The 107,655-nt window shown below is 50.4% G+C and overlaps 2 protein-coding genes across 4 annotated transcripts; one reads left to right on the top strand and one right to left on the bottom strand.

Moving 5' to 3' along the window:
* Positions 1 to 19,579: 19,579 nt before the first annotated feature.
* On the bottom strand, positions 19,580 to 41,202 carry CCDC102A (coiled-coil domain containing 102A). Of its 2 annotated transcripts, none has more exons than XM_027516461.1 (9): positions 41,099 to 41,202; positions 32,784 to 33,545; positions 29,862 to 30,085; positions 28,084 to 28,192; positions 25,954 to 26,070; positions 25,441 to 25,650; positions 23,661 to 23,831; positions 22,604 to 22,707; positions 19,580 to 20,209 (listed from the first exon to the last, which is right to left on the bottom strand). In XM_027516461.1, the coding sequence occupies exons 2-9, from the start codon at positions 33,384 to 33,386 to the stop codon at positions 20,080 to 20,082; spliced, it is 1,668 nt and encodes a 555-aa protein (XP_027372262.1). In that variant the 5' UTR covers positions 33,387 to 33,545; positions 41,099 to 41,202; the 3' UTR covers positions 19,580 to 20,079. The 2 variants fall into 2 exon arrangements, with proteins under 2 accessions (XP_027372262.1, XP_027372263.1); XM_027516462.1 differs by lacking the exon at positions 41,099 to 41,202 and adding an exon at positions 37,903 to 38,053.
* A 6,054-nt stretch (positions 41,203 to 47,256) lies between these two features.
* Positions 47,257 to 73,362, top strand: ADGRG5 (adhesion G protein-coupled receptor G5). 2 transcript variants are annotated; one of them, XM_027516460.1, is made up of 12 exons: positions 47,261 to 47,429; positions 61,402 to 61,503; positions 61,733 to 61,811; positions 62,452 to 62,608; positions 63,386 to 63,502; positions 64,164 to 64,280; positions 66,059 to 66,211; positions 66,936 to 67,057; positions 67,334 to 67,602; positions 68,699 to 68,816; positions 71,650 to 71,927; positions 72,297 to 73,362. In XM_027516460.1, exons 2-12 carry the CDS (start codon positions 61,440 to 61,442, stop codon positions 72,392 to 72,394), a joined length of 1,572 nt encoding a protein of 523 aa, XP_027372261.1. In that variant the 5' UTR covers positions 47,261 to 47,429; positions 61,402 to 61,439; the 3' UTR covers positions 72,395 to 73,362. The 2 variants fall into 2 exon arrangements, with proteins under 2 accessions (XP_027372259.1, XP_027372261.1); XM_027516458.1 differs by having other exon boundaries at positions 47,257 to 47,429; positions 66,936 to 67,602.
* The last annotated feature ends 34,293 nt before the right edge of the window (positions 73,363 to 107,655 follow it).

Raw genomic sequence — 107,655 nt, 5'->3', positions numbered from 1 at the left:
AAATCTGAACTCCACATCAGCTCCCAGTCCCCAAATCTCTACCACCCTCTCTCCATTTCTATAGGAATCATACACACATTCCTTGCTCCCCTATCCCCTAGAGAACTCCTTGGGCCTTTCTAAGTCTAGCTTCCCGGAGGACCCCCCACCCCCAGGGACCCCCTATCGCCCCTCTCCAGCACCCCCCACCGCACCCACACAATCGAGTAGCTGCATGAGCGCCTCTCACCCAGATTGTCAGCTCCCCTAGCAGGCGAGCCTCTCCTTCCTCCCCAGCCTCCTCACCACCCTCACATCACCCAGTACTCCCATCCTGCATCTCCCTGAGACTTTTCTAAATCCCATGGCCCACCATCACCCGCCCCCCGCAGCACTCACCTCACAGCTCGTCAGTCTTATCACTGCCCTGTTGGAATCACAAACCGCAGGCCCGCATAAGCTGTGCCAGGCAAGCATGCGTAGGTCGCCTAGGGCCTCCCCAGGGGTGGGACTCTGTCACCCCTCTGGTTTTCTGGTCTGCACCCTTTAACACCAGTGGTTTGCAGAGTGAAGGGTCAGCATCCGTATCACTTTGAAACTTGTTAGAAAAGCAAATTCCCTACCCCAGCCCAGACCTGTGAAATCAGGATCTCTAGGCTTAGTGCCCAGAAATCTGCGTTTTAACAAGCCCCTAGGTGACTCTGATGCGCATTAAACACTGCTTTACACCAAGTACACTAAACAAAACAAGAGGCCACACCTGAACAGCTGAAACCCTTAAACATGTAAATGCTTCCCAGTCTAACCTTTGACCAGGTTTTCTCTGAGCGGAGAGCCCAAGGCACCGAGGGTCCAAGAACCACAGCACTCACTCAGGGATCGCATGCCTCTGCCTTCTAATCACTGGGCCTCAGTCTAAATCTGGCGCACAGGACTTCTTAGGGGGCTGCTTCCCTTCCCCTGAATACTTCCTAGGGTGGTCACTCTCATGCCAGTGGCCACCAAGGGAGCCTCAAGGGCTCCTAGCAGCCTCCACCCTGGTCCTGAGCTAACCAGTCCCTCGATGCCAGGGGAAGGAGGGGACCACGCTCATCTTGTCCTTGCCAGCTAAGCTGGCCTGGGTCTCGACCTCCTGACCTCCCTATGAATCTTTCAAACTTGACCCTACCTGCTTTGCTTCAAACCACAGCTCGTAAAGCTTCCAGCACTTGATTCATCACAGCAAACTCTTTTTACCACCAGTAACCTTTGGAGGGGTCTTCCCTGGTGGCTCAGTGGTTAAGAACCTGGCAATGCAAGAGATGTGGGTTCAACCCCTGGGTTGGGAAGATCCCCTGGAGAAGGAAATGGCAACCCACTCCAGTATTCTTGCCTGGGAAATCCCATGCATAGAGGAGACTGGAGGAGTCCATGGGGTCACAAGAGTCAAACACAGCTGAGTGATTAAACGATAAAAAACCTTTGGAGGAGTTTTGGCCAACAATAACCACCAAGAGAGTTTTCATAATAAAAAAGCATCTTTTCTAGAGTAGGGCTTCTCAAACTTCTTCCTTCTCTCATTCTCTTAATTTTTCCCCAGTGCACTCTCTGTCTGCAGTACTGTCACCTAATTTTTTTAAATTAAACTTTTTTATTTTGAGATATGTGAAGATTCACATGCAGTTATAAGTTATGGAGAGAATTCATGTGCCTTTACCTAGCTTCATGATATCTTGCAAAACTGAGAACAGTATCACAACTAGCATGTTCAAGGCACAGAACGTTTCCATCACACAAGATCCTCCCTGCTGGGCTTTTATAGCCAAACCCACTTCCCTTCCCACCTTACCCCCTCTAACCCTGGCAACCACTAATCTGTTCTCTATTTCTGTACTTTCGTCCTTTCCAGAATGTCGTAAAATCAGAATTGTAAGTATGTAATCTTTGGGGACTGGCTTTTTTTTTTTTTTTTTTTAAACTCAGTGTAATTCTTTGGGGAACCATCCAAGCTGTTTCCTGTATTAATATTTGTCTTTTTCATTGCCAAATAATATTCCATGGCATGGATGTGTTGCAGTTCGTTTGTTTGCACACCCATTGAAGGATGTCTGGTCCAGTTTTTGCCTGTGATGAATAAAGCTGCTATCATCATTCATGTATAGGTTTTTGTGTGAATATAAATCTTTACTGCTCTGGGACGAATGCCTAGGAGCGCAACTTCTGGGTCTTATGGCAATTGTATGTTTAGTTTAAATTGCTGCACTGCTTTCCGTAGCGGCTGTACCATTTTGCATCCCCACTGGCAATGTATAATTTGGTGACCTCATCTCTTCACATCCTTGCCACCATTTGTTATCGCTCTTTTTCAAGTCATTCTGATAAGTGTATAGGGATATCTCGTTGTGGTTTTACTTTGCATTTCTCTACTGACTAATGTTGAAAATATGTTCGTGTGCTTATCTGCCATCTGTGTATCTTCTTCAGTGAAATCTTCATGTCTTTCGCCCATGTTCTAATTTGAAAATTTGCTTTTTTAATGTTGAGTTCTGAGAGTTCTTTATATATTCTAGATACTAGTCCTTGTCCACATATTTGTAAATACGTGGTCTACAAGTATTTTCTCCCAGTCTGTAGCTTGTCTTTTCATCCACTTAAAACGGTCTTTCACAAAGTAAAATTTAATTTCAGTGATGTCCAAATTATCAGTTTTTCCTTGTATAAATTGTGCTTTCAGTGCCAAGTCTAAGAACTGTTCGCTTAGCCCTTGATCATAAAGACTTTTTCCTGTGTTTTACTCTAAAAGTTAGATCATTTTATGTTTTACCTTTAAGTCTGTGATCCACTTTGAGTTAAATTTTGTAGAACATATGAGTCTTGGGTTGATATGGTGTTTCCCCACCCCCTTTGACCCATGGATGTCCAGTTGTTGCAGTACCATTTGTTGAAAAGTCTCCTTCTCTTTATGCCATTGAATTCTTTTTACAACTTGATAAAAAATCAGTTGGATCCATTGTGAGTTCTCTGTTCTGTTCTGTTGATTTATGTGTCTGTTTCTTGGCTAATAGCACAAAGGCTTGATTACTGAAGCTACGCAATAAGTCTTGAGAATCAGGTAAACTGAGTCCTCTCACTTTATTCTTTTTGAAAACTGTTTTAGCTATTTTATCTCCTTTGCCTTTACATATTTTAGAATAATCTTATCTATGAAAGTGAAAGCGTTAGTTGCTCAATCATGTCTGACTCTTTGTGACCCCATGGACTGTGTAGCCCCGTAGGCTTCTCTGTTCATGGGATTTCCCAGGCAAGAATATTGGAGTGGGTAGTTATTCCCTTCTCCAGGGAATCTTCCTGACCCAGAGATTGAACCTGGCTCTCCTGCATTGGCAGGTAGATTCTTTACTATCTGAGCCACCAGGGAAGCTCGATCTTGTCTATAGCTACAGAAAATCTTGCTAGGACTCTGATAGAAATTACCTTCAAATTTGATCAGTTTGGGGAGAACAGACATTTTTACGATGTTGAGTCTTCCAATCCATATTTAAAATGTAGAGTGTGGGGTTTCCTTGGTGGTTCAGTGGATAGGAGTCTGCCTCCCAGTGCAGGAGACACAGCTTAGATCCCTGGTTGGGGAAGATCCCACATGCCACACGGAGCAACCAAGCCCTCGTGCCACAACTATTGAGCCTGTGCCCTAGAGCCCATGCTCTGCAACAAGAGAAGCCACCGCAGTAAAAAGCCCACGCACGGCAACTAGATGGTAGGCCTGCTTGCCACAAGGAGAGAAAAGCCCGTGCAGCAAAGAAGACCCAGCACAGCCCAAAATAAATAAGTAATACAATTATTTTAAAAATGTACAGTGTGGCAAGGGTTTATGTAGGTACACCTATCAGTACAACCCTGATAATGAACATCCTCATCCTTCCATAGTTTCCTCCTTCCCTCTCGTGTCTCCTTTACCCCTCCCCCACCCTCATCAGTCCATGGACGATCATTGCTTTGATTTCTTTTACTATATATTAGTTTGCATTTTTTACTAATTGTACAGATAAATACATACAGTGAAATACAACAACAATTAAAACAAAGAAATATTCTATATGCAACAACATGGATGAATTGCAAAATAATTACTCTGAGTGAAAATAAATGAAACCAGAATTAGGGAGTACATATTATGTGATTTCATACACATACACTCCCCCCACAATATAACATATTTTATACATACATATACACTATATCTTAAAGCATGGAACTATTTCATTCATGTGCTACCGAAAATCAAGTATGCATAAAACACTACTCTGAAAAGTCTTCCTAAGAGCCAGTTTCTACATTTGAACTCAGAGGTTGCCCACAGTATGTTTTCATTTAACTCCCGGGTATAACTGGGGATAGGGGAAGTTAGGGCTTTCCTGGTAGCTCAGCTGGCAAAGAATTCACCTGCAATGCAGGAGACCCCGGTTCAATTCCTGGGTCGGGACGCTCCTCTGGAGAAGGGGTAGGCTACCTACTCTAGTATTCTTGGGCCTCCTTCGTGGCTCAGATGGGAAAGAATCCACTTGCAATTCGGGAGACCTGGGCTTAATCCCTGGGTTGGGAAGATCCCCTGGAGGAGGGCGTGGCAACCAACTCCAGTATTCTTGCCTGGGGAATCCCATGGACACAGGAGCCTGGTGGGCTACAGTCCATGGGGTCGCAAAGAGTCAGATACAACTGAGCAACTAAGAACAGCACAGCACAGGGGAGGTTAAGGTGCTGTGGATTACCAGGAAAACCTTCAGTGGAGACTGGAGATGTCTGTCTGTGAGGCCACTGGCAAATTATCTCCCTTCCCAGAACCTCAGCACCCTCATTTTATTTATTTATTTGGCTGCGCCAGGTCTTAGTTGCAGCATGTGGGATCTAGTTCCCCTACCGGGGATTGAACCTGCATTGGGAGCACAGAGTCTTAGCCATTGGACCACCAGAGAAATCCCACCACTCTCCTTTTAAAATCACGGGTGGGACAAGGAATGCCCCCCAATTTACAGGTGAATGGCCCCTCCATCTTCCAGCACCAGCTAGAGGAGGTTAAATGAGGATGGTGCCAGGTGGGTTTGGCTCTCCAGCTCATGGCCGGGGTTCCCAGCCCCAGTTTTAATCCAGCATTGATGCTGGGCCTAAGAGGCCCAAGATGGGGTTGGGGGAGTCTCCTGGGCTCCAGCTGTATTTGCTTTATCAAGTCCTTGAGGCTCAAGCCTGCTGAGCAGTGGCGCCACTCAGCCCCACTGGGCAGGCCGATTTTATTTTCTCACATTTTCTTTCTATAGCCAACACACTTTGTAGGTGGGTAGACTGGCTTTGCTTCTCACTTGAGCACACTCCAGGCTTTCAGTTGCTCTGGGCACAGGCTCATGACTGATTTGTCTAGGGGGAGGGATGTGATCCCAAACAGTGGCAATGGAGTGTGATGGAGTAAAAGCTGGGCATTCTCTGGGCAGCAAATGGTTAAGTCCAAGAGCTGTGATAGCAACACCTGTGTGCCCAGGGTCCAAGCACAGGCACCAGCATTCCTGTTGCCTTCTTTAACACACCCCACCCCCACGCCCCTGCCCCAGCTCCCTCCCAGACGTCTCAGCTGGGAGGGAATGAGGGAATGATGAAGACCGGGCAGCCAGTACCTCCAGTAAGGATGTGGTGTCTGGGCAAACTGAGACCGTGAATAAGGGACAAGGAGTCGGCTGTGCGAATTCAGCTTTGTTCCTCCACTTCCCTCTGGCCCATCCGAGAGGCTGTCCTCCTGAAGACAGGAGGGCTCCAGGCAGACAAGGGCAGTGTCTTAAGCACGTAGGCTCCAGAACCAAACCACCTGGTTCAAGCCCTGGTTTCACCAACTGGGCAACTTACCTAGCCTCTCTGTGCCTCTGTTTTATCATCTGTAAAGTGGGGACAATGAGCTATGAGGAAATATATTCGGAGTTCCTGGAAGAGGACCCTGCCTGTGGGGTGTACCCCAAACAGGCTGGTTAGTAATCCACATCATTTCTTTCTTTCTTTTTGCCTGTTTCCTAAATTTTCTACAGGGGTAGAAATTTTTTCCTAAATTTTCTATAGGGCCCAAATTTTTGGCCACAGGAAAGCCCTATTTTGAGCCATAGACTGAATTTTGCATTTCCCTGAATCTCCCAACATTTGAAGAGAAGAGGGTTATTTGAAGCCCCAAGAGGTTGATCCAAAGCCATGTGACCCCACATTGGACACACACAGGGGTGGGGATGAGGGCCAGGCACGCAGGCCACTCACTGAATCAAGAGTGAAGCAGGAGGAGCAGGTGAGGCTCAGAAACAGAGACAGTGCATGGAGAGGGCCCGTCTTCCTCTGCCCCAGGGGGCCACTGCAGCCAGCACAGAGCAGCCAGGGAGAGCTGGCCAGGTGGGCCAGGGGCGGGGGCCCGCTTTCCCAGGAAAGAGGACAGCAAGGGCACGGCCTGGCACCCTCAGGCTGCCTCTGGACAACCACACAGGAGATGAAGTTAGATCCCCGGGTTGGGAAGATCCCCTGGAGCAGGAAATGGAAACCCATTCCAGTATTCTTGCCTGGAGAACCCCATGGACAGAGGAGCCTGGTGGGCTACAGTCCATGGACCTGCAAAAGAGTCGGATATGACTGAGTGACTAAACACACACCAGGTATATATTGCCTCCTGGGTGCAGCCCAGACTTCAGGACCTCACCCAAGCATGCCGCTGGGAGCCAGTACTTGAAAATCCTCACTCAGGACAGAGACTGGGAAGCATGGGAGCTCCTAGCTGTGCTGCAAGACCCTTCATGATTTGGAGCCTCAATTTCCTCCCCCGGAAATGGGAATAATGAGAGCTAGATAAAACCACATCAGTGGAAACATCTTCCTCGGTGCTTGGTGTACAGAGTAGAGGAGGCCCACACGCTCCTGTTTCTGAATCAGTAATAATATACTCAGGCCTGAGATTTACTCCCAGGAAACTCAGAGCTGTTCTCTGGTGTTGACTCTTCTGGTCCCTCGCCCACACCCCTTGTTTGTATATCACTTGAGAGTTTTTGAAGATTTTCACCTAAAGTGCTTTCACCCTGCTAGAACAGTATTTCCCAAACCCCAGCCACTCCAGCCACTTTGTGATTTTTCCCAGATTCAAGTGTCTCCTGTGCTATTATTTGCTCAATGCCTTTCTTTCAATCACCTCACAATTTTCTCTTTGCTTCAAGAGCAAACTACATAAAGGAAATACCTGGAAAATAAAATAAATGCATTCAATGTGTGCTAGCTAACCTCACCTGCCTGGAAAGCTTGCTCCAAGGCTTTTGTTAAAGGAGTTTAGCAAGTGTTAGAGAAGTGCTAACCCACGCTACCACCTGTCTGAGACCTCTTTCTTGAAACTGGCAGAGGATAAAAAAAAAAAAAAAAAAAAACGAACTGAGACTCGCTTCTGTGTAGCATGACCCCAGGGTGGTTAGGGGTGTTTTGTGGGGTGTCACTGCCATCATTCTACTTGTCGTGGTGGGGTGAGTCCACACCGGGAGCTTGTTGAACCTCACTGCAACAATCCTGAGTAGATATCGCAGTCCTCATTTCACAGGTAGAAAAACTGAGACCCAAATGAATTTGTCTAAGATGACATGGCCATGGCAGGACTTGAACGAGAGACCGTGTAGTCTCTGTGTCTTGGGGCCTTGACATAACCTAGAAGGATGGGGATCCTTGTCCATGCTGGTTTCCCGGGGAACCTCTAGCAAAATCTTCACTCCTCCCACACCCCCAGTTCTGCTCCTGGGAAAAGGGCAGGTTTGACAGAGCCAAAGGCAGAGCCAGAGGAGAAGGAATCCGGAGCTGGGAGGAGGCCCCAGAACCTCAGGCAACCTCACAGCAATCATCAGATTGGTGAGTTCTTTTCAGATGTTGTTGGTGAGTGGCTGGCATCTGTAAGAGTCCCGGGCCCCTCCACTGGCCGGAACACTGAGGTCTGGGCCAGTTTGCCACTCAAGACAAGGCCCTGAACGGTCTCCCTGAATGGTCTCCCTCCCCCCGCTGGTCAGTGACACAAACCAGCCTTCCCAGGAACCTTCACATCAAAGGGGACAAGCCAGGAGGGGTGGAGAGGAAGGAGATGGGGCCCCCCTGCTCCCTCTGCTTCCTCCCAAGGAGACTGGGCCAGGGGCCATTTCCGATGGATGTGGAGAGCCGCTTTTAGGAAGATGACATTCCAGCCCCACCTCCCAATGCGAGCCCCTCTCCAAGACAGCTCTCTCTCTGGGCTGCCTTCCTGAGCACACATGTCATATGCTACTATCAGGACTGACATGCTATACCCTGGACAGGCATGCCAGCCAGCAGTAAAAGGAGGCTGCAGGCTCAGCCCAGCTTCCCCTCCCTCACTGATTCATTCAACAAACATCTGAGCACTTAACTCTGTGCCAGGCGCTGGGCAATGGGGACACCGTGGTCAACAAGAACAGCCTGCCTCTGAGGAGTTCATAGTCTAGGAAAAGTGACAGGGGCTGGGACACTCCCAACGCAGGGGGCCTGAGTTCAATCCCTGCTTGGAGAACTAGAGCTGCACTCTGCAACTAAGAGTTATGTGCTGCAACTAAAGAATCCCGCATGTCACAACCGAGACCAGGTGCAACCAAATGAATTGATTTTCTTTTTTTTAAGTGGTAGGCATTGATCTAAGAATTCCATAGTTGCAGGTACAAGATATGAGGAGAGAGTGGGAGAGAAAGGGACTATAGGGTGCTGGAAAACCTATGGTGAGCTCCTGACCTGCCTGGGGAGGCTTTTAACAGATGAAGTGATTCTTAAGGTGAAAGTAAAAGGGTGAGTTCTCTAGGTGGAGAGGGATGGCAGAGTGTTCTGAGCTGGGGGAATGGCATGTGCAAAGACCCTGTGGCAGAAGACAGCCTGCCTGTCTAGGTGCGTGGGAGGATGCCTGGGTGGCTGGAACGCCCAGGGAGATGGGGACACATGCTGCTCAGTGAGGCTGGCTGTGTGCAGAGTCTTGACGGCCAGTTCAAGGGTTTGGTCTCCATTTTAAGAGTAGCAGGGAAAGACTTCCCTGATGGTCCAGTGGTTAAGACTCTGCCTTTCAATGCCAGGGATGTGGGTTCGATCCCTGGTGGGAGAACTAAGATCCCACACGCTATAGGATGCGGTCAAAAATTAATTAAAAAAAAAGAACAACCGTTATTAAGAGTCAAAAGAAAACAAGTGTCGGCAAGGATGTGAAGAAAAAAAACAAACCCTTGTACATCATTGGCAGGAGTGTAAGATGATATAGTTACTATGGAAAATGGGGCTTCCCAGGTGGTGCTAGTGGTAAAGAATCTGCCTTCAATGCAGGAGACCTGGGTTTGATCCCTGGGTTAGGAAGATCCCCTGGAGAAGGGCATGGTAACCCTCTCCGGTACTCTTGCCTGGAAAATTCCATGGACAGAGGAGCCTGGTAGGCTGCAGTCCATGGAGTCAAAAAGAATTAGACATGACTGAAGCAACTTAGTACACACACATCTGGAAAACAGTATTGAGGTTCCTCAAAAATAACAGTAACGAGGAGATAGTCAAAAGTTTTAAACAGAGAACAGGATAGGATCCAATTTTCATTTTGGAAAAGTCCTGATTGCCCTATAGAGAAGCCATGGGGGCGAGTCAAAGGAATTGTGGGGAGCAGGACAGAAAGTGAAGACAAGTTGTACAGGAGAAAGGTGGTCTAGCTTGGGTAATAAGAGAGGTGGTGGCAAGACATCCTCAGAAAGTCTGGGATAACCTGATTCCTTGGTGATTGGCCGCCAGGAGAATCAGGGATAGAAAAGGAAAACAACAGCACTACCGTTGTGGGTTTGATTCTTCTACACAAACAGAGAGGAAACCAAGACTGCAGTGTATTTTGCTCTTGTTGTTCAGTCGCTCAGTCGTGTCCGACTCTTTTCAACCCCAAGGACTGCAGCACGTCAGGCTTTCCTGTCCTTCGTCATCTCCTGGAGTTTGCTCAGATTCATGCCGACTGAGTCCGTGATGCTACCTAACCAGCTCAACCTCTGTCGTCCTCTTCTCCTCCTGCCCTCAATCTTTCCCAGCATCAGGGTCTTCAAATCTGATTTTTCACTTACTCCCTCTTCTTTAGCAAGCGTCACCTTGCTGACTGTCTAGCATGCCCCTGGAGAAAAGGACTATCATTTACTTCCCCAGCCCCTGACCGTCCAGCTGTTTAGTTGTCTCTATTTTTGCTTTTGTAAACAATGCCACAATGAGTGCTCTGTGGCTAAATATTTGTACCCATGCTTCTCTATATTACACATACTTACAGCCTTCCTTAAGTGAGGTTTCTAAAAAATGACCTGTCTTTGTTTTAGTAGCATTTGGCCAGCATTTGCTCTGTGGGGATTTCTACACTTTGACCATCTGAGGATGCACATTGCTGGAGGAAACCTCACCAACGCCTAGAAGGTCAAAGCAGTTGTACCTTTAATATCCGCTGCCTGGGGAAAAAAGAAGACCATATTGAGTGAAGGCTATTATGAATTCCACAGATCGTTGAAATGAATTTGTGTCTCATCTGTCCTGTGGCCTCTGTGCTTCCACTTAAAAGTGGTTCCAGTCTGGCGGGGGTGGCGGGGCGGAACATAAGGATTTGAGGAAGACTTTGCTTTCTGCCAAGACCCTTCCCAAGAGTCCTCTCCCAAAGAGATGGCTGGAGAAGTCATTCCCTACTCAGAACCCCTGCAGTGAGGCGATGGGAGCCACTGAGCTGGAGGATCTAGGGAAAGTGGGGAGGGGAAGATGTGGGGGTGCTGGGGATGGCTAGAGGCAGGGGCTCTAGGGTCCCTGAGGACCCACCCTCTGGCTATTTCCTGAAGCAGATCTGAGCCTTGACAGCAACACTGGCTACATAACTTTGGGGCCTGGTGTAAAATGAAAATGTGAGACTCCTTGCAAAATTATGAGTAATTTTAAGACATTAAACTAAGCATGGGGTCCTTCAAAGTGTGGAGACTTTGTGTGACTGCACTGGCCACATGCCCAGGAATCTGACCCTATGTGGCCAGCCTCTCTTTTCCAGAAGAGGTGCCAGGGGAATGGAGCAGCAGAGAAGAAGGAGGGAGGCCGTCTTGTGGGCAGGGCAGTTAAGAAAGGGCCAGGGGCCAGCCCAGCCCAGCCCAGCCCAGCCTTGGCTTGTGGCTGCTGCAGCCGGGGATCCCTTGGGACCTCATTGGGGTTGCCTGTCAGGCTGAGGGAATGGATGGATGGGGTCCAGAGAGAAGCAGACGCGGCCAGAGGCCTGGTAGAGAGGCATGCACAGAACACCTCTTCAGCCTCAAGCCTTGCAGCAGAGCAGGGAGGCTGATTCAAAGCCATCCCAGGGGGAGGAGGAAGGAGGTGGGCAAGGTCACCCTCAGGGATGAAGGGCATGGATTTGAGGGCCAGGAGAAGGATGCTGAGATTAACAATAGGGACTGCCCTGGTGGTCTAGCAGCTAAGACTCTGTGCTCCCAATGCAGGGGTCCCAGGTTTGATCCCTGGTCAGGGAACTAGATCCCACATGCTGCAACTAAAGACTCTGTGTGCAGCAACCAAGACCTGGCATAATAAAAATAATTAAAAAAAATTTTTTTAAAGAGAGAGATATTAACAACAATGTGAGCACCAGCAGCCCTTCCTCAGTGTCCCTACCTCAAACCAGGTGCCAGCAACACCTGTACTGGACAGATGAGGAAACAGAGGCCCAGAGATATTAAGCAGCAGAAGTGAGAGGTTCCAACTTCCACTCACCTGCTCTTGCTTGTCCTGCAAGGGACAGATGGGGGAACAGAGGCCTGGAATGGTGGGGAACTGGCCACCCACTAAAGGTCCCAACTCCCAGAGCAAGGCTTCCCCTCACAGCCATTGCCCATGCCCTTGGGGTCCTCACCTCCGGTTCCACCTCCCTCCCCTTAGCCTGTCTACTGGGCCTGGGGACCTGGGCAGGTGTGTGTGTGTGTGTGTGTGTTTGTTTCTGTGTCCCAGACATGCAGGAGCTTCCTCTCCCCCCTACCCCTGCCACAGATCCAGAACTAAGGCCAGCTCCATGGCCACGTCGCCTCTCCCGGTTGACCTCCAGGTGTGTGTCCCTGGTACCTTGGTTACTGTTTCTGAATCAGCCATGTGGTGGCCCTTCCACTGTATCCGGGTTTGATCGTCCATAAAAAAATTAATGGTCCCTGCAAATAAAGAAGCACAACAACAGAGGAAGGCTTTTTAGACAATCAATTAAAAGCCTAAGAGAGGGATTATCTCATTGAAATATCAATTTTTAATAGCACTGCATCTCTGAGTTTCCTCTAAAAAAACTTTGCACAGCTCATTTGCCAGCCCTGGTTTATAACTTCATCTCTTTGCTGCTTTTGACCGACCTGAACCTCTGGGACTGGCCTTGGGGAGCCCAGAGCAGGGGCCTGGGAGGGAGCATGGATGGTCATTCATTCATTTGTTCACCCATTCACTCATTCATTCACCAAAGGCTCAGCGAGCTCCTGCTCTGCAGCAGGCATAGGTGCTTGGCAGAGCGGGGGGACCAAAGTGACTCATAAGAACCTGATCCTAGCCCTTAGGGAACTCACAGGCTAGCAAGTCAGCACCAGCCAGGTGAGTACATCAGTAATTACAGAAGGAGAAGCCATCTGGAAAAATCAATGTCATGGGACTGAGAAGGAGGTTAATGGGCACAGGAGAGGGACTCTCTGTGTAGCTAGTGAAGCCAGGAGAGTATGTGAAGGCGGAAGGAAGAGCACGCCTGGAGGCCCCGGGGCAGGCACGAACTTGGGGTTTTGGAGGAGTAGAAAGGAAGTTGGTGTGGGCTAGAATAGCGAGTGAGGGGGAGAGGGTCGTAGAGGAAGCTGGGCAGACAGATACCATCCTGACTTGCAGAGGCCCTGGAAGCCAGGGAAGGGGCCTGAGCTATATTTAAAGTGCACCAGGAGCCGCTGGCACAGTGGTAAGTGGCATCCTTGCTAGGCAGCAGTGGCCTGGATTCAGGAAGCCACCAGGGGTCTCAACCTCGGTTTTCCTCACCTGTAAGGTGGGATGATACCGGTGGTCCCCTCACTGGGCTGTCAGGAGCATTGAAAGAGGTAGTAGAGGCAGAATGCTTGGTGTGGCTTTTTTCTAACCCTTCCCCTTAGCTTGATAGCTCCCTCAGTTTACCCCTTGGGGATTGGGCGATCAGATTAATTTTATCTGATAAGGGACTCCCACCAGACAAATTCCCAAGGAATTTTGTTACACTCCTAACTCCAGCTTATCAACCCAGGGAGTGGGTTGGTGGGGAGTGGGTGGTGGTCCAAGAGCAGACAAAGGTGCTTTGCTCTCTCAGTGCTACTGCTCAAAACCCATTCCATCCTGGAATTAAGATACCTTGGGCAACTGGGCAACTGGGTGGGTGACCAGGTGGAGGTTTCTGAGATGCGATGGACAGCAGAGACAACCGAGTGTGGCTGGGTGGGGTGGTGCAGAAAGGCAGGGATGGGTCTCGGACAGAGACTCCCACCCCAGTATGCACAAGTGCACTCACTCTTCCTGCCCGGACAACTGGTCTCCCACACAGATACGGTGGTGGGAGTCCTTGGACAAAGGTGGACAAACAGCAATACCGCTGGATCCCAAAGCCCATGCCGGGGCTTGACAAGTGTCCTTTCTAACTCCTACAGCACCCCATATGACATACGTGGCAACTGAGGCTCAGGTAGGTGGTGCTTAGTTAGTGGTATAGGTGAATCCACATCTCATTGACTGCTTTCTTTTTTTAAAAAATTATTTTATTTGTTCATTTTTGGCTGTGCTGGGTCTTCATTGCTGGGTGGCCTCTTCTGTATTTGCTGGGAGAAGGGGCTACTCTTGATTGTGCTGCTCGGGCTTCTCACTGTGGCGGCTTCTCTTGTTGTGAACACAGGCTCTAGATGTGAGGGCTCAGTAGTTGCAATGCACGGGCTTAGTTGCCCCACACGTGGGATCTTCCCAGACCAGGGACTGAACCCGTGTCTTCTACATTAGCAGATGGATTCTTTACCACTGAGCCACCCAGGAAGCCCCTTGACTGCTTTCTTATTATAACGGAGGTTAATGTGTGAAAGTCACTCAGTCTTTGCAACCCTGTGGACTGTATAGCCCTTGGAATTCTCCAGGCCAGCATACTGGAGAGGGTAGCCTTTCCCTTCTCCAGGGGATCTTCCCAACTCAGGGATCGAACCTAGGTCTCCAACATTGCAGGCGGATTCTTTACCAGCTGAGCCACCAGGGAAGGATTATGACCCTATCACAATAACCTGGAGATTCCAAGGACACAGTTGCTGGGTGCCCTTGCATACACCACTTGGCTCTCTGGACCTCAGTTTAATTCATCTGTGTAAAGAGGTCCCCAAATCTGACTGGCCTAAGTTAGAGCATCAAGTTATCAAGTCAGGTGCTGGAGGAGAAAGTCTTGAGTGATCGAAAAGGAAGAGGGCTTGGCGACAGTGGTCACACCATTATTATCTTACACTCCCCCGCTGCCCTCTGCCCCCGAACATGCACAGAGCCTCTGCTTTGAACTGGGCCCAGATCTGGGCTGAGGGCTGTTAGCCGAGAGTACCTGGTCTTTGGAGCTGTCTGGATTCGAATCCTGGCTCTGTGATTTACTGGCTGGTTCCTTCCCTCTCTGGGCCTCGGTTTCCTCATCTTGCCATTGTCCACTTCTGGAGGTGATGCTTGTGCTTTGAATGATACTCACACTCCTTTCCTGGGGAAGGCGGGTGGGAGAAGGAGATTTCCACAGGCGGGGCCCCGGCCTTCAGAGCTTGAGGTCCTCGTGCGAGCAGACCGCTGCAGTCACTGAGGAGCTGTCAACCTGTCTGACCGCGCCATCGGCACTCCGGCCGTGGGGCAGATATGGAGAGGACGCTGTGGAAGCCAGTGGGGGCAGAAAAGAGGGGCCTGTCAGGACTTTATCCTGGAGCAACAGGGCCGTGAGACCAAGGCCGCTGGGGAATGTACTTAAGGGCATGTCTGAACCTCCCCCACCCACGGGTCAGGATGTAGAACAAGACTTTATCTGTCCAGCAGTGGCGAGCCATGGCTAGTTCTTTTTTTAAAAAAATAATTTTATTTATTTATTTTTGGCTGCGCTGGGTCTTCATTGCTGCTCTGGCCTTTCTCTAGTTGTGGACTTAGAAGTCGTGGCTCCTGGGCTCTAGAGCACAGGCTCAGCAGTTGTAGAGCAGGGGCTTAGTTGCTCCGTGGCGTGTGGGATCTTCCCAGGTCAGGGATTGAACCTCTGTCTCCTCCATTGGCAGCAAATTCCCTCCCACTCATTGAACCCCATGGCTAGTTCGTGAGTTGGGGCGGTGGGCCCAGGATGTGCCTCTCTGACGTGGGGGGAGCCTGGGAAATGAGAAAGGCTGAGAAAGGCTTCACATTTACACCTCTCCTGGCCCCCTCCCAGAGCAGGAGAGGGGAGTCTGAGCACCATGGAGACCACTCCTGTGCAGCTGGGTCTGTAGGGCTGGTGGGGAGCTGGGAGGCTTTCCAGGGAGCCCTTGATCCATTGGGAGGCACCCGCCTGGGGCCTGGGAGGCAGCTGGCTGCTTGCAACCCTACAATTAGTAGACAGAGGAGTTGAGTGGTGGTGGGGGAGGTGGGGAGCGGGCTGAGAGCTGCAGCTGGTTCCTGGGCGCTGTCTCTGTCTCCGTCTCAGCACCCACTGTCCCAGAGGGGTGTCCAGGATGGCTGGTGGGCCCCCACGCCAACCGGGAGCTAGGGTCTCGGGAGGGGATGGAGAGCATAAGGAGAGCCAGAAAAATAACACCAACAGTGAAGCCATCTTCTGTTGGGAGAATCCAGCTGCTACTGTCTGCCTTTCACAGATAAGGAAACGAAAGCCCAGAGAGGGGCAGGAGCTGGCCAGAAGACACACAGCCAAACAGAAAGCAGCGGGATCCGGAACTCAAGCTTGCCTGGAGGACTGGGAGGTGGGGACTCACTCCTGGGCATAAATCTCAAGGCAGGGACCCCTAGAGGCTGCCTGGTTGGGGCAACACAAACTTGATTGGAAATCAAGGGGAGGACAGATGCCAGGGCCCCCAGCCTCACGCTGCAGGGGGAGGAGGGGCCGGGCAGGGCAGTGTCTGGCCCGTCAGGTTCTGCAGCTTGTCCGGGCACTCCAGGTCTGTGAGAAGAGGCCCTGGCACTGCTGCCCCTGGGTTGCTGCAGCTTTCAGTGACTGGGAGACTTCTCAGCTGACCAGTAGAAAGTCTTCTAAGACCAGTCCTGCGAGTATTGCAATGAAGCTGGAGTCGGAGTGGGGGGTGGGGGTGGGGGGAGCGGTGGTGGTGGTGGTTCTGGCTTCAACCTCTACCATCTCATTCATCCAGCCATCAATCCTTCCTTCTTTCCCTCTTTTAAAGATGCTCACTAGGCCCAAGGCACTGTGCTGACTGCCGGAAGGTTTCTCTGCCCTCCAGGAGCATCTGTTGGGGCGGAAGAAGCAAATACACAGCCCAAATGAACCAAGTAGACTGAGCTTTGAGAGGCTGGTGGGACTTTGAAGGGGAAGGGGCAAATCTGAATGGCAGGAAGGGGGTTCAACATTGCTGGAGCTGCAGGGTCTGTGGAGTGGGGTGGGGCTGCAGAGAGCAGGGGCTGTACCACGTGGGGCCTGGCCTTGGAGGGGTTGGGGAAGGTCATCATCAGGAGTGTGGGCTCTAGCTTCAGACTACCTGACCTGGAATGCCAGGGTCACCACTAAGTAGCTGTGTGGCTTTGGGATAGTTCCTCTTTTGTATGTGTGTGTGGTCTGAGAGCATGCTTTGTATGATCTGTTCCTTACCTGGTTCCTTTTTTTAAATAATTTCTAAAATTTTTTATTTTTTGGCTGTGCTGGGTCTTCATTGCTGCATGAGATTTTCTCTGGTTGCAGCGAACAAGGGCTGCTCTTTGTTGCTGCACAGGCTTCTCATTGCTGGGGCTTCTCTTGATGCAGAGCACGGGCTCCAGGGCACATGAGCTTCAGTAGTTGTGACATGTGGACGCAGCAGTTGCAGTTCCTGGGCTCTACAGTATGGGCTCAATGGTTGTGGTACATGGGTTTAGTTGCTCCGTGGCATGTGGAATCCTCCCAGACCAGGGATCGAACTCATGTCTACCGCATTGGCAGGTGGATGCTTTACCACTGAGCCACTAGGGGAGCCCCCTGGCTTTGGGACAGTGACTTGCTCCCTCTGAGTCCCTGCATCCTTGGTGTAAAGTGAGATGACGCTGGGATGCCCTGCCTCACAGGGTCGTGAATCACACGGTGTGGCTCAATACACGTTAACTGCCCTTGGCACTCCTGCGCATGGTGACAAGGAGCCTGCAGGAGTTCTGAGAGGGAGAGTGACATGTGAACTTGGCCTGGCTGTGCCTCACAGTCTTCAGCCACCACCCCAACTCGGTCACTCACTTTCCTCACTTGTTCAAAGAAAGAAGGGACGAGGCCAGGGGCAGGACACGTGCCTGCTTCTGGGGACCAGGTGGTGACAGAGGCGAGGAGGGTGCAGGGGAGGCTGCAGGGAGTGGTGGGAACTGTGGTTCGTGGGTGCCTGTGTGCCCCTCCAGGGAGCACCTACCTCTCACCTCCACCGCTGCGGCCACGCAGGAGTGTGAGCCCAGTGTGGTCTGACCTGCTGAGGTCTCAAGAGGGGGAAATCCACATTTTTTATGAGGAAACTTCCCATTATTAACATCAGCAATGCATTAAATATTGTTTTTCAAGCACGATGTGAGCCAAGTTGATGCTTCTGTTTGGTAGATGTTGCTGCCATGACCCCCAGAATGCAAGGGCTCTGAGCAAGCCCTTGCTCAGAGGCAGCACAAGTTCCAGGGCCAGAGAACCTTCCAGCCCTGTGTCTGTGGCTGCGCTTCCCTCCCAAGACTTCCCGGCTCCATTGTACATGGGAGGTGGGAGGCCAGACCCTCTCTTTTCTGAGGTTCTCAGGAGTGGCCCCGCCTGCAGACAGGGGCTGTAATGGGGCCCCTGCTCCACGCTATCTCTCCAGAGGTGCCAGGGAGTCTGGGGGAGCCCGTGGGGCTGGACGGTCTGCTCTGTGTCTGGGAATGGCAGGTCCGCCTGGCTGCCTGGGGGGACAGCTCTCAGGGCTGCTGTCTGTGAGTGCCTGGCTCCTGGCTCCCGGGGGTCAAAGGGCAGCGCTTTCAGCCTTTTCTGGGGCCCACTTCCTGTTTGGGAGAGAAAACAGCAAGACCCCCCCGCAGGAAATGTTCCTCTTCCCCCAGAGCCTTTTCTCTTTTCTGCTGGTTCTGGCTTGTGGGGAAAGGCCCATGTGGGGTTTCTCCCACTCCTCTCTCTCCCCCTTGGAGCCCAGGAGGGGACCTGGGGCATGACAGCAAACCCACCTTGCCAGCATGGTCAGTTCAGTTTTGGCAACAGGGGACCTATTTATTATCCCCTGCGGGGCTCCTGGGCCTGCTTGGCGCCTCCTATCAGCCCCCAGGGCCTGTGGCAGCTGTGGGTCCTAGCACCATAGCCCCAAGGGTCCTCTAGACTGGGCCACAAGAGAGAAGTCCTTAACTGCAGCTGCCCACCCCAAGGCAGGGAGCCCCCCAACCTTGATCAATTGAATTTAACTTCTCTTGGGAGTTGGTGATGGACAGGGAGGCCTGGCGTGCTGCGATTCATGGGGTCACAAAGAGTCGGACACAACTGAGTGACTGAACTGAACTGAACTGAACTGGGTGCCAGGCCCTTGCTCTGAGCCCAGCCTCTCCGTGCTCACCTCTGAACACAGGGAACTCGCCTTGGCCTGTGGGCTAGGACAGTTCTGAGAGTGCCTGCTCCTGCAGAAAGCAGGCCCTGGTGCTAAGAGTTCATGTCAAACTCTCATCAAGGGCAGGTGACTCAAAACGCCCCCTCAACTTGCGAAGATTCAATAACGTATGCTACCATGCTTTGAATAACCTTTCCTACCAGATTCAATATACACTGGCTGGTTATAGAAGGTGTAGGAATTAAGAATCAAAAGATAAAATCTATAATGTCACTACCTAGAGCAGGGCTAGGAGAATGACGAAAGGATTACAGGTGTGTTCATACCCAGCTCTGGGTAAATGCCCACCAGTCAGTTGCCTGAATGTCATCCCTTACGGCTGAACCCAGCTGGCAAATCCCTCCTCTCCAGAGCATACCTTCAAGTATTTTGATTATAATTCACCTTTACGGAGCTCCAGGTGAACTCATCTAATTCTCCTGATGACTCTATGAGACAGTTTACAGATGGAGAAACTGAGGCTCAGAGAGGACAAGTAACTTCCCCAAGGTTGCACAACCAGTAAGGGCCAGAGCAGATACCTGAATTCATCTGGAGTCAGAACTGAAGTCTCCTGCAGATTAAACATGCACCATCCCTTCTCGTTCCCCTCACAGGAGCTGGATTCCAGACCATTCATCAGTTCCACTGTTCATTCATTCATTCTTTCTCACATTCATTCATTAAGTCACTCAAGTGACTGCATATCAATATTCCCGAGCTCAGGTTTGGTGCCGGGGCAGGCTGATCCTGTCTGTCCCCCACATGCGTGCCTGCATCTGCCACACACTCAGGACTCCACCTGAGAACATGAACTCCATTTATTACAAAAGACTGGGTTATCACATTGTACTATGAACAGTCACAGCCCCTGCCAGACCTCCAAGGTCCAGAGAGGCAGCCTGGATGGAGGCCCCTAACAGCTCTCCTTTGACACCCCCTCCCCCAGCAAGAAAGTCCTGGGTGGGTGGGGGCACCTGACTGGGCCTTGGAGTGGTCCTGTGTCTATAAAACCAAATAAGTCCAAAGACCCCAGGCATATATACTAATATATATATGACATATATATATATATATATATAAAATATATATATATAAAACGTAGGCCACGGCTTCCCTTCCATGGAGTGTCAGTAAGGCAGGACCATCAATGCCCACCGTGGGAGAGAAGGAAGTTGTCTGTGGCAGGGACTGGGGTCTGCTCCCAGAGTCAGCACGGACAGCTGCATCAGTTCGAGTGGCGGGGCAGCCTGGGCACCCAGGGTTGGGGGGTGGCGCCCAGTCCTGCCTAGCCCTGGCAGGTCTAAGCCACCTGGATCTGCAGGTCCTCGTCCTCGTCCAGGTCGCTGGCTCCGTCCCCTGCCTCCTCGGCACCAAAGCGAGCACTGCGGATCTTCCCAAAGAGGGGGGCATTCTGCTGCTGTCGGCGGAGCCTGTGGGGGGGGTGACAGGCGGGTCAGAGACGAGCCTGATCCACTGGTGCTGACAGCAGCTAAGCCTCCCCTAGCGCTTCCTGCTGCCAGGCACCAGACTGGGCCTTCCACAAACATTACCTCGTCTCACTTCATCCTTCCAGAAGCCCCCGAAGTGAGGGAGGTGCTCCTGTCACTCCCATTTTACAGACAGGGAAACTGAGGCACTAAGTCCCACAGACGACAGCGAGCAGGGGCTGGGCTCTGAACTGGATGGCTGGCTCTGGAGTAGGGTGGGGTGGGGGGCACGGCTTGAAGAGGTGAGGCAGCCGGCTCAAGGTAACGGGGCTGGGATTTAAACCCAAGCCAGGCTCCAAAGCCCACAGGAAGAGAGTCCAGGGGTGGGGGTTCTGAGTCCCCTACATCCCTAATGTCAGTGAGAAAGCCCTCCATCCTTGTTCTTCCCCACATTAAAATTCCTAAAGCCAAAATTTACGAGGCAGACTTCTCTAAGAAGAGCCAGTGGAGGAAATGCCCATCCCCCCTCCTCCCTGGCTCCCCGCGCCCACCCCCAGCGGAGTAGCCGCCTGGCTGCATCTTACTGGAAGGCATGAATTATTAACACGGCGGGGAGGGGCGCGGGCAGGGGCCTCCATTACTGCCTGGTGATTTAGTGAGCTGTCCCCGGAACATTAAAGCACAAAAAGTTGGGGAATAAGATGAGGCAGCGGTCCTGGGCAGCCCCGCCCTCCTCATGGAAGCACTTGAGAGCCTGGGCAGAGCCAGCCTGCCTGCCCATTTCGGGAGTTTATGGCTCCCAAAGAATGTGGCCAAAACTGCGGGAAGGCCCTGAGGCTAGGCGGGTATGAGGGGTATGTGCTTGTGAGGGGTATGTGCTGGAGTGGCGGGGCGGAGGGAGGCGGGGAGGGGTGTGGAGTGGGCAGAGCTGGCCAGACACTGAGCTTGACTTGCACTCATGACTGGGCTCCTGCACGACACTTCATAGGCAACATCCCAAGCGTCTGGGGAAACTGAGCCTTGGCTCCCCAGGTCACACAGCTATCAGGTCTGGCTCCACAGCCTGTGCTCTTAGCCACAGACACTCAGCACATATCTAACAGTACATGTTCTGCAAATAAGGGCTCAGGTGGCAGACGGCCAGGGAAGCAATCTGACCTGACCACCCACCACCTGTGTGGTAGTGAAAGGCCTTAACCCTCTTGTGCCTTAGTTTCCTTGTTTGCCGGCCCCCTGGGGGGAGAAAAAAATTTTCCTTCCTGTCTCTCCTAGGAGCGTGGTTCTTAAAGCACAATGTTGTTGATCAATCGCTAAGTCGTTTCCGACTCTTTGCGACCCCATGGGCTGCAGCACGCCAGTTTTCCTTGTCCTTCACTCTCTCCTGGAGTTTGCTCAAACTCATGTCCATTGAGTTGGTGATGCTATCCAACCATGGCACAATATCTGACCCTGATACTAAAGCTCCGCTACTATTTAGCATTTATCATGGGCCTGGTCCTTTTATAAGCACAAATCAGCTTATTTAATTCCCACAATCAAGAAGTAATAAAAACTGTTATCAATCTCATTTTACAGATGAGGAAACTCTGGGAAAAAAAAAAAAAAAGAGGTTAAGTAAGTGGCCCAAAATAACACAGCTACTTAGTGCAGAGCCAGAGTTCCCACCACCCAGGCAGTCTTGGCAGCAGAGACTGGGTGCTGTCGATTCCATGAAATAAGAGGATGGAAGTAAGGGCCTGGCCTGGCACAGGAAATCAGTCTCAGGTGGAAGCTTGTGAAATGGGGTGGGGCCTGGACTAGATGTTCTCTGACATACCCCAGCTCTAAGGGGAGTCTGGGGGAGAGAGCCACTCTTGGGGTGTTGGGATGGGGTGGGAGGCAGAGCATGCTGGGTGGGCCCCCAGACCTCCTGGTCCTCCCTCACTGAGGCAGATGGGTCCTGTCTGCAGCTGAGGGGTCCGGGCTGCCATCAGGGCTGGGATCCCACAGACCCCAGCTGGTCCAGAGTCACCCCAGCCTGAGGACCTTGTAGGCTGCTTGTCCTTCTCATCAGAGACTGCCCAGATCCACCCGCCCTCCCTGCTGCCCGCGTTGGGCCTGACTTCTTTGGCTGCTCCCTCTATATCCGCTGACTGCAGGACACAACTCCCAGGCTCCCAGCTGGTCTTACTTCCTGCACTCCCTTCCCTGGTTTCCGAGCCCTGGCCCTTCCTGCTTGGAGGGGACAGGATTCTGGCCCCAGGACGTCCAGATCTCTTCCTTCCCTGTCTTCCCCTCTAGGCCCATTCGGCTGGAGCCCTGACCCCGACCCTGGGCCTCCCTGGGCTGGAAGCGCCCTTGCCTGTTTGTGCACCCCGGCCGGGAGTCCTCACCCCTGGGGCGGCACGCTGGGCCCACCTGGACTGCACGTGTTCCAGCTGCACTTGCAGGTTCTCGCTCTGCTCCGTCTGCTCGTCCAGCGACCGCTGCAGCTTCCGCGCCTGGTTATGGGCCTCGTCCAACTGTGGGGGTGAACGGAGCCAAGAGCATAGGAGTTACCTTGGGTTGGGCCAACCTGCCCTGCCGTCTGCTGAGGACCAGCCACTCCTGCCGTTCCTCTGTGAGGACGATCCTCCTGGAGAGCAATCCCTGTCTCTCCTTTGAGGCCTAGACTGAGGCCCAGCTCCTCCAGTAGAACATCCCTTTTTTGCCTCTTCTTGCCTGTTGCCTCTCCCTTCCAAATCCACCCACACTCCAATGCCCCAAGCTACTGATCCATCCATCAACTCACCTACCCATATATTCCCATGAATCTGTTCACCTGACCATTCATCCATGGAAATATCCATCTGCCTATGGAGACACCCACCGACCCACTCACCAGCCATTGATCTATTCAGCCACCCATTCATACAACTTTTGTGTCCTTCCACTCTTCCAAACCCGTCTTCCCATCTACCCATCCTTCTGCCTTCTTTCCTTCGGTCCATTCACTCTTCCACCCACTGAAAGTCAGCTGTCTGTCCATCTTTCCACTATCCACTCAGTCATCCATCTTTCCACATATCCATTCATCCACCCATCTATCTACCTACCCCTTCATCCATTCATCCAACCACCCATCAGACATCTGTTGTTACGTCTCATCCATCTCTCCTCTCTCCCAACCATCTGTCCATTTATCCCCTCATCCATCTGTTCATCCATCCATGGTGTTATCCTGTCCCTTTAACCAACTCCACATCCACCCACTCATTCATTCATTAATCTACTCAACCACTCATCTACGTTATCTGTCCATTTCTCTTCCCATCTTCCTACCCACACACCACCTGTCACCCACCCTCTCTCTCCTGAGTGCCTCCCGAGAGTCAGGCTTGTACCAGGCACGGGGGACCCAGCACGGAGCGACACAGGAGGGCCCTGCAGCTCCACCCCCACCGACCCCAGCTGAGGTCTGCAGGCTGGTGCTCACCTCGTCCTCAGCCTGGGCCAGCTCCTTCTTGAGCTCTTCCACTCGCAGCCGCAGCTTCTTCACCTCAGCCTCGTGCTGCTCCACCCGCCGGTTGGCATGGGCCAGCTCCGCCACCTTCTCCTGGAACTGCTTCTTCAGCTTGCCGTGCACGTGCTTCAGGTCGGCCAGCTCCTGCAGGAGAGCGGAGACGGAGGAGGGCTCATGCCGGGAAGTCCACGAGGTCAGGTGGTTCTGGAGGTACTGGGGTCCCTTCTCCCTGGAACCTCTCTGAAATGCCAACACTAGAGTCGGGTGAGGAGCTGGAGGCTAGAGGTGCCATCTAGTGAGGTGAGAAAGCCTGGGGGTGATGAGGTGAGAGGTGGGTGGAATTGCTGGCTCCATTCTGGACGTGGAACTCTGGGGTGCCTGCTGGAGATGACATGAGGTATGCAGTAGGCTACTTGAGCTGAGTCTCGTTTTCTGGGGAGGGATAAAGTCAGGACTCTTTGATGTATCAAAATGGCATTAAAGCTCTGGGTCAGCTGAAGAGTGCATTTTGGAAGCAAAGAGATCTGATGCCAGAGTGGCTGGGAAGAAGATGAGCAGCCAGGAGAGGAGCTGTCCACACCTGAGCTCTGGGAGCTCTCTGAGCCCTCAGTCTTCACATTTGTGAAATGGCCTCTTGAATCCATTCTTTGTTCCATGTCCACCAACCTCAGCCTGGTCCTGGCCTCCATCATCTCCCGCTGCCCCCAGGAATGGCCCAGACTCCCCATCCACTTGCCTTCTCATCCGTCTTCCACCCCGCAGCCAGTGAGCGCTCAGAGCCACAACCTGCTCGCACCTACCTCTCACTTTTCAAAGGTGACTCAGGCCTCCTGCCTCACCTACCACATCCCTCTTGCCTGCTCCCCTCCAGCCACAGCAGCCTCCCTTGTTCCTCCAAAGCTCCAGGTCCCTGTCACCATGGGACATTCATTCACATCATTTTCCAAATTTCCTCCTGGAGTCAGTCCACTGCCAGTCAACATCTACTCTCCCTGGAGACCTGGGCTTAAACGTCACTGCCTCAGAAAAGCCTCCCAGGACCTGGGCCTCAGCCAGGTCCCCAGGCATCCCCTCTTTTCTCTCCCTGCCATGGCCACGGAGCTGTGTGACCAGCATAGGTGTGTGATGGAGGGAGCAACGTCTATATCTCCCTCAGCTATCAGCTCCAAGAGGGGAGGCCACGTCCCTCCTGTCTGTTCACGGCTGTGTCCCCACCACCTAGAACAAGGCCTACACACAGCTGGAGCTCAATAAACATTTGTTGGACCGATAAAAGGGCTGTTGAAAGGATTAAGTGATGTTGTTGTGTTTAGTTGCTCAGTTGTCTCTGACTCTTTGTGATCCCATGGACTGTACCCTGCCAGGCTCCTCTGTCCATGGGATTTCCCAGGCAAGAATACTGGAGTGGGTTGCCATTTCCTTCTCCAGGGGATCTTCCTGACCCAAGGATCAAACCTGCATCTCCTGCTTGGCAGGTGGATTCTTTACCACTACGTCGCCAAGTAGTCTCCATAGCACGGGCAAAAAGCACCAGCAGGGAGCCTGGCCCACAGTGGTGCCCCACAAACCCAGCTATGATAGTGGTATCACTGAGCCGGGCCCACAGCGGGTGCCCAGGAGGAGCCGCTGCCAGGCAATCACCTCCTCCGTCTGTAGTCGTTACTTCAAGGGTCCCTGGCCCCCTGCAGTCTGGAGGTGGACGCCCAGGAGGTGGTCCGCCCCGGCCCTGGCTGCGGCCCCCTCACTACGCCACCTTGTTCTTCTCAAAGAGCGCAGCCTGGCTTGCCCGCAGGTCGCAGTCCAGAGCACTGGCCGTCTGCCGCCGACGCCGGGCCAGCGCCTCCTCCAGGTCCCCGACTTGAGCCCGCAGCTTCTTGTTCTCCCGCTCAAGGCCCAGTTTCTCCGTCTCCAGCCGCTCCCGGCGACCCCACTCGGCAGCGTTCTCCGCCTGCAGCCGCTCCATCTGAAACAGGGCAGGACCGCGGGAGGGGTCCACAGGGAGGGGCACAGCAGGCCTGAGCGGGAGGTTCCCCCTCCCCACCTCCTCCGGCAGTTGTTTTGGCTCCAGGAAGCAAGTCCAGCTGCAGCAGCTATAATTAACCCGGGCTTATTTCACGGCGCACGGGGTGTGAGCAAGAGAGGCCCACCCCTTGCAGACTGGAGCACCCAGGGCTGTGGCTGGTTCCTGTCCTCCTGTGAGTGAATGACTGATGGAGGCAGGGCCCCCCAGGCGCCCCCAGACCCAGGGCCCTGCCGGTGGTCTCACCTCGCCCCTCAGCTCCGCCATCTTCCTGTCCATGCTGGAACGCGCACCCAGCTCATCCTCCAGGTCTTCGGACATGCGGCCCAGCTCGTCCTGGTGGGCCTCCTTCAGTATGCTGAGCTGTGTGATACAGCACAGGCTGGTTAGGCGAGGACCACTGGCTCCAGGGAGGGGTGGGCGCTGGTGCCGGAGGGCTCAGCAAGGAGCCTCATGTGGTGCCCAAATGGGCCACGGGGTATCCAGAACAGACCCTGAATCTGAACGCATCTGCCTCCTCCGACATCTCTCACCTTCTCCCTGATTATCATCCAGCCTCCCAGTGTCCATTCTTGGGTGCCCCCTCCTGCCCCCTGACCTTCTCTTATAAACCCATTTTTCGCAACAGTAGCCTTTTTTTCTTAATCTTTAAAAAAAGATAAACCCAGGGGAATTCCCTGGTGGTGCAGTGGTTAGGACTCTGAGCTTCCACTTCAGGGGGCACAGGTTCCATCCCTGGTTGGGGAACTAAGATCCTATAAGTAAGCCACTCTGTGCGGCCAAAAAATAAACTGATTAATTAAAAAAAGATACAGCCAATCATATCCCCAACCCCGGGTTCCCTAAGAACCAACCTGTCCCTATGGTCCCACAAAGCCATCTCCCATCACCCGCATCGCCCACTCTCCTCCCCAGAGCTCCCTGAGCCTCCTCTCTAGTCCTCAAATGCACAAGTTCCTGTCCATTGCAGGCTTCACACTTGCGGTTCCCTCTGCTCGCTGCCCTCTTTCAGAGGTATCTTGAAGGGCTGACTTTTCTCACTCTCAGGTCTTGGCCTAAATGCCCTCTCCTCAGGGAGGCCTCTCCTGTCCTCCCTGCCCAGAAGGGGTGCTTCTCCATCCCCCTACCTCCCCAAGAACGTGAGCACAGGAGACACATGTCTGTCTGTCCGCCTTCGTATCTGTGTATGGCCTGGGCACCCTCAGTGAACACTGGCTGAACACACCCAGGGGATCTGCCTGTGGGTGTGGGGCTGGTCACATCAGAATTGCCTGGGGTGATCTAAAATAGTACAGAGTCCCTGTTGTAGAGCAGGGAAAATTGTCAGAGGAATGCTCTTTGCAATGGCATGAATGAACCTTAAATATGCAATGTTAATGGGAAGAAAAACCCAGATACTAATGAGAATCTTTATAGTTAAGTATCTGTAAAACTGCACAGTTGGATCCCACATTTCTTCAAATGATTACACAATTTGAAAAGATTAAAAAAACAGATTCCTGGACCTAAGCCCCAAAGATGCTGACTCAGGAGAGTGAGGGCAGGGTCTGGGAAGCTTTATTTTAGGAGATTCCTTAAAGAGATTCTACTTAAAGACCAATCTTCCAGGGCAGTTTCAGGCTCTGGGGTCTGTGAGCCACCCACCTTTTGGAAAAGCAGGGTGGCTGCGCCCTCTGGTGGCCATCAGGGTGAGCACAGGGAAGCAGTAAGGGAAGCCCAGCCTGACCCCAGCATGCAGGAGTTCCCAAACTGCAGGGCTGGAATTTCCTCTCTGCCAGCTAGAGTCTCAGTTTCCTCATCTGTAAGATGGGGACACCAAGTGTGTTTCCTTGACTGCTGTGAGGCTCTAGCAAGATCTCATACCATGTGCCCAGTGAACATCCAGACTCCTCTTTGTCTTGGTTTACAAGGCCAGTGGGATCCCCTTACAATCTCATCTCTCACTGACTACCCTCCAGCCACACTGGCCTCTATTTCTTGAACACACTAGGCTTGTCTGGCCTCAGGACTTTTGCATTTCCTGTGCCCTCTGCCAGGAACTGTGCCCCCTGCCTCTTCTCAACAGTGGCTTCTTCTAATCACTTTAGGTCTTGCCTTGTGTAACCTTCTTAGAGACCTTTCTATGACTCACCACCTCATCTCTCTAATTGTGTTTTGAATTTCACAGTTTCTGAATTTATCTACCTGGTTACTGTTGGCCTTCTCCCCACAACCCCTCCTCCACCTCCTGCCCCAGTCCACAGATCACCACATGGCATAGGGCTGGGGCTTGACAGTGAATGACTGAATTCCCCTCTTTCTCCCCTTCCCACTGCTGAAATTCAATGACACAGTACTGCTTCCTCCAGGAAGCCCACCCTGGTCTCTGACACTCACTTGCTTGAGCATCTCCTGCTTGGTCTTGCTCAGTTCCTCGTACTTGATCTTCCACTGGCTGAGCTCTCCCTCCAGCTTCTCGATGTTCCTGCTCAGTGCCATTTTATCCCTGGGGAGGGGAGACGTGGGGGTGAGCCCACTGGGGCCCTCTGCTGAGTCCTCCTGCATAGTCCTCCAGTCCCTTCCAAGTCTAAGACCAAGGTGTCGTGAGAGGTAATCTGTTCTATGCCGCTTCCCTGGCTTCTGGTGGTTTGCTGCGTGCTCCAGGCCTTAGCACCCCACTCTGTGGCAGGCAACCTGGGTGTGCGATCTCCTCGAGCTCCACCCTCCACACAACTGTGGGAGTCCAGCCCCTGCTGTGGGGAGTGACTGGTTCTCCAGGGCACCAGGCCCTGGGCTCATCCATCAAATAATACCTCCATTGCCCTCTATCTGTTTTATGCTGACTTGGTGTGAACACACAGCTCTGCAGTCAGAAAAGCTGGAAAACACTTTCCAGTGACTCTCTGAAGGAGGAGTCCCTTCTTGTCACCATCACTGGGTGGGAGTCCCATAAACCGCTCTCATGCCCCTCACCCTTCACTCTGCCCTGAATGTGCAGGAGGCGCCGTGGGTATTTGGCCCTATGTAGTGTTTCATGACCAACCCCCACACCACGCTGGCCTCCCATTCTGAGTTTAGTATCACTTTACATTTCAGTTAGTACAACAGGTTGATTTTTGTTCACTGGGCTTAAACAGAAATGCAGCATCTCAGTTCTGGAGGCTTCAAGTCCAAGACCAAGGTGTTGGTTCCACGCGAGGGTGGTGAGAGGACATCTGTCCTATACCTCTTCCCTGGCTTCTGGTGGCAATAGCTGGTGCTCCTTGGCTTGCAGGAGCATGGCCATGATCTCTGCTTCTACCTTCACAGGGGCACTGTGTTGATTTTTAAAAGATTTCTGTGTGTAGTTATCTTATACCATCTTTGTGTTTAATTTCTGGATGGAAAAGGGGGTGTTACTAAATATTCAACATAATCAGGCAAAAATGACCAATCACGGTCACTGGTGACCTCCAAGTCCTAAATCCACTGGTCAGTGCTCAGTCCTCTTCCGACTTTACCAGCTGACTGCTCCCTCATCCATGAAACGGTTCCTCCTGCTTCCTCTTCCCCCTCACTGGCTCCCTCCTCCTGTATCCTTTGCTGCCTCCTTCTTCCTCTGATTCTATAGCTGGTCGGCTCCAGGGCCCCATCCTTTGACCTCTGGCCTATCCACTCTCACCCGAGCTCATGGTTTTCAGCATCATCTATTCGCTGATGACTCCTGAATTTCTACCTCCAGCCCAGACCTGTCTCATGAACTCTATAGACTCATTCACATCCCCAAATGCCTTTCTGCTGAATCAAGCTCAAAATGTCCAAAACCAAATTCCCAGCCTCCACCCCTCAGTCCCCTTACCCCTCCTTCCCTGCTTTGATTTTCACCCACGGCACTCTCCCTGCACGATGGCAGGGATTGCTGGTCTCATGGATAACTGTATCCCCACCGAGCACAGTGCCTGACCCAGATCCTTGACACATATTAGTTGAATTAACTTTAAAAAGCCCTCATATTGGGTCCTTGGGTACCGTACCACTGTTTTCAAGTCCCAAGAATCGATGGGACTCAAAGGGGAAGTCCCATTCCCTTTCATTGAGTCTCACCTCTGTGACATGGATTTTCATTCTGTGATTCCGAGGAGGCCCTGGTACAGCCTGGCCCGCCCCCTAGCCCCTGCCTGCCTCCTGGGACTCACTCTCGTTCCTTGAGCAGCACCTTCTGGGACTCATCCAGCCGTAGCCGCAGGGCGGTCAGCTTGGAGGCATCCTCCTCGACGGTGGTGTCCTCCCAGGGCAGGCGGCCGCGCTCCTGGCGGCCCGAGCTGCCCCGTGGGGCCCCGGCCCCCGCGCTGCGCACCTCCCAGCAGCCCTCTGGCTCCTCTGGTCTGTTCTTCAGCAGGCTCTCCATCAGCTCGAGCTCCTATGGGGACCCAGGCAGAGGCTGGACTAATGATCGCTGAGTCCTCACCCTCTTGGCCTTCATCATGGCCTCTCCCAGGTCCAGGGCCTGGCATTAGCTTGGTGGGTAATCGTGGGCAAGTCACACAGTCCTCTGGACCCCCGTTTCCTCTTCTGCTGCCTGTCTCTCCACCCCTGGAGAGGGAGGGCCACACCCTCCCCCTTCGCTACTTAGAAATGCACAGAGTCAGCCACTCAGATTCCCTGAATCCTGGAAGATTCCCCAGAAGAGGTGGTAAGTTCTCTGCTGCTGGAAGTATGCAAATATTTGGTGGGACACTGATGAATGCAGAAGCAGGGATTCCTACAAGGAATAAGGACGAGATTCCCTCAAAAGGGATTCCTGCTCAAAGATCCCACTTTTCAGTGGGATCACCTGAAACATAAGTGACATGGTAAAAGATGCATGGACTTCCTTGGTGGCTCAGTGGTAAAGAATTTGCCTGCCAGTGCAGGAGACTCAGGTTCAATCCCTGGATTGGGAAGATCCCCTGGAAAAGGCAATGGCAACCCACTCCAGTATTTTTGCCTAGGAAATCCCACGGACAAGGAGCCTGGCGGGCTACAGTTCATGGGGTCACAAAAGAGTCAGACACCACTGAACGACTAAACCACAATAATAAAAGATGCACAGGAAGGCGGCCTCTGAGAGCAGAACCAGCTCCCAGACAGAAAGCAGTAAGGGTTGATTAACACAACCCTGAGCCCTCTTCCTCCCTGTCAGGCTCCTCTTCCCCTCTGCCCTTGTCTGCCCCCTGGCCTGCCTCTGACCACAGATCCAAGACGCCCATGGCCTCTGTCCCAGCCTGGCTTCTCCCACAGTCATTCCAGATGAGTTTGGGCTGGTCCCTTCCTCGACTGACCTTCAGTTTCCCTATCAAGACTAGGACAATGGGCCTGAGGAGTGAAATTCTACTCCTCTTTTATCTCAGACTGTCTGGGTGGGGGCCTCTGAGGCCATCTGGTCCAAAGCTCCAATTCCCAACTGAGGAACCAGGGAGGGAAGAAGGGAATTGCTGGAGGGTCACAGAGCACAGACATGGCTGGGCTGGAAAACAAACTCAGGCTGCATCCTCCGAGCTCTTGACGTGGTACCTGCTACCTCCTGGGGTGACTCATAACCGAACACAGAGAGGACAGGAACAGTGTCCGAGGCTGGCTGATATACAGAGGCTCATTCTCTGCCCCAAAGAAGAGCAAGGAATGTCACCTGCACCAGTCAGGCCCCGGCGAAGGGGGCTGCAGCCACCAGGAGGCAGCAGTGCCCACTCTAGCCCACAGGCCGGAGAGGAGAGAGGGCAGCTAAGAATCTTAGGAGCTGGCCTGACTGGCGATGGAGCTGGGAGCAACCTGAGCCTGGACTCTGTCCCTAGACAGCCTTCAGGTGAGTCTTGCTTGTTCAGAGGAGGCTGCCCTCCGTACATATCATTATGTTCCAGATGGCCTAATTATTATCACCATGGGCTGAGAAGTTCATCTGGGGTCAACTCCCAGCGACTCCAGTCACCAGCTGGTAATTAACCTCTCAGCACCTCAGTGTTTTCATTTGTAAAGCCAGTATTTCCTGGGTTGCCCTGAGAATTAACTAGATAGTGTGTATGCAGAGCCTAGCATTTTGTAAGGGTGCCCATGGAAAGACGGAGGCTTTTCCCAGATTTACCAAGCACTCTCAGCCTCTCGCTATTTGCACAGAATTTCCATCACCTGTAATGCATTCCTGCACTTTTCACCATCAATTCCTCCTGCTGCTGCTACTGCTGCTAAGTCGCTTCAGTTGTGTCCGACTCTGTGCCACCCCAGAGACGGCAGCCCACCAGGTTCCCCTGTCCCTGGGATTCTCCAGGCAAGAACACTGGAGTGGGTTGCCATTTCCTTCTCCAATGCATGAAAATGGAAAGTGAAAGTGAAGTCGCTCAGTCGTGTCCGACTCTTTGCGACCCCATAGACTGCAGCCTACCAGGCTCCTCCATCCATGGGATTTTCCAGGCAAGAGTACTGGAGTGGGGTGCCATCGCCTTCTCCTCAATTCCTCCTATCTCAGCTTAAATGGGACCGCTTCTAGAAAAGCTTCGGTGAAGCTCCCTCCTCAGAGCCTGGCTCAGGTACCTCCTTCTGTGCTCACATTGTCCTGACACTCCCTACCCTCAATCCCTCAGCTTTGATAAGACACCTGTTAAAATGTTTACTCCTTTCTCTAAATTGAATAAATGAAGGGATTCAGCTCTGCGACTAATGGATGTCTTTGAGGTAAGTTCTTACAACTTGCTCCTGCTCAGAGAGGATGATTTGTTGGTTTTGTTGATTACTGAGGGTTGGACACGACTGAGCGACTTCACTTTCCCTTTTCACTTTCATGCATTGGAGAAGGAAATGGCAACCCACTCCAGTGTTCTTGCCTGGAGAATCCCAGGGCCGGGGAGCCTGGTGGGCTGCCGTCTCTGGGGTCGCACAGAGTCGGACACGACTGAAGTGACTTAGCAGCAGCAGCAGGTATGGGAGCGGCGGGACCACCATAATCAGGTGTGATACCTACCCAAGTGCCAGGCCCTTTCCCTTTCTGAGCCCTACAGCCACCGCTCCCGCCCGGGTCAATCAGCCCCTCCCACTTCCGGACCCCAGCGCGAAGGCTCCGCCCAGAAGCCCCGCCCCTCGCCGCGCACCTGGCTGCCCTGCGGTCTCTCGCATCCGGATCCCACGTCGCGCACCGGCACCGGCTCCTGTTCCCTTTCCGGCTCCGTCTCGGGCCCATCGGGCGTCCTGTCCACGCCTCCCCGGGCGCCCCGCAGCCGCGCCAGCTCGCGGCCCCGCGCCTCGCTCTCGCCCTGCGCTTCTTGGCGCTCGCGCCGAGCCCCCGCCAGCTCCTTGGTGAGCGCGTCGAGGCGCTGGCGCAGCTGACGCACCTCCTCGCGTGCGCGGTTGCGCTCGGCGCGCACCTTGCTCCACTTCTCGCGCCAATTGGCGGTGCAGTCCGACCACCAGCGCATGGTCTTCTCCATCTGCGCCGCCCGCGCGCGCGCCTCCTCCAGCTCCCGCAGCCGCAGCTCCTCGCGGCTCTCCCAGTCCCCGTCGGCCAGCAGTGCGGGCGTGGGCGGCAGCGGCAGCGCGGGTGGCGGCCCTGGCGAGGGCGTGCCGCTGGGAGGCGTGGGCGGAAGCGAGTCGGCCGGCCCCATGCGCTCGGGCGACGGGCTGCCCAGGATGGTCAGGAGGCTGCCCTTGGACAGCTGCGGGGACTCGGCCAGCCGTGGGCTCGGCCCGTGGCTCATGGCGTGGCCGTGGGGGCGGGCAGGCTCGTGGGTGTTGGGCTGGAAGTCCCGAACTCAGAGGCAGCGCGGGGGACGCGTAGCAGATGCGAAACCACTGTGCATGATGGCCACTGCTACTGGCTGCTCTCCGGGCTATGGGGAGGGGTCGCTCCCTCCGACCTGTGGGAGAACACAACCATTATTTGGAGGTGGCCACCAACCGCCCATATCCTTAAGCTCAGCCATGGGAAGCGAAGGAACAGCACGACCGGTAGAAGGAACAGCATGGGCAAAGGTGGAAGGAGTGCAACTGGTCGCCTCCAGGAGCCCCAGTGAGGCTGGAATGGTGAGCCAGGGCCTGCAGCCGCTTCCTCACGGGCCTCCAGATAACCCCCTTGAGTCGCTTCACCCTGGAGCAGCCACGGATGATCTGAAACCTTGATCTGCTGTCCCTGACCTTCAGGTCCCATCTCACACATTGAATGGCTTATACTGCTCTCCACCCGGAATGCTATGTGCTTCCATGCTGGCCCTGCTGCCAGGAGTCCCTCCCAGCCTCTTCCTGCGCTGGGCTGACTCTTCTCATCCTTAAAACTTACCTGAAATAGCATCTTCTCCAAGAGGTTTCCAGGACCCCTTCAGGCCAGGTGGTCAGCCCCTGCCCAGGTCTCCACCAGCCAGCCTCGCTGTACTATTTTTCTTTTTTTTTTTTTTTTACCGCCACCACTGCTGCCCTGGGCATGATCCACTGAGGCGGGAGGGAGGGGGGCGGGGGCCTGCCTTAGCCCTGGGTCCTACCCCCTGTACTATTTTTCTGTGTCCCTGTGAGCACCCCATCTTCACCCCAGGCTATGAGTTTGCTGAGGGCAGGGGATGGCTGGCTGTTGGTCTTTGTCCCAGCACATGATGACAATAATAATGACATTTATGGAGGGCCAACTACAGGCCATGCCTATGTAAGCTATCCTCTCAACAGACTCAAGGGCAACTATAGACATTTACTGAAGAGGAAAGGGAGACTCAGCAAAAGTAAGCCCTGGAGTTGATCCAGATACACCATCCAGAAGTCCAAACACTGGCGTGGGTTTGGTGAATACGTGCATGTGCTGGTGGTATGATGGAAGTAAGCTGGGGTCTAGATGGGGGTACAGTGTGGTGAGGTGTCTCCCCATGCCAACCACTGAGCTCTGCTGTTCGTTGGCCACATCCCTTTTAAAATAAGTGAGACACATGCCCGCTCTGTCCCCAGTCTGCCACATTCTGCCTCAGAGTGGCTTCATGCTGACCACCAACAGCTCCTTGGGCTATCTCATACTTCCTTCCTCATTCAGCTGGGCCTGGCCCTCAGAGCCTCACTGCAGCCCCTGAGACCTGCCCTGATCGCTATTCCTTCCTTTTCTGGGTGACGCATCAGGGCACTGCTGGTGGGACTCTCAGCATCCTGGAAGAGTGTCCCAATACTGTCTGGCTGTGTCCCTTCATCACCCTTTTCCAGCCTCTAAGCCCCCCACTCGGCAGCACATCTAATGTCACAGTTTGTGGTAAAAAGAGGAGCTATCAGGCTGGCACTCCCTCCTTGTCCTGCCTTTAGCCCCACAGCTACCTCCTCTCTGCCATGAAGAGGATGGGGGGCTCTCCCACCTTGGGTCAAAGGCCCCCCCATCCAGCTTCTCCCACCCCAACCAGTGATCCCCCTCCAAGGAGCCTGCTCCCTGCTGAAGTCTCTCCTGGCACTTTCACCTCCCTTCTCTGTCTCCTCCCTTTCCAGGCCCATCCAGAGTGGGCCATGCTTGCTGTCTCCCCACTGTGCACCTCCCTCGCCCTCTCTCATCAAGCCTTACCAGCCTGGCCTCCACCCCCCTGCCCTACCCTCTGGGCATGTCTCAGCTCTCACAGGTATGCCCTCTCTAGCTCTGGGCACCTTCCAGCCCTCCTTTCTTGCATCACTCCTTCCCAGGATGTTCTCCGGGTTTTCCTCCTCTTCTCCAGTGGTCCCCCATTAGCTTCTCGGGTTGGCAACCTGGGCTCATCCCTGCAGTGCTGGCATGACCCCAGTCCTGGCCGCCTTCTTCTTTCTGGCTACCCCTGCCTGAGCCATCTCTCCACGTCCGCAGTAACCTCCAGTCTCTCTCCCAGCCTGGGCTGCTCTCCAGAACCACTCACATGTCCCTCAGACAACTCAGACTCAGCTTGGTCAAATGGGACTCCCTGTCTCCATTCCCCCCACAACCGGAGCCTCCTTCTGGATGCCCTCTCCGGGAGAAGAGTGCTTCTTTACTTCTTCACACTGTGGGGAATATCCTGGAATTGGCTTTCTCTCCATCTCCAAGTCCAGTCAGTCTGTCTGCCACCCATCACGGGGATCCTCCTACCTTCTTCATCCTCAACCACTAACCTGTCAGGCCACCACCATCATTTCCCACTGGGGAGACTGCAGTCACTCCTTGTCCCATCCCCCTGTCCCCTTTTGCCTCCTTCAAATCCATCCTCAAGAGCAGCAGCCAGAGTGAGTTTTTAAAAACACAAACCAGATCGTGCCACTGGCCACCACCTTTGCCATTATCAGTAGCTGCGACCCCTCCCCTCTCTACAGTCAATTCCAAACTCACTCTCTCAAAGGCTCCAACACTAAAAACTCATCGATTCCCTGACTTGTTCACTGTCCCCACTGCCCACCCTGTTCCTTCTCTCCTTGCTACACCCACCCAAATGCCCTCAGTGTTCCAGCTACCTCACTTGTTCTTGTCTCTCCAGGCAGTGCCGCCTCTGGTTGCTTCCACTGCTCTGCCTGCTCTTGCCTTCACCTGTATAACCAGGCATCACAGGTTTTCCACCACTGTGGACCAGTGTTCATTTAAATTCATGACTATTACAGTCACAGTTCCTTAGCACAGCTCAGTGATCCTACTACTGGACTGGCCAAAAAGTTTATTTCAGTTTTTTCCCCTAAGATGTTATGGAAAAACCAGAATGAAACTTTTGGCCATTCAAATGTATTTCTCCAGTGCGTTTGCCCTTAGTTTATTGTCTGTCTTCCTTCACCAGGCACCAGCTCTAGTCCCTGCTCTGTCATCAACCTCATCTAAACCACTGCCCCATACTGGGCCTGTTTCTCCCCTGGTAGAACTGGAGTGAGGGGTGAGGGAGGCCAGTGCTTCTAGAGCAAGAAGTCCTTCAGATTCACCTGGACATTTGCTTAAAATGCAGTTCCTGGACCTCACTCCTTAGAGAATCATGTTCAGTAGGTGTGGGACCGGAGATTTGCATTTTAACCATCCAACTGTGGGATATTTTGAGTAAGTGGTGATGCCGTGTCACCACCCATAGTTCCGTATGTACAAACATGTCTATCTCAACCCCAGTAACACCTGCACAGACTAGGTTACGCCCCCAGACACAGCCCTCTGGGCTTAGGTTCCAGTTCCCTGTACACCCGACTCCCCAAGGGATCCCTGGAAGGCTGAGTACCCACTGTGACTCTGTCTTTCCACCTGTGCAATGAGGTGACTGGCCTAGATCCCACGTGCATTCACAGACATGCGCACACCCAGACACACAAGCAACCCCATACATGTAAATACAGATAAAGACGTGGGCAGGCAGACACATACACGGAGGTGGCCCCATAGGCACACACAACAACTATATATATGTTCAGAGAGATGCTTCCTTGTAGATACAGAGTCACAGACACACCTGAAGACATACATATGCCCACACGGATACACATAGAGACACGCAAAGATACATACTCATCCCTGAGACAGACAAATGCACACACACACATATACACACACACGAACACATATACGGACACTCGCAGCCCTCCTCTCCCCAGTTTCCTGGCCGAGCTCCACATGGAGAAGCTCTTGGAAAAGAAAAACAATGTGAGAGCCTGCGGGGGGAGGGGAAGGAGGCAGGAAATCTGAGTGCCAGCCCGGTGGCCTCGCCAGAGGCCAGAGCTGTGCTGGGAATGGGGGTTGGAGAGGTGGGGGTCCCTGGGGCCAGGCCCCTGTCTGCTGGGCCCTTCCTGCAGCCCCTAAACCGAGAGGGCAGCAGGGAGGGGGCTGCTGCCACATCCTCTCTGCCTCTGGGAGCTGCCAGGCCTGAATGGGGCTTGGCGGGGAGGGGTGGCCTGCTCCTTCCAGGAATCCCAAGCCTGTCGTGCAGGGCCAGGGCAGGCACCACCCAGGCCCCTAATGGCTTCCAGGCACCCACGCTCAAGGGAGGGGGTGGGGAGGAGTGGGGGTCAGAGGGGCTCTGGACGGGCCTCCTGCCTTTCTTCCTACAGGCCCAGGTCCCCTGAAGGGTGTGTGTGCACACATGTATAAATGGATGGGGGTTGGGGGGGGGTCCCAAGGTTAGTCTTCTGGAGAAGCCCACCCCTGGACACACCAGGAACCCTGCGTACACACTCAAGGGCAGCTTGTCTCTGCCTAGCAATGCTTCCCCCTCACCCCTACCCCCACCCCACTGACATAACACAGCCTTAGGGGCAGACACACACACATCAAGCCCTGGTAACGTACACACTCACCAAGAGAGACGCCACATGGAGGTTCAGCTGGCAGTTGTAGAGACTGGCTCCCACTGCCTACCCCGCCTGCCCTTCGTCACCAGGATCAGCGTCTTCCTCCCCTGGGATGTGAGTATGTGTGCGGGGTGGCCTCCTGATTCCTGCAGGGTGTCACCACTGCCCATGGAGCAGGTGGAGGAGGGACCAGCCTCCACAGGCCCAGAAAGTCCTTCCCACTCACCCTCCCCTCTCCTGTGCCCACCCCCCACCCCCAGCACCAGCCAGACGGGTCTATTCCTGCTCAAACCCTCAGGATCTCTGCTCAGCCTGATCCCCTACTTGGGATGCCCCGCTCAGACTCCGAAACCCCACCCAGCCTTCAGGCTCAATTCCACAACCTCCCTCCCGGAAATGCCTTGGTCTCCCCAGCCCCACTCTGCCAGGGGAGTATATCCCCACAACCTTCCAGAACCAGACCTGGCCAGCTGCCCTCTCTCCTCTTGCAGTTCAGGCCTCCCCCAACCCAGGCAGGACACTTGTGCCACCCGGAGCCACTAGCACAGGCCCTGCACACAGGATGTGCTCAAAGTTGGCTGGCGGGGTGGAGAGCAGAAAGCAGAACCATGGCTTCACATCCCCTTAACTGGGCAGCAGAGCCACCTGGGAAGGCTTCCCATGTGGCACTAGTGGTAAAGAACCCACCTGCCAATGCAGGAGATATAAAAGATGTGAGTTTGATCTCTGGGTTGGGAAGATCCCCTGGAGGAGGGCATGGCAACCCACTCCAGTATTCATGCCTGGAGTATCCCATGGACAGAGGAGCATGGTGGGCTTTGTACGGCCCATAGGGTTGCAAAGAGTAGGACACTACTGAAGTGACTTAGCAAGCATGCACAGGTCCACATGGGACTCAAGAGCTCCTGAACCCCAGCCCCACAGTCATCCTCACTGCTCCAGGCAGCTGCTGGCCAGGACAGAAGAATGTTTTGACTGGATGTTTGCCTCAGGCAAGGCCTTCATCAGCCTCGTCTAGACAAAGTGACCGGTGGCTCTTGCTTCTAGTGGACCTGTTTGGAATGTTCTTTCTCCTTTCTCTAGCAGTACCTCCTACACATCCTTTAGGACCTACCTCTGGGTAATGATCCCCTGGGTAGCCTTCCCCAACCTCATACAAAGAGTATGTTAGTGCTCCCAATATGGCACCTCCTTGTTCTTCAGCAGTGGCCACACTGAGAAACCACAAGGGCATCCTGGACTCACTGGCTGTCAGCACAGGGCCCAGCATACAGCAAATGCTGCACTAATGCTTCCCAGGCTGATGGGTAGAAGATGGACAGCTAGGGGTTCTCTGTAATCGGGGAGGGTTGCACCATTCTAAGGATCAGGAGTCACTTTAGGGTCAGGCTCTGAGACAGGTAGGTGTCAAAGCCTGTAGCCAAGGTCAAAGTCAGAGGTCATCTCATGGCCAGGTCAAGGATCAGGCCTCTTACCTGAAGGAGTCTAACTGACTCGCAGGGGGACAAGTTTATTTTGTCCTTACCGTGTTTTGATGGCTCATACCTAGTAAGAAGAGTAAGCAGTGCTGAGGCCTAGATGGGGCCCAGCTTAGGGGGCTGGGGTGGGATGGGATGGCCCAACTCCTCCCTCCAGCTCAGAAACCCTCTATAACTTCCCAGAACCTTTCAGGTGGGGCTGTGGGGCTGGCCTGTGGCCACAGGCCTGGCTGTGGGCAGGGAGCAGAGCCCAGCAGGAAACCACAGAGGACAGCCTGATTGGATAAGTGCAGGGCCCAAGGCTGGTCAGCCCACAAACTGTGGGCGCTTGTCCCTCTGACCTGTCACCCGTGCTCCCATCACTGGACCTCCAGGAGAGGACAGGGAGGCAAGCTGAGCCTGCAGGCTGAACCTGAGCCCTGGTGGGTAGGCACCCCTAATCTGTTCCCAGGTAACTCCATCTCAGACAGAAAAGCCAAAGATATCCTGGACCACTAATCAGAACTCCTTTTTTACAAATGGGCCACCTGAGATCCAGAGGTACAGCTATTGGTCCACATCAAGGATCAGCAGCAAACCTGGGTGTGTGTTGGCAGGTGGGGGGGTGGGGTCGCTGGATTGCTGGGATTGGATGCCTCCCCTCCTGGGTCATGATTACCTGAGGGGCAAGGTGCCCCTGGGACCACCTACACTATGGGGTCCTCAGTCAGGCCAAGCACAGCTGGGAGAGGATAGGAGGTTTTCATGGGGTGGACCCCAGCCCCGGGGCTCTGAGCAACTCCTTGAACTATACACTCTAGTACAGCGGACTTCTCAGGAGCCCCAATTGTACCTCTGTGATGCTGTTTGATACCTGCAAGGCCACGCCCTCTCTGATGCTGTTTTCTTACTTGTAAGATGGAGAGAGGCACTAACAAGATACCTAAAAGCTTTGTCTAAACAGTGGGCAGAATCTGTGCCGACACGAAGTAATCCTACCTCCCCAACAGCCCTATATAATCCACACTTAAGACAGAGAAACTGAAGCCCCGGTGGGGAAGGAGGCTTGCAGGATATCACCAGTTCTCACAATCGTAATAGTGGGACAACGGAGGCCCACTCCCTTCTCATGACACTAAGCCGTCGCTCCACCTGTCCCAACTCCTTCCAGAAATTCCCTTTCTGGCCTCCCACGACCAAGAGTCGCCTAAATCCTCACTTCCTCTCCCCTTCCCCAGCACTTCGGCGGCGGGATGAGGGAGGAGGGTCTCCCGGCCCAGCGAGACGCGGTCCCGCCCACCCCGCCGCGCGGCCCCCCATTGGCAGCCACCAGGGGCGTCGTGCTCCGATTGGCCCGCGCCGCCCGTCCGTCCCGCATTCGCCATGGTGACCACGTTGGGTCCCCCGGGAGAGGTCCAAATTCCGCCCCCGCCCGCTGCCACCGCCCCCCTGGGGTCTGGCCCCCGCCCGCAGCTTTTCAAGGGCGGCCCTGCCCTCCCCCCTCCCCCAACTCCCGAAGCCCCATCACTCCTGAGGCTGGGGCTCCGGAGGTAGGGGAGCCCGCGGAGGGGGCTAGGAAGTTCTGCTTGGAGTTTGGGGGTTGCTGCGGACGCGGGAGTCCCCGCTGCTCCTCTTCCAGCACGCCCTCCAACTTAACCCCTTCCCTCCCGCTGATGGTTCGCGGCCTGGAGGGAGTTCCCGGGACGCGGTGGCTTTCGGCCCCCTGCACTACCGCCCCCGCTCACCTCGGCCGGCGACCAGCGGGCTCCGGACGTCCGATCCGCCGCGGCTGGGCGGAGCGGGCACGGGGCTTGCTGCGGCCGCCGCCGGGAGGGCCGAGGGAGGGCCGCGGAGTCTCCTCCTCCCTCCCGGGGGGAGGGGAGAGAAAGGAATCGGCGGGGCGGGGGCGGTGGGGCCCGGGCGGGTTGCGGCCCCACTCTGACCCTGGCCCGCAGAGTTGGTTGGGTGGGAGACCCGCGCCTAACTTTGGGGAGAGGGGCGCGGGCCGAGTTGGCGGGATCGCCACCGAACGGGCCGGACCCCGACGGAGGCCCCACCCCGCCGTCGGGCCTAGAGGAGGGGGAAGGAAGGCCGGGTCTGGGGGCCCCGCGGGGTCGGCTTTCCCGCCTCAAGTTTCCCGGAGCGGCAATGACGTACTAGGCGCCCAGCAGCAGAAGAGGGCACAGCCTGTCCCCGGCTCAGCACGTGCAGCTGTATACCAAGCTTGTATGCTTTTGTTACCTACATTCTTCCTAGTGCTAGCTCTGCCACCGAGTGGATGCGGAGCAGCAAGTCCCTGCACCTCATCGGGCCTCAGTTTCCCCTTTGTACAGCAGAAGGATGGACCATAGTAGCCTCGCGCATGTTGAGAAGCGTGGGTGGAGCCGGGAGGAGGTTTTCTCGGATGTGCTAGGGTGCTTCCCGTGCAGAGCCGGCCTCAACTGGCTAGGGGAACGGGGTAGGTGGGGGGGGGGGGGCGGTCCCGGTACCTTGAGGGGTACTTGCGTGCGCCTTGGCACTTTGGGGCTTCCTGCCTTGAGAGTGAGTGTCTGCGGTTACTTTGAGAGAGGGGGAAGCGGTCTTCTTACCACATCCTGTCCCCTGGAAGGCCGATGAGGTGAATCCGTGTTAAAGGAGGACCAGAAGTTCAGAGTGTGGCGGAGGGAACCTTGCTGTATTGAGTCTTTACGTGGAAGAAGAAACTAAAAATAAAGAAGATAAATTAGTTTGAATTGGTAATTAACAATAGAGGCATATGTCTGTTTATTGCCCTTCGCAAGATGCTGTGTTTTTGTTTTTGTTTTGTACAAATTGAAGGTTTGTACAAGTCTCATGTGGAAAGCGAGTCTTGGCACCAACAGCATTTGCTCACTTTCTGTCTCAGTGTCACATTTTGATAACCCTAAAAATATTTCAGACCTTGCACCAGCAAAAAGATTACCAGTTGGTGAAGGTGCAAGTGATAAAACTTTTTTAGCAATGTGCTTGCGTGTTAAGTCACTTCAGTCATGTCCAACTCTTTGGAACCCAATGGCCTGTAGCCTGCCAGACTCCTGTCCATGGGATTCTCCAGGCAAGGATACTGAAGTGGGTTGCCATGCCCTCTTCCAGGGGATCTTCCCCACCCAGGGATCAAACCCCATCTCTTCTGTCCCAAACTGCATCTCTTCTGTCTCCTGCATCGGCAGGCAGGTTCTTTATCTCTAGCACTACCTGGGAAGGCCCTTTTTAGCAATAAAGATTTTTAAATTAAGGTTTATGTACTTCTTAAAAGACATAATGCTGTTGGCACACTTACTATACTAATATAGTGTAAACATAAGCTTTATCTGCACTGAGAAACCAAAAAAATTCGTGTAACTCAATACATTGTGAGCTTTGATTTACTGTGGTGGCTTGGAACTGAACTGGAAATATCTCCAAGGTATGCCTGTATTTGGGGGCTTCCCTGGTGGCTCAGATGGTAAAGAACCTATATTTAGATTATGGTTGCTATCATGCGTGCAGTAGCATCAATAAAGAATTGGCTCTTTGCAGCAAGAGGATCACTTTTGCAAACATATTTGAGAGTTTCACACCAGAGTTCACTCTGAATCCTGTGACAGTCAAACAGTTCTCTCTGCAAGTTCTTGGGCCTTTCTTTTACAGAAGCTCTCTTCCTCTGTGGTCAGTGGCTGCTCGTTTTCCACAGCATCACTTACACCCACTTCGTGAAATCCCACGCTTTTTTGCAGGATTTGTAGTTCCACTCATAACCATGTGCTTTGTCTTGGCATGGCTGAATGTTGATAGCATCTGACAATCAGCTCAGGGCAGATTTTGCTGGCACTATGTGGGGTTTGAGAAGGAACTGACCTATGAATATTGCAGTGGCTGACCTTTGCTTACTGTGTACTTTGGACCTGTGAGATTCAGATATTGAATACTCAGACAGCTGGAACACCCCCAATTTTAAACTTGGGGAAATGCTCACTGAGGCGCTTGGCTGAGACTTACCCAGAGTTTCACAACCAGTAAGGACAGTTGTGGACCAAGATCCCAGAGTTCTTTCCTAGAGTTTCTGAAGGCGGGGATATGGATTAAGAAGATGGAGGAGGCTGAGTTGATGGTGAACCTAACCTCCAATTGTTATTTTACAGCTTATTTTATTATTATCATTATTGGCCACATCATGTGGTATACGGGATCTTAGTACACCAACAAGGGATTGAAGCCATGCCCCCTGCATTTGGGAGCCCGGAGTCTTAACCACTGGACCACCAGAGAAGTCCCCTAAGCTCCAGTTATAAAATCATCATGATAGAGCTATCTGTCTCAAAGAAAAGAACCAAAAATATTGTCCCAGGCATGTCTGTTGCAGGGGTTGAGGGAGGGAGAGCTACCCACTCATAGAACCAAGCTGTGTCCTGACCATAGGCTTGGGAGTTCACATGAATTAGCTCAGTGTTATAGCCATCCTTGGCTTCCCAGGTGGTACTAGTGGTAAAGAATCCACCTGCCAATGCAGGGGAGGCAAGAGATGTGGGTTTGATCCCTGGTTGGGAAGATTGCCTACAGTAGGAAGTGGCAACCTACTCCAGTATTCTTGCCTGAAAAATTCCGTGGACAAGGGAGCCTGGTAGGCTACAGTCCATGGAGTTGCAAAGAGTAGGACATGACTGACTGAGCAAGCATGCACACATAGCCATCCTATGAGCTGGTATTACCATCATCTCGTAGTGAGAAAAGTGGGGATTAGAAGCCAAATGACAGACTCCAGTCACACGCTGAGAGATCTTAAAGCCCAGATCTGACTTTCAAGTTTACCATTTCATTCCTGTTGCTAAAACCGCACCTCCTGGCAGCCTACTGGATGCAGCACTTATCTGGTTTCTTTCCCCAGTTTAGCACAGTAGGGTTTTCCACTGAGGCTTATGTTAGTATTTCCCACACATCAGCAGTTCTCTGTCCTGTGTCTCTGCCACCACTTTTTGCCATCAACACATAACTCTTGTGCTATTATTTACTTGGCATTTTTCCTTAAACCATTTCACTTTTTTTTTAGAACAGATGTATATTTTAGGCTAAATAGGAAATGTTATCAGTTGCTGTAAATAGAAGAAAGTCATAAAAATAAATGTCATGTAAATAAGCAACATCCTCAATCAAGCTAGAAACCCTCACTTTGTTAAGAAAGGAATACAACTTGTACACCCACGTTCGTAGCAGCATATTCACAATACCCCCAAAAGATAAAAGCAACCTAAGTGTGTGTTGGTGGATGAATGGATAAACAATGTGGTCTATACATTCAAAAGAATATTATTCAGCCTTGAGAGGAGGCTAAAGGAAATTCTGACATATGTTTAACAGCATAGATTGACCATAAAGACATCATGTTAAGTTAACAAGCTACACACAAAAGGAAAAATATTGTATGATTCCACTGATAGGAGGTTCCTAGAATAGTCAAACAGAGACTGAAAGTAGACTAGTGGTTACTTGAGCTCTAGGGGGTGGGGAATGGGGAATTAGTGTTTAATGGGTACAAAGTTTCAGTTTCCAGAAATGGGAAAGCTTTGAGGGGTGGTGATGGTAACAATATAAATGTACTTAATGCCACTGAACTGTACACTTAAAAATGGCTAATATGGTAAATTTCATGTATACTTTTGCCACAATAAAAGAATCACTAAACATCAGATATCCTGTTTTCTATGTCCAATATAAGTTTGAAGAATGAAAATCAAAAGGACGGAAGGTGGTAGTAGAAAGGGGCTAGAGATAATTTAGTTCTAAACAGACACTTCTCCTGGATGTCACTGGGATTGAGAGAGACTGAAAAGTAAATTACTTTTTCTTGGTGTGACTCAGTTTATCTAATGTCCTGTCAGGGGTTACACTTACTGCCCTCTTGCAGATCACCAGGGGGAGCAGCCCCCATGGTGAGAGACATCCCTAGGGCTGGGGATGACTCTCTCAGGGTGGGGAGTGGGAGGTGGCTTGCCTTCCTCCCTGCCTGGGAGACTGAACAAGGGCCAGGCATGCCTCCCAAAGTAGAAGCATCTGGAATGTTCCATAGGGGAACTGGAAGTAGGGAAGGCTTCCTAGAGTAGGCAGGACTTGAGATGGGCCCTAATGGATGGAGAGGAGCTGGTGTGCCCAGTTATGTGTGTGTCATAGCAGGATAAGAGCAGGGAGACTGGGATGAATAAGCTGAAGCTCCAATACTTTGGCCACCTGATGCGAAGAGCCAACTCACTGGAAAAGACCCTGATGCTGGGAAAGATTGAGAGCAGGAGAAGAGGGCAGCAGAGGATGAGATGGTTGGATACCATCACCGACTCACTGGACACGAGTTGGAGCAAACTCCAGGAGATGGCAAGGACAGGGAAACCTGGTGTGCTGCAGTCCCAGGGGTTGCAAAGAGTCGGACACGACTGAGCGATTAAACAACAATGGCAAACACATCCCGAACTGGGTGGAAGTAGTGACTGACTGGGGCTAGACAACGAAGACAATGGGAGCCACTGCCGGCTCCTTGAGCTGGGGGTGTGTCTTGGCAGTGAGTTCCAGAATCTGGAGTGCAGGGCTATGAAACCAGCACCCCCAAAAGGCAGGGTGTAGTGAGGCAGGCCCAGATCCAAGATGAAAAATAAAGGGGCTTTTGGGGTGAATAGAGCTTCCTCCTGGGCCCTGAGAGCAGCTGCTGGTGATGCAACCCTAGAGGTGGCCAGGAGAACTCAGAAAGGAAGGAAGAGCCTAGAGGTCAAGGGCTGGGTCATGGCCACAGAAAACCAAAGTGCAGAGGAGGGCAAGAATTTGTCCGAGTCACCCAGCAGGAACGTGGCCAAGGGATCAAGCATACAGGTGTCCCTGCAAAGTCACTGCCCTGCAGCTGGGGTGGGAGCCTGCACACGTGGGTCTGCGCCTCCCTGAAGTCTCCCTGTCCTGCAAGGAGCAGCTCCCTTCCTTCCTCCCACCAAGTCCGCCTGAACTACCTATGAGCTGTGCTTGGCGGAGGCCGCAGGGGCCCCAGCATAGGGGCAGAGAGGAGGGAGACCGTGTTGGGACCTGCCTGTTTCTCTCTGTAGCTGCATCCCTAATTCATCCCTGAGGGTAGAAAAGCTCGTTCCTGAGTCAGAATTTTCCCAGGGAGTCCGGCTGGGCCCCTGGCAAGAGAGAGCACCCTGTCTTCTCTCTGACACACACCGACACTTCTTCCTGTTGCTCAGGGCTCTGAGGAGGAAGTGGCAGATGTTGGACAGGCTTGTCCAGACCCCTGGCTCAAGGAGCAGCTGGCCACCTTTCCAGCCCCCCAGTTCTGGCCATGTCTTCTGATCTGTACTCTCAGTGAGGCCTTTCTCCAGAGGGCTCTGGACTGGGTAACTCTGGGTCAGGCTTTTGTCCTCCCCCCGCACCCCCAGGCCCCAGGCACCCCAGGGCTTCACGAACACTTCCAGGGACTCTGTAGCACTACCCTTGATAAGCCCCACATGACCCCACGAAGTGGTACTGTCACTGTCTCCATTGTGCAGAGGGGAAACTGAGGCTCAGAGAGTTTCCATCACTTGAGCCAAGTTACCCAGCCAGGAAATGGTGGGCCTGGGGTTGGAACCCAGGCAGCGTGACCCCATGCCTGCCTGAGGTCCTTACCATCATCCGCCTCATTGATCCTTGGCTCAGGCAGGGATCATTCTCCTTTTCCTACTCCTGGGGAAACTGAGACCCAGAGAGCCCTCATCTCTGGCCCGAGGGTTCAGAGCCGAGTGGGTCTTGAACCCTGAAGGGTGCCCCCAACATTGGCCTCCTCCCTCTCTCTCCATGACACCCAGTATCTCTGCAAATGTGCAGCTGCCTCCAGGAAGTGCTGCAGGCTCTGGGGGGTTTGCTATCAAAGGGTGAGCTGGGTGTGGCTATCAGCTCGGGATGCAACAAACAGGCTTCTTCTAGTGAAAGAAGAAGTGCAGGGAGCGTGTGCTGTGCCGGAGTAGGGTGAATGAGCAGAGGCCGCCTGCCCGCAGCACAGAGGTTCCCAACTTCCCCTTCTTCCTGCAGAAGGCAGCCGCGGGCAGCGAGACAGCAGCAGCCGCACAGGTCAGCCCTTCTGTCTGAGTCTCTCCATGCCCCGCTCTTCCTAGACTCTGTCCTGACCCTTGGGTCCCCAGCGGGCACTGGGCACACCCCTGCCTGGGTGGTTGTTGGGCTGGTGACATCCCTGGAGCAGCAAGGTGGGGCTCACCTGCCTTCCCTTCACCGGTTCCTGGGCCTCTGATGGCAACTCCTAATCTCAGGACTGGAGTGATCTATGTTTTTGGTTTTCTTTTGTTTTCCAGTGGTGGTGGGGACATATTTCTTTTTTTCTTTTTTTTTTTTTTTAACCTGAAGTATATTTGATTTACAATGTCATGTTAACTTCTGTTGTACAGCAAAGTGATTCCGTTACAGGTATATATGCATTCTTTTTCAAATATTCTTTTCCATTATGGTTTTTAAAAGTTAATTAATTAATTAATCAGTTAGTTTTTGGCTGCCCGTGGGCTTTCTCTAGTTAAAGTGAGCAGGGGGTACTCTGGGTGTGGTACGCGGTTTCTCACGGCAGTGGCTTCCCTTGTTGGAGAGCATGGGCTCAGGGACGCATGGGCTTCAGTCGTTGCCGTATGCCAGCTCAGTTGACCCCCAGGCATGCGGGATCTTCCTGGGCCAGGAATCAAACCTGTGTCCCCTGCATTGGCAGGCGGATTCTTAACCAGCGGACCGTCAGGGAAGTTCCCAAGATAGTTTATCATAGGATTTTGAATATAGTTCCCTGTGTTATACATGAGTATCTTTTTGTTGAGATCTATGTTTTTGAAAAATAGATAATTCAATTAAGGAGTAGTTAGGCTCTGGGTTCAAACCTTTACTCCCCTTACCCACTTTGTGGCCTGTTATTGAACTTTGCTTTTCTGGACCTCAGTTTCCTTATCTGTAAAATGGGGCTAGTCCAGTAGCCTGCATCTCAGGTGACAGGGGTGAGGGGCTGGCACAGAGTTGATGTTGGGCAGATCAGAGCAGGTGCAGTTCCTCTGAGTGCCCTGGATTAGAGCCTGAGACAGTGTGTTCCAGGCAAAGGCTCTGGGTCTGATTGGGTCATAGACCCCCCTGTTGGGCCCTCGTGGGACCTCCTTTTGGGAAATAATAGCACCTGTCAGGACTTCCCTGCAGAGACCACAGGTTCACTTTCACCCAGGCCGTGGGGGAGGCGGAGGTGGGAATTCCAGTCTGTGGTTGGCAGGAGCAGCTGTTGGGAGGAGCACGTGGGGCCCTACCCAGGAGCACATTGGCTCAGTGGGCTCTAGTACTGTTGGGGAGAGGGTGGTACACAGCCAGCTCTGGAGAGGGAGAGGAAGGCAGAGGTTCTCCTGCTCAGTGTATTCCTGGCTGGGAATCTGGGTTAGAGCCTCAGATTCCCAGGAGTGTGGATCGTGGATATGGTTGAGTCTCTGTCTCTGGGAAATGTGCTTCTCAGGTGGTGCCAGAAGTAAAGAACTTGCCTGCCAATGCAGGAGACATAAGAGACGTGGATTCAATCCCTGGGTTGGGAAGATCCCCTGGAGGAGGGCATAGGCAATCCACTCCAATATTCTTGCCTGGAGAATCCCATGGACAGAGAGTAGGCTACAGTTCACAGGGTCTCAAAGAGTTGGACACGACTGAAGCAACTTAGCATGCACGCCCTAGGAAATAGATGACCTTGGCCTCATTTTACAGTTGAGAAAGCGTGCAGCACAGAAAGGTCAAGTTCCTTGCCTAACTTCACAGCTCAGGTGCTGAAACGAAACTAGTTATAGAATTTACATCTCCCAAAGGCTCTGCTCTGCGTGCCACCTGTCCCCTCATGTTTTGTTGACCTGATTAGGGTTATGTTCTTCCTGGTAGCAACTCAGCCTCCCGGCCACCTTTTGGAAGCTGCAGCATATCTCAGGGGAGAGCACTTGACTTGGAGTCTGGGTTTGTGTTTCAGCTTGCACACTGGCCTGCTGAAGAACGCCAGGCAAATTCTTGTGTGGTATTCAGTTTTTCCACTGTCAGGGGGAACCTTCCTGGGAGTCAGGTAAGGGGGTCCTGTTTCCTGTGCTGTGTGCTAAGTTGCTTCAGTCGTGTTTAACTCTGTGCAAACTTATAGACGGTAGCCCAGCAGGCTCCTCTGTCCATGGGATTCTCCAGGCAAGGATACTGGAGTGGGTTGCCATGCCTTCCTCTAGGGCATCTTCCCCTCCCAGGGATCGAACCTGAGTCCCCTGCATTGGCAGGTGGGTTCTTTACCACTGGCGCCACCTGGGAAGCCCCCTCCTATTTCCTATAAGGCTTCAAATAGTGAATTGTGCTATTTGAGATGGCTGAATGAGAATGAGATGGCTGAGGGTGTGGGGTAATGGTGAGTGGTGGTCTCTCTGAAAGGATGGGGAGGGGGATGTAGGAGGTTGCAAGCAGAAGTGAAGATTGTGGTTTGCTCCTGGGAAAGGGGATGGAAACCATAGCTTCTATTTGGTTGCTTGGGGGAGGGATCACTTCTGCTTTGGCCTTAATTTCCCCAGCTGGGTGGGGGGATTAAACTCCTCTTCCCCCTATGTCTGTCTGGCAGCAGCATGGCCAAGGGCCTGGGGACCCAGTCTTAGGGTCCAGACCCTGGAGGTCAAGTCCACACCACTGGCTGAGCCTCATTTTCCCCATCTGTACTCCCAAGGGAATCTTTTTTGCATTCTTGGGTTCTCAGTTTTCTCACCAGAAATATTCCAGATGATCTTATTCAGTGGTTTCCTTTGCCCCCCTAAATCATTTCTTTTGATCTCTGAGGTCCTGAGAGGGTAAGTGAATTGCCCAAATGAAAATTAAAAAATGAAACGTTAAAAGTATTAGTATTAGCAGGAACTTAGGAGAATTCCTTTATAATGCTGGAATGGGGAAGGTCTTTCTACCTAAAACTCAAATATTAACCTAATAGCCAAACAAATAAGAACCCAACACTCTGACTCCATAGTCTTTATTCTCTTTTAAAATAAAAATAAACATACATATTAATATATGGCATTAAGGGAATTCCCCAGGGATCCAGTGGTTAGGACTCTGTGCTTCCACTGCAGGGGCATAGGTTGGGGAATTAAGATCATACAAGTCAAGTCACGTGATGCAGCCAAAAAAATAGTGTTAAGACAAATGGGTAACCACCAGAAAAAATTTGAATCCATATTGCATACTCTAGGTCAACACAAATGGACTGGGAATTCCAAATATAAAAAAAATGAAACCTTAAAAGTATTAGAAGAATCTTAGGTGAATTCCTTTATGATGTTGGAATGGGGAAGGTCTTTCTACCTAAAACTCAAAATCCAGAAGCCCAAAGAGAAAACACTGGTAATTTTTATTATAGAAAATTTCTATATTAAATAAAGAAAGCTACCTGGCAAAAAAAAAAAAAAAAGAGACCATATATAATGTCAAAAGGCAAGTGACGAACAAGGGAAGATATTTGCAACTCATATAATAGACAAAGAGCTAATTTTCCTATTATGTAAAGAGTTTCTAGAAATTGATAAGGAAAAGTTTAACCCAATACAAAAATGGGCAGATAATGAAGTTGCACATGCAGCAAATAAGGCAGGTGTTAATAACACCTGGAGGTATTGGAGTTTCAGCGTCAGCATCATTCCTTCCAATGAACACCCAGGACTGGTCTCCTTTAGGATGGACTGGTTGGATCTCCTTGCAGTCCAAGGGACTCTCAAGAGTCTTCTCCAACACCACAGTTCAAACACCACAGTGGAAAAGTTCAAATACCACAGTGATTATGTTACACGAGCTATTTTTAACCTGTCCTTTCCATTCAATGGGCTTCCCAGGTGGCACAGTGGTTAAGAATCTGCCTGCCAATGCAGGAGACACAGGAGTTGGGGGTTCAATCCTTGGGTTGGGAAGATCCCCAGGAGAAGGAAATGGCAACCCTCTCCAGTATTTTGCCTGGGGAATTCCATGAACAGAGGAGCCTGGTGGGCTGCAGTCCATGGGATTGCAAATGAGCAGCAGGCATGGTATTCCACTCAGTGACATCCTGTGCTCCTCTTCTATGCGGCTGTTTACATCATAATTCTTAGTAATGAAATGGCGATCCACTGTACTATATTTAACTTTCAATTTTGAAAAGGTGATAAATTAGCAAGAAGTTGCAAAAAATGTACACAAAAATTTTTGTGTACATCTCACCCAGTCTTATTCCATGGTAACATCTTTCATACCTAAGGTACAACATCAGAGCCAGGAAATTGATTTTGGTACAATTCATAACCTTTATTCAGATTTCATCAGCTTTTATACACTGACATGGGTGTGTGCGTGTATGTGTGTTTAATTCTATGCAATTTTATGAAGTGTAGATTCGTATATAACAAGGAAGATACAAGACTTCCTGTTACCACAAGGCTGCTTAGAAACATCGCCAGTCCCTAAACCACTGACACCTACTAATCTGTTCTCCATCTCTGTAATTTTTTTACTTCAAGGATGTCAAATAAATAAAATTATAGAAATGCAGCATTTTTAGACTGGCTTCCCCCCCACCCCCAGCATGACTGCCTAGAGACCCATCCAAGTCGTGTGTCACACATTTTTCTAATTGCTGGGCTGAGCTTGTTTAACCATTCACTCATTGAAGGCACATTGGGATTGCTTCCAGTTTGAGGCTATGGCGAATAAGGCCTCCTATGCAGGTTTTGGTGTGAACATGAGTTTTGATTTCTCTGGGTTAAATGCCCAAAAGTGCGATCGCTGGGTCATATGGTACGTTTAGTTTTATAATATATTACCAAACTTTTCCAGAGTGGCATTGGACTGTAATTTTTGTAACTATTCCTCTATTGAGGAATAACATTTACATAGTTTTTTGCTTTTTTATGATTAACAATGGTATTATAAATACTTTTCTATGTATTTTACCTGGCTTGCCCTCTTATTTCCATAGGATAAATTCACAAAAATGAGTTTCCTGGATCAGAGGCTATTCAGAATGAAAAGTGTGTGTTGTCCAATGATTCTCTTGAAAAGGCTGAACCCTTGACACTCTCATGGGGAGTGGGGTGTGCTTGTCTCTCACTGGGTGATACCACATTTGCAAATCCAATGGCGAAAAACTTGAAAGTCATGGGGACATCCCTGGCAGTCCAGTGGTTAAGACTGCACTTCCATCAGGCGCACAGGTTTGATCCCTGGGGAACTAGGATCCCACAGGCCAAGTGGTACGGCCAAAAGATTTAAAAGAAGAAAGAAAACAAAATTAAAGGTCATGCTCTTAACTACTTCTCTCTGCCTTTACCATCAAACAGGTGTTTGAGTTCTGTGGTTCTCCCTTCCTGGAACTCTGTGGGGCATTTCTGGTGACTTTCTCCCTCTGTGAAGGAGGAAGGTGAGCTTCCTTATCCTCTCCACACCTTTCCACTTCCTCTTCCCTATATTCTCACTATATTTTTGGCTTGACTCTCAAAAATTCGGTTTATAGACGGATGCTTCACCTACTACAGTTTCCTATTTGTTTAGTTGATTTATTTTATTTATTAAACTCACACTTTTGGAGAGTAGTTTGATGAGTTTTGACAAATACTTGGAGTCCTACATACATTCTATCTCAGTCCAGATATATACTATTTCCATCCCCACTTTCCAGGTAGCTCAGTGGTAAAGAAACTGCTTGCCAAAGCAGGAGACTCAGGAGACTCGGGTTCAATCCTTGGGTCGGGAAGATCCTCTGGAGAAGGGAATGGCTGCCCACTCCAGTATTCTTGCCTAGAGAATTCCGGAGACAGATGAGCCTGGTGAGTTTTAGTCCGTGGGGTCACAGAGAGTTGGACACGACTGAGCCATTGAGTGGAGCACATCCCCCTGAACAGTTGCTTTGGCTCCTTTTATAGTCAGTTACCTTTTTCCCACCCCATGGAAACTATGGATGTGTTCTCTCACATGAAGCTTTTACTTTTCTGGAAGATCATATACATGCGATCATAAAATACATACTCCTTTTTGTCTGGCTTCTTTCACTTATCATACTGATTTTGAGACTCAGCCATTTGTTGCCTGTGTCAGTGGCTCATTCTTTTTTATTGCTGAGTAGTGTCCCACAGTATGGATATACCACGGTTTGTTTATCTTCCCCATTGGATGCAATTGTTTTGGCTGTGCTGTGCAGCTTGTAGGATCTTAGTTTCCCAACCAGGATTGAATCCATGCCCTTGACAGTGAAAACACCGAGTCCTAACCACTGGACCGCCAGGGAATTCTCTTGATGGAAGTTGGTATTGTTTTCAGATTTTTCAAACTGCCTGCCTGCATGCTAAGTTGCTTCAGTCATGTCCAACCCTTTGCAGCCCCATGGACTGTAGCCCGCCAAGCTCCTCTGTCCATGGGATTTTCTAGCAAGAATAATGGAGTGGGTTGCCATGCCCTCCTCCGGAGGATCTTTCCAAACCAGGGACTGAACCCGTGTCTCCTGAGACTCCTACATTGCAGGCAGATTCTTTACTGCTGAGCCACCAGGGAAGCCCTTTTTCAAAGTAGTTGTCCCATTCTATATTCTTTCCATCCATGCATGAGAATTCAGCTGTTGTATATTCTCAGTAACACAAGATATTACCAGTCATTTTGTTTTTAGCTCCACCAGAAGGTGTGTAGTGACTACTCTTTGTGGTTTTATTTGCCTTTCCCTAATGACTAGTGATACTGAATATCTTTTCATGTGCTTTTTTGGCATCTATGTATCTTCTTTGGCTGAGTGACTCTTTAAATCTTTTGCCTTTTTTATTGGGTTATTTGTCTTCTTGTTTAGTTTTATGAATTCTCAATATAGTCCAGATGCACATTTTTTTTCAAATTTGTGTTTTCAAATATTTCCTCTCAGTCTATAATTTGTATTCTCACTCTCTTAGCAATGATCTTCAAAGATTAGAAGTTTTAATTTTTGATGAAATTCAAGCTATCCACTTTTCCCTTATATAGGTGGTTTTTTGGCCATAGTGCTATTTTTTGTGGTACATTAAAATTTCTGCATGTATTATGAGGCCTCACAATATAGTGTTGCCATTTTTACATTAGACATTTTTACATTAGACAGATGTTAAAATTGAGAAAATTCATTCTGTATTTGACATAGTTTTATCAGTTTCAACACTCCATTTCTCTGTGTAGGTCCATGTTTTCATCTGGTATAAATGTTCTTCTGCCAAAAGAATTTCCTTTAATATTTCTTTTAGTGCAGGTCTGCTGGAAATGGGGCTTTTTGGTAGCTCACCTGGTTAAGAATCCTCCTGCAATGCAGGAGACCCTGGTTCAATTCCTGGGTTGGGAAGGTCCTCTGGAGAAGGGAGAGGCTACCAACTCCAGTATTCTTGAACTTCCCTGGTGGCTCAGATGGTAAAGAATCCACCCGCAATGCAGGAGACCTGAATTTGATCCCTGGGTTGGGAAGATCCCCTGGAGGAGGGCATGGCATTCCAGTTCAGTACTCTTGCCTGGACAGAGGAGGCTGGTGGGCTACAGTCCATGGGGTTGCAAAGAGTTGGACACGACTGAGCGACTAAGCACAGCACAGCTGCTGGAAATGAATTTTTTTAAGCCATTGCTCATCTGAAACAGTCCTTATTTGATTTTAATTTTTGAAACATATTTCCACTGGGCATCAAATTCTAGGTTAACACATTTTTCTTGAAATATGTAGTTGTGTTATCTTCTGGTTTGTATAGTTTCTTGAGAAGTCTCTTGTTTTATTTCTTATCTTCTGTATCTATTATTTCTTTTTCTCTCTGTCTTCAAGATTTTTTTAATCTTTGGTTTTGCATCAGTTTGACTGTATGTCTAGGTGTGGTTTCTTTATATTTATTCTGCTAAGTTTTATAGAACTTCTTAAATCTGTAGTATGTTGTCTTTCACTAATTTTGGGAAAAAATGCAGCCATTATCTCTTTAAAGATTTCTTCTATGTTCTTTCTCTTCCTTTTGGGACTCATATTACATGTTTATTAGACCATCTGCTCTTGTCCTACCGTTTTGAGTTTTATTTTGGCTTTTCTTACTCTTTGTGTTTCAATTCAGATTATTTATATTGTTCTATCTTCAAATTCACTGATTACTTTGCTGTGTCTGGTTTGCTGATTAATAGGCCTTCAATGGCTCAGATGGCAAAGAATCTTCCTGCAATGCAGGAGACCTGGGTTCCATCCCTGGGTCAGGAAGATCCCCTGAAAAAGGGAATGGCAATCCACTCCAGAATTCTTGCCTGGAGAATTCCATGGACAGAGGAGGCTAGCAGGCTACAGTCCATGAGGTCACAAAGAGTTGGACACAACTGAGCAACTAACGCTTTCACTTTTTTTCACTTCACAATTGAAGAAATTCTTTATCAATGATATTGAGTATTTCATTTCTCCCTGTCTCTCCTTAATAGTTTCCATTGCTCTCCTGAAATTTCCTATCTGTCCTTAGGAGTACACCTTTCCACCACCTGCTTTTCCATACCCATGTATCTTTAAGTCCCTATCTGATAGTTTTAACATTTTGGTCATCTCTGGCTCTACTTCTCTTGTCTCTTTTATCTTTTGACAAAGAGTATTTTCTTTTTTCTTGATTTTATGTGTGTGTTATAAGCTTTGACTGAATACCAAGGCATTGTGTGAAAGCACAGTAGTGAGGTAAATTATAATTATGCCTATCCCAAATTATGCCTATCACCAAAAGTGGGGGTATTTCTTATGTCGTGGCTTAAGTAGAAGGCATTCACTGAGTCAGTCTAGTCTGTAGTCAATTTGGGTTACAGTCTTGTTGTTGCAGGTACCTTCTCTGCAGCATAAGCATCACATTTCTCCAGTGAGGGACGGACATTACTCTGTGTTTAGTGTGAGCCCTTGCGTCCCGCATGGATTTTCTCAGTAATCCTACTCCACTTTCATCCTTGCATGCGTGCAACACAGAGGGAATCTTTCTTTGTGTTCTGGCCCCTTTGCCAGTGGTAGACAGCTGTTGCTTATTACTTGGTGCAAAATTTTTGATGGAAGCAGTAGATTTCTGGTTCTCTTGCTCTAAGTTTTCGGTCTTAGGTAGCTTTGTGCCTGAGCCCCACGACCAGGGCTTTCTTAGCTTTCCCATTTCTCATTCAGTGACTGGCAACTTCTGCCTCTTCTTCAGTGCTGGCTGACTTCTCCTTTACCTTCATGGAGCCCAAACCCTGCCATGTATTGGTGGAGGCGTCTGAGGTGTGAATGAAGTTCCTGCCTTTCTCACAGCAGCAGCAGCAGCAGCAGCAGCAGCAAGCAGCCCCTTGTTTTATAACAGTGCAAAATCCTGGGCACTAGTGGGTTTGGCCACTCCATACCAGTGGCAGATAGCTTTTGCCTAATGTCCATGCAGGGTCTGGGGTAGGTGGTTTTTATTTGGCTGCACTGTGCTGCATGTGGAATCTTAGTTTCCTGACCAGGGGTCAAACTTGTGCCCCCTGCATTCAAAGTGTGGAGTCTGAACCACTGGACCACCAGAGAAGTCTCTTGTTGGTTTTTTTCACTTCTCCGCCAGAGGCAGCAGACCTTTTCCTTATAACAAGTCAGGGACCTATGGATGTGGGTCTCATTATGGCAAGGCCAGGGCGCAGATGTCTGTCTCTCGCAGCAGCCAGTCACCATCACGTACTCACACATGGCCTGGGGCTCATATAGGCTTCACCCTCAAACCTCAGCATGCCCATGTCACCACAGGGGCCCTCTCAGGTCCCTGCCCCACCCCCAGTCATCCTCATGAGCACCAGCAGAGGACTGTGGGAAGAAATGGTCAAGTGGATTTAGACACCCCTTGTGTCTGGGGCTCTCAGTGGTTTTAAACTGGCATTCTCATTCATACTCAGCCTTTACGAATTCACTAAGATCATATGCTATCCCTTATATTCAGAATCTAAAAATAAATTATACAAATGAACTTACTTAAAAACCAGAAACAGACTCACAGGTTAGGGAACGAACTTGTGGTTACCAGAGGGGAAGGACGGAGAGAAGGGCTAGTTAGGGAGTTTGAGATGGACACGTACACATTGCTATATTTGAAATGGATAAAGTGTGTTAACTGCTCAGTCGTGTCCAACTCTTTGCGGCCCCATGGACTGTAGCCCGCCAGGCTCCTCTGTCCATGGAATTCTCTAGGCAAGAATACTGGAGTGTGTTGCCATTCCCTTTTCCAGGGGATCTTCCTGACCCAAAGATCGAGCCTAGGTTTCCTGCATTGCAGATTCTTTACTGCCTGAGCCACCAGGAAACCCAAGTGATAATTCACCAAGATACATGATTTGTGAACTTTTCTGTAAGTTTTATTTTGATAAGAATATTATTAAACAATGTTTCTGAATGATTGAAAAAATAAAATGGATAAGCAATAAGGACCTACCGTATAGCACAGGGAACTCTGCTCAGTGTTATGTGGCAGCCTGGATGGGAGGGAAGTTTAGGGGAGAATGGATACGTGTATATGTATAGCTGAGTCCCTTTGCTGTCCACCTGAATCTATCACAACACTGTTAATTGGCGATACTCCAATATAAAATAAAGAGTTAAAAAAGAATCCATTATGGTATCAGTTGTTCTTATCTGCTTTTTTGGTAACCACTGAGCTGAAACACCTCATCTTTGAAGGGCTTATCAACCACTGGAAACCAGTTTATCTGATTATTTTGTGACTTCAGTTCTCTAACAGGCTCAAAAAACCAGTTTTGTACATCATTTGGCTTTTCCCATGGTCAAGATGGGAGTGATGTTCCCTTGTGGCTCTCTACATCATAAATGGAAGTCAAAATCATTTTTATATGGTTTTTATACAATTTTAAAAATATAGAGAATTCCCTGGCAGTTCAGTGGTTAAGACTTGGCACTTTCCCTGGGGTTCAATCCCTGGTCAGGGAACTAAGATGTGGCCAGAGTGACACAGCTCCCCCCCCACCGCCAAAAAAAGTTTTTATAATGCTATAAACATCTTATACTTTATGTCAGTTTGTGTAGCAAGATTACGTTTTCTTTCCTGTACAACTTGGTTTTCCTGAAGTTAATTGCTTCTTTTTTATTTTTCATTTGCAAGCTTTCTGTAAGACATTTCTCAAAATAATTTTCCTATGTATTCAGACCTGTCAGACAATCTGTATATTCGCCTCCTTCTTTTACACACTGAGACGTTCCTCCTGGAAACCTACTGTCTTCTGCTTCCTTCTGGACGGGATGTGCCCTAGGCCTGCTGCCCAGTCATCAGTCCGGGCCTTCTCTTCATGCATTTTCTGGGGAGTAGCTTCCCATCTCTTCTGGTGGGTTTTCCTGTACCCTATGTGTTCTTTCATGATTTACTCTCTCATTTTGTGGAACACATCCTCCAGCAGCTTCCTGAGAAAGGTGTACATTTAAAAAATCCGGGAGAAATATCAATAACCTCAGATATGCAGATGACACTGCCCTTATGGCAGAAAGAAGAGGAACTAAAAAGCCTCTTGTTGAAAGTGAAAGAGGAGAGTGAAAAAGTTGGCTTAAAGCTCAACATTCAGAAAACTAAGATTATGGCATCTGGTCCCATCACTTCATGGCAAATAGATGGGGAAACAGTGGAAACAGTGGCTGACTTTATTTTTGGGGCTCCAAAATCACTGCAGATGGTGATTGCAGCCATGAAATTAAAAGACGCTTACTCCTTGGAAGGAAAGTTATGACCAACCTAGACAGCATATTCAAAAGCAGAGACATTACTTTGCCAACAAAGGTCTGTCTAGTCAAGGCTATGGTTTTTCCAATGGTCATGTATGGATGTGAGAGTTGGACTGTGAAGAAGGCTGAGCGCTGAAGAATTGATGCTTTTGAACTGTGGTGTTGGAGAAGACTCTTGAGAGTCCCTTGGACTGCAAGGAGATCTAACCAGTCCATTCTAAAGGAGATCAGTCCTGGGATTTCTTTGGAAGGAATGATGCTAAAGCTGAAACTCCAGTACTTTGGCCACCTCATGCAAAGAGTTGACTCATTGGAAAAGACTCTGATGCTGGGAGGGATTGGGGGCAGGAGGGGAAGGGGATGAGAGAGGATAAGATGGCTGGATGGTATCACTGACTCAATGGACGTGAGTCTGAGTGAACTCCTGGAGTTGGTGATGGACAGGGAGGCCTGGTGTGCTCCAGTCCATGGGGTCACAAAGAGTCCAACACGACTGAGCGACTGAACTGAACTGAACCGAGGGATCCTTGGCACTAAAAACTTAATTGCCTGGTAGGGCTTGGTAACTGGTGAAGCTTCACCGTAAGTTTGGTCTTTGCCGCTATATTAAGGAGCACCAAAATGTCAGTAACTAGAGGATAATTTTCTTGGCATGATTGGTTCTTCAGAGAAAAATTTTCTCCTGCCTTGGAGCATCATTACCTGGCTGCTGCAGTCTTCCGGAAGCTGACTGGAGGAGGCGGTGGAGAGGGGATATGGCTTCATTTTCCTGTACCAGAATGGCACCCCGCAGAATGGGACTCTTCCGAGTCTCTCTGGTGCACTGTCTCAGGGAACGTACTTTGAGCTGGGACAGGTTTGGGGAGGGGAAGGTGGTGAGGAAGGCTCCTGGATGTTCCAGGTGACAGAGGAGATATGGAGACCCAGCTGGTCCTTTTAAAGATTCACAACCAACAGCCCCCACCCCCCATGTGTAGCCTCACCCTCCATCCCGCCTTCAGAGATTCCAAAGCCTCTAGTTCCTAAGTTCCCATGTGGTTGACCTCGCTGCTTTCTCCCTGTCCCTCACTGACCCCACACCCCCTGTACTCACTTCTCCCTGACACAAGCACTTGGGTTCAACATTTCATGGTCTGCTTTTATTTTTTTTAAACCAGGTAGCCACCGGCTTTGTAACCGCCAAAGTTTTACTGATATCGCTCGTCTGCTGTTGTCTTCTTTCCCATTGTTCTGTCTTTCGTGGCTTTGTGTCTGTTTTATTCACTCACTCTCATGTTGTTTTTTTAGTTTTTAGAAATTTGTTTTCTTTTTTTTTTCTTAACTAAAACAAATGTTTGGCCTCACTATACATGTGGGATCTTAGTTCCCAACCAGGGATGGAACTCCTGTCCCCTGCATTGGAAGCACAGAGTCTCAACCACTGGACAACCAGGGATGTCCCATTCAGTCTCATTTTAGTGGAGTTTCAGGGGCAGACATAAATTTGCTATGTTTAAGCAGAAATTGGTCCATTCATTTTAAACCTGAGGGAAATTATGGCAGAAAGGGACAGGATCCTTTTCTTAAAAAACCAAATCATTGGATTTAGTTTCACAAATTTGAGCCTGATATCTTAATTCATAACTAGCAGCTGCTGTGGTTTCTCGCAGTCACAAAAATAGGTGAAAAGGAAGATGAGGTTTCAAAGCAAATGTTGAATACAGTACTGAAGAATATGTTCGAATCACGTTCTACTTTAAAATGGGCATTGGGGGAATTCTTTGTGGACAAAGGCAGTGGTTCTCCTGTTGTCCTTCAGCTGTCGTGATTCTTGGTGGCCCCTGACCATCCATGATGGTCATCAAAACTATCCTTCTCCCAAAACTCTTTGTTCTTGCTTTTTCCCTTCTAATTTTCCAATTCCCCACAGCGGCTGCTGCTGGCAGTTTCATCAGAGAGGTTCAGATTCTTGCCCAAAGTCACATGGTGGGTGAATGACAGGACTGGACAGGGTTAATGACAAGCAACTCCCAACTTTCCCATGGGTGAGGTCAGAGTCCTGGGGAGGTCCCCAGAGAGACCATTTTTTGGGAGGAGGGAGTGACTCAGACAGAGCTGCGAATGGCAGGGTTTGGTAAAAATGGTCCAGGATTTGGGTTTCAAGGAGATCTGGCTTCAGGCAGCCTCACTTGAAGCAAGCCCCTTGCTCTGTGAGCCGTGGTTTCCACATCTGTGGAATGCAGGAGTGTGAGGATCAGGTAAGATGCTGCCCTGCTAATCTAGGGACAGGCCAGATGCCTAGGGTGAGAGGAGGCTCATTTACTGTGGTCACGAGACATGCACGTTTTCCAGGGTGGGAGCCAGTTCCTGGAGGAAATTTGATACACGACATGAACTGCTGCTGGGCCCCTTTCCTCTACCTGTGCCTCTTGGTGTCTCAGAGCAGGACGGCAGGTAAGAGGGCTTCCCTGAGCTGCAAGAGCCATCCTAGCCCGGACCCCTGACTTTGATGTGAAGTGGGGGTGGCCTCAAACCAGGGGAGACTGAAAAGAGGGCACTTCTGCCCTGGGGAAGCAGCCTGGGGCAGAAGAGCCAGAGGCCAAGGGATGGCCAGGGGTGGGGGATGCTGGGGGGGACAGCTGTGGACAGAGGCTGAGGCGGTTGTTGGACTCGCTCCTCGCAGAGGCGTCCCAGGAGACCCTGCACTGGATGGAGAAAATGGAGGTGGCAGCCAAGAGCAGGATCAGCACATCTTCTGCTGAGTGAGTCGGGCATCCCTCCTGGCCTTCCCAGAGTCCGCTCTGCCTCCACCCGCAGCCTGTATCTTGACTCAGTGGCCCAGGGTCACTCCAGTGTAGACTGCTCATTCATTTATTCAACACTCATTTACTGAGTACCTACCATGTGTCAGGCACCAAGCTCTGGAGCTGTGGGATGGACGCACCCCTGTTCTCATTGAGTTTACTGTCTGGTTGAGGGTCCTCAGCCGTGGGTGCCATGAAACCAGTGCAGAATCGTGGGTCTCTGTGCATTTTTCTGGAAAGGGGCTCCAAGAATGGACTAGGCTCTCCAAGGTCTCTGACTCAAAACCCTAGGTGCTCAGGGTGACAGGCTAATGCTGATGACTTAACAGGGAAGTGTAGGGACTGTGGGGCATTTCAGCCAGTGGGGAACAGCCAGGGAAGGCTTCTTGGAGGAGGTGGCAATAAAATGGGACCCAAGCAAGAGTTAATGGAAGAAGGAGATGGGGGAGCTGGTGAAGAGGTAAGGGTGTGCCAGGAACACTGTGTGTGCAGATGTTTGGAGTTGGGAGTGACAGGGGTGTGGGATGGGGGAGGCTGTGGAGGGTCCCTCTTGCTTCCATCCTTACTCCAGGGCTCTGGCTGTCTCTCTAACCCTCAGGCTCATTCATGGCCTAGAGTTGAGGCTGCTCAATGCCAGCTTCGGGGGCCACAACCTCACCTTGCAGACGCAAATCATCCAGGCACTGGCCTTCAAGCTGAACTGCAACTTCTCTGGCCTCTCTCTGAGCAGTGCCGCTCTGGAGAAGGTCCCCCAGGTCAGAGATGCCCAGGGATTGAGGGTACCCAGAGCCTCAACCCCACAAATGCTCCAGGGGTTGAAGGTCTGGACTTTCCCCAGGGTCTATCACCTGCCTTCCCACCAGTCCGGGCTTTGGACTCTGCCTTAATAGCTGTGAGTTGTTGTTCAGTCGCCCATTCGTGTCCAACTCTTTGTGACCCCATGGGCTGCAGCACACCAGGCTTCCCTGTCCTTCACTGTCTCCCGGAGTTTGCTCAAACTCATGTCCCTTGAGTCAGTGATGCCATCCAACCATCTTGTCCTCTCATCCCCTTCTCCTCCTGCCTTCAATCTTTCCCAGCATCAGGGTCTTTTCCAATGAATCAGTTCTTCACACCAAGTGCCCAAAGTACTGGAGCTTCAGCTTCAGCATCAGTCCTTCCAATGAATATTCAGGGTTGATTTCCTGCTTTTGCAGGTTCCTGGGGTGAGGTAGCCCCCTTTGAGGGCCCTGGTGTGATTCCTGCAGAATGCCTGGGTGTTGGGTGCTGATGTTCCATCCTCAGGGCCCCACTTGAGTGGGAGAAAAGACCCCAGCTCAAGACCAGAACAGCCTGAAGGGAAGGCCTAGGATCTCGCAAGTTTGGGTGGAGGTGCAGCCTGGCAGGAGAGGGTTCTGTGGGTGGAGGCTCCAAGATAGGAAGTGCCTGAGGGCAAGGCCGGGAGGGCTCCCTGGTGAGTGGGGAACAGTGAAGGTGCTGTGGGTCCGGAGGACTGTGGACATGGGGCCCAGCCTGTCTCTGGCCCTCTGCAGGCCCGGCCCCAGCACGCCATGCAGTTCCCGGCCGAGCTGACCCGGAATGCCTGCAGGACCCGCTCTAGGGATCTTCGTCTCATCTGTATCTACTTCTCTAGCACCCGCTTTTTCCAGGTCAGCCCCTGCTGGTGGGCCATGAAGGGTGGGTGCTGGCCCCTTCCTGGGGGCTTTGCAGGCATCCATGTCTCCTCCTGGCCTTCTGCAACCTCAGCCAGTTAGCGCCCCTCTCTGGGCCTCCGTTTGAGCAGAATAGTAGGAAGGCACCATTATAATGTGCAAATGAGACTTAAGAAATCTTCTGTGTGTGTGCCTGTCCCTAAACAGGAGGCAGACAAGTAGGTCACAATATCTTTGTCCTCAGAGAACTCTCTATCTCAACAATTAGACCAGGACCTTAGAGACTTAATTTTAGCTCAAGGTTAAGTATAATCATAGAGATTCAAAGGGATGAATGAGTCAGGGTGAGGTCAGGATGGTTCCCAAGGAGCAATCCAGGAGGGCTTCCAGAGGAGGTGCCTTTTAAGCTTGGCTTTGAAAGTGAGTTGGGGTAGGGTGAGGTGGAGGGTACAAGGCTGGAATCCATTTAACAAATGGGAAGTGAGGGTGGAGGTTGTGAGGAGGTGAAAGGGGCAGAATGTGCAAAGCCTGGGAGGTTGGCACAGCTGAGCACATGTAAGCCATGCTGCTTGTTCTCATCCAGGGAGGAGGCTCTTGGACTTCATCCAGGGTCTCCTTGTGTTCCCTCCAGTCAGCCCTTCTTCTCTTGCCCTTCCAGAAAGACATCAACTCATCTCTGCTCAATAACTATGTTCTGGGGGCCCAGCTGAGCCATGGATACGTGAGCAACCTCAGTGAACCAGTGAACATCAGCTTCTGGCACAACCAAAGCCTGGTATTGTTCGGGGACACCCCCATTTCCAGCCCATCCCTACCCTCTTGTAGCTATCCTGTTGAATATTGGTTTGAGCAAACCCAGCCCTGTGGATGGAGAAGGAAATGGCAACCCACTCCAGTGTTCCTGCTTTGAGAATCCCAGGGACAGGGGAGCCTGGTGGGCTGCCGTCTATGGGGTCACACAGAGTTGGACACGACTGAAGCAACTTAGCAGCAGCAGCAGCCGCCCTGTGGAACTATCTTAGAAACAAACTGCTTTAAATTTTGAAGTGTTTTGAAAATTCCTGCCGAAGAAATGAGAGAGAAGCTTTTAGTCACTGCATTGGTCAGGATTCTTTGAATCACAAATGATAGAAAAGCAGCTCAAGCCAGCTTGAACACAAAAGGGACTTTATTGCCTCCTGTACATGAAATGTCCAAGACAGCTTCAGGTACAGCTGGATCCAGGAACTGATACGCTGCCATAATGGCTCAGTTTCCATTTCTCAGCAGTGGTTTCCTGCCTTGGCTTTCCATTCTGTGGCAAGATGGCAGCTGAAGTGCTGGACCTCCTTCCCCTCTTCTCAGGGGGCTCTTTCTTGCCAGTGCAAATCAGGATCCCATAACAGATCCTAAAGGTCCAGTTGGATCATGTGTCCATCCCTGAACCATCACTGTTCCCAGGAGGATGGAACATGTGGACTGGCCAGGCTGCGGTCATATGGCCAAGGGACTGGGCTGGACTCATATGACCTGTCATTGGGAGAGGGGTGGGTCCTCAAGGAAAGTACAGATGTTGATGCCAAAAGAAGGAAGAAGGGCTGCTGGGTGGACACAAGCCCTGATGGCATTCCTGCAAAGCCCAGAGCTTCTACACTCTGGCCCTATCTTCATTCAATCTCATCAGAACTGCTCTGCACTCCCAATTTCTCCATCATCATTTCATTTCATTCTTCTGAGCTTTTGCCCCTGCAGTTCCCACCATCTGGTATGTCCTTGCTCCACTTAGAGAAAATCTGATGTGTCCTTAAGGCCTCAGTCCCCTAGTTGTCCCTTCCCTTCTCTGGACTCCTCCACCCCTCCCTCTGGGGCTTTCCAAGGCATGCCTGTTTCATTTCCCTTACCTCTCCAACCACACGGCTTGGCATCAGGGTTGTCTGTAAATGACTCTCTCCCTCACTGGGATGGGTCTGGATCATCATTGTTCCCCATGGGTAGGAGGGGAAGTGGGAGAGTTGATCATAGAGCACCTGCTGTATTGGCCAGAGCTGGGTACTCAAGATCCTCATTGTCTTTGATGACTCCACCTTCCGTGTGACTTGAGCATGCGTGCTAAGTTGCTTCAGTCATGTCCGACTCTTTGCGACTCTATGGACTGTAGCCTGCCAGGTTCCTCTGTCCATGGGATTTTCCAGGCAAGAATACTGGAGTGGGTTGCCATGCCCACCTCTAGGGGATCTTCCTGACCCAGGGATTGAAACTGCATCTTTTATGTCTCCTGCATTAGCCACTAACACCACCCGGGAAGCCCGTATCTTGAGTATAAATGATCCCATTTTGCAGATGAATAAACTGAGGCTCAGAAAACCTCTGTGACTTTCCCAGGTCTCTCTCAGAGTCCAGGATGGAGGTGGGGCTGGAATCTGGGTCTGTCTGATGCCAAAGCACAGCTGGTGCCTGGTAAAATGTTGACAAGGGTGCAGCTGAGTCACGTTTGGCTCCCACAATTTCCAGACCCTGATCCATGGCCTTCCCCTCCACCCCTTGGATGCACCCAACTCCAGCATTTCCCCTTAGGAAGGCTACACAGTGACCTGTGTCTTCTGGAAGGAGAGAGCCAGCAAGCACCACTGGGGGGCCTGGAGCCCTGAGGGCTGTCACACAGAGCAGCCCACACCTTCCCAGGTGCTCTGCCGCTGCAACCACCTCACCTACTTTGCTGTTCTTATGGTATGTGTGCATCCAGTCTGGATGAGGGTGGTCAGAGCTGCAGAGGGCTCCACATCTAGGACAGAGCAGAAAGGTAAAAGTTGGTGCAAGGGACAGAAATCCAACTCAAAGGGATTTAAAGGGGGGTAAAAAAAAAAAAAAAGAAACTTATGAGTTGATGTTCCCTAAAAGGTTGGGTTAGGCTTCAGGCATGGCTTGATCCAGGGACTCAATATTACCAAGACAGGACTCTATCTCAGTCTCTCCAATGTGCTTGCTTTGTGCTAGCTTAGTTCTCAGATAGGCTCTACCCACGGAATAATAATATGGCTGCTAGTGTTTCCTGTTGTAGGTCCTACTAGGGTCCAGGTTTCTTACCAATTCTGCCAGCCAAAATCTTGGGACTGAGTCCCATAGCCCCAGAGTGTGTCACATGTCCATCCCTTAACCAATCACTGTGGGAAGAAGGAGGGAGAGCTCTGATAGGCCAGGCCTGGTGTGCCTGACTGCACATAGCAGGAGCAGGGGAGGGTCTACCCCAGTGCCTAAGAGAGTGAAGGTAGGGAGGAAGGAGAGATGGGAGTTGAGAGACAGAAAAGCCACTGTGTCTGCCACGGCTGTTTTCAAGTCAGGATCACGGATGGGATTGTAGGGGACGGGGGCTTGGAGCTGAAATCTTGGCAGGTCTTTGATTCAGGCAGGGGAGGGCATTTCCATGCTTCCGCTCCTGCCTTTTCTCCCACAGCAACTCTCCCAGGCCCCTGTCCCTGCAGAATTGCTGGCGCCTCTCACCTACATCTCCCTGGTGGGTTGCAGCATCTCCATCGTGGCCTCGCTGCTCACTGTCTTGCTGCACCTCCAGGCCAGGTATTCCCCTGCCCTCATGCAGGGCCTCCTGCCCTCTGCTGCCCAGAATGCCTCCTTCTTTTCTACTTGGCCCCGCGAGAATCAGGTGGGCTTTCCCGGAAGGCAGAAGGCGCGTGGGGCTGGAGTGGAGGCAGACAAGCCTCATTGTGTGTGGCTGCTGTTGGGTCCCTGCCCGAGCCTCTTGACCCGTGTCCCGGTCATTATGTGTCTTCGAGCCCAGGGGGCGGCGCTGCCTGGTGACATCCAGGTCGCGGAAGGCCATGCTCCCACCCGCAGGAAGCAGAGTGACTCCGTAACCCGCATCCACATGAACCTGCATGCCTCCGTGCTGCTCCTCAACATCACCTTCCTGCTGAGCCCTGTGCTGGCCACGCCCCCAGCGCCCGGGGCAGCATGCGTGGTGCTGGCCGCCACCCTGCACTACGCGCTGCTCAGCTGCCTCACCTGGATGGCCATTGAAGGCTTCAACCTCTACCTCCTACTCGGGCGCGTCTACAACGTCTACATCCGCCGATACGTGCTCAAGCTCTGTGCCGTGGGCTGGGGTAAGCACGGTCTCCCTGCCCTCTTGCTTCCTGAGGCTTCCCGCAGGTCTTGGGTGTCTGTCCCCTCTGTCCTTTTCTTTCTCTTCCCTTGCCATGACCATGGTCACCATCCCTGCCAACACCCACCACCACTTCCTACATGACTATTCTTATCACCACTTCCACCTCCAGAACGACTCTCATTACCATCTCCAGTACCATCATCAATCACCTCCACGGTCGCCTCCATCACCACCACCGTCCTCATCCTTGTGTTCACCACCACCTCTGGTACCACCGTCATCAGCATCCCTAGCCTCTATTGTTTCCTCTGCTGCTGCTGCTGCTGCTAAGTCGCTTCAGTCGTGTCCGACTCTGTGCAACCCCATAGATGGCAGCCTACCAGGCTCCCCCGTCCCTGGGATTCTCCAGGCAAGAATACTGGAGTGGGTTGCCATTTCCTTCTCCAATGCATGAAAGTGAAAAGTGAAAGTGAAGTCGCTCAGTCATGTCCGACACTTCGTGACCCCATGAACTGCAGCCTACCAGGCTCCTCCGTCCATGGGATTTGCCAGGCAGGAGTACTGGAGTGGGTTGCCATTGCCTTCTCCACCAGTTCCCAAATCCTCTCTCCAATTACCTCCCAGCCACACCCTCCCAGCAGGACCACTACTGCTACAGCTATAATCCCACCGGAGAGCCCTCGCTCATATCAGCCTTCTCTAAGCGTGTATGTGAGCATGGGCGCTCAGTTGTGTCCGACTCTTTTGCGACTCCATATACTATAGCCCACCAGGCTTCTCTGTCCATGGGATTTCCCAGGCAAGGATACTAGAGTGGGTTGCCATTTCCTTATCCAGGGGATCTTCCCGACCCGGGGATCGAACCCACATCGCCTGCATTGGCAGACAGATTCTTTACCACTGTACTACCTGGGAAGATCACCTTCTCTAAGACCACTAGGCGGGCTAATTCCTCTGAGTCTGGACCACACTGACAGTGGCTGGGGGCTCAGAGTAGTCTCTTTCCTTCCCCACTACTTGCCAAGTAGAACTGTTATAGCAGCTCATTTCTGGGATCTCCTGACAAGACACTAAGCCTCTGTTCCACTCCTCAGGGGTCCCGGCCTTCCTAGTGCTGTTCCTTCTTGCCGTCAAGAGCTCAGTTTACGGACCCTACAAGATCCAACTCTCCGATAGCCACGGAAACAGCACGGGCTTCAAGATCACGTCCATGTGAGTTTGCTCAAGGCTGCGGCAGACTCCCTGGCTCTGGCAGCAGGGTCACTAGGTCCTGGGGCTCTAGATGGGGCGTCCTATGGGCGGGGCGCTGGCTGCGGGGCCCGGAGGGGGCTGCGGCTTCCAGAGGGCATGGTTTCCAGGGGGCTTTGCCTCGCCCCTTCGGCTGGTTCCTCAAGGTCTCCAGCTGGATGAGTTATTACATCGCCGCCAGCTAACTTTAGGAAGCACCTGCCTCCTGGCAGCTGTCGGCCAGACCGGCTCCGGTTCTCAGGCTCTGTGGTGAAGCTCAGCTTGTACCCGATTCTCCTTTCTCCTCATCACCTCGCTTCGCTCACTCTCTTGGCTCCTCCCCACCCCCGACCCGTGCGTAGGATGGCACCGCCAGCCCTCAAACCCTCCTGGTTGGAGAAGAGAATGTTGTGGGGGCCGGGAACAACCCAGGGACCGGGCACCGCGTATGTGTGTGGGGGAGAGGGGGGTCTTTTGGGGGCTCTGAAGGACAGACTCTGCCCCTCCTTCCAGTGCCCTAGGACATTAATCTTTTCCTTGTGATGAAATGTTTCTAACAGGCGACATAGAAGGAACAGCTTAATAACCCCCTGTAGACCCATCACCAGCAGATGGCCATGTGGCCTTTTCCCCTCCTGACTGAGATCAGCTCAGGCCTGCTCAGGGCTGACTGATCCTCACAGCGGGAGCAGGTGCTGTTGTCAGCCCTTGTTTACTGTCGGGGAAACTGAGGCACAGGCAGCTGAGGAGCCCTGCCCAGGGAGACCCAGTGGGGGCAGGCAGAGGTGGGACTTGGTCACAGGCAGGCTGACTCCCCAACCTCTGCCCACCCCAGCCTCCAGGAAGTGAGGGTTCTGGGCACAGTGTGGGGCTTTTCAATTCAGTTCAGTCGCTCAATCGTGCCCAACTCTTTGCAGCCCCAGGGACTGCAGCACCCCAGGCCTCCCTGTCCATCACCAATTCCCGGAGTTTACTCAAACTCATGTCCATCGTGTCGGTGAAGCCATCCAGCCATCTCATCCTCTATCGTCCCTTCTCCTGCCTTCATTTTTTCCCAGCATCGGGGTCTTTTCCAATGAGTCAGTTCTTCACATCAGGTGGCCAAAGTATTGGAGCTTCAGCATCAGTCCTTTCGATGAATATTCAGGACTGATATCCTTTAGGATGGGCTGTTTGGATCTCCTTGCAGTCCAAGGGACTCTCAAGAGTCTTCTCTAACACCACAGTTCAAAAAAAAGAAGGCTGAGTGCCAAAGAATTGATGCTTTTGAACTGTGGTGTTGGAGAGGACTTTTGAGAGTGAGGCTGAGGTGAAGTTAATTCCTCTCACTGTGAGGGTCGGGTGGTTTTTCTGAGGAAGTGTGACTTAGGACTCTGAATCTGTGTTTTATTATATAATTTGCTGACATGGGCAAAATAACTGAAGTGACGCTTCCATAGGACAGGAAGTGGGTCAGTACAGAGGTGTTAGTGAGCCCCCCAACTAAGAACTGGCTTCTCCTGAGTCTTCCTCACCTCTGCCCCTCTCCTCTCACCCTGGATTTTGCAACTTTCATTCACTTGCATTTAAAAAACCCTTACTACATATGTATGTATTCTTTACAATTTTTTTACATGTTTTATTTTTTAAGTTGAAGTATGATTGACATATAGTGAAAGTGAAAGTCGCTCAGTAGTGTCCGACTCTGCTACAACCATGGACTATACAGTCCATGGAATTCTCCAGGCCAGAATACTGGAGTGGGTAGTCTTTCCCTTCTCCAGGGGATCTTCCCAACCCAGGGATCAAACCCAGGTCTCCCGCATTGCAGGTGGATTCCTTACCAGCTGAACCACAAGGGAAGCCCAAGAATACTGGAGTGGGTAGCCTATCCCTTCTCCAGTGGATCTTCCTAACCCAGGAATTAAATAGGGGTCTCCTGCATTGCAGGCAGATTCTTTACCAACTGAGCTATCAGGGAAGCCCATGTAACACTTGACATATAACACTATATTAATTACAGGTACACAGCATAATGATTTGATATTTATATATATATTGCAAAATGACCATTGCAATATGTGTAGTTAACATCCGTCACCATATGTAGTTATAGAATTTATTTTTCTGCGGTAAGAACTCTACTCTTAGCAACTTTCAAATATGCAATGCAGTATTATTATTTATTTTTATTTTATTTTGAACTTTTTGGCCACACTTCACAGCATGTGGGATCTTAGTTCAGGGACCAGGGATTGAACCTGTGCCCCCTGAAGTGGAGGCGTGGAGTCTTAACCGCTGCTGGTGGTTGTTGTCCAGTTGCCCAGTCGCGTCCAGCTCTTTGCAACCCCATGGACTGTGGCACAACAGGCTTCCGTGTCCTTCACTATCTCTGGGAGTTTGCTCAGACTCATGTCCATTGAGTCAGTGATGCCATCCAACCATCTCATCCTCTGTCATCCCCTTCTCCTTCTGCCCTCAATCTTTCCCAGCATCAGGGTCTTTTCCAAGAAAGACCCTTAATGGCTGGACTGCCAGGGAATTCCCTTGCAATGCAGTAGTATTAACGATAGTCATCATACTGTACTTAGATCCCCAAGACTTACTTATTTTATAACTGGAAGTTTGTACCTTTGACCCAGTTCACCCATTTTTTACCCACCCCCACGCCCTGTGGCCTGGCTGGAAAGCCAGGTTCTGGATTTTTCCATGTGTGCGGTCAGGCAAGAAATGATGGGGACAGGATTCAGGAGACAGTCCAGAGGCCTAGGAGACGGTGGCTTCCCCGCCTCGGGCCTTGGGAGCCATACCCACCCCGGCACTTACCCATCCCCTGCAGATGCTGGGTGCAGAGCTCCTGGGTGCACAGTGTCCTGGTCATGGGCTATGGTGGCCTCACGTCCCTTTTCAACCTGGTGGTGCTGGCCTGGGCGCTGAGGGTCCTGAACAAACTGCGGGCACAGGAGAAGGCGCCGGGCACCCGGGCCTGCCGGGACACCGTCACCGTGCTGGGCCTCACCGTGCTGCTGGGCACCACCTGGGCCTTGGCCTTCTTCTCCTTCAGTGTCTTCCTGCTGCCCCAGCTCTTCCTCTTCACCATCTTCAACTCGCTCTACGGTAGGGCCTGTGGACAGCGTGGAGGAAACCCCTGGGGGCTGGGTGGTGGACAGCAGGTACTGGTCTACTGCTGAAGGGCTCCAGATCAGGGGCTGAAATCTGGCCCCAAACAGGCTGGTTTGGGGCTACACCAGCCCACAGGAAGGGGGCACCACCTTGTAGTTTGCACAAAGGCAACCTATAGGCTTGCAGAGGCTGGTCCTCCAGCTCCTACGCTCCATCCCTTTTGACTTCCTACAGTGAGGGCTTCTGAGAATTACTCCTGGGCCTCAGGGAGGCCTGGCTCGCCCCGACCAAGAATGTGCCTGGATTTGGAGGGAGGCCCCACGTGCTCCGTGGTGCTCCCACTGACCAGTCTTTTGCTTGCAGGTTTCTTCCTCTTCCTGTGGTTCTGCTCTCAGAGGTGCCGCTCAGAGGCAGAGGCCGAGGCCGAGATGGAGGTGTTCACCTCCCAGATGGTGCAGTAGGCTGGACTACCTGGACTTTCTGGCCTGGAGCTCCCAGCCTCTCTGGCTGCCTGCAGAAGAGAAGATGGCAGCCCAGCTACTGGAGGACAGAGGCCACTGTCGCCTCTTGGGGGCCTTTTCTACCTCCATGGCTTCCCCAGGCCCGGGGCGCAGGATGTTGCTCTACCTCCTCTGGCATTCTGCTCCGAGGCAAGTCAACCCCACCTGGGGGCAGCCAACTCGCCCCTGGTGCCTCGGCCCAGCTGGCCAGGCCTGTGACCAGAGCACTGGTTGCGGAGTCAAAAGGTCATGTTTCAGCGCCTGGCTCTGAGTCTCACTGTCTGACCTTGGACCTGTCATTTCTCACTGACCCTCAGTTTCCACATCTGTGACCTGGGGACAGATGGCTCTGGTCTTGCCCTGTCCCAGAGTTCTCTGAAGATTAAATGAGACCAGGGAGGAAGAGGTCATAGTGGGGTGGGGCAGCTGGCCTAGGGCAGCTGGGGGCAGGGTCTTGACCAGCCTGTCCTGGACAGGCCTGCTGGGCCCTGCTTCCTTCCTTGAGGAGAGGGTCATCCCAGGCCGGGAGTCCCAAGTCCAGTGCTCAGAGACCCACCTCGTGTTTGAGACCTCATCAGCCTGTGTCCGAAGTTTCTTTTCCTTTTGCTCCCAGATTATGTGGACTAACTCCAAGCCCACCTTTCCCGAAGATCAGAAAATCCTGTCCTTCCCAGAGGCTCCTCCTCCAGTGCTCCCCAGGCCCCTATAGGCCATTTAGACTAGTGACTGGGGCCATAGGACTTCCTGGAAGTGGGAGGGGAGTGCCTCGTTGCCCTCCATCTGAGCTCCAGTGGCCAGGCATTTTGATGACTGGGCAGGTTTGAATTCCCCCTGGTAGGTGTGAGGATGTGTGTTCTAAATCTCACATTTGTTGGTATATACTCTTGGAGCCGGGAGGCGCCTACAGTGTTATAAATTGGTATAAATTATGCAAGTCTTTTGTCATGCTGCACATTCTTGTCTTCTTCTTACTTGCTATGTTAGCTGTCACTGTTGTAGAGAATCACCATTGCCCTTGACCTGTCCTGATAGACGGAGTAGGAGACCACTCGGGAAGCCAGCGCATTTCCCAGACTTTCCACCAGGGGGCGATGTTGGTCCACATCAGAAATCGTGGGGTAGATGCTGTGGTCACCTGTCTGTGGAGATGACACACCAGATGGAGAGGCCCTGCCTCCAGGACTGTGCGTGCTGAGTGACCAGCAGGAGGAATGCCAGTCCTGCTTACATAGCCATTTCTCTTTCCCAACACAGCTGCCCACTCTGGCTCTTGGTGTCTTGTTCTCTGGGCATATCTGGCACTGGAGCAGTGGGCTGGGACAGGTTCTCAGCGACTGGCTCCGGGCCATCAGACAGATTTTGGTGACTTTGAACATCACAGGGCGGGAACTGGAGCCAGATCCCTTTTCTCCCAGGGGGACCCTCTGCCCTCTGTTCATTTCTTACACGAATAGCCTTTCATTCGGTGGTGAATGGTTCAATTCTGGAGCTAGATTGCCTGGGATCAAATGCCAGCCCTGCCACTTGTCAGCTGTGTGACCATGGACAAACCATTCCACCTGTCTGTGCCTGAGTTTTCCCATCTGTAAGACAGGGGTAATAGTAATACCTATTTAGAAGGTTAAATAAAATAACCCATATAAAGAGGCTTCAGTTCAGTTCAGTCGCTCAGTCCTGTCCGACTCTTTGTGACCCCATGAATCGCAGCACACCAGGCCTCCCTGTCCATCACCAACTCCTGGAGTTCACTCAAACTCATGTCCATCGAGTCAGTGATGCCATCCAGCCATCTCATCCTCTGTTGTCCCCTTCTCCTCCTGCCCCCAATCCCTCCCAGCATCAGAGTCTTTTCCAATGAGTCAACTCTTCGCATGAGGTGGCCAAAGTACTGGAGTTTCAGCTTCAGCATCAGTCCTTCCAGTGAACACCCAGGACTGATCTCCTTTAGAATGGACTGGTTGTAAAGACTTAGCAGAGGGTAAGTAAGTGCTCAGTGAATGGTCACCGCTGTCATTCATATGCTGTTATTACTGTTAGCAGTGCCGCCTGAGTCTCAGGGGCTGATCCATCTAAGGTCCAGGTCTGCTCGTCCTCACAGGTCCAGCTCCTCTCTGGGCACGTCTTGTGTCCCTTGGCTTTGCCACTTTCCCCAGAGCTGCCTCTACCCAGCCTTGCTGGCCTTTGGTCATTTTAGGAAGCTTCTCCATGTGGCACAGCCTCCAGGCCATTGCCACTGATCACCCTACCCCTCCGTTCCCCAATTCTCTGATCTAGTGAAATTCTCAGGGGCTCAGTTATCGTGTCTCCCATGAAATCGCTCCAATTTTCCCACAGAGAAGGTCTCTCTCCCACTTTGACTCCAGGCAGAGTGTCCCCCTGCCTCTATCAGGGTGATGTGAGCCCCTATCCGAGCTCCTCTGGTTTGGCCATCTCTGGCTTGTACCAGGCTCCCCAGGCCTTGGGATGGGTCCCCATTCCAATGAGGATCCCGAGGATCATGGGAATCTCCATCTCCTCTCTTCAGCAGCTCCAGGGAGGGGTGTCCCAGGCTGACTCTGCAGCCCAGTAAAGCAGGGCCTTGCCTGGGAGCTCCCTCCCCACTCCCCACCCCAGCCCGGACCTGGCCTGTTAGATCCTACCAAGCCTGGGCTGCCAATGGAAGATGTGGCCACAGTGACACGGAATGGGGCTAGTAATTCTAGGAAACAGCCCCAGGCATGTGGCCCTGAGCCCAGTTGGGGTTCATGCTCTGGGCAGGGACCACTTTCTGGAAATGCCCCAGCTGGGTGTTGGGGCAGGGATGAGGGAGCCCTTGCCGGGCCTCTATGTCCTCCTCTCACTCCCAGCAAGGTCCTGGCCTTGCCCGGACTCCACATCGGGTGCAGCTTTCAGGGGCTTTCAGACTTAGCAGGAAGATGGTGTGGGTTGTGTCTGGGCAGGGCTGCTGCTCAGGGCCAGAGACTCCGAGGAGGCACCTGGTGAGGGATGACAAGTCGATGCCAGAAAGGCCACAGACTAGCAGTTTCTGTGTTGCTTTGCTGTTTTTTTTTTTTTTTTTTTCAGAAAGGCATAGTGTGTGTACGGGGGGAGGAGTATTGAATGAGGGTTGTCCAATAAAGCACAAGATGCTCGATCTGGGGGACAGATACAAAAAAAGTTCACTGTTTATCTGAAATTCAAATTTCACCCTGTAGATCTCCATCTGCTTATTTTTTCTTTAGTTCTTTTGCTAAGCCTGGCAACATGCTTTTTTTTTAAATATAATTTTTGGCTGTTCTGGGTCTCCGCTATGTGCACACTAGTTGTGGAGCACTAGTACTAGTTGTGCACGCGCTTCTCGCTGTGGTGACTTGCTGCGGAGCACAGACTCTAGAGCTCTTGGGCTTCAGTAGTTGTAGCACGGGGGCTCAGCAGTGGTGGCTCACAGGCTTAGTTTATGTTGCTTAGGAAGGAGCACTGGCTCGGGGGTCTGGGGTGTGCAGTCTTCACCCTTCACATCTATCCACTGTGTGCCAACTGGGGAACCCTCTGCCCCCTGGGTGAGTCCTGAGCTCCACTCAGGGCTTCTCTTCCCGGGCTCCACTTGCCAGTCAAGGCTGCCACCAGGATGCTCAAGGGCTCTGCCTTCTGGCACCCCTCCCATCAACCGTGGTCCAGACCCGGCCTCCATTCTCCTCTCCACAGCCCTCCCTGGCTTCCCACTCCCAGTCTGAGCTTTATTCAGAAGCCAGAGGGAATTCTTTCATCTTGCAAGCTGACATGTTTTTCTCTGCTGACACCCTTCCATACTCTCCCCCTTCCTCATAGTCAAACTTCCCATTGGGGTTCGAAAGGCCCTGGGGCTCCTACCTGTCATTCCTTCCTTGTCCTCCTTGTTCCTGCCATACTCAACTACTTCACGTTCTCTGAGCAGGTCCTTCCTCACCTCCAGGCCTTGTACAAGCTCCTAGAACACTGTCCCTCAGATCTTTCATTTGCAGAAAGATGACAACACACCCTAATGATCTCAGTCTGGCTGCCTCTCCTGATTTCTCTGTCTGGACCAGGAGCTGCCCTTAACCGGTAAGGCTGATTTTGGAGAGATAGCAGTGAGCGGTCCTGAAGAGAGATCTTAGTTCCCTGCCCAGGAATCGAACCTGGGTAACCCTGGATGAAAACCAGGAATCCTAGTCCCCAGGGGTGGAGGTGAGATGCAAAGTGACCCTGGCTCTTTCCTCCCATTTGAAAGCAAGAATGTTTCAAGAAGACAAAAACTGTAAAAACAGGTACAAAGGTTATTAATAGAGACACAGCATAAGGTGTGGGAGTGCACACAGAAGCAGTTTGTGTATTTAAGACGGAAGCAAGGCAGAGACACACACCTGGAGAGGAGTGCTTGTGTCCTGAATGAGGGGCGTGGTAAAGAGGCGATTCAGATCACTCCTATAGGACAGTCCTTCCGGGTCTTTGTTTACATTAGGCCCGCTCTTTCATTTTTTTCTTTATACCTGACTGGTCCTAGCACCCTCCCCAAGATGAGTGTGCAACTGCTTGCTAAGCTGGACCCTACAGCAGAGGCCTGTGGGTGCATTCCATGCTTATTATGGAGGGTGCCCCTCCCTTTTTGACCCCCAGGGAGTCTTCCTGCTCTTTCCTGCTCCCCAGTGTCCTTCCTGGACATTACACACACGCACGTGTGCAGACAGGAAAAGTTTTTCTGACCTCAGGAGCAGGCACCTTATCTCTTTACTTTAGCAGAGCTCAGCTTTCGCAACTAGTTTTGTCCTTGGAGTGTCTGGGTGAGAACAAAGCTTCAGTTTTGCTCCACTTGACAAACACCAGCTGTCCAGCCCAGGGGCCCCATCTATCTCCTACCTCAAAAGCTAGGATGGGGCCTTCTCTTGGCTCCGCAGCCTTTGCCCTTCCCTCGCGACAGTAGTTGTGGATATCCATATCATTTAAAAAGTGAATTTTATCATCTGCAAGTTTACTTCGACCAATCTGATTTTTAAAAATTGATAGACTAGGGAGAAGCTGACAAATCCTCTAGCAACATGGGATGTTTCAAATGCTTCTCTCTCTCTTTTATTAAAAAATATATATATATTATTTTATTTGGCTTTGCTGGGTCTTAGTTGGAGCACATGGGATCTAATTACCTAACCAGGGATTGAACTGGGATCCCCAGCATTGGGAACACGGAGTCTTAGCCACTGGACCATCAGGGAAGTCCCTCAGATGCTTCTCTTAATTAAGGATGGCAAAGCTGAATAAGCTAGCCAAGATACAGAAGATCTAAACGACATAAGAGACAGATTTGATGTAATGGATATTAATTGAATTTTATCTCCCATAATGAGATTCTCCTTAAGCACTTAAGGGCTATTTTTTAAAACTGACAGTAGACTAGATTAGAAAGCAAGCTTCAAAAAAAAAAAAAAAAATTGCAAAGAATTGCTATTAGACCACATTCTTTGAACTCGATGAAGTGGAGCTAGTAATACCAAAAATATAATTTAAAAATCCCCACATGTTTGGGAATTTGTCACTGGGATAAACAAATTGACCAAAGGAATGGAAAGGAGAGCCTGGAAGCAGGAGAAGACATATGTGGGACTCTGGTATATGACAGTGGAAGCTGGCAGACCAGGGAAGGGGGCAGCATGTGGAGCGGGTGACACGTGTGGGAAAGAAGGCCACTCGAATCTCTGCCTTACAGTGGACTCAAGAATCAGCTCTAGGGACTTCCCTGGTGGCCCAGTGGTTAAAACTCGGGGTTCCACTGCAGGGGGTGCAGGTTCAATCTCTGGTTGGGGAACTAAGATCCCACATGCCTTGTGGAGTGGCCAAAAATCTGAAAAAAAAAAAAAAAACAAACCCAAAACCAAAAATAAAAACAAAACCCCAAAAAACAAGAATCAGCTCTAGATGAATTAAGGGTTTACATGTCAAAAGCACACCTTTAGTACTGTTTGAAGAAAATATAGATTAACATCTTTCTGACTTCAAAGTGGGGAAAGAACCCTTAAAGAAAACATCAAAAAAGTGTTAACCATGATGAAAAGATGGATACAATTGACCACATGCTAATTTGGGTTTGAGAGGGAGTCACAGATGCAGAAAACAAGCATGGTTACCAGGGGGAAAGGGAGGGGAGGGATAAATGGGAGACTGGATTGACATACACACACCACTATATAGATTCAGTTTAACTAATAAGGATCTACTGTAAAGCACAGGGAACTCTCCTCAATACTCTGTAATGACCTATATGGGGAAAGAATCTAAAAAAAGAGTGGCTATATGTACATGTGGGCTTTTCAGGCAGTGGTAGTGATAAAGAATCCACCTGCCAATGCAGGAGCCACAAGAAACTTGGGTTCGATCCCTGGGTGGGGAAGATTCCCTGGAGGAGGGTATGGCAGCATTCTTGCCTGGAGAATCCCTATGGACAGAGAAGCCTGGTGGGCTACAGTCCATGGGGTCTCAAAGAGTCGGGCACGACTGAAGTGGCTGAGCACACACACGTATGTATATGTACAACTAACTGATCACTTTGCTGTACAGCAGAAATTAGCACAACATTTTAAATCAACTACACTCCAATAAAAAAATTCTATTTCCCAAAATACACCTTAAAGGAAGTGAAAAGACAAGCCATATTTGGGAAAAGATGTAAGCACAGAGTTGGTATCAAGATCCCCTATGGATCAATAAGAAAAGATAAACAACTTAGGAGAAAAATGAGCAAAACCCATGAACTGGCATTTCCAAAAAATTGAAAAAGCCCTGGCCAGATAACATGTCATGGCTTCAGCTCAAAACCCTGAAATACATAATCAGCAGCCACTTACTCTGAAAGGAAAGTCAAGTCGAAGTCAGGTCATTAAAGTAATGGTAGCCTAGGGTCACTTAAACTTTGAGATTTCCATTTACTCACTTCTTTATACCTTTGAAACTCTTTGCTATGTTCCCACAAATCTTGGGTCTCTTCCTTAGTCATATGAATATAACTTAGGCAGGGGTCCCCAACCTCTGGGATCTAACATCTGATGATCTCGGGGCGGGGGCGGGGGGCTGCTGATGTAATAATAATTGAATAATGTGCACAATAAGTGTGATGTACCCTGGTGGCTCAGTGGTAAAGAATCCGCCTGCAGTGCAGGAGACCTGGGTTCGATCCCTGGGTTGGGATGATACCCCGGAGAAAGGAATACTCCAGTATTCTGGCTTGGAGAAATCCATGGATCGAGGAGCCTGGTGGGCTATAGCCCATGGGGTCGCAAAGAGTTGGACATGACTGAGTGACTAACATTTTCACTTTTTCACTGCTTGAATCATCTCCAAACCATACCTCCCCACCTTGGTCTGTGGAAAATTTGTCCTCCGTGAAACCAGTCCCTGGTGCCAAATAGGCTGGAGACCGCTGACTTAGAGGCAGTGCTTTATGCAGTGCCACTGGTAACCTGGGAAGGAGTGTGGGATAAAAAGAGATCCAAGATAGCCTTGCAGCCCAAAGGCTCACCGCTTGCTGACTGGCTGAAGTCTTGCTCTGTCACTGAGGTCACTGACTAGGGACACATTTAGCTAAGACTTGACCACCTTGTGGGCACCAGGCCCTGTGCCGTGGGTGTGAGCTGGTGGGAAGTCGGTGTCCCCTCCCAGGCCTGTGGTCCCTGGGGCGGCTCTGTAGGTAGAAGCCGAAAAGCTTCTGGAAGGCGTCCTCCACTGCCACCATCGCCGTAGAGCCCACAGCCGCCATCCTCCCCATTTTGCTGCGCAGCCTCGTCTCCATCTCGCTTCTGAAAAACAATGAAAGTAAGCGTGGCATTGCTACACTTGTGAGTTTTCAGGCTTTTCTTCCTCTGAGCCCCATTCCGCTCACTGGAATACCGGTGAGAGGGAGCCCTTGCTATGTACCCGATACTTCCTACATATATTAGCTCACTTAATTTTCACAGCAATCCTGGGACAGAAGTTTGATTATTATCAGACTCATTCCACCCATGAGGAAACTGAAGCACAGAAAGGTTAAGTGACTTGCCCAAGGTCGCACAGCTACTCAGTGCCGGAGCTGAGATTCAAATCAGCCTCTGGTTCCTTATCAGAACCGTGAAGGGGTGGGAACAAGCCCACCAGACGGTGAGTTCTGTGGAGCCAGGGGCTGGGTGTATTTGCGCTGTGGACCCACCGGGGATGCTCAGATAGTCAGCCACAATTGTCCCAGCAGGATCTGTCAGGGAGGCAGCAAGCTAGCCTAGGAGGGAATCTGAGACAGTCTGAGTTCAAATCCTGGCTCTGCAACTCACTCACTGTAGACCCTGGCAAGCCTCTCGAGGCCCCTCTGAGACTTAGGTTTCTCACCTGTAAAATGGGGGTCTAGTAGCTATTTCCAAGGCTGCTCTGAGGGGTCAGGGAGAGGTGAGTGTGACTTGGTCAGGTGTAGGCCCTTCGGTGTGAGTGAACGCCTGGCCTGCTGCCTCGCACACCATCGGTGCTGTGAGCTGTCCGAGAATATTTAGATGGGAACCTCAGCCTATGGGCCAGAAGGTCAGCGCCTGGAATTAGGGTGAAGGTAGGCTCCTTAAGCGGGGCCAGGATGGCCAGAGCTAGGCCCGGGGGCGGTCATTCCTATCCTGACCACCAGGGGGCGCAGTTGACCACTCCTGCCTTTCTCCCTGGTCCCAGAGCCCAGAGGCAGCCTGCAGAGGACCTGGGGGACCCCGACATTCCTGCCAACTGCAAGATGGGAACATTTCCAGCAAGAGTGCATCTGAGCTCTGACCTGGCTTTCCCAGCTCTGTTAAAGAAGGAAACTGGTAGATTTCCCCATCCTTCTGTGGGAATGTCTGCTGTTCTTTTATCCACCCACCTGTCTCTGTTCATTCACGTGTCTGTCCATCCATTCATCGTTCTGTCTGTCCATCTGTTCATTATTCCTTTATTTTCCATTTCATTTGTTCATCAATACACTTATCTGTCCTTTTATCCAGCCACCACCTGGCCACCATCCATCAATTTATCCTCCCATCCCCCCAATACCCAACCTCTGTCTACCTGCCCTCTATCTGTCTCACATGCGCAGAGACTGCGCTGGGGCAGGTTTGCTCAGCCTGGGGTTTCCCATGCAGGGAGGAGGCCAGCTGCTGCTCGCACCACCCCTCTCCCCCAGGCTCACCATCTGGTGGGACCAGGGATATACCAGACAATGGTAACATAAGATGATGTGTGTGGACAAAATTGGGGGTAGCAAAAATGTCACATTTCATTATTAATTTTTATATCACATTAGGGTTTTCCCACCTTCTGCATGGGGATTGACATTGGTGGAGAAGGCCTATGAATTAAACAAAAATGAGAGGCTTCTAGCTGAATAGAGTAGGACAGGGGAAGGGGGGAGGGGGAGGTTTGGGGGTTAAAGGAAGAGAGAGAGAGAGAGTGCAGACACATGGGCTTAGGGGTGAAGATAGGAGAGGCAAGAGAGAAACCAGAGGGATAAGAGCCCCAGCATGGAGCTTGGGCAGTAGGGAGGCAATGAAGCTCTTTGACCAGGTGAGTCCCCCATCTGAGTGGTGTTTCCAAAGGGCCACTGGCAGTGGATGGAGACAGGTTGCAGGGACATCCAGGGAGGCGTAGCCGTCTCTGGTTGTCCTTGGGTGGACCTGAAATGCATCCAGAGTTGTGCTGACAGCAGGAATGGAGGGAGGGGCGAGGCTCAGAGGGGTGTCGGGAGGGGGAGCCCATAGGATGGAAAGCTTGCCTGGCCACCAGGTGGCCGGGAGCCATCAAGTCTGATGGTGGGTCCTGAACGGTGGGGTGGCCTGTCTGTAACTGCAGTGGGGAACTCACAAAGGGAGAGCAGGTGGTGTGCGTGCATCAGTTTTGTTGATGTAATCCTTTATTGGTGAACATTAATAAATTGTGAACTATAGAGAGTTCACAGGATATACACACGATTTAGCCAAAATTATAGAGCAAATTGCCACGTAACTCCCCCCCTCCACTCCTGAAACCTCCATCCTCCTTTCTCCACCCCACACCTTCCTGCACAGGGCAGGAAAACATCCTGATGTCTAGAGGCATCACTTCCTTACTAGCACTGACAGTTTTACCACCTGTATCTGCATCTCTGAACAACATAGTTTTGGTTTTTCTTATTTTGGAAGTTTATATAAACAAAATCCACGTTTCTTCACCTTTCCATTAAATTTGTGGGATTCATCTGTGTTGTTGGATGTAAATACGTTTTATTCAAGTTCATTGCTGTATGCTATTCCAGCACGGGACCACACTACAGCTCTGAACCCTTTCTCCTGTGGACAGATGTTTGGGATGCTTGCAGGCTGAGGTACTATAAGCAATGAGTGTTCTTGTACGTACATAGAGGTGCGTATTTGTGTTGCTCCAAGCTATGTATCTAGGAGTGGAATTTCTGGGCTACAGGTCATCTGCGTCTTCAACTTTACTAGACTATGCCATTTTTCTGAAGTGGTTGAACAAATTTTCAGTTCCTCTCTGCTCGGATGAGTATCCCCGTGGGTCTCTGGTGCCACACGTGCGTGCATGTTAAGTCGCTTCAGTTGTGATCCTATCCTCTTTGTGATCCTATCTATGGATTCTAGCCCACCAGGCTCCTCTGTCCATGGGATTCTCTAGGCATGAAACCTGGAGTGGGTTGCCATGCCCTCTTCCAGGGGATCTTCCTGATCCAGAGACTGAACCTGCGTCTCTTAAGTCTCTTGCATTGGCAGGTGGTTTCTTTACCACTGGCACCACCTGGGAAGCCCTTGCTTAATCTGCTGGGTGTGTAGTGGTGTCTCATTGTTACCGTAAGTTGCATTTCCAAGGCAATTTAATGAGGCAGAGCATCTCTTCATATATTTATTGGCTGGTTGGTTTCGTCCCTCCCCTTTTAAAAGCATCTGTTTAAATCTTTTGCCTAGTTTCTATTGGGTTGTTTGTAACATACACCCCGGCGTGAGCATCACTCTAATTTTGGCCATTGTGCAGGGTACAAAGCTCCCACTGCTAGAGAGCCAGTCTGTCAACGTTCTACCCAGGGTCTTTTCCAACACTATGGAAAAGACTGGAATGGGGGCATGATAGTTGATGGGCAGGCGCCCCAGCTCCTGACCTTCACGGAGACAGCTCTGACTCTCTCAGGAGTCCTGGAGGTCCCACCGCCTACAGCAGTGACCTTGACAACGTCCTGGTATTGGGATGTCTACCTGCCCTGTCTCACTCTCTCTACCCCTCACTCCTGCCTTGAGCATCATCTTCTAGACACCCAAGCCCTTGTCTCAGTCTCCCTTCTGCTCTTGTTCTTATTGATTTTTAGGGGATATTTATGTATTCTAGATATGACTTCTTTGTCGCTTATATTATTGCAATTATATTCTCCCACTCGGTGATCTTATTCACTTTTTCCCCTACAGTCTTTTTTTAAAAAATAATTAGTTTTGGCTGTGCTGGTCTTCACTGCTGCGTGGGCTTTTCTCTGGCTGCAGAGAGTGGGGGCGCTCTCTCGTTGTGGTGCTCAGGGCTCTCACTGTGGGGACTTCTCTTGCGATGGTTCCTGGGCTCTAGAGCTCGGACTCTGTAGTTGTGGCACGTGGGCTTAGCTGCTCCGTGGCATACGGGATCAGGGATCAAACCTGTGTCTCCTGCATTGGCAGGTGGATCCCTTATCACTAAGCCACCAGGGAAGCCCCCCCAACCCCACTCATAGTCTTTTGATGAACAGAAATTCTTCAGTTTATTATGTTCTAGTTGATTAAATATTTATCTGATGGCCCGTGTTTTTGTGTTAAATTCTTCCCTGACTCAAAGTCAGGAAGACATCTTTCTATATCATTGCCAAGAAGTTTTGTAGCTTTTCACCATCAGGTCTTTAAATTTACCTGCAATTGATTTTCGTGGCTTGTATGTGTTAGGGTTGAATTTTGTTTTTGTTTTTTCCTCCTCTGGAAACCCAGCTGTCTGAACACCATTCATATAAACGCCAGCCTCTCCTTGATGCTCAGAAACACCAGCTCTGTTGTAAATCAGGCAGCCACATATGTGTGAAACTGTTGGTGAGTGCTCTGGCCTATTTCTGCATGTCCCAATTAAATTTTAGAACTGTATCTGAATTGTATGCCTTTCTGGTTAGATTTATTTCTAGCCACTTGATCTATTTTTGAAGTGTTGTAAATGGTGGTGGTTATATTAGTTATCAGAAACTTATGACCAACCTAGATAGCATATTCAAAAGCAGAGACATTACTTTGCCAACAAAGGTCCGGCTAGTCAAGGCTATGGTTTTTCCTGTGGTCATGTATGGATGTGAGAGTTGGACTGTGAAGAAGGCTGAGCACCAAAGAATTGATGCTTTTGAACTGTGGTGTTGGAGAAGACTCTTGAGAGTCCCTTGGACTGCAAGGAGATCCAACCAGTCCATTCTGAAGGAGATCAGCCCTGGGATTTCTTTGGAAGGAATGATGCTGAAGCTGAAAGTCCAGTACTTTGGCCACCTCATGCAAAGAGTTGACTCATTGGGAAAGACTCTGATGGTGGGAGGGATTGGGGGCAGGAGGAGAAGGGGACGACAGAGGATGAGATGGCTGGATGGCACCACTGACTCGATGGACGTGAGTCTGAGTGAACTCCGGGAGTTGGTGATGGACAGGGAGCCTGGCGTGCTGCGATTCATGGGGTTGCAAAGAGTCAGATATGACTGAGCGACTGATCTGATCTGATCTGATTAACATGTAACAAATTATCCCCAAACTCGGTGGCAAAACCTCCAACATTTATCATCTCCATCTTTTGTGGGTTATTCACCTAGCTAGAGGCTCTGCCTTCGGTCTTTTATGAGGTTGCAGTCAAGTTGATGGCTAGGGCTGCGGTCTTACTTTTTTAAGTGTACAATTTCAATAGTTTCTAGTATTGGGTGGGCCCAAAAGTTCATGTGGATTGTTCCCACAAGATCTGGTTGTGCAGAATTGTGCAGCCATCACCACAGTCAATTTTAGAATATGTTCATTACCCCAAAAAGAAACCTCATACCCATTACCTCATTTCCGTTTCACCCAAGCTCCCAGCATCGAGCAACCATTAATCTACTTTCTGTCTGTATAAATTTGCCTATTCAGTACATTTCATAGAAATGGACTTATGCAATATGTGGCCTTTATAACTGGTTTCTTTCACCTAGAACATTTTCAAGGTTTTTCCATGTTGTAGCATGTATTCCTTTTTATTGATGAACAATATATCATTTGGACACACCACACTTTTATTTATTCTTTAATCTGTTGGTAAATATTTTGCTTTCTTCCACATTTTTAATAATACTGCTATGGGTACTCATGTACAAGTTTTTGTGTGAATATACATTTTCAGTTCTTTTGAGTATATACCTAGGACTGAAATTGCAAAGTCATATTATAAGTCCATGTACTAGGGCTGTGGTCTCATCTAAAGGCTTTGATTCCCATGATGAAAAGCTGGTGGAAGAGGCTTGGTTCTTGTCTTCTTTGAAGAAAGAATTCAGCAAAGAGACCAATATTGTGAAAAAGTTAAAAGCATTGTTTGTGTGGAAGAAGTAAAGTATGTGTGGAAAAAACAATGCACGTGTGCAAAGCCACAGAGGCAAGCTCGAGGTGAGTAACCCAATAGAGGCAGCTCAGGTGGCTTATATAGAGGCAGTTTTCATTTGTTTTGTTTTCCTAGTCAATCATCTCCATATTTGGTCCTGGTGTGGCCATGCATCTCTCGGCCAGATGGATTCCAGCAGGTGTCTTCTTCATCCTTTCATCCTTTCCCTAGACTGAAGGCCTTCTCTGTGCATGCGTCAGGCCGGGAAATCCACAAGAATGCATCCCATTCAAGACCCAGTCCTCCCACTGGTATCCCATTTTGAAATGTCAGCAGGAGGCCAGCTGCAGCTGCCCAGCCTGGGGCCAATCCACCTCCTACCTTGGCTTGACTTGTGAAGGGGACCCGTAGGGCTGCCTCAGGACCTGACAGCTGGCTCCCCCAGGAGGCAAGTAATTTGAGAGGGAGAGAGAACACCCAAGATGGGAGCCGCAGCCTTTTAATAACCTAATGTCAGAAATGACATGTCATGATTTCTGCTATGTTCTATTCATTAGAATATATATCATTAAGAAAGATGAGCCTGAAGAGTTGATGCTTTTGAACTGTGATGTTGGAGAAAACTCTTGAGAGTCCCTTGGACAGCAAGGAGATCAAACCAGTCAATCTAAAAAAAAAATCAACCCTGAATACTCATCGCAACGACTGATGCTGAAGCTGAAGCTCAAGCTCCAATACTTTGGCCACCTGATGCAAAGAGCTGACTCATTGGAAAAGACCCTGATGTTGGGAAAAATTGAAGGCAGGAGAAGGGGATGACAGAGGATGAGATGGTTGGATGGCATCACTGACTTAATGGACATAATTCTGAGCAAATTCCAGGAGATGGTGAAGGACAGGGGAGCCTGGCATGCTGTAGTCCATGGGGTCACCAAGAGTCGGACACGACTGAGCAACTGAACTGAAGTTACTAATTGCAGGCCACACATGAGGAGGGGATTACATAAAGGCACGATAGCAGGAAGCCAGAATCATTTTGGACCATCATATAATGAATAGAACCTGTTACTGTGACTTTTTAAAAATTTTACTTTCTAATTTTGGCTACTATATAGTATTACATAATGATGTTTTAACATTGTTTTTTGTATCCTGCAAACTTACTGAACTCTCTTGTTATTTCTAATAGATTGTCAATTTTTTAAAATAGTTTTTCAATTTTTTAAAATATACTCATCATCACATCTATGAATGGTGAGGGTTTTTTTTGATGCTTGTCTGTCTTATCTCACTTCTTTTCTTATTGCACAAGCTAGGTCTTGACAGAACAATACAGAGCTGGCATAGTAATAGCAAGCTTCCTCATCTTGCTATCAGACTCAAAGGGAAAGTTTTTGACAGTTTCACCCTGAAGTATAATATTTGCTGTAAGTTTTTTTTTTTTCAGTATGTACCCTTTATCAGATTTAGGAAGTCCCTTATATTTCTAGTTTCCTAAGACTTTTTTTAAAACCATGAATGGATATTGAATTTTGTCAAACATCTCTTTTTTCATACTTTGCAGTGATCATTAGAACTTTTGTTGTTATTCGGTCACCAAGTCATGTCCTGCAGCATGCCGAGCTTCCCTGTCCTTCACTAGTCAAAGCTATGGTTTTTCCTGTGGTCATGTATGGATGTGAGAGTTGGAGTTTGCTCACACTCATGTTCATTGGGTCAGTGAAATTGTTTTGTTATTATCTTTACCTCTAGTAATGCATTTTTGCCTTAAAGTCTACTTTGTCTTTTACAAATAAAGTTATATTAGCTTTTTGAAAACTAGTATTTTTATTTTATTGCCTTAAAATGTTCTCTATTCTTATGTTTTAGATGTGTTCGTTCATTTTTAAACAACATAAATTTCTCCCCATCCAGTCTGAAATTTTTGCCTTTTAACTGGAGCATTTCAGTTCAGTTCAGTCACTCAGTCGTGTCTGACTCTTTGCGACCCTATGAATCGCAGCACACCAGGCCTCCCTGTCCATTACCAACTCCTGGAGTTCACTCAGACTCATGTCCATTGAGTCAGTGATGCCATCCAGCCATCTCATCCTCTGTCGTCCCCTTCTCCTCCTGCCCCCAATTCTTCCCAGCATCAGTCTTTTCCAATGAGTCAACTCTTTGCATGAGGTGGCCAAAGTACTGGACTTTCAGCTTCAGCATCATTCCTTCCAAAGAAATCCCAGGCCTGATCTCCTTCAGAATGGACTGGTTGGATCTCCTTGCAGTCCAAGGGACTCTCAAGAGTCTTCTCCAACACCACAGTTCAAAAGCATCAATTCTTTGGTGCTCAGCCTTCTTCACAGTCCAACTCTCACATCCATACATGACCACAGGAAAAACCATAGCTTTGACTAGACGAACCTTTGTTGGCAAAGTAATGTCTCTGCTTTTGAATATGCTATCTAGGTTGGTCATAACTTTCCTTCCAAGGAGTAAGTGTCTTTTAATTTCATGGCTGCAGTCACCACCTGCAGTGATTTTGGAGCCCAGAAAAATAAAGTCTGACACTGTTTCCACTGTTTCCCCATCTATTTCCCATGAAGTGATGGGACCGGATGCCATGATCTTCGTTTTCTGAATGTTGAGCTTTCAGCCAACTTTTTCACTCTCCACTTTCACTTTCATCAAGAGGCTTTTGAGTTCCTCTTCACTTTCTGCCATAAGGGTGGTGTCATCTGCATATCTGAGATTATTGATATTTCTCCCGGCAATCTTGATTCCAGCTTGTGTTTCTTCCAGTCCAGCGTTTCTCATGATGTACTCTGCATATAAGTTAAATAAGCAGGGTGACAATATACAGCCTTGACGTACTCCTTTTCCTATTTGGAACCAGTCTGTTGTTCCATGTCCAGTTCTAACTGTTGCTTCCTGACCTGCATACAGATTTCTCAAGCAGCAGATCAGGTGGTCTGGTATTTCCATCTCTTTCAGAATTTTCCACAGTTTATTGTGATCCACACAGTCAAAGGCTTTGGCATAGTCAATAAAGCAGAAATAGATGCTTTTCTGGAACTCTCTTGCTTTTTCCATGATCCAGCGGATGTTGGCAATTTGATCTCTGGTTCCTCTGCCTTTTCTAAAACCAGCTTGAACATCAGGAAGTTCACGGTTCACGTATTGCTGAAGCCTGGCTTGGAGAATTTTGAGCATTACTTTACTAGCATGTGAGATGAGTGCAATTGTGTGGTAGTTTGAGCATTCTTTGGCATTGCCTTTCTTAGGGATTGGAATGAAAACTGGCCTTTTCCAGTCCTGTGGCCACTGCTGAGTTTTCCAAATTTGTTGGCATATTGAGTGAAGCACTTTCACAGCCTCATCTTTCAAGATTTGAAAGAGCTCAACTGGAATTCCATCACCTCCACTAGCTTTGTTCGTAGTGATGCTTTCTAAGGCCCACTGGACTTCACATTCCAGGATGTCTGGCTCTAGGTCAGTGATCACATCATCGTGATTATCTACTGGAGCATTTAGTCCATTTATAATTAATGACTGTGTATAGGTAAATGTAATGTACACCTACTGTAAACATTTATAATTAAATCTACTATCTTATTTTGTGTTTCTTATCTTACTCATCCTATTTTTTTCTTTTCTTTCTGGCCTTGAAAGAATTGTCTGTATATGTTTTATCATTTAACTCATATCACTTACTCTGTTGATAAGTTTGAAATGATGTACTCTTTTTCTATTCCTTTAGTGCAGGAGCTGGTAACTTTTTTCTGTAAAAAGCCTGATAGTAAATATTTTAGGCTTTTCGTGCCACTGATAGTCTGTCATAGATTCTTCTCTGATTGGATTTTTATAGCCCTTTTCATATGTGGAAACCATTCTTATCTGGCTGCTGCTGCTGCTAAGTCGCTTCAGTTGTGTCCGACTCTGTGCGACCCCATAGACGGCAGCCCACCAAGCTCCCCCGTCCCCGGGATTCTCCAGGCAAGAACACTGGAGTGGGTTGCCATTTCCTTCTCTCTTCTTATCTGGCAGGCCATACCAAAAGCAAGCTGGATCTGATCCATGGAACAGTGTCCTGATCCTTGTTTTAGTATTTACCCTAGATATTGTAACATGAACACTTAATTTATTAAAGCCTGAAATTAATCAAACCTTTATCATGCGCCTGAATACCCCATTGATACTATAACATTCTGATACTATTTGTTTCCCACTCCCAATTCATTTTAGATTGTTTGGTATTTTCATTTTAAATTCCATTACACTTTATGATTACTATTCCATACGATGTTTTATGCATTCGTCCGTATTTTATTCATTTATTTTGGCAGCGCTGGGTCTTTGTAGCTGTGTGGGCTTTCCCTGGTGAGGCGAGTCGGGGCTACTCTCCAGGCGTGGTGTGCGGGGTTCTCACTGCAGCGGCTTCTCCTGTTGCGGAGCACAGGCTCTAGGGCACATGAGTTGTGCTGCATGGGCTTAGTTGCCCTGCAGCATGTGGGATCTTCCTGGACCAGGAGTCGAACCCATGACCCTAGCATTGGCAGCCAGCCCCTCCACCAGGGGAGCTGGACCACCAGGGATGTCCTTTGTCGGTATTCTTTTAGCCACTTTCTTTAGTCCCTATTCTTTTTTTATACCCTCTACCTCCCATCTAGATAATTTTCCTTCTGCCTCAAGTACATGTTTTAAATTTTTCTTTAGTGAGGGTTTGCTGGTGATGAACTCTCAGTTTTTGTTTGAAAGAAAATGTCTTTATTTGGCCTTCATTCTTGAAAGATATTTTAGCTGAGTATAGAGTCTAGGTTGGCACTTATTCTGCTTCATTACATTAGGGATTTCATTCATTCCACTTTTCTATGGTTTCCATCATTGCTGTTGAGAATGATTTGTAAGTCTAATCACCATTGCTTTGAAAGTAAACGGTCTTTTCTCTCTGGCTAGGTTTTAACATTTTCTCCTTACTTTTCTATTTCTATTAAATATCAATTTTTTGTATTTGTTCTGTTTGAGATTTTCTGGGCCACTTGTATCTGTGGCTGGGCCACTTGTACCTTGCATCAATTCTGAAAAGATACTCAAGATATTCAACCACCATCTCTTGAAATATTTTCTCCTCTCTCCTTGGGATTCTGATGAAATATACATTAGATTTTTCTCTCACCATATCCTCTGTGTTTCTTACCATCTTATCAGTATCCTCCATCTTTTTGTCTTTATGGAGTACATCCTCAATAATTTCTTCTGATCCATCTTCAAGTTTCTAGAAGTTTCCTTTGGCTCTTTAAAAAATGTGTTATGCCACTTTCTATAGTTTACTATTCCCTGAAGCTATTTTCAGCTTGTTGTTCATTTTTGTAGAATATAGTAAGAGTAGTTGTTTAATCCTCTTTATCTGATCATTAAAATATCTGCAGTAACCATGGATCTGTTCCTGCTGATTCTGACTTACACTCCCCCTCGTCTTTGTGTAGTTTGTCATTTTTGACCTGGTTATGCCGTTGGCTGCGAAAAATTATTGTGGGACTTCCCCCAAGGAATGGATGTGTTCCCCTCCAGCTTTGTATTTATTTCTTTTTTAAATTATTAATATTTTTAAAAAATTTAGTTTGTAAGGTGAGCGCAGAGAAAAAGACAGCGAGCTGGGCAGTCAGGCAAGAAAAGGGAAATTTATTAGAGGGAAAAGAGAGGGTGACTGGCTCTTAAGGAGACCAAGCATCCTCCCTTTCTGATCGGGTGGGTCCTTCTTATAGCCAACAACGAAAAACTCTCTGAAGGGATGGTCACGGAGCCGGAGGTCTGGAATCTGGTGATCTTGCAGCTTTGAGAAGATAGGCACCAGCGAGAAAACAGCATGCCATTCAGGCAGTTTGGCCAGTCAAGCGGATCACTGTGATTTTATTCTTTGTTTGCGAGGTTGACATGATGAACCGTCTCATCGGTGAGGCCCCATGCGGGCCCTATCATAGTTGACTTACAGCGTTGTGTTAATTTCTGCTGCACAGCAAAGTGATCCAGTTATACATATGTATATGTCCTTTTTAAAAATCCTGCTCCATATGGTTTATCATAGGGTCTTGAATACAGTTCTCTGCACTACACAGTAGGGCCTTGTTGTTTTTCCATTCTATATTTAATAACTTACATCTGCTAACCCAACCTCCCACTCCATCCCTTCTCAACCACCTTCCCCTTCTTGTATTTGTCTCTGATAGGCAGTTGGGACACTTACAGATGGAAAAATGTCAGATGAGTTCACAGCTTGAGGCCCCCCGGTCTGCCCCTGTCTGCTGTACCCGGGGTGATGAAGTGCATGCACACCAGTCTACAGCTCTCGTGCTCAGAGTGGGCCTCTGAGTGGGCTTCTGCTCTTCTCAATCCCAAATTGCTTTCTGGGGCCAAGCGGAGGGGCATGATTCAGTTCTGGTTTACCGTTTTCTCGAGGAGGGGTCCCAACCTACGTGGGAAGGGCCTGCTTTACATCTCCCCTCCCTGGACTGGTCTTTGGCCTTGACTTCTGTCCTGCTCGCTCCGAAGTCCCCAGACTGAAGCCCAAGTGGGTGGCATCTGTTAATACCCTTCGTACGGAAGTGGCTTTGGTGTTTCTGTCGTGTTGTTTACCTCTCTGGGGTGATATTTTCTCCTCAGATTTAGCCTGCTGCTTCCCCACGACCTTTCTAGCGCTTCAAATAAAAATTTTTTTTTTAACTCAACATTTTAAACTGTGTTCAGAGGTAAAAGGAAGTCTGCCGTTGCTGAAAACAAAAATCTCAAGATCAGTTTTAGATCTACTGTGTTGGAGGGTCTGAGGGGACGTTTTGTGTTGGGTCGCATCAAAGAAAATCTGCTCTTTTTAATGATGCCAGTGTCTGCACACATCCAGCCTACCGCTTGTCTGCACTGTAGTGTACCGTTGCCAGGGTCCTGGCATCCTCTGAGACAGAGTGAGCAGAAGTGAGTCAGATACAGCCAGCAGAACTCAGCAAAAGGTCAGATGAACGGAGGCAGGAAAGTGGAGCCTGACTCCTCAATTCCTGGCACATCTCTCAGTGACCTCACCTCTGTCCACTTGTCCCCAGACTGCCACTGTAAGGACCTCCTGCCGCCTCCTCGGTGGACGGTTGGTGAAATGAGTGCAGCGCTGTGCCCGATGACACTGCTGACGGGGCAGAAGTCTCAGCTCCCTCCCATATGAGTTATGCAACCCGGGAAGCTACCTAACCTCTCCTGGCCTGAGGCGACAGATCTGCAATATGGGATGGGCATAATAGTAACCAGCTTATAGAGTTGATAGGAGAATTAACTAGCCAATAATTGCAATGCCCTTGAGAGAGTGCCTGCAACATAAGAAGGTCTATAAAATCTTTTTAAAATGGGATGAGGTCTCACGCACCTCTCCAGGTCACTGTAATAATAAACACAACATTACTGTTGCATTCGCTTTTTTAATCTCTTGCCACTCTTCAGTTTAGAGGTGAGAAACCAAGGCCCAGAGCGGGCAGGGATTCCACAAAGCAGCCCAGCAGGCCACCACCTCCTTAACCTGGAGAGGGCCACTCAGGGTCCCAGCCACACCTCTGCTCCCTCGGACTGGCTGTGTGGCTGTGGCCTGGCCTGTTCCCTCTCTGGGCTTTGGTTTCCCCGTTGGTGAACCAGGAGGAAAGGCCGGTCATCCCTCTGCCTCCAGTTCCATCTGACCAGCGAAGGGTGTTCTGACCAAGCTCCATGGTTTGTTCTGTGAGATTTTGGGGGGTTGCAATTGCTGAGGTGATTCAGGGGTCCAAGCGGGCTGGGAGGATGTGCAGTGGGTCATGAGAGCACCTTCCAGGAACCCAGAAGCTTGAGAACTTGCAGCCTCAAACCAGCTGCATCTACCACTTATAGCACTTAGAAAGGTGTTACCCAGACACTAACTTGGGTAAGTAGCTTCCCACGGTCGGGGTTGGGGGGTGGGGGAAGGGAGAGGGGGGTGGGGGAAGGGACGGACAACTGAGGGGTGAGAATTCACAGCAGCTCTCTGGCTGGGGGGCCCCAGGCAGGCACAGGGCCCTACTCAGTCTTGTCTTCCCTGAGCTGGGGCAGGACATCTAGGCTCTGGCTTCTGACTCTGGTTCAAGCCGGTCTCTGTCCCTCTCTGGGTCTCAGTCTCCCATCAGTGAAATGGGACCAGAGGCAGCACCGATAAGTCTCCAAGGCCCCACGTGACCGACCATCAGGCGAAAGTGTGACTGTCCCTGCTAGTGTGCGGACTCGAGGGCCTCCACCTGGCCCCACCACAGGGGAAAGGCTGCGCTGAGCGCCCTGCCCGCCTACTGTCTGACCTCTCTGAGCCTCAGGGCTCCTCATCTGTGCCGGAGGAGAGTGGCAACACCAACGTGACAGGGCTGGGAGGATTCCCTGAGATAATCACTCGGGGCCTGATGCAGCTGTCAGTGCAAAAAGTAATTCCCACTCACAGACATCCCCTGCTGCCAGGCCTCAGGGGCTAGAGGCAGCTCCCCAGCCCTTGCAGGCCCCAGGCCTCCATGCCCAGAGGGAGCCAGACCTGGGAAGAGGCCTTGGCTCTGGTGATTTTGAAGCAGGTGCTACAACCCCCACTCCTGAGGCCTGGGCTCCCACACACCCATATCCTGCCTCCAGGCCAACCCCCAAATTGGTTATCATTTAGTTAGGGCCACCAGCCTGCAGGCAGTTAATTGCGCCTGTCAGCAAAACAGGAAGAACTTTAGTGAGCAATTCATTAATAAAACTGGTGACTCCCAGAGCCGCTTCTTTCAGGAAGGACTGATTTCATTAACCACTTCATCACTCAGACAAAGGCTGATGATCTCAGTGGTTTGCATCCTCCAAGATCCTTGGGGGGAATATAGAATAACTGCTTCTCATTTATAGAGAGCCTGCTCTGTGCCAAGCGGTGTGCTTTGCAAATCCCACCAGATTCAGTCCTTACAATATGAAGGTGTTAGTCGTTCAGTAGTGTCTGACTCTTTGCAACCCCATGGACTATAGCCTGCCAGGCTCCTCTGTCTTTAGGATTCTTTAGGCAAGAATACTGAAGTGGGTTGCTGTGCCTTCCTCCAGGGGATCTTCCTGGCTCAGGGATTGAACCCGTGTCTCATATCTTCTGCATTGGCGGGTGGGTTCTTTACCACTAGTGCACCTGAATAAGGTACTATAATTATGCCCATTTTACAGGTGGGAAAATTGAGGCTCTGAAAGATGATTCTCTTCTCCAAGGACACGTAACTATTAATAAGTACAAATGGATCCCAGTCTGTCTGATTCCAAAGGTATTTTCTCCTTGCTGCTGCTAAGTCACTTCAGTTGTGTCCGACTCTATGCGATCCCATAGACAGCAGCCCACCAGACTCCCCTGTCCCTGGGATTCTCCAGGCAAGAACACTGGAGTGGGTTGCCATTTCCTTCTCTAATGCATGAAAGTGAAAAGTGAAAAGTGAAAATGAAGTCGGTCAGTCGTGTCCAACTCTTAGCTACCCCATGGACTGCAGCCTACCAGGCTCCTCCGCCCATGGGATTTTCCAGGCAAGAGTACTGGAGTGGGGTGCCATTGCCTTTTCTCCTTGAGTGGTCCCTAAGATACATGTTTCCTTTTATGGATGGAAAGTCTCAGAACCTGTGAGCTAAGAAACTGTCACAGGCTTGCAGGAAGTGGGTATGTGGACTCAGGTCTTTTCCTAAAGCAATTCCACTGTTTCAGTGCAAAAGGAACCCTTAGGTCCTGAAACACGCTGAGGCTGGCTTGTCCCCCCCTACCCCCCCACCCCGCCAGCCACTCTCCTGCCCCCCAAACCACCAGCCTCCATCCTCAAGATCTGGATTCTTCCTCTGCAGCTCACTTACCTATCCTCTGTCTGCAGCTCTCTCCATAAGAGGCAATCGGGATGGAATTTTAGATGGCACAGGGAAACTAATTTATTTTTTATATTTGTTTTTGGCTGCACTGGGTCTCTGTTGCTCACATGGGCTTTCTCTAGTCGTGGTGAATGGGGGCTCCTCTTCCTTGCGGTACATGGGCTTCTCTCAGCAGTGGCTCCTCTTGTGGATCGCAGGCTCTGGGCATGAGGGCTTTAGTAGTTGTGGTGTGTGGGATCAGTAGTTGTAGCTCGCATGTTCTAGAGCACAAGATTCAGTTGCCTCATGGCTTCCCAGACTAGGGATCAAACCCGTGTCCCTTGCACTGGCAGGAGAATTCTTAACTGGACCACCAGGAAAGTCCCAAGGGAGATTAGTTTTTAATATTAGTCTAATGGATAGCTTTTCGTTAATTATGACATGTGATCCTGGTCATTTAACACAGGATACTGTATTTTCTTTTAAAAGCAATCATTTGAATTAAGTTTAAAAAGATCCATCGATCTAAAATATTAAGTAAAAATTTGGCAGATTTAATGTCTGGACTTGGAAAAAACTGTGAGAACAAGCTTGCCTTCCTGAGTTGGGGATACCTAGCCTGGGTAACTCCTGCCCCCTTCTTAACCAAACAGATCCAGGGAGGTATTTGTCAGTCTCAAGAGGGTAGTCCTTTCCCGGAGGGGAAGTTGGCCTTCTTCCTCAGCCAACAGACTCGCGGTGCAGCCAGGTTATTTATTTCTCTGAAAATGTTATCAATGTACTACACACACACACACAGTTTAGCATCATGGTTGCCTGGGGTGGAAGTGGCGGGGAGGTTGACTGCAAAGGAGCACGCAGGAAGTTTCTAGAAAGATGAAAATGCTCTGTATCTTGATTGAGGTGTTTGCTACACAAGTGGGCATGCCTGTCAAGTAATTGACTTGTATACTTAAAACGCGGAGATTTTCTGCAGGGAGTTAAAGCTGGTTTGAAAACGATAAAAACCAAAGCCACAAGTATTCACTTATATTGGGAGCCGCTTGTATTCACTGCTAGTTCTAAATTCTGAGACCTGTGCTTTTTGCTGCATGATAGAATATGCTGGTCTCACTGAGCTGTTATTTTGGTTGCTCCCCTAAATCAGCATTTACAGAGTTCTGCCACATGCTGATCACAACAAGGGTGTTTAGACAGTCAGAGAGTTACATTTGGCAAAGGGACATCACAAGCGATTGTTGGGACAATTGGCTCTCCATTTAGAAGGAAATAAAATTAGATGCCTACCTCACACCATATGCACACATACAAACACTCCAGATAGATTAAAGATGAATGGAGTAAATGTTATTAAAAAACTATAGAAGTATTAAAATAAAATATGAAGATTATTCTTTTATAATTTTTTACATTTTTGGCTGTGCTGAGTCTTTGTTGCTTGCTGCATGGACTTTTCTCAAGTTGTGGTGAGCGGGGGCTACTCTCTAGCTGTGGTGCTTCAGGCTTAGTTGCTCTGCAGCATGTGGGATCTTCCCAGATCAGGGACCAAACCCACGTCTTCTGCATTGGCAGGTGGATTCTTTACCACTCACTGAGCCACCTGGGAAGCCCTGCTGCTGCTGCTGCTAAGTCACTTCAGTCGTGTCCAGCTCTGTGCGACCCCATAGACGGCAGCCCACCAGGCTCCGCCGTCCCTGGGATTCTCCAGGCGAGAACACTGGAGTGGGTTGCCGTTTCCTCCTCCAATGCATGAAAGTGAAAAGTGAAAGTGAAAGTGAAGTCGTGTCCGACTCTTATCGACCCCATGGACTGCAGCCCACCAGGCTCCTCCGTCCATGGGATTTTCCAGGCAGGAGTACTGGAGTGGGGTGCCATTGCCTTCTCCCTGGGAAGCCCTAGAAGACTGTTTTTAATAAGGTCCAGCCAGTAGGAGCTAAGACATGAGGGTCAAAATTCATGAAAGAACATTATGTTTGACTATGTGTTCAGTGGCTTCAGTCACGTCTGACTCTTTGTGACCCTATGGACTGCAGCCCACCAGGATCCTCTGTCCTTGGGATTTTCCAGGGAAGAATACTGAAGTGGGTTGCCATTTTCTCCAGGGGGATCTTCCCAACCCAGGGATCGAATCCACATCTCCTGAGTCACCTGCATTGCAGGCAGATTCTTTACGGCTGAGCAACCAGGGAAGCCCCATGTTTGACTGTCTAATAATGTAAAACATCCTGTGACCAAAGATACTGAGAATTTAGCTAAAAGGCATGCAGTAGACCACTGGAAAATATTGCCTCATATGTATTAAAGAATTAAAACTTTTAGCATGAAAAGGTGTCCTGTAAACTAGTAAGAAAATAAATTAGTGGCAAAAAGCCCCATTAAAAATGGGTGAAGGATGTATGCATTTGCTTCACACAAGAAGAAATAAAAATGAAAAGTAAAGTTATGAAAAGATGTTCAGACTCCTTCACAATTACAGATAGGCATATGAAAACAATGGCATCAGGACTTCCCTGGTAGTTCAGTGGTTAAGAATCCCTTGCCAATGCAGGAGACACGAGTTCAATCCCTGGCCCAGGAAGATTCTGATGCCACAGAGCAACTAAGCCAAATGCCACAACCACTGAAGCCCACATGCCTTAGAGCCTGTGCTCCGCAACTAGAGAAAGCCTGCTCACAGCAATGAAGAACCAGTGCAGCCAAAAAATAAATAAAAATAAATAAAATTAAACAAACAAACCCTCTTCCCCAAAACCCAGGGGCATCAGCCCCCTCCAGACTGGCATAAAAAAGTGGTAAGAGTATGGGAAAACGGACACTTTCACAGAGTTCTGGAAATCTAAATTGGTACTACTTTTTAAGGAGGGCAATTTAGCAGCATCTATAAAAATGTTAACCGCACAAACTCTGACCCAGCGATTCCCCTCTTAGGAATCTATTCTTCAGAAATAGCCGCACATGTGCCCAAAATATGTGTTCGTTGCTGCCAAGCATATTATACTAAAACTTGGAAACTGCCTAAATTTCCTTCAAGAGGAGGTTATGGCTAAATACATTTTATATTGTATGCAATAGAATTCTTGCATCAGTTAGAAAGAATGAAATAGAACTTCAGGTACCGGTCTGGAATAATGTCCATTATATCTTGGCAAGAGAAAAGAAAGCAAGTTACAAAAAACTATGTGTAGCATAATAACCCTATTTTTACAAACCAATTACATTTATGAATCATAGATGTTGTTGTTCATTTGTCAAGTCACGTCCGACTCTTTGTGACCCCATGGACTGCAGCACACCAGGCTTCCTTGTTCATCACCAATCCCTGGAGTTTGCTCAAACTCATGTCCATTAAGTCAGTGATGCCATCTAACCATCTCATCCTCTGTCATCTCCTTCTGCCTTCAATCTTTCCCAGCTTTAGGGTTTTTTTCTAATAAGTCAGCTCTTCGCATCAGGTGGCCAAAGTATTGGAACTTCACTTCAGCATCAGTCCTTCCAATGAGTATTCAGGATTGATTTCTTTTAAGATTGACTGGTTTGATCTTCTTGCTGTCCAAGAAAACTCTTGAGAAAACTCTCAAGAGTTTTTTCCAGCACCACAGTTCAAAAGCACCAATTCTTTGGCTCTCTGCCTACTTTAATAATAATAAAGACTCACAATTATATGCCAGCAGCATGGAGTTATTATTACTCCTATTCAATAGATGAAGAAACTGAGGTACAGAGTGGTTAAATAACTTGCCCAAAGTGGCACAGCTAGCCAGTTGCAAAGCAAGGATTTGAATCTTAGCAACCTGAATCCATAACGTGAGCATTTGACATTATTTTGGCTTCATAGGCCCCAAATACTTTTGTTAAGAGTTGTGTGTGTGTGTGTGCTCAGTCACTCAGTCGTGTGCAATTCTTTGTGATCCCTGTGGACTGTAGCTTGCCAGGGTCCTCTGTCCACGGGATTCTTCAGGCAAGAAAACTGGAGTGAGTAGCCATTTTCTCCTCCAGGAGATCTTCCCCATCCAGGGATTGAACCCAGGTCTCCTGCATCTCCTGCATTGGCATGGGGATTCTTTACCACTGAGCCACCTGTTAAAGAGTTATGACCTCCCAAAACAACACTGGAAGGGCTGAGTCCCTTTTTGACAAATACTTTTAAGAGATAGATATTTTAAAACATGAACTGGTAAATAGTACTTATCAGAAGGCCCGATTTCCTGCCAACCCCCTCCTCAGAGTCCACCACTTAGCAGTTTTAATTTATGTCGTGGTTACCTCCAGGGGAATAAATAGCATGCTTATACTGCTATTTTTTGATTTATTAACCTTGGACATTTTTTATTGACTTCCGTAAGCACTGGAAAAAAGAAAATTCAGTTTATCTTTTTTTCCCCTCTTCCTGTTATGGTGCGGTTTTCTGCTGTAACTCTAGGCTGGATCCTGGGCTGGGCACTTCATTTACCGTATTGTTGGTAGGATTAGGCCCACAGAGGCTCAGAGTTGAAAAGTCAGTGCCCAAAGTCAGTGTGAGTCAGTGATGGTGGCGGGGCAGGACCCCTGGTCTGCATGTCTCCAGGTCCAGGCTGTTTCTGTGACATCCTGTGGCCCACCCCATGGGTGACTGTGGTATATTCCTGGCCCGTAGCAGCCCCTTTTGCTCTGGTAGAGGCTCAGCACGGCTGGGGTAGGGTGGCCCTGGCTATGTGCCCGCGGGAGCCTGGCCTCAGGCCTGCTGCTCCGTGGCGTGTTTGCAGAGCAGCAGGTGCAGCCTCTGGGTGTTTGGCCAGCACGGGTTTCATTCTCTACTTCTGATGGGCACAGACTTTGACCTTCTGGGGCCTCCACCTTTCAGATCCTTATCCCTATGTTCCCTATAACTCCCGGGGAAAGGCCGAGCCAGTGAGAAATGGTAACCTGATACCCAAGACTCTCAGGAAGAAAACACCATCCTCCCCCTTAGCTGACGTGAAGTCACTTGGTAGGAGAGGCTTGAAAATAAATGACTAATGTTGGGCATTATCCAGGGCTTGCCCAGTGGCTCAGTAGTAAAGAATCCGTCTGCAATGCAGGAGTCACAGGAGACGCAGGTTCAATCCCTGGGTCAGGAAGATCGCCTGTAGGAGGAAATGGCAACCCACTCCAGCATTCTTGCCTGGAGAATCCCATGGACTGAAGGGCCTGGAGGGCTATAGTCCATAGGGTCACAAAGAGTCAGACATGACTGAAGCGATTTGGCATGCAGAGGCATTATCCAAAATCAAATAATTCAGAATGTGCAGCAGGAGGCCTTGAGTCTGGATGGGGAGGAGCCCAGAGAGGGCAGTGATTGGCCAGAGGCCACACAGCTGCCACGGGAGGAGTCTAGTCTTGAAGGCCACTTCAGCCTGGAGAGAAGCTGGCTGAGTGGGGCCATTGAGGGAATGCAGGGCTGGGGCAGAGGGGGAGGTGGCCACCCGGAAGGGCAGGTGAAACAGCGGGCAGGGCTGTGGCCGGTGTGGAGTCCTGCCCCAAGGCTATAGAAGTAGAACCAAGGTCACCTCCGGAACTGACTCCCTTTGTATGTGGGTGTACGCTCAGTTGCTTCAGTCTTGTCCGACTCTTTGCGACCCTATGGACTATAGCCTGCCAGGCTCCTCTGTCCATGGGATTTCCCAGGCAAGAATACTGGAGTGGGTTGCCATTTCCCTCTCCAGGGGATCTTCCCAACCCAGGGATCGAACCTGCATCTCTCGTGTTTCCTGCATTGGCAAGTGAGTTCTTTACCATTAGCACCGCCTGGGAAGCCCCTTTGTCGCCATTGCTGAAAGCCCCTGGTCCTTACAGGCCAGCTCCCTGACCCCAAACTAGGCAAAAATGCCCACCCTTGTGCTCAGCCTGTAGTGCCCTAACCAGTCGTCTAATGCCACCCTTCCAGCAGGAATTTTCTTTCTCTTGAGGATATAACAATTGGGCACTAACCCACAAAAAGCCTTGACTCTCCCTCGAGCCGGCCTGCTGTTCTAACACTGTCCAGCAACTCTCCCTGCTTTGTCGGTACGTCGGCCCGCTGTGCTCGCAGTGTCCACATTATCTTTGCTCTTTGTTCTTAATAAACTCACTCTTTTCTGCGATACTCTGTTCAGACTGCCACAACAGCCGCGTCTGTGTGCAGTGTGGTTGGCCTTCCTAGCCAGGTCCGGCATGACAGAGACGGGAGAGGCAGGGCAGGGACAGCCATGAAGGGAGATACATGGATGGCAATCCAGCCAAACCAAGCCCCGGGTCACTTCATCCTCAGCAAGAGCTGTGTGTGGATGGTGGGTGGTGGGGTGCAGGTGGGCTTCTCTACATGGCAGGGCTCTGAGAGAGAACACGGAAGAGGCAGTGGGATTTTGGGGGTGCAGGTTGGGGGATGGGAGAAATGTGGCCCCCCCAGTCCCAAACCCTAGTGCCTCCTCCTCCTCTTGAACTGTAGGGTCAGCACCCCCAACCCTGACCCTGGGGTGGCCCTATGACTCTGTATTCTGACTCACAGCAGCTGGGGCATCACATGAGCAAACCCAGCAGCTGGGGGGACCAGAACCCCAGGGGCCAGGCAGATGGCAATTGAGGGCAGGGCAGGGCTGGCAACGAGGGGCCTCTCAAGTGGGGTGGGGTCCTGGGTGGGCCAGCCTCCCCAGGCTTGCCCTCGGCCAGTCTGGTCCTCTCGCCAATCAGGAGTTCCTTGGGGCCCCCGGGGAGCCCTGCAGATTTGGGGGTCAGGTTGGGGTGCTGGAGGAAGGAGCAAAGATACACATTTTCTGACCCCTGCCTGGTGGCTGCCCTGGCACAGGTGGGCTGAGACGCCCCTACCCCCTGCAGGCCCCTCAAGCCCCAAACTCTCTCTGGTTCCCTGGGGGCTTGGCTGGACTAGAACAGTCCTGGATCCTTGCTGCCCTCGGACTCTGCAGGACCCTGGGCTCAGCGCTTTGCAGGTACCTTTGTTCCCACCAGTCATAAGCTCCTGATGTGCCCATTTTAGAGATGAGGACACTGAGACACGGGAGGCTTATCTGAAAGTGACCTCTTATCTTGGGGGCTCCAAGTGGACTCTTGTCCACTGCACTCTTCTGCTCCCATCTGTGGAGATGGGACTCCTCAGCCAGGCCAGACTCTGTGCTGGGAGCTAGAGGACATGTGCCCTTGTCTTGAACCCCATTCCTGCCACTGCCATGCCTACACTCTTCTAGGGAGACAAGACCCACAGAGAGAGCAAGGCTGCTTGTCTGGGGAGAATCCTGGCTTTGTTCCTCTTGGGTTGTGTGCACTTGGGCGTCTGCACCTCAGTTTCCTCACCTGAAAAAAGTGGATAAAATAGTATCTGCTGTGGGGCTGCTGTGGAGAAGGCAATGGCACCCCACTCCAGTACACTTGCCTGGAAAATCCCATGGATGGAGGAGCCTGGTAGGCTGTAGTCCATGGGGTCGCTGAGGGTCGGACACGACTGAGCGACTTCACTTTCACTTTTTACTTTCATTCATTGGAGAAGGAAATGGCAACCCACTTTGTTCTTGCCTGGAGAATCCCAGGGACAGGGTAGCCTGGTGGGCTGCCATCTATGGGGTCACACAGAGTCGGACACGACTGAAGTGACTTAGCAGCAGCAGCAGTGGGGCTGCTGTGAGCATGAAGGGGTTAACGTAGCAAAGTGTTGACAACTGCACGTGGCCCATATCAGTGTTAGCCTTTGTGATCTCCCGGTGGGGGCAGATGAGTGTACTCGGTCACGTGGCCGCATTTAACTGCCAGGGAAACTTGGAGGTAATGTCCTTATTCTGGAGAGCTGTGAGCCCTGCTAAAAGTGTGAGGTTCCATTCCACTGAAGGGGCACGAACATCGGGGAACACCCCAAGGCTCTGACATGAGGTCTAAATGCTGTCAGTGAGAGGCCCATGGTGGTATCTGGCCCTGTATATAGGCTTTGACTCTCAAAGGGCTTTAAATCCATTTGAAATCAATCTCAACCTTTTTTTTTTTTTTAAATAATTTTTAAAAATGTGGACTAGTTTTAAAGTCTATTGAATTTGCTACAGTGCTGCTTCTGTTTTTTTATATTTTGGTGTTTTGCCTGTGAGGCATGTGAATCTTATCTCCCTGACCAGGGATCGAACCTGCACCCTCTGGACTGGAAGGCAAAGTCCGAACTAAAAGTTCTAGCTTTTCTCAAAAGAACTGAGGGATCAGGCCACACGGGGCCCAAACTCTTTCGGGTGACATTTGGTTGGAGCTGGGCAGCACTCCCCAAGTTGGCCCTTACTCTCCAGTTCACCCCCCACCCGTTCTCCTCTCCCTCCTGCTCTCATCAGCTTTGCCTGCCCGGCCCTTGGCGGCCACTGCAGTTTGTACCTCCTGCTCCATCAGCTTCCGCAGACAGTGCAGCCGAGACACAGAGAAATGAAGGGACTTGGTCAAGGGTCACCGGGTGGGTCTGGAAAGAGTCGGGCCCCCAGCTCCAGCCTGCAAACTCAGCTTGGGCTTGTTTCTGCCACGCCTGAGGTGCAGGCAGGTGTCCACGTGCCAGGGAAGGTTTGGGGTTGGGGTGGAGGGATCGGAGAGAATGGCTCAGTGGTTAAGCCAGTGGACACTGGAGCCTGACAAGCCTAGGTTCAGGCTTGACCCTGCTGCTTTCCAGGGTGATTCACCTTGTGCTGTCTGTGGCTTGTGCTTTTTGTTTTATTTTGGTTTTGAGATGAGATAATAAGAGAGCCTGCCTTGCAGAGTCCAAGGCAGATTTAAGAGAGGTGCAGAGTCCTGGGCTCCTGGCAGTGAGCATCTCCTTACATTCTGTACCTGAACAGCCCTTTCCCCTACCCCCTGCCCCACCCTGCACTAGCAAATCTAATATTAGGACAGGAACTCAGAGACAAGGGAGAAAGAAGATTGGGAGAAGAGATAGCTGCCCCTTCTATGAATAGGGAGGGGATGGGGGGCAGACTTTCCTGCCTTGGGGGCCAAGGCGGCTCCCCAAGTTGCCAAGGCCAATCTCTGCAAGGCTCAGTGAGTGCTGAGGGGAATGGAACCCGTGTCAGCTGTGGAGGTGGGCCTGAGATGCGCCGGTGCTGGACTTCCCCAGCAACAACAGACACCCTCTCTGACTCAGGAGCTGCGCCTGCCCGCCTCCGATTTCCTCAGTCTGCTCAGGTTTTTAGTCCTGGCATGGGTTAGCATAACCTCAGAGAACAACCAGCCAGCTGCATCTCCTGTCAGCTGTTCTAAAGATACACCTCCTGGAACGGCACGCTTTGGGGCCAGCCGCGGTGTCCGGGGAGCAGCCCTCCGTCATACCCCCTCACCACAGTGTAACATTTGGTTTCAGGCTCTATTTATATCCACCCAGGTACATAGACAGCTCCGGTTTTTGTTTTACTTTGATTGTGTTGTGCAAAACAATTTTAGAACAGCCATAATGGAAACAATTCTAAAATGGAAAGAAATACCCACAATCCTTCCAACTGGCTTTACTTCCTGGTAGCATTGTTTCGGGCTTCCCTGGTGGCTCAGACTGTAAAGAATCCACCTGCAATGCAGAAGACCAGGGTTCGATCCCTGGGTTGGGAATATTCCCTGGAGAAAGGAATGGCAACCCACTCCAGTATTTTTGCCTGGAAAATCCCATGGACAGAGGAGCCTGGTGGACTACAGTCCATGGGACTGCAAAGAATCGGACACGACTGAGCAACTACCATACATACAGCATTGTTTAAGTGCCAGCTGCATGCCAGGCACTATGCTTTCTGTGATCAATCTCACTGAGGCTGCACAACCGCCCAAGGTGGTAGGAACAATTTACAGTTGGAGACACTGAGGCACAGAGCTGTCAGGTCACTTCCCAAGGTCACCCAGCAAGTGTGTGATAGAGCTGGGATTGAATGGGCTCCAGGGTCCCACACTTACCCACCCCTCAGGGTTGGGTCTCCTTTTCCCACATCTCTGCTATTGGAAGCTGGACCCAGAGGCACAGATTTGACACCACCGGCTTTGCAGAGCATTTCTGAGTAGACTCTGGGTACCAGCCTCACCTCAGAGCAGACAAACAGGTCCTCGGGATGGGTAGAGATGCCACGTTTGTTTTCTGCTTATTTTCACTGAATTTATTTTATTATTTATTTTTGGCTACACTTTTGTTGCTGCACTTGGGCTACTCTCTGGTTGTGGTGCATGGGCTTCCCTGGCGGCTCAGACGGTAAAGCGTCTGCCTGCAGTGCCGGAGACCTGGGTTTGATCCCTGGGTCGGGATGATCCCCTGGAGAAGGGAATGGCAACCCACTCCAGTACTCTTGCCTGGAAAATTCCGTGGACGGAGGAGTCTGGTAGGCTACCGTCCATGTGGTCACAAAGAGTTGGACACGACTGAGCGACCTGACCATCTTTCTTTCTTTCTTCTACTTGCAGTGCACGGTTTTCCTGTCGTGGTGGGCCTCTCTTGTTGTGGCTCAAGGGCTCTAGGGTGCAAGCTCAGTAGTTGTGATGAATGGGTCCAGCTGCCGCATGGCATGGGGGATCCTCCTGGACCAGGGATCAAACCTGTGTCCCCCTGCATTAGCAGACTCTCCACCACTGGACCGCTAGGTAAGCCCCATTTTCACTGAATTTGGTATTTATAAGCAGTTTTGGGGAGGTTGACCTTAAGGTGGGGATGGCCAACTGTCCTGGTTTGCCCAATACTCAGGCATTTCCTGGAACCCAGAATATCCAGGGTGGAAAGTGGGGACAGTCTGGGGCAAATAGAGATGGTTGGTCACCCTAGTGGGGCAAGCTGGGCTGCGCTTCCTGGCGCTGAGCACTTGGACTGTTTCCAGCTCTTGGCTGGCTGGGTTGGGAAGCCCTGTGACCACAGCTTGTCACTGGCACATCCTTCCCTCAGGACCCTTTCCTGGTAAGAAGAGACTGGGCTCTCAGGGTTCCTCAGAGATGTTCAGGACTTACCCCCAGATTTTCTGACCTGTCCCTCATCTGAGCCTGCAGGGAGGTCAGTCGGGGACTTGGGACAGGGCTGAGGGAGGCAAGGGCCTCCGATGTGTTGGAGCCTGTTCATACTGGCCTGCAAGAGCCAGCTGTTGGTTATGAAACAGTCCTTGTTAAGCATTAAATCACATAAACTTACAATTAAACTATAACCAAAATGGTAATAAATGCTCAAAATACACTACTTTCTAATTATTATGCCACATTTTGCTATTATCTATGGTTATGGGCTGAATTGTATCCTTCCCCTCGATTCATATGTGGGATTCCTCACCTTCAGTACTTCAGAATGTGACCTTATTTATAGATGGGGATCTTTAGGGAGGGAAACAAGTTAATATGAGGTCGTTAGGGTGGGCCCTAACCCAATATGACTGGTGTTTCTATAAAAGGGAGACATTTGGATGCAGACACACACAGAGAATGTCATAAAAAGATGAAGGCAGAAATCAGGGTGATGCTTCGACAGACCAAGAAATGCCAAAGATAGCCATCGAACCACCAGAAGCGAGGAGAAAGGTTTAGAACGGGCCCTTTCTCACAGCCAGCAGAAGGGACCAGCCCTGTGGATGCCGTGATCTTGGACTCCCACCTTTCAGAACTGTGAGACAACCCGTTTCTGTCATCTCAGCTGTTCAGCCTGCGGTACTTAGTCACGGCAGCTTTAGCAAACGAGTCATCTATGTGCTTGTGGGTTTTTACATCCATCGCACCGATACCATAGAAATGCTGTAGAATAAATAGTGAGCTGTGGCACAGCTTTCCTCCGATTCCACGTTCAAGGCATGATACATCTTATGGAAAAACACTCGGACGAACTTTTTGGTCAGTCCAATACCTTGATATGGTCC

Source organism: Bos indicus x Bos taurus, chromosome 18 (assembly GCF_003369695.1).
Source record: "Bos indicus x Bos taurus breed Angus x Brahman F1 hybrid chromosome 18, Bos_hybrid_MaternalHap_v2.0, whole genome shotgun sequence".
Lineage (NCBI taxonomy): Eukaryota > Metazoa > Chordata > Mammalia > Artiodactyla > Bovidae > Bos > Bos indicus x Bos taurus.
This window is presented reverse-complemented; position numbering and strand designations above follow the sequence as displayed.

Coding starts and splice junctions, on each gene's coding strand:
- ADGRG5 (XM_027516458.1), top strand. CDS start 61,440: ATGAACTGCTGCTGGGCCCCTTTCCTCTACCTGTGCCTCTTGGTGTCT. Junction 62,609..63,385: donor CTCTGGAGAAGGTCCCCCAG/GTCAGAGATGCC, acceptor GGCCCTCTGCAG/GCCCGGCCCCAGCACGCCAT. Junction 68,817..71,649: donor GGCTTCAAGATCACGTCCAT/GTGAGTTTGCTC, acceptor CATCCCCTGCAG/ATGCTGGGTGCAGAGCTCCT.
- CCDC102A (XM_027516461.1), bottom strand. CDS start 33,386: ATGAGCCACGGGCCGAGCCCACGGCTGGCCGAGTCCCCGCAGCTGTCC. Junction 25,651..25,953: donor TGGCGGAGCTGAGGGGCGAG/GTGAGACCACCG, acceptor GCCCTGTTTCAG/ATGGAGCGGCTGCAGGCGGA. Junction 23,832..25,440: donor CGCTCTTTGAGAAGAACAAG/GTGGCGTAGTGA, acceptor GCTCTCCTGCAG/GAGCTGGCCGACCTGAAGCA.